The sequence below is a fragment of the Dromiciops gliroides genome, chromosome 5, assembly GCF_019393635.1.
Source record: "Dromiciops gliroides isolate mDroGli1 chromosome 5, mDroGli1.pri, whole genome shotgun sequence".
In the NCBI taxonomy this organism is placed as follows: Eukaryota; Metazoa; Chordata; class Mammalia; order Microbiotheria; family Microbiotheriidae; genus Dromiciops; species Dromiciops gliroides.
The window spans coordinates 22,325,981-22,447,335 of record NC_057865.1 but is presented as its reverse complement, the minus strand read 5'-3'; the positions used below and the strand labels follow the sequence as shown (position 1 = coordinate 22,447,335).

General features: G+C 44.0%; 1 protein-coding gene and 1 non-coding gene across 3 annotated transcripts; both read left to right on the top strand.

The window, feature by feature from the left end:
* Nucleotides 1-50,697: 50,697 nt before the first annotated feature.
* LOC122730200 lies at nucleotides 50,698-50,801 on the top strand. The gene has a single exon (XR_006353410.1). It is a non-coding gene; the product is annotated as a U6 spliceosomal RNA (small nuclear RNA).
* A 3,559-nt stretch (nucleotides 50,802-54,360) lies between these two features.
* CMTM8 (CKLF like MARVEL transmembrane domain containing 8) lies at nucleotides 54,361-113,369 on the top strand. Of its 2 annotated transcripts, XM_043965314.1 has the most exons (5): nucleotides 54,361-54,656; nucleotides 105,156-105,329; nucleotides 110,640-110,756; nucleotides 112,271-112,421; nucleotides 112,956-113,369. In XM_043965314.1, the coding sequence occupies exons 1-5, from the start codon at nucleotides 54,510-54,512 to the stop codon at nucleotides 113,180-113,182; spliced, it is 816 nt and encodes a 271-aa protein (XP_043821249.1). In that variant the 5' UTR covers nucleotides 54,361-54,509; the 3' UTR covers nucleotides 113,183-113,369. The 2 variants fall into 2 exon arrangements, with proteins under 2 accessions (XP_043821249.1, XP_043821250.1); XM_043965315.1 differs by lacking the exon at nucleotides 112,271-112,421 and having other exon boundaries at nucleotides 54,364-54,656; nucleotides 112,956-113,173.
* Nucleotides 113,370-121,355: the final 7,986 nt, after the last annotated feature.

The following is a 121,355-nucleotide window of genomic DNA, read 5'->3' as shown; positions in this document are numbered from 1 at the left end:
TGGGTGCCTTGCTAAGCAGGGCCGACAGCACGGTGGAGCCGGCGTCCATCTTGGACGTCCCATCTAAGAGGGTGGGATGGGAGAAAGACCTCATTTCTAAACTAACATTGCAGACATCACAGTCCCATTGGGTGGACGGGGGGATGGGGAAGGAGATTTTGCCCATGGACAAAATGATGGTTTTCCATGACTAAGCTTACTAACCATTTGTTTACTTTTCTGTGGACTGTACTTGTTTACCTGTTATAGATGGGCATATGAGTAAAGGCGTGGTACAATAAACATTTTATCCCCAAATCTCCATCTTTGCAGTGTTTTGGTCTGGTTTTGGTGTTAAGAATAGAAAACTGACCTTGGAGACAGGAAGATCTGTGTCTGAGCCCCACCCCTGCTGACCACTGGCTCTGTGACCCCATTCAAGGCCCTTGACCTCATCTATAAAATTAGAGCCTTGGACTCTGGTCTTCGAAGGCCCTTGGGTTTTAAAGCTGCCATCCTGCTGGTAGTTTTAGCAGTTTGCATGATTGAGGGCGAAGTTGCATGCTCCTTTTCCCCTTGTGATGGGTTGGGGTTTTATTGGGGGGGGGATGACAGTAAGATTTTTATATATGTGTGTGTGTATATATTGTTGAAAATTAAATATAGTTTTTATCTGCCTGTCTCCTATAAAAATAATAATTTATAATAATAAATAATATAGGATAATTAATAATTAATTTAATAATATTCCCTACAAAAATTAATAATGATTATAATAGAGACATGTCTTCCACAGAACAAAACCAGAGCAGAGAACATAATGTCTCCTACTGGATAAACCAGATCAGAGACAGACAGGAAAACATAATATCAATTTATTCTGTCCCAAGAAGAAATATAATGTGATCATGCTGGAGATTCCCTCTGTCAGAGGGTATATAAGGTGGTTTTTGTCCACTGGTTACAGGGTGTTACCAGTTTCAATAGTATGATACATGCAAAGCAGTTTTACAATTTCAGTTATAACAAGTATGGAGGAAATGCAGAAGCATCATGATAAGATTACAGGCAAGGATGAGGGTACCCAGATGTCTCCATAAGATTGGGACTTACTGTCCTGAAGAAAGAAGTCACCAGGTAGGGCCTTTCATCTGCTAGCTACCTGGGTTCAGTTGGGAGTTCAGCTGAAGGACATTTTGCTCCTATTAACCCAGGGTTTCATAAAAAATACTTTTGGGGGGCAGCTAGGTGACTCAGTGGACAAAGCACCAGCCCTGGATTCAGGAGGACCTGAGTTCAAATCCGGCCTCAGACACTTGATACTTAACTAGCTGTGTGACCCTGGGCAAGTCACTTAACCCCCATTGCCCAGCAAAAACAAAACAAAACAAAAACTTTTGGATAATAAGGCACCTACATCCAATCCAGGTGATACATACCTTCATATTAACAGTATATACACATGTATGTATGTGTGTACACACACACACACCTGTAACTTGTACTGCCTCTCCCTGTGCACCTTAGGTGGTGCCTAAGGTCTCTCCTTGCTGCTGGCTTACCTTCCAGGCCTAGCACCAGGTGACCAGCACTCCCACTAGAGGTCACTCTCCGCCAGACAAAGGGCCTCTCTCTGGTTGCAGGCCCCAGCACAGGCCCAGACAAGACCAGACTGTGTGCTCAGAACCAAATTCTCTGGGAATTAGAGCTGCTTATAGCACTTGGCCGCACCTTCCTGGAGTTCTGAATGCCGGGGGTTCACCCATCACCCTCAGGCGCCCCTGACTCTTCTGGGCTTTTCATTTGCTTCAAAGGTCAGTCAGCTGGCCTGGATCTAACACGAGGTGGAGGATCTTCCTGTTTTCATAGATGGCAGCTGGGATCCCACCCAGTTCTGACACCAAATACTGGGGGCTCCCCATCCCAATTCGGAACTCCAGCTAATGTCTTTCACAGGATCATACATGATCCTATATGATCAAGAGCTGGGAGGAATCCAAGGAGAAATGGAGGCACCCAGAGCCTGTGTGACTGGCCTGGGGTCCCCCACAGCAGGTCAGCAGCCACCTGTCCAGCCTGCTCCCGGTGAGCATGGGTCCTGACTTCTATTTCAGACTCATTCCATAACCCCCCCTCCACCTTCTCCCTTCCCTCACATTTCTGGCTTTTAAATAGAATTCACAAGTGTAAATGTGGGGGGCAGCTAGGTGGCATAGTGAATAGAGCGCAGCACTCGAGTCAGGAGGACCTGAGTTCAAATCCAGCCTCAGACACTTAACACTAGCTGTGTGACCCTGGGCAAGTCACTTAACCCCAATTGCCTCACCAAAAAAAAAAAAAAAACCAACCACAAAACAAGTGTAAATGTGGGAGGCCTAGTGCACCCCCCTCCTTTTATATCTAAGGCAAAGAGGTTTGCCCAAAGGCACCACAGGACCCAGCGGCAGAGCCAGATTGGAACAAACCAGGCCCTCAGACCCCACGTCTGCTCCTTGAGAGCAAGGTCTGGCTTGCTTCTTTCTGTATGAAGCGTGAGGGGGGGGGGGGGGGGCGGGGAGCAGGGCTTATCTCAATCCCTGACAAAGTAAGTACTTGATAAATGCTTGTTGACTGAGTGGCCCCACACCCTGCAGACACCCCATGCTCTTGATGGGCTCCTTTGACAGCCTCCCTCCAGCTAAAATTCTAAGACTCAAGTCTGTTTCTCTCTTCAGAAGACAAGATGCCATCGGATAATAACTTAAAACTGAAAACATTGCCTACGATCAACAAGCATTTATTAAGCACCTACTTTGAGCCAGGCACTGAAGACAGAAAGACAAAAATAAAATGGGTCCTGCCCTCAAGTAGCTTACATTGAAGAGGGAAGAGGGGGGAGCATTTATTAATTTCTGGTTGTACACAAAGCCCTCAGGATACATATAATAAAGTAAGCTAGTCTCTGCCCTCAAACACTGAGTGAGTAAAAAACATTTATTAATCGCTTGCTGTGTACAAAGCACTGGGGCTATAAAGAGCTTACATTATTGCCCCAAGCAAAATTCCAACCAAGCACAGGCCTCTGCCAACTGAACTAGATTCCTTAACAAGAGGAACAACATTTGTTTGTTTTGGTGGGGCAATGGGGGTTAAGTGACTTGCCCAGGGTCACACAGCTAGTAAGTGTCAAGTGTCTGAGGCCAGATTTGAACTCAGATACTCCTGACTCCAGAGCCGGTGCTCTATCCACTGTGCCACCTAGCTGGCCCCGAGGAACAACATTTGGAAAAATACTCATTAGGGTTTGGTTTTTTAATCTGAATGGGACACAGAAATAAGCAAGATCTTTTTCTCCTACATTTTATTTTATTTTATATTTTTGCAGGGCAATGGGGGTTAAGTGACTTGCCCAGGGTCACACAGCTAGTAAATATCAAGTGTCTGAGGTCGGATTTGAACCCGGGTACTCCTGAATCCAAGGCCAGTGCTTTATCCACTGTGCCACCTAGCTGCCCCTCTCCTACATTTTAAAAAACAAAAGACCGGAAGCCGGTTGATCCTGAAAGCACCCATGTGCTAGAAGCCTTGGAGTCCAACCCTTTCCTTTCACGGGCTCAACCTCCAATCCAGCTGCATGTGGGGCTGGCCAGGCCCAGAGTCCCCCACGGGAGCTAGAGACACTGAGGCATATCTCAGTCGTGTGACCTTTCCACTGACTCGAGATGCTCTTCAGGAAAACCTACTGATCCTGTCATGAGACCAGCACAGGGGCCATCCTGCCAACCAGATCATCCCAGAAAGCTGGACTGGAGCTCCCACAGTCACTTGCTATTTTCTCTGTAGAGGAAGGGGAGGGATCGGGGAGGGACCAGGCTTTGCCAGGTCCTGCATCCTCTGGGTTCAGCTCACAGCTACTTTGTTAGTAATGGGCCCACATTTACCCTCAACTTGCTCCCGCAGCCAGACATGGATGGTGGAGGAAGTACTTTGTCACCCAGCTGTGGTTGGGGCCTTTCCCAGTTTGATTTTCACCATCTCCTGTTTCCCATGAGAATTTCCCATTTTCACACAAATCCCCTGGCAGATCAGACCACAAGGATGGGGACCCGTGTTGTTTGAAAATATTTGGGGCCCCATCTCTGTTCTAAGCTAATGGGGAACACAGCTGGGGTTTCTAATAGATTGCTACTTATAAATTAGAGGCAACTGTACCAGTCTTTGGTATAAAGCATTTATTATAAATTTGAGCACGTGTCAACCCAGCATAGAATCCCGGGGAGTGGGGCTGGGCAGAGAGCCCGGGCTAAGGTAAGTCAATATCTGGGAGAGGCTCAGCAAGGAGAGAAGAGAGCAGCACCCCTCTCCCCAAGGATTTTTATCCTCTCTCAGATAGAGGCCGGTCACAGTGATCCAAGCTAATTGGCCAGTAACATTTAAGTCCATTGACTGACATGATTTGGGGGGGGGGTCACCAAAGGAAGATCAATCTATATTTCTTTTGAATTTCTACTGACTCTGGACTGGCTCTGGGAAACCAGCCGGAGTTCCTGTGTGTGTGTGGGGGGGGGGAGGTGTCTCTGAGTCCCCCCCAAAACTCCATTATTTTCTCACAGACCCAACCTGTGATTGCTTTGATGGGGGGAGTTTAGGAGAGAAGCCTGTTCTGCTGCTTATCAATGGAGAGGTTAAATGATTTATCTAAGGTCACACAGCCATTGTTCGTCAGACAGAAGACTTGAACCAGGGTCTTCCTGGATCCTAGGCCAGATCTATACCACAATGTCTTTCTGACATCTAATAATATTTATATCCATAATTTCAATCATTTTGAAATTAACCATCTCAATTATAAGAAAAAAAATCTGTGGGGACCATAAGTGAATAACCATTAAATGTTTTTAGAAGAGTAAAAGGGGAAGGAACACTTTCCTTTTTTAGTTATTTTTATTTATTTTTTCTTTTCTTTTGGGGGGGGCGGGGCAATGGGGGTTAAGTGACTTGCCCATGGTCACACAGCTAGTGTCAAATGTCTGAGGCCAGATTTGAACTCAGGTACTCCTGAATCCAGGGACAGCGCTTTAACCACTGCGCCATCTAGCTGCCCCCTTTTAGTTATTTTTTAAAAATTAAAAGTGGCAAGTATAATGGAAAAACAAATGCTAAGATATAGGAGGGATAGATCTGGGGTCTGTGATTTCATTCATGCAGGGAACTCCCAGCGAGAAAATCCCATCAAGCTTTGTTTTTGCTTTTGGGGTGCAATGAGGGTTAAGTGACTTGCTCAGGGTCACACAGCTAGTGAATGTTAAGTGACTTGCTCAGGGTCACACAGCTAGTGAATGTCAAGTGTCTGAGGCTAGATTTGAACTCAGGTCCTTCTGAATCCAAGGCTGGTGCTTTATCCACTGTACCGCCTAGCTGCCCCCTCAGCACCTTCTTTCTAATTGATTCTCAGAGAGTTGCCTGCAGCACAGAAAAGGTAAGTGATTTGCCTAGGGTCACACATGTCAGAAGTGAGACTTGAGTGCATCTTCCTGACCTCCAGGACTACCCTCTATTTACCACACACAATACCCTAAACCTTAAACTCCTCTTATTTCATTTTTTTAAAAATGTGTTTAATACTAACAAGGGGAAAGGGTGGGGGAATCTTGTTTATTTCCAGATCCCATTCAAAAATTTTTTTAACTAATGCGAATTTTTTTCCAAATTTTGTTCCCGTTGTTGTTTAAGGAATCTAGCTTAGTTGATAGAACACTAGACTCAGATTTTAAGTTAGAAAGGACCCTCAAGATCAAGAAGTCTTGGGTTCAAATCCTACCTTTGAAACTTACTAGCTGTTTGACCCTGGGGATGAGTCACACCTTCTCTGATCTTTAGTCCACCTTCTAGGCGTTCTCTGCTAAGCTAGAAGGGGCTTGTGGTCAGTACCCACACCACTTGGTTCCTCCTTCCTTTACTATGTATCACTTCATGTGAGCTCCTGAATTTCTTTTGTGACATTTTTTGTTTGTTTTTATTTTTAAATTTAAAAAAAAATTATAGAATTCTTATTGATTCTCTTTTGTCCATATCATTTTCGGGTTTTTTACATTTTTTTCAGTCTTAATGGTATTTTTTCCAGTTACATGTAAAGATATTTTTCAACATGTGTTTTTATTTTTTGGGGGGGGGTGCAACATGTGTTATTTTTTTATTTTTTTTTTTGCAACATGTGTTTTTATAAGATTTTGAGTTCCAAATTTTTTCTCCCTCTCCCCTCCCCAAGATAGAAAGCAATCTGATATAGGTTATATATGTATAGTCACATTAAACACATTTCTGCATTAGTCATGTTATGAAAAAAGGATCAGAACAAGAGAGAAAAATCTCAAAAAAGAAAAAAGTAGAAACAGTAGGGTTCAATCTGCATTCAGAATCTACAATTCTTTTTTCTGGATGTGGAGAACATTTTCCATCATGAGTCCTTTGAAATTGTCTTGGATCATTGCACTGCTGAGAAGAGCCAAGTCTGTCACAGTGGATCATTATACAATGTTGCTGTTACTGTGTACAATGTTCTTCTGATTCTGCTCACTTCACTCAGCATCAGTTCACTTGAGTCTTTCCAGGTTTCTCTGAAATCTGCCTGCTCGTCACCATGTATGACATTTCTTAGGACAAATAGAATTCTAGACCCTTTGGGCACTTCAGCCGCTGCCTTCATTCCCTAATCTCTGGACTCCTGAGTTGTTCTTCATTGAGAGATTTTTCTGCCTGAGCCGAGGCAACTTCATTTCACAGATTTTATCCAAAAGTCTGACAAATGCAAGAGATGATATACTCAAACACCTTACTGGTAAAGGATCTGTGATTTCTTCCAGGTCTGGAACTCCCACCCAGTGGGAGTCAACTTATTTGTGACTTAATCAGTAAACATTTATTAAATGCCACTTAATGGCTGTGTGACCCTGGACAAGTCACTTAACCCGATTGCCTCCAAATTTTTTTTTTAAAGGTAGTCAGGGGGCAATTAGGTGGTGCAGTGGAAAAAGCGCTGTCCCTAGATTCAGGAGGTCCTCAGTTCAAATCCGGCCTCAGACACTTGACATTTACTAGCTGTGTGACCCTGGGCAAGTCACTTAACTCTCATTGCCCCCCCCAAAGAAGTCAGCCATTTATCGAGCTGTATCCCCCTGTCCCCCCATGTTCCTCCCAGGAGCAGCAGGTTTCTCCTAGTGCAAGGCCGAGGTATGGGCTGTATGTGCATTGTGGCAAGCCCCCAGGACCCCACCTACCCCTATAATAGATAGGGTGGAAGTGACAGGGTGCCACCATCCCTTCTTTCATTGTCTAGTCCTTCATCTGCAGAGGGAACTTTGCTTCCTGAATGGAGCCCTGGACCTAAGGATGGGACACATTGTATGTTTTGTTGGAACACAGAAAAAGGTCTTAGCTCACACTCGTTTGGCCCTTAGAGTGTTAGCCATCTGGTCCCTAAAAGCTCAGAGAATAGCATTCACCTGGGTAGAAAGAGAGAAGGGCAAAGAAGGCAGAAGGAGTGAAAGACACACGGGGTAGAGGGACCAAGAATCAGTCCTGGCTTCAGGAAGCCCTGGGTTCAAATTCCATCTCTGACATACGCTGGCTGTTTGAGCAAATTACTCAACTTCTGCATGCCTCAGGAAAAAGGGGATTGTGATGGAAAAGGATTTGGAGTAGTCAGAGGTGCTGGGTTTGAATCCAGCCTCTGTCACTAACCATATGTGTGACCTTGGGCAGTTGTCCTCTCTGGACCTCAGTCTCCTCATCTATTTAAGTCATCGGGTTGGTTGAGGTAATCCCTAAAGTTCCTTCCAGATCTCAATCTAGAATCCTATGAGTTGGCCCTGAAATGGTGGGCAGCTAGGTGGTACAGTGGATAGAGCACTGGCCCTGGATTCAGAAGGATCTGAGTTCAAATCCGGCCTCAGACACTTGACACTTACTAGCTGTATGACCCTGGGCAAGTCACTTAACCCCAATTGCCTCACCAAAAAAAAAAAAAAGTCCAATCATTCCACCACTTAGTCCTGGCAGGGTGGAGTCTTTAAAAATTAAAGGAATAAAGTACAGGAAAGAGGGGTCAAGAACAGATGATTAATCTTTGTTTCCCACTGTAGAGGAGGCGTAAACACCAAAGGTCCCCAACCTCGTGTGTGCTCCCACTAAATTATCTTCAAACCTATTGTCTCTCTGCCTTCCTCTTCCTCTTCCTCCCTCTTTGTTCCTCTCCTTTTCCTCCTCTCTCTTTCTGGGCAGAAAAATAGAACCAATGTGTTCTATTTAGCCTTGTTGTGCCTGTTAAATAAAGACTTTGGTTTCCTGATCTATTTTTTCTATTTTTATTGATACGGTTTGTTTTTGCATCCCCTCCATTTCCAAATATATCCTTCCTCACTCTCCCCAAGGGACCATCTCTTGTAACCAACAATAGGAAAGAGAATGAAAGAAACAAACAACAGCTTAGCAAAACCAACCAACACTTCAGCAGACTGAGCGTGCTTTGTTTCACGCCCATGGCCCCCTGCCTCAGCAAAGAAGGTAGGAGGCCTGTGCATTTTTCTTCTCTCCTTCCTGGCCAAACATGGTCATTATAATTACATAGAGTTCTGGTTTTGTTCCCTGTTCCTAACTTAGATAGCAGGTAATGGAATTTCTGTCTGCAAGGATAAAAAAACAAAAGAAAGGAAAAGAAAGAAAACCTCTCTCAAATTGAATTGGGGTTTTTTGTGTGTGTTTCTAATCTCTAGGTCAGTGACCTGGGTTGCAAAAAATATGCCCACCCGGACCTGAGAGTAAATGAAGTCGGGAGATTTTTATGAACTTGGCATAGAGGTTTTTTTAGAGCAGTGCCTTGTTCCCTCACAGGTAGAAGTATGTGAGTGTCTAGAGAGCTGCCAAACCTGATGCATTCCTCTAGTGAAAGGCAATGCTGATTCCTGGCCAGGGCATGAGTCCAAGTGGATCCCCTGGGGAAAAGGGGCAGGTCTAGTATTGGAGGGGGGGAGGGAGAGGAGAAGAGAGGAGGAGGGAGAGAAAGAGGGGGAGGGGAAAGAGGAGGAGCAAGAAAAGTGAAAGGAGGAAGAGGAGAAGATAGAAGAGGAGGAGGAAGAGAGAGGAGGAGGAAGAGGACAAGAATGATTGGTTAGAAGCCTGAAGTTTTTCCTGTTGTTGGCTTAAGGTACCTCCACCCCATTCAATAAATATTTATTAATAAATAAGCCATCAGGGGCAGCTAGGTGGCTCAGTGGATAGAGCACCGGCCCTGGATTCAGGAGGACCTGAGTTCAAATCCAGCCTCAGACCCTTAACACTTACTAGCTGTGTGACCCTGGGCAAGTCACTTAACCCCAATTGTCTCACCAAAAAAATAAAATAAAATAAAATAAATAAATAAGCCATTAGATCCTGCAGACAATCCCTACCATTATGGAGTCTACATCTCAGGTGGAGGTGGGGGGAGGGGGAGGCTACAAATACGACGAGTGCCCTGAGAAATATAACACAAGGTAGGGAATAATGAAGATGGGGTTGGGGGATGGCCTCTGAACCAGGAAGACCTGCCCTCAGGCCCCACCTCTAGGATACCCTGGTTGGGTAACTGGACAAGCCCCTCAGTGTGGCAGGGGAATTGCCCACCTGAATTAGTGAAGGGAGTTTCACCACCTGGGAGTTCCCTACAGCAGATGAAATCATGTCTACCGTCTCTCCAGGTTCCAGAACAGTGACTAGCACTCATTTGTGAAATTAAAAACGCCATCCTCTCATTCCTGCAACGTTTTTGTGGTTTGCTTCAGTCTGGACTGGACAGAGGCAGGGCCTCGTGTGAATAAGGGTGAGACAGATCAGTGGGAAAGAGGCAGGCTTCTGACCACACGAGGCTGTGGTCTCCTTGGGATTGCTACAGGAGGCCAGCCCCATGGTCAGTCTAGCTCAGTACGGCCGGTGGTGGTAGTGGTGGCAGCGGTGGCCAGAGTATGGCCATCTTTGCTGCAGCCATCCTGAAGGGTCTGCAGAGCCCCACCTCTCCTTCAGACTCCTCCATCCATACCATGAGGCCACTGGGCGTTCATCATTAATCCTTTTGGGTTGGTCTGGGTCATCAAAATAGAGCTGGAAGGGTCCTCAGAGGCCTTGTGGGCCAACCTCCTCCTCTCACAGCTGAGTAAGCAGAGGCCCCAGGACATGGAGTGAGTCTCCCAAGGTTCCAGGTGGTGAGCATCTGGTAAGCATTGGACGGGGGATTTGAACCAATCTCCCAGGCACCGGAGCAAAGTCCTCCTCCCACCATGGCAATGGAGACACTAAGCCCAAGAGGACACTTGGAACCAAGCCTCTTGACCCATTAGTCCAATCAATCAATCAATCAAGGCACCTGAGCTATCCAGATGGTTTTATGGTATTCCCATGGTACTCAGTTAAAGGAACAGTGTTCCTAATTCTACCTGTTGTCCTCCGCAGACCTGCCTTCGGGCGGGTAAGCTCATGGGAGCAGAAGCTCCGATCTAACAAAAAGGAGCTTGTCTCCCCTGGCACACAGAGGCCTGCGGAGCTCAGTCCTGGCCTGCCAGATCTCCAAGATGAGGCTGCTTCATTCCTATCCTTAAGCTCCATTTCTGAGTTTCTTAATGCCAACCCCTCGGCCGAGCGGAAAACTGGCAGCTCCACAGGACACCTCTTTCCACTTGGAACCTGGCAGTGGCCTGCCTCCTCCCTACTCAGCTGGCTGAGAGCATGTCCCAGAGTACTTCGCGCTGTCCTGAGATCAGTCGGGGGTGAGGGGTGACTGGCCAATTCTGTTACGCTATCTCCTGATGGCCAACTAAACTCTCAGTTGTGCACTTCTGTTTGTTTTTTGTGGGGCAATGAGGGTTAAGTGACTTGCCCAGGGTCACACAGCTAGTAAATGTCAAATGTCTGAGGCTGGATTTGAATTCAGGTCCTCCTTGAATCCAGGGCCGGTTCTTATCCACTCACTATGCCACCTAGCTGCCCCTAGTTGTGCACTTCTGATAATAGTCTTCCTGTCTCGGCGCAGCTAGGTGGCGCAGTGAATAGAGCACCAGCCCTGGAGTCAGGAGGACCTGAGTTCAAATTCGGCCTCAGACACTTAACACTTACTAGCTGTGTAACCCTGGGCAAGTTACTTAACCCCAATTGCCTCACTAAAAAAAAAATAATAGTCTTCCTGTTTGCACACCAGATGGAGCAGTCAGCTCTTGCATGCAGGATGTTGGGTACAGTAGCTGGCTTTGGCCCCCTTGGATTTATGTTCTTATTACCTGTAGCTCTGTGATCAATGAGCACAAAACTAGGGCCTTCTGGGTCTGGATAGAGAAAGCAACAACCATGGAGTGGCTGAGCTTGTTTGGTTTTTAACAGCGTTTGCAAAAACTTGGAATTTCATGTTTAATTCAATTAATTCAACAAGTAATTGAATGTTGATCAAATACTCGAAATATAGGTATCCCAGGATGGGAGCCAAGAAAGCAAACTTTAAAGCTCTCGTGTGTGTGTGTGTGTGTGTGTGTGTGTGTGTGTGTGTGTGTGCATACACACACATGCACATAGATGTACACATGTATATATACAGACACAGAGACTAGATATAGATAGAATATTTACATATCTATAATAGATTATATAATCTATTTATATGAAATAATTATTCTATAACTCCATGTATTATATAATACATATAAAACATCTGTGAATATCTATATATAATAGTAGAGGGATTTGAAACATATCCAGTTATCTCAAATAATGAAATAATAGCTAATGCTAATATCTAGCACTTATATAGCCCTTTAAAGTTTGCAAACTACTTTGCTATCTCATCTCATGTGACCCTCACAACAGTCCTGGGAAGTATTATCCCCATTTCACAGTTGAGGAGACTGAGGCAAACAGTGGTTAAATGACTTACCCAGGGGTCACCCAGCTGGGAAACAGAAGAACTAAAATTCAAACCTAGGTCTGCCACATCCTAAGCCATAGTACCCTCATCTTTCTCCTAAATTGTACCCTCTTGATTTGAGAGTTGAGCTATTTAAATTTTGTAAAAATATGATAGTATATGTTATGGAAGTAAAATACCCCATAATAAAACTCTCAGGTTCTTTCTTAGTTAAGGATTGGGAAACAAAGTTTCTCTGGTTCAAATTAAATTTGGGGCTCTCTTTCAACCCTAAATGTGGAAGAAGCCAGTGCATCTAATAACCTATAGTGATCGTAGCATTTATTTATGAGGTTTCTTGTGCCAATCTCATCTTTGCCGACGTGAGTCTGAATAGGAATTGTGTCATGTTTCCACCTTTCAAAGAGCAGAATCTAAATATGAAAAGAGTTTATCTTACATACCCAACAGTGAATGCAGAGCTTTCAACTCAATCAACAAGCATTAATCAAATACCTTCTAAGTTATCAGCCCCAGAGCTAGATGCTGGGGGTACAAAGGAAAAATGTCCTTCCTCTCAGTCAATCACCGACATTAACTAGTGCAGTGAGTAGAGTGCTGGGCCTGGAATCAAGGAAGCCCTGAGTTTAAATCCAGCCTTGGATGCTTATTAGCTGTGTGACCCTGGGTAAGTCACTTAACTTAGTAGCAAATGCACTGAAATGGGACCTGGGGTTTCTAATCCCCAGGGCTGATCGGTGTGTCTTGCATATAAATTGTTGGCATTGTTGTGTCCAGCTCTCCATGATCCCATTTGGGATTTTCTTGGCAAAGATCCTGGCACAGTTTGCCATTTTCTTCTCCAGCTCTTTTTACAGATGAGGAAACTGAGGCAAATAGGGGGAAGTGACTTTGAACTCAGGAAGATGAATATTCCTGACCCCAGGCTCCAGAGTCACTCAACTCATAACTGTCTGAGGCTGGATTTGAACTCAGGTTTGTCTGACTCCTGGTCCAAAGATCTATCCATTTAAGGCTGCCTTCTATGCCTGCCCTATAGTAATGGATTTAACAATGTATAGTAAAAGTACCCCAAATTAATCCAATTCCTCCTAGAATACTGCAGCGTGTATGCAAGCAAATACAAAGTGATTTCAAAAGGACCAGTAAGTCGTGGGAAGCAGGAAAGACTTCATGTAGAAGGCTGTGCTTTTAAGGAAGCATTCCAGGCATGAGTGACCACTTCTGCCTCTGCACAGGTGTGGAATGGAATGTCCAGTGGTGGGACAGGGAGGAGGAAGGCTGACAAAGTAGTTTAACTGGAATGAAGGGAGTGAAAGGGAATCAAACTAGAAAGATTGTAGAGGGCTCCCAATATATGCCTGAGGACTGAATTTTATCCCAGAGGTAATAGGGAACCACTGAATATTCTGGAGTGAGGGGAGGGATGAAGAAGCAGGGAGGGTGCCCTGTTTGGACTTGTGTTCCCGGCATATGTAGAACATAATTTGAAGAGGGAAAAGTCTACTGCTGAAGCGGCAAAACTCAGGCAAGTTAGGGGATAGCTGGAGATTTTGACCCTATCTTCAGGGTGTATTTATTGTCTGAGCTATGACCCCTCATGAGGAGAGAAAAGGGAGGTAGGGAAAAGGGATCTAAAAGACTTGGATTTTAATACACAAAGCCAGCTCCTTTCACTCTCCACTCTCTCCTCTGTTCTGGTGACTTGATGGGAAGAGCCTCCAGAGACAACAAACCCAACACTTAGCCCCTTTATCTTTTCGAAATACTGATAATCATTAACTACAGCTGCTGTTAATATGCAAAGCACCCCCTCCGAGGCTGGATCCCAGGATTCTTTCTCATTTCTCTAACCGAGGAAACTGGGACAGCCAGATTGTGACTTGCTATAGGACATCCAGAAATTCAGCTGACTATCCCCCGTGCAAAATCCCCAACAGTTCTAGTTTGAAATTTGTATTTGTGCCTGATAAAAGGGACTTAATATCTAATTTGTTCTCGGTGATTTAAAGAAACCATCCATTATTCATGGCATTAGAAATGCCTAAAGTCTCTGCACTAATGCATCCTAGCCCCACCTCATCTCTATAAAGCCATTGGCTCATGTTTGCTGTTGAGTCCTTTCAGTAGTGTCTGGGAGTGGTTTGCCGGATGTTGCCTCTCCCACTAGAACATGCTCCTTAATCAATTTGGAACTATTTCCTATAAGTCACTAAACAGTTCATGCCCTTTGACCCATCAATATCACTGCCAGGGCTTATGCTCCAAAAACATTGAGGAAAGATGAACATCCATACAAAGCATTGATAGCGGCTCTTTTTTTGTCATATCAGAGAAGTAGAAACTAAGGGGATACCCACTCACTGGGGAACTGACCAAATTATGGCACATCAATGAGATGGGATGCTATTGTGTCTTTTTTTTTTTTAATTTTCTGTGGGGCAATGAGGGTTAAATGACTTGCTCAGCTAGTAAGTGTCTGAAGCCACATTTGAACTCGGGTCCTTCTGACGTCAGGGGCAGCGCTCTCTCTAACACTATGCCACTTAGCTGCCCTTGGAGTCAGAGGACCTGGATTCAAATTCTACCTCTAGCTTTACTACTTGTGTGACCTTGGACGTATAACCTCTCTGAGCTTCAGTCAACTCTGTAAATCTAAAGGCTGAATATATTCACCTCCAGATGATGCATTTGGAAGAGGGCTGCCTACACACATTCATAATGGGTTTTGATTTTCTTGCTTTTTCAATGGGTAGAGGACAGAGGGAGAAGGAAGGAGAGAATAGGGAGCTAAATATAGCATAAAACTGAATTTAAAAAAAACAAAGTGGGATAATGGTTGTTAGTCTCTGTTGGTGGGTGTTTCCTCACTGAGGGTCTCTCTCTCTGCTGAAATCAGAGGTCTGGCTCAAAAGAACAAAACCAACCAACCAACAAAAGACCCAGATACAAAACCCTTCTCATTTTTAGCCTTTCTTTATAATGATTTTGATCTTTGCTTTAAAAAAAGTTGATGTTCTCGGGGCAGCTAGGTGGCACAGTGGATAAAGCACCAGCCCTGGATTCAGGAGGACCTGAGTTCAAATTGGACCTCAGACACTTGACACTTATTAGCTGTGTGACCCTGGGCAAGTCACTTGACCCCCATTGCCCCACAAAAAAAAAATTAATTAATTAACACCCCAAAAAAAGTTGATGTTCTAAGCTAATTTAGAGATGATTGCCATATCAGTGACTTGTCTTTTTCTACCTGTTAAGATAGTGCCATTTGTTTTTGAAGGGGGGAGGTCATTCAGTGGAGAGGTTCCTGCCCACCCACCCCACCTGCAAGTTCCCGGCCCCAGCCTTGGGGAGGCAGCAGTGTACCTTCTTTCCTAAAGATGGCAGCCACGAAGAGCAGAAGGTGGGCAGAGGTGTGGGAGCTCTGAGGCAGTGCCACCCCCCCCAGCAGAGAGGGGGTCACCCAGGTAAAGCTGCAGGAACAGTAAGAGAATCTAAACCACCATATGGGGGAGCTGGATTTGGCCTTGCACCATTGCCAGGCAGGAAATATTCATGCAGGTTTGACGGGTGCTGGAGATTGGGCTGGATGTGGTGATCATGACCTACACCTTCAATGCTGCTTCTTCTGCAGAAGTCATCCCTGTATCCCGCAATGAAGGCTTCTGGACACTGACCTGCCAACACATATGGGAAAGCCTCTGATCTCAACCAGGTGTCAAAGTGGATAGGACTCTGGGCCTGAAGCCAGGAAGACCCGAATTCAAATCTATATGTGTGACCTTGCTCATAGGCTTTTTGCCTCTTTGTTTCTTCAACTGTAACATGTAGAACAGTAATGGCACCTACCTCCCAGGGCTGTTGTGAAGATCAAATGAGACAATATTTATAAAGTGCTTATTAGAGTGCCTGACATCCAGTAGGGGCTTAATAAATGCTTGTTCCCTTCCCTCTCCCTCCCACAACTGAGGACCAGACTGACAGCTGTGGTGTATGTGTGTGTGTGTGGGGGGCAGACCTGGGCTGGGGTTGTGTAGGAAGATGGTACTTGCAACCTCCCATGACTAAAGGTTGGGGTTGCTTTGGGAAACAAGATGTAAACATCCTCATGGTTAATGTATTTTTCTGATTTCATCCTCCATTTCTATTTTAAGTAAGGTGTCCTTTTCCCCCCCACTACTGCAGTGTGAGGTCATGTGATGAATATAGCAGCTGGTCATGGGAAAGAAAATGAAAGGCAATAAGGGTAGGAAGGTTTAACTTGACAAGGTGTGAATCCATGTCTGGTTTAATAGTAATAGCAACCATGACAAGTAATGTTTGTATGACAACACAAGGACGGCAGAGTATTTTTTTTTCAGGGCAATGGGGGTTAAGTGACTTGCCCAGGGTCACACAGCTAGTAAGTGTCAAGTGTCTGAGGCCGGATTTGAACTCAGGTCCTTCTGAATCCAGGGCCAGTGCTTTATCTACTGCACCACCTAGCTGCCCCCCAGAGTATTTTATATATATATTTACATGTTTGTATATATTTACTTAATTTAATCCTCACAACGAGAAACTGATTTGTTACTAAGGAGATTATTGTCTCATTATACAAGCAAGGAAACCGAGGCTCAAGAGGTTAAATAGGTTGGCTCATCCAAGATCACACAACTAGTAAGCATCTGAGCTAGGGTTTTGGACCTTATCTTCCTGAATCCAAATCCAACCTGCCCCGCATGCCTGTTTCTAAATGATTTAAGAGAGTAAGAAGAATTGTGAAAGCAAAATTTATGGTCTGCACAGAAGAAACATTTAGCAGAATAGGAGAACTTTGCTGGTGATTCTCGAATCTATTTATACCTTTCACCTCAGGGTAGGAAGACAAGTTCAAATCCAACCTCGGATACTAGCTATGTGACCCTGGGCAAGTCATTTAACCCTGTCTGCCTCAATTTCCTCTTCTGTAAAATGAAAGGAAATGGCAAAACACTCCAGTATTTTGCCAAGAAAACTCCAGTGGGGTCACAGAAGGTTGAACACAACTGAAATCTTAAATAAATGAATGACAACTACAACTCTGAACTGAAAGAAAAAGGAGGGAAAGAATTAGATGACAAGATAAAAGGAAGAAAAAGGAATTTGTAAATTAAGCAAAATCCAAAAACTGGGGAAAGGAGCTACAAATGAGAGACAAGCTTGAGGGTGAGGGGAAGAGAGCCACTGGGAATAGGGCTGCCTTAGAATAGAGACTAAATTAAAATAACTAAAGAGGGGGCAGCTAGGTGGCACAGTGGATTCACCAGCCCTGGATTCAGGAGGACCTGAGTTCAAATCCAGCCTCAGACGCTTGAAACTTACTAGCTGTGTGACCTTGGGCAAGTCACTTAACCCTCATTGCCCTGCAAAAACAAAAACAAAATAACTGAAGAGACAAAGTATTGTCTTTGGGGGGGGAGGGGAAATAGTAGAAACAACTAGAAGTGATGTGGGCTAGAATTTGGGGTCAAATTGATTGTGAGTCGTCCCAAAAGAATTACGTGACTCAGTTTCCCAAGTTTTATTGCAATACTGTGGGTGACCACAGGGAGAGAACCAAAATATCGGAAAGGTATCTCTCAAATAAGGAAAGGAAAGACAGTTATATTTATAGTATAGATAAATTGATTATCAGTCTCATTATAATAATCTCCACCTTGGGGAGGTACAAGGGAGGGCCTGTCCTTCTCATTATAATATTCTCCACCTAGGGGTGTTACAAGGGAGGGCTTATCCTAATTTGGAGTTCCTGGGGTCCTAAGCCAACCCCCGAGGCGGGTACCTTTTTCAGTGGAGGTGTGTTTTGGGGGTTTACATGTCATAAGGTGAATCTGGGGACAAATTTGGCCTTTTCTGCGCATGTCTCTTTCCGATTCCCATGGCTAGTTTCAAAATATAATCATTTTTCATTAGAATTTCTATAGGTTGTCTTTTTCCTTTATTGTTATTTTGACCTGACCTGTTCTGGTCCGTTATGGATGTTGATCACTATGGGTATGAGAACCTAACATAAGTTATCCATTAACTGAGATCTGACTCCCTTTTGGAGCTAATATCTGAATTAGAGCTTGGGTCTTAGGTTTTTCTATTAACCCCTTTTTGCCTCCTACATCAGAAGGAATGACAGCTGGAGCTAGGCAAGGGGTGGTTCTTCACGCACCTTCCTATGTCAGCACCCTGAGGCAAAGATCCATTCATCCTGTCCTGGTTATGTTTCTGTCCTTTTCTCTGATGTTTCCCTGAATTTGGCACTCTTTGGCTTATAAAAATGTACAGAGGAAGAAGAAGGAAGAGGAGGAGGAGGAAAAGAAGGAGGAAGATGAAGAAGAAAGAAGAAGAGGAGGAGGAAAAGAAGGAGGAAGATGAAGAAGCAAGAAGAAGAGGAGGAGGAGGAAAAGAAGGAAGAGGAGGAAGAAGAAGAAGAAAGAGGAGGAGGAAGGAAGGAAGGAAGGAAGGAAGGAAGGAAGGAAGGAAGGAAGGAAGGAAGGAAGGAAGGAAGGAAGGAAGGAAGGAAGGAAGGAAGGAAGGAAGGAAGGATTACAGTTTTTCAACCAGTGACAGTGAGTTTTTCTTATGATTTCCCCTTTGAAAGTATCCCTGAATGAATAGCCTTAAACATTAGGAAGCAGGTTTGCCCTATTTTCCATGACTTTGATGTTTCAGTTTGAAATGTTTTCACTTGTGGGAATAAATTAATCTATCAAAACTGCAGTTTTTAAAAAAACAAGCAGGCTTAGTAAAAAATGAACTCTATGATGTTCAGTCTGAATATTCCACATAGATTACCCGAGGGGTCCGGGCCTCTTCATCATGGATCAGAGAGGAGTTATTATCCCATAGTGTAGTCTTCCTGCCTCTAACATCAAACGCATCGCTCCACCAGCACAGGGAAGTCATCCTCTTTAAAGAATTCGATCTGTTCAACACCCAGTGTCACCGTAAATATGAAAGGGCCTTAATGATTGCTGACTCTGGGGCCAGTTGGGTTTTATAAACTTCTTTTCCTCAGTCCTGGATTTCATGTAAAAAGATTCTGGGTTCATTTTGTTCAAGTTTTATTGATTTCTGGGTTTCACGCCACCCCCATTTCCCAACAGAGCACCCTACCAGCTTCCCTCAGCCTTTAGAATCCTCAGTTTCCTTCACAGGCGCCAAGGCTCACACTGCTGCTGCTTCTTGAAGCCATTCTTGATTCTCCCACCAGCCTGAAGAGCCTTCCCTTTCCAAGGCACCTCGCTTTTATTCTCTGTCTACTTTCATGCCTCTAAGTTGTCTCCTTCAATAGCACGTAAGCTCCCTAAGGGCAGAATTTGTTTCATTTTTGTCTTTGTATCCACAGGGTCTGGCACAGTCCTCGGCACTTAGTAGGTGCTTAATGAATGCTTGTTGATTGAGTTCCATCTCTCCGTCCCCACCCACTCTCCCTTGTAGCAAAGGTAGTGAAGCAAAACTGATGACCAAATGACTACATCTACCATGCAACATTCCAATGCAACACAATCCAACATGCATTTGTTACATGCCTACTATGCTCAGCTCACAGTGCTAGGGCTAGATATACAAAGACAAAGTAAAAAAAACTATCCTTTTGTTCAAACAACTACAGGGTGGATGTGACGTGGAAACCGATGAGCAAATACAAGGTAATTTGAGGGAGAGAATGACTAGAGAAAGGTTTCCCATTGGAGGTGGCACATAGCAATATTTGGGGTTGGTAGCCCCCAAATCCTTCTCTCTCAGCTGAGAGGACAGAGTGCATATCTCTTCTTGGTTGTTTTTGGTTTTGTTTTTTGTGGGGCAATGAGGGTTAAGTGACTTGCCCAGTGTCACACAGCTAGTAAGTATCAAGTGTCTGAGACTGGATTTGAACTCAGGTCCTCCTCAATTCAGAGCCAGTGCTTTATCCACTGCGCCACCTAGCCGCCCCTGTGCATATCTCTTCTTGAGTCATTCTCTAGGAATTCCCATAAGATCCTAGATGAAGAGCTGGAAGGGGCCCCAGAGGCCATCTTTGATACAAAGAAAGGCATAAGATAGTCCCTGCCCTCAAGGAGCTCACAATCTAATGGGGGATTTCCCCTCCATTACTGTAAATAACTGGATACCACAGTTCCTGCTTCAGCCACCTTCATGGCTGTTGGAACAAACTGTTCTCATCCGCCCATTTTGCTGGCGAAAGTCTTCTGAAAAAAATGGTGGAAATTTGCTGAGAACTCCTCCCCTTCTTCTTAATTCTCATCAGTCAGGTATCTTTTCCCACTATCTTCTCCTTCATCCCTATATCATATAAAGGGGTAGCCCTTCTTACCAAGGCCAACATATACCCTCTATCCCATCTCCTTTTGTCTTTTCCAACTGATTGCCAGGCACATAATAAGTGCTTGTTGACTGAATGACCGACTCTCCATAAATGTTAGCTATATTGTTATCTTATTTTCTCATCTTTTTTAGATGGAGTTCAGATAGAAGTGATCCCAGGACCACTTGGACTGGTCCAATGGTCCAGTTGCTATTCTGGTACAAATGTTTGATGTATGCATGTGTGTGTGTGTGTGTGTGTGTGTGTGTGTGTGTGTGTGTGTGTATACACACACAGAGAATATGCTGTAACGATTGGAATGACGCCACCTGCTGGAGACTTACTGTAGAAAAGTTCCGCCATGAAAGGAAGGTCTTTGAGGGCAAGAACAGGAGTCTTTTCTTTGGCGTCAGGAAGTGATGTTGGCGAGTGGGAGGAAGAAGGAAGATACTGGTGCTCTGTCTCACTCTTTTCCTTTGGACTCTGGTTGGAGAGCGGAGCTAGAAATGTGCTCTCCCTTTAATAGATAGATAAATGTAGGCCTTTCTCTCTCTCTTTACCAAATTCTTATTCTCCTTAATAAATGCTTAAAAGTCTAACTTTTGCTAAAGCTTATAATTTATTGGCGACCACTCATTAGATATTTTAGACAGACTAGCTAGAATTTTAGCCTTAACAATGCAATATATACAGACATATCTGTGTGTATGTGTGTAGATAGATATCGATATAGACATAGACATAGATATATAGATATAGACAGATATATAGATATAGGTAGATAGAGATTAGATATGGATATAGATTAGATATAGATAAACATAGAGGTAGATATAGCTAGATATAGATGTATACATAGATATACACATATGTGTGTATACATACATATACACACATATACACACATATACATACATATATATATATAATGTTCTGGAGACTGTTGCCCAGGTAAATAAAATAATAATTTTTTGGATAACTGAATAAGTATGGGGATAATCATAAATATAACATGTTTGTGGTTATTATATGACATGTTACAATAATAACAACTAACATTCATGTAGTATTTTAAAATTTGCAAAACACTTTACAAATAATATGTCATTCGATCTTCACAACAACCCTGGGGAGTAAATGCTTATTATTATCATCTCCATTTTACAGTTAAAGAAACTGACAGAGATGAAGTGACTTGCACCGGGGCCACACAGCTAGTGTTTGAGGGCAGATTGTAATTCGAGTCCTCTTGACCCCAGGTCCAGCACTGTCTTCATTCACTACCTGTCAACTATTACATATCCGGTGCTTAGCACAGTGCCTGACAGTATTAGATGCTTAACAAATGTTTGTTGACTTGACTTGTCTGTGGATAAGAGAACACTGCAATGTCAGAAGAATCACAACTGCAGGTGATCTTTTGTGAGGGAGGTACCAGAGGTGAGGGTGAGAAGGCTGCAGCCTATCATCAAGGACAATTGGGTGACCCCATGTGGTATCAGAGACACCATCAAGGCCACAGATGACCGGATAAGGGAGTGGGCTGATCATGTCCCAGGAGCAGGCAATATTGGATGCATAGTTTGAGTGCTACATTAGTACCCATAGACCATTTTAAAGGATGCAGAGAAAGATCTCTAGGGCAATGGATGATCAATCCTCTATCCCAGCCAATGGAAGGAGATGGAAGGGAATTACCCAGAATGGGAAGGTGAGGATGGATTGAAGTTGCCCCCAGTGGAGGGAGTAGTCACATTGTGAGGCCTGATGGAAGGAAGGCAGCAGGCCACGTCCAATCTAAAAGCAAGCTGTTTTCTGAGGCAGGTTGAATCTTAGAAGATAGATGGGCTACTTGTTGTGGGAGTGTTACACCTGCCTATAAATAATTCATTGTTAGGCTTTTAATACCCAGCAGTTTGCAAGCAAACTGAACGTCAGGCTATGTATACAGAGGCATTCAGGGGCAGTCTCTTGGGACCAAGGGCTTGTTTACTATAGAAATACTCCTCCAACCCTAGGAACAAGAAGCACATTGTCTCAGGATTTCGCTAGCAGAACTCGGAACAGCAGAATCATAGAATCATTGGGTTTTACAATCAGAAAGAGCCTATTTCCTCATCAGTAAAAGGCAGGAATTGAGAGAGATGACCTCCAAGATGAGTTGATGAGTCAGAACACACACCCTTGAGTAAACATGGACACGAGGACACTGATTCAAAGCTAGAGCTCTTCTCTTGTGGCACCTGATATATGACAAGAACTGTAGAGTCAGGAAGAGGGAGAGTCTCCCTTACCTGTGTTAAGGGCTAAAATTCTAGCTAGTCTGTCTAAAATATCTAATGAGTGGTCGCAAATAAATTATAAGCTTTAGCAAGAGTTAGATTTTTAAGCATTTATTAAGGAGAATAAGAATTTGGTAAAGAGAGAGAAAGGCCTAGATTCCTATCTATTTAAAGGGAGAGCACATTTCTAGCTCCGCTCTCCACCTGAGTCCCAAGGAAAGAGCGCGAGCGCCAGTCTCTTCCTTCCTCCTCCCACTAGTCCGCGTCACTTCCTGATGCCAAAGAAAAGACTCCTGGTCTTGCCCTCAAAGACCTTCGCTTCATGGGCAGAACTCTTCTACAGTAAGTATCCAGCAGGTGGCGTTATTCCAATTGTTACACCTGGGAAACCCACTGGCTGTGGGACCCTGGGCACACTCCTCCAGCTCTCAGTGCCCCCAGCACCTCTCCCACACAATAAACCACAGAAATGGTGCTGATCTGCCCTGGTGAAGGGAGTTTTCTCATTGGGAGGTTCTGATAGTGATGAAATCCCAAGCCCAGTCCTATATGTAATATACACATATCTCCATATATGAGCATGTGTAAATGTACATATGTGTGCCTGCATGTGTGTAGACACAAATATGTGTGGGTGCTGGAGCCAACTTATTAAATTTTTAGTGTGAGCATTTACCTTGGAAATAGGCAAACTACAAATCAGAGCTTGATTAGCTGTTTTGTTGACTAAGATCTAAGAAAGTGATAGCAAAGTATTAATTATAGAGATAAATATGAATAATGAAATATTAATAATTAACAACAGAGAAATATTTAATAATGCTGATTACACTTAAAAGTGTATCCTAGGGTCAGCTAGGTGGTGCAGTGGATAGAGCACCAGCCCTAGAGTCAGGAGGATCTGAGTTCAAATCCAGCCTCAGACACTTGACACTTACTAGTTGTGTGACCCTGGGAAAGTCACTTAACCCCAATTGCCTCACCAAAAAAAAAAGTGTATCCTACACTTATATGTAGTTTGAGGGGTAGGGGAGCTGGTTACAAAACCTTTACCTATATACCCTTGTTATGTATGTGTGTGTGTGTGTGGAGACACACATGTGTATAGATACATGTGTTCATACATGCATGAGTGGGAAGGGACCTTAGAGATCATCTGGTTTAGCCCATTGGCTTTATAGATAAGGAAACTGAGGCTCAGAAAGATCAAGTCACAATTACATAGCTGGCTAGAGATAGAACTAAGATTAGAATTCAGATCTCCTGACTCTCCCTCCTTTTCTAATACTTATCAGGAAAATTCATTGTGGGTCTGCTACTTTATTTAAAAAGAAATTTGCATAGCATCAGGACCTCAGAGGGCATGTAGTCCAATCTTTATCTGATTCAGGAAACTCCCCATCTAGCAAACAACCAAATCAACAAGCATTTATTAAAGACTTGCTATATGCCAGGCACCGTGCAATGGTGCTTTACAATTATTATCTCATTGATCCTCACAACACCCTGGGAGGTAGATGCTATTATTATCCCCATTTTATGGATGAGGAAACTAAGGCAAACAGGGTTAAGTGACTTGCCCAGAGTCACACAGTGAGGAAGCATCTGAGGTTGGATTTGAACCGAGATCTTCCTGACTCCATGTCAAGCACTCTCTGCTGGTTCACAACCTGGCTGCCTTCAGCCCATAGAATCAGATGTGGATTGGTTCTCAGCTTTGCCACTTACTACCACCTGTGTGACTTTGACTTTCCTCCCCAGGGCCTCAGTTTCCCTATCTGTAAAATGAGGTCACTGGACTCAATACTCTCCAAAGTTTCTTTCAACTCTCGATCCATATAAGAGCTGAGTCGTTCTGCTCCCTTAGGGCACCAATATGTCTGATGCCCCTCAAGACCATTAGTGACAGCTAGCACAAGAGGACATAGCAAGAAGAAGAGCACTGCCAAAAATAACTGGCATCCACAAGACCTCTTGGCATTAGCTAAATGTCTCTCAATGGCATCCCTCCACATCAGTAAAGGAAGTTTCCACACTGGGAGGTCCCTACTCTGATGGCATCTCTGGGTCCCCCCTCCCCACTTCCTCCCCTTCCTCCATACTCTGAAAGCACCAATTATTGTTGAAAGATGGCGGCTGCATTATCAGTAAAGAAAGAAAAATGTCCCTATTTCCATTTTTTTTAAAGAGGCAGAGCTGGTTCAAAATAAACAGAGGGAGCTTGTCATCGGATTCAGTCACTTGCACGGCAGACTGAACTTGAGTCACAGAGGTCATTGTGACCCATGGGGGCCCATCCCATCACCCCCCTTGGAGTCCAGCCCCAACTTGGGATTTCAACTTCTTTTTCAACTTGAGCTGTTTGACATAAGCATTATTTAAAATAAGGAACAAATGAATCAATCTTACGTTAAAGACAAACAAAAAAAGAACAATCTCATTTCATTAAAAAACCCCAACAACAACAGAACCCTTGTTTCAACAGTCCCAAGGTTAGTCCTACTCAAAGGCTTGCCGACCTCGTTTATAATAAAAATAACTTCCCTGTCCTTCTGGTGGAGGTCAGATATATCTGGTTCCCAGTAACCAAAAACAGTTTTTATTTGTGCTTTCCTTTTGAAATCACAGAACATTAGACCTAGATGACACCTTAGACATTCTCCAGTCATATGACCATAGATTTAGAACTTGATTAGGGGCCATTCAGATCAAAACTCTCACTTTACAAATGGGGAAACTGAGGCCGGTGGGTGTCCTAGGCTCACAGGCTCATAGCTCTGAAACTGGAAAGGACCTCAGAGTTCATCTGAGACTAGCCCCTAGACAGAAAGGACATACCTAAGGTCACCCAGGTAGTCAGTGACAGAGCTGGGGCTTGGATTCAATTGTGCAAATACCTTCTGTCTAGTTTAGTTCAGGCTTGGCAGGTCTATCCAGTGTGCCCAATTGTTTTTTAAGTGTTCTCTTATTGTTATAATTTCTAAAAGGCATGGGATTTGTTTAGGAAAAAAATCACAATTTCTTCATATAAAGGATTCCTGAATGGTAGGGCTGCCCACCTGGATTTTGAGTCAAGGGCACTGGGCTCAAATCTCAGCTCTGATACTTAATCAAGGACCATGACTTTGGGCAAGTCATTTAAACCCTCTGGGGCTCAGTTTCCTCATCTGTAAGAAGAGGGAGTTGGAGTAGATCTCTAGATTAATTTCCTATGATCTTTCTGGTCACAGTTAAACCTAAATAAGGTACTTGAGTGTACTAGGCAAAAGGAGAATGGATTTTTTCCAAAGCACTAGCCAAAGAGGTTGGATAACTATTATCGGTCAAGTCCCAACTAAAATCCCATCTTCTAAGAGTAAGCTTTCTTGACTCCCCTTAATGCCAGCCTTCCCTCTGTTCATTATCTCCAATTATGTATGTTGTATATACATCATTGTTTGTATGTTGTCTCCCCCATTAAACAGTAAGTTCCTTGAGAGCAGGGACTGTCTTTTGTCTTTTCTTGTGTCCCCAACACTTGTTGTTCTTTGTCTTTTATTCTTGAAGAGGACCATGATATTGAGGTGATGTCATGACTTGCACTGAATTGGATTTAAGTAAAGGAAGGCTGTGCAAGGTCACCAACCTCACTCTCTACTCCAGAGCCATCTGGGTCCAGTGGCAAGATATTTATTTATTTTTATCATATAAGTATTTTATTATTTTCTAGTTACATGTAGAGATAGTTTTCAACATTTGTTTTTCTAATATTTCTTGTTCCAAATTTTTCTCCCTCCCTCCCTTCACTCCCCCCTCCCCAAGACAGCAAGCAATCGGATATAGGTTATATATGCACAATCACATTAAACATATTTCTGCATTAGTCATGCTGTGAAAGAAGAATCAGAACAAAAGGGAAAAACCTCAAAAAAGAAAAACAAAAAAAGTAGAAACATCTACATCTAGATTCCACAGTTCTTTTTTCTGGATGTGGAGAGCATTTTCCATCTTGAGTCTTTTGGGATTATCTTGGATCATTGTATTGCTGAGAAGAGTTAAGTCTATCACAGTTGATCATCACAAAATGTTGTTGATACTGTGTACAATGTTCTCTTGGTCCTACTCATTTCACTCAGCATCAATTCATGTAAGTCTTTCCAGGTTTTTCTGGAATCCATCTGCTTGTCATTTCTTACAGCACAATAGTATTCTATTACATTCATATACCACAACTTGTTTAGCTATTCCCCAATTGATGGACATCCCCTCAATTTCTAATTCTTTGCTACCACAGAAAGAGCAGCTATAAATATTTTTGTACATTGTGGGTCCTTTTCCATTTTTTATGTTTTTGTTTTTGGGTTTTTTTGGGGTAAAGACCTAATAGTGGTATTGCTGGGTCAAAGGATATGCACAGCTTTATAGCCCTTTGGGCATAGTTCCAAATTGCTCTCCAGAATGGTTGGATCAGTTCACAGCTTCACCAACAATGCATTAGTGTTCCAATTTTTCCACAGCTTCTCCAACAGTGCCAAGATATTTATCAGGACAACTGGAGATGTCCCTGGATGTTTGGGTTGGGGTTTTTTTTGGATTTTTTTTTTAAGGCAATTGGGGTTAAGTGACTTGCCCAGGGTCACATAACTAGTAAGTGTCTGAGGTGAGATTTGAACTTAGGTCCTCCTGATTCCAGGGCCAGTGGTCTATCCACAGTGTCACCTAACTCCCCCCCCCCTCCAACTTAGGACAGTGCCTGACATATGGTAGACCTTTAATAAATACTTATTAACCTTCCATAGCTATGGGTAGGAGATATATACTAACTAAGCAAGAAATAGAGGGAACCATAAAAGATTAAATAATTGACTTTGATTACTTGAAATGAAAAAGCTTCTGCTCAAACAGCATTAATGCATGGAGCATAAGAAGGGGAATGGTCAAGTGGGAAAAAATCTTTGTGTCAAATAATTTTGATAAAGTTTGGTATCCAAGATATATAAACAAACAAACAAATGTGTATGTGTGATTAACAGCCATTCTCTAATAGATAAATGGTCAAAGAATGTGAATAGTTCTCAAAAGAACTGTAAAGTATTTATAACCATACAAAAGAATGCTCCAAATCACTAATAGAAAAATGCAAATCAAAACAACCCCAAGGTTTTATTTCATCCTGCCAATGGACAAAAATGACAATAGTCGGTAGAAGGGTTTGTGGAATGATAGGCACACTAATACATTGGTGGAACTAGGAAGTGGTACAACCATTTATGCAAATAAAGTGACTAAAAAAACCATTATGCAAATAAGGTGACTAAAATGTCCATCCCTCTGAGGCAGAGACTCCATTACTGAATTTATACCCCAAGGAAACCATACTCCAAAATATGTATAGCAGCACTTTTTTTGACATCTGAGAATTGGAACCAGAGCAGATGCCCATCAATTGGGGAAAGGCTAAACAAATTGTGATACATGAATGTAATGGAATATTACTGTGCTGTAACAATTGATGTGTGTGATGAATATAGAGAAATAACAGAAGATCTCTCACCATCAACAACCACTGTGCCACCTAGCTGCCCTGACCAACTAATTTTAAAAGCTATATTGATGCCTCTTTTTTTTTTTAATTTCTGCATTAGTCATGGTATAAGAAAAAAGTCAGAGCAATGAGGAAAAACCTCAAAAGAGAAAAACAACAGCACCAAAGACAAAAGAAACAGTATGGTTCATTCAGCATCTATACTCCACAATTCTTTTTTTTTTCTTGGATTTGGAGATCCTCTTCTATCATGAGTTCCCTGGAATTCTTCTGTACCATTGCATTGATGAGAAGAATATAGTCCATCACAGTAGATCAACACACAATGTTGATGATACTGTGTATAATGTTCTGGTTCTGCTCATCTCACTCATCATCAGCCCATGAAAGACCCTCCAGGTTTCTCTGAACTCCTGCTCATCATTTCTTACAGCACAATAATATTCCATTACATTCATATACCACAACTTGTCCAGCCATTCCCCAATTGATGGGCATCCCCTCAACTTCCAATTCCTTGCCACCACGTACAGAGCAGCTATAAATATTTTTGTACATGTGGGTCTCTCTCCCCTTTCCATGATCTCTTTGGGAAAAAGACCTAAAAGTGGTATTGCTGGGTCAAAGGGTATGCACAGCTTTATAGCCCTTTGGGCATAATTCCAAATTGCTCTCCAGAGTGGTTGGATCAGTTCACAGCTTCACCAACAATGCATTAGTGTTCCAATTTTTCCACAGCTTCTCCAACATTTATTATTTTCCTTTTTTGTCATTTTAGCCAATCTGATAGGTGTCAGGCGGTAGCTCAGAGTTGTTTTAATTTGATGCCTCTTCTTTTACATTATGGTCAATTCCAAATAGCCCACCTACCCCCTTTCACCCAGGGAGCCTTCCCTCCTAACAAAGTGTTATAGGGCCTAGCACCCCAGAAGTTCTCTGGGGTACATCAAAGAACCTTCTCCTCGAGAAACCAAAGGACAGACACACCTAAAGAAATAAGTGGAACCTGATCAGGACTGAGCTAGCTCCGGGATCACCACCCTTCATTCCAGTCTCCCCCACCCCTGTGTCATGGGGCCCAGAGTACCCCAGAAGTTCTCTGAGGCTCAACAAGTAATCTTCTCCTTGAGAAACTAAACCAGAGGACCGATATGCCTAGAGAGATAAGGAGAACCAGATCAGACTGAGCTAGCTTCAGGACCTCCACCCTTCATTCTGATCTCCCTTACTCCTAGGGAGATAAATTGGGTGTGGCTGCTGCCTTTGTGTCCCGAAAAGAGAGATGGTTTGAGAGATAAGCAGCCACCCCTCACCCAACTCCTCCAGCCACCACCAGTGGGGGATGGTCCTCCCTCCATAAGGGAACTTTCCACAGTCAAATGATCACCCCCATCAGTCCTCTATAAAATTATTTGCCTGTCTCCTGCTCCTGAGATTGGTATCTCAGAGCTACCCTCTGTGCCATGCCTTCTCCCCATGAAATGAAGGGATGGTATTTGTAAAGTATTTATTTTTTGTGTATCCTTGTCCTTTATGGAGCAAACAGGGTGGGTTGTCTGGTGTCTGGGGCCGGATTTGGGCTCTGGACCTCCTGGGACCAGGGCTGGTGTTTTGTCCACTGTGCCACCTGGCTAACCCATGATGACATCTTTAAAATAGGAGCGAGGGGTAGGAGGAATAGACTGGGAGAGGTGGAATGGGGAGAGATAGCTCACATGAAGGAAATAAGAAAAAAGCCTATGGGTAAAAAAAGAAAAGAAAAGAAGTCCAAGGATTTTACTCTTGGTTTCCCTTCCCCCGCCCCTAAATAAACGATTATCTTATTCTATTGGATTTGTGTGCAAGAGGGTGTAATTCTTTTTTGTTTGTTTGTTTGTTTTTGCAGGCAATGGGGGTTAAGTGACTTGCCCAGGGTCACACAGCTAGTAAGTGTCAAGTGTCTGAGGCCGGATTTGAACTCAGGTACTCCTGAATTCAGGGCCGGTGTTTTAACCACTGCGCCATCTAGCTGTCCCTGTGTAATTCTTTTTTATTTTCTTTTTCTTTCTTTTTTTTTTTTTTTTGTGAGGCAATTGAGATTAAGTGACTTGCCCAGGGTCACACAGCTAGTGTCTGAGGCTGGATTTGAACTCAGATCCTCCTGAATCCAGGGTCAATGCTCTATCCACCGCACCACCTAGCTGCCCTGGTTGTAATTATTTTTTTTGCGTGTGAGGCAATTGGGGTTAAGTGACTTGCCCAGGGTCACATAGCTAGTGTTTGGTTTTTTTTAGTGCCTGAGGCCAGATTTGAACTCAGGTCCTCCTGAATTCAAAGCCAGTGCTCTATCCACTGTGCCACCTAGCTGCCCAGGTGTAATTCTTTAAAGAGGAATTCCTAAGGACCCCCAACCCCTATCCCTACCCCAAACCCCCTACCCCATTTCCCCACAACAAAAGGAAGACATTTAAACAAAGACAACTGCCACAGGGACTATATCTGACAGCATAAGCAACAGTCTGCTCCCATCATCCTTAAGCTTCCAAGGGAAAGAATGGAGGTATCTTTCCTCTTCTCTTCTCTGGGACCAAGATTGGCTGCCATATTCTTTAGCTGAGCAGGAGGGGTCATAGAAAGAGGTTACATACCATCCTTCTTCCCAACATCCCTCAAGGCTCAAGACCAAACACCACCACCTCTGTGAAGCCTTCCAGGATCTTTCAGCTTAAAGGAGACTTTCTCTCCTCAGAACCATTAAGTGGCATACCTGGATCATGTGTCATGGGAGTCTTTTCCTGTGCGTGTCGCCTCTTCTATGAGCTCTTTGAAGACAAAGACACTGTCCTATTTGTTTCTGTACCTTTTCCTGTGTCTATACCCAATACCTTGTAATAACAGTCACTTAATAAATGCAGGGTTTTTTTGAATGAAGGAATAAATATGGGTCTTGAACCCATTTAGAAGTAACCAGACTAGGAGGCCACTGGCAGAATAGGATCTGAGGGCTGAGTAGACCCCGCTTTCCCTTAAATGTCTGGTCCCTGAAATTTCCACCATTAGATATACATTCCTTTATGACTTTAGATTTTCCCCCTAGTAAGTAACAAGCATTCATTATTTCAGCTTGACTGGAATGTGGAGTGTGAAAGGATAATATATAACCAGACTAGAAAGATAGGCTGGAGCCAAACTGATTGCTTGTGGATTGCTTCAAGAGCTACTTGTTAGAATGCAAACCCTTGAGCCATTAGCCGATCCAGGATTTTATAATCTGTCAACACTTCTTGGGGATTAATTGATAACCAGCTGAGAAGAGGACCCTGGTAGGAAGGAGAGGAAAGATGGGTGTATTGAAGTGAGGGAGCTCCTAGGATTGGGGAAAGTGTTGGTGAAAGGGACAATTCAAAAGACCAATTTGGCCTCCAGTCAGGTTTTTCCTGAGCAGCCTGTGTAGTTGTGGGTCATCAAAATATTCTTTCCCATTCCAAATGAGGCTATGAGGTCTGATAGCTGCAAGCTCAGACCAAGACTGCAACGATATTCTCTAAGAAGTAGTGTTTCTTCAGCTTTGAAAGACTTAAGAACTCCGATGCACGTAATAACCAACCACCATTCCAGGGTACAGATTATGAAGGATGCTGCCCATCTGCTAACAGAGAGACATTGGACTCAGGGTGCAGAATGACATATATATATATACATATATATACATGTATACATATATATATACATGTATACACACACACATATATATATATATATATTTGGCCATGACCAATGTGGGAATTGGTTTTGCTTGACTATGCATATCTGTTATAAGAGTTTCTCTTTTTCTTGTTCTTTCACAATAGAGGGAGGAAAGAGAAAATAGATTTTTGTTCAATAGAAAAAAAGCATATTTTAAAAAGGAGGCACTTGGGCAGCTAGGTGATGCAGTGGATAGAGCACCGGCCTTGGATTCAAGAGGACCTGAGTTCAAATCCGACCTCAGACACTTGACAATTACTAGCTGTGTGATCCTGGGCAAGTCACTTAACCCCAATTGCCTTACCAAAAAAAAAAAAAAGAAAAGAAAAGAAAGAAAAAGAAGGCACTTAAAGAAAATTACAACTACTCATACCAAAGAGATGAGGGACTACCAGGGCAAAATGTTGTATACACAGTGAGATGTGGTCACTGAACCAGATAGTTCTGCTTAACTGTGTTCCTTTGTCACAAGAAGGGTTCAGTCTAAAGGGGGATTTTTCTAGAAATGACTGTGGTGTACAGGCAAAAGGCATCAGTAAAACACATTTTTACAAAAAATGACAAGGAAAGTGGTGAAGGACCTTTGAAAAGTGGTGACAATCACAAACAGAAACTGGGGCCACTAAACCATATATCAGGATCTCTGCTAGCTTCATATTGATGTAGAAAACCACATATTAATATTGCCTCTGTTCTATTATATATTTAAAACATTGTGTTAAATATTTCCCAATTAAATTTTTTCTTTTTTTTTTTTTTTTTTTTGGTGAGGCAATTGGGGTTAAGTGACTTGCCTAGGGTCACACAGCTAGTAAGTGTTAAGTGTCTGAGGCCGGATTTGAACTCAGGTCCTCCTGACTCCAGGGCCTGTTCTCTATCCACTGCACCATCTAGCTGCCCCTCCCCCAATTACATTTTAACCTGGTTCTGGCTTCAGTTGAAAATGTTGTGGGGGGAGGGGCACAGGCCCTGTGTTTGAATCTTTCCTGCAGAGTATTGCTTACATTAGCTTGGAGCAGGGAATTAAGAGCTTGAACATGTACCCTCTTCACCCAAAGTCCTCCTCCAGGGTCATCGTGGCACAGAGGTGACTGGGAGTGCTTGAAGATTATGCCAACAAAGTACCAACCCCCGAGGTCTTGCCAAGCTGGAAAGATTTGGAGGAACAGCTCTGTGTCTGTTTTCTGGGGACCAATGTGGCAAGATTCAGAGAGTGTCACCAACAGGCTGGATAGCCCAAGCTGAACTTTTTGTCACAATTCACAAAGACCTTCTCCATAAGGTATCAAGGGGCAGCTAGGTGGATAGAGCTTGGAGTCAGGAAGACTCATCTTCATGAGTTCAAATCCAGCATCAGACACTAATGAGCTGGGTGACCCTGGGCAGGTCATTTAACCATGTTTGCCTCAGTTTCCTCATCTGTAAAATGAGCTGGAAATGGCCAACCACTCCACTAGCTTTGCCAAGAAGAGCCCAGACAGGACTGAAAGATGACTGAATGGAACTGACATATGCGGAGTGGTTGTGATCTCTATGGAGGAAGGATTCAGTCTTAGAGCAGGAACCAGCATTTTTCATTCCCAAGGTAAGTGACACAAAAAATATCCCCAATGGCTACCCAGAAAAGGGTGGGTTTGCTAATTAGGCACTAAACTAAATAATTTCTGTGCTGTTTCAGAACTGCCAGGCAGCTGGATGCTGCAGTGGGTAGAACACTGGACCTGGAGTCAGGGATTTATGTTGCTGTTGAATCATTTTCAGTCATGTCTGACTCTCCATGATCCCATTTGGGAGAGTCAAGGAATACCTGAGTTCAAATCCTGCTTCTGATACTTACTTGCTTGTGACTCTGGGTAACTTCTGTCTGCCTCAGTTTCCTCATCTGTAAAAAGCACCCATCTTCCAGGGTTGTTGTCAGGATAAAATGAGATGTATTTGTAAAGTGCTTTGCAATCCTCAGAGTAGTATAGAAATACTAGCTATTATTTTTTTATTCAGAACTTTCTTACTTTTAGCACAACAACTGGGACAAAGCTCCCATTGCTCCCTAGTTACAGCTTTGCCCACAGTGGCAACAGATAGAATACTTGATGTATAGTCAGGAAGATCTGAGTTTAAATCTTCCCTTAAATGCTTAGTCTGTTTTGTTTTGTTTTGGTTTTGCAGGCAATGGGGGTTAAGTGACTTGCCCAGTGTCACACAGCTAGTAAGTGTCAAGTGTCTGAGGCCGGATTTGAACTCAGGTACTCCTGAATCCAGGGCCGGTGCTTTAACCACTGTGCCATCTAGCTGCCCCCTAAATGCTTAGTCTAAACAAGTCATATGACTTCTCTGAGCCTCAGTTTCCTTTTCTGTAAAAATGTAGATAATAACAGCATCTACCTCACAGTGGAGCAAATGAGATTAAGGTGCTTTGCTTGCATTAAAATGCTATATAAATGAGGGGCAGCTAGGTGGCGCAGTGGATAGGAGGACCTGAGTTCAAATTCGGTCTCAGACACTTGACACTCAGTAACTGTGTGACCCTAGGCAAGTCACTTAACCCCAACTGCCTCACCAAAAAAACCAAACAACCAAACAAAAAAACCCCTAAAATGCTATATAAATGTTAGCAAATATTACTATACTTGAGGCAGCAAAAAAAAAAAGTTATAATTCATGGAGCCAAAGATTAGTTTTTTTGGCTGACATTCTCATCACCCCCAGGAAAATTGAAACATCTTTTATATTGAACTTTTGGGTAAGTACCACGGGAAATTCTTTGCCATCCATTGGCCTTTGGCGACCTCTCAGATTTCTCAGTGTCTTTACTTCTACGTACCTGAGCATCAAAGAGCAGTGAGGCCAGAAAGGGAGGAAGGTGAAATATTTTCAGAGTTTGGTGTGGGGCCCCTCTCAGGTCACTCCAGCGTGATCCTAAGAGAGGGGAAAGGGGAGACCTCGCTTGATTTCTCTAATGGTCTTTGTCTCTGCCTGAGCTTTACTTCAAGAGTTCCTGGTTCCTGAAAGCATTCTGCCCTACCCTTTGCCCCCAGAATTAAATTTCCCTGATCTCTGCTTTCAACATCTGTCCACCTATTTCACGAAACACTATTCTTTGCCAAGGAAATAAAGAGAAAGTGGTGGGGCAGGGGTAGGGAGGATGGTGTGTGTGTGTGTGTGTGTGTGTGTGTGTGTGTGTGTATGGGGATTCTGCTCTGGCACTGTCAAGCCTCGAACAGAAGTGATGACTGACATCCTTCTGGAGAGGTTAATTTTGAAGATAATTAAGGAAAGAAAAGGGATGCCTTTCTCCTCAGCTGGCTGCCTGCTATAAAAGGGTCATTGTTCCAGAAGCCGCTTTCAATTATCCTCCTCTGATGGTATCTGCCTGAAAGAAAGCAAGCATCAGTCAGGTGGACGCTCTCGGGGGCACTGCTGAACTGAGGCAGAGAATGAAGTAAAAGATGAATAAGGCTAAGCCCTCCAGCAGAATGAGAAGTATCGTACTGCTAAGGGAGCAAACCAATTAAAAACAAAACCAGGGACGTCCTGCAACATGGGCAGAGGGCACTGAACTTCCTATAGTCAGTATGTGACCCATATGTGTTCCTAACCTTTCCAGCCAACAAAAGGGATTGTGACATAGTACTTAGCACACCTGGTATTACAGTAGGTGCTTAATAAATGCTCATTGTGGGGCCACTAGGTGGCGCAGTGGATAAAGCAGTGGCCTTGGATTTAGGAGGACCTGAGTTCAAACAGAGCCTCAGACACTTGACACTAGCTGTGTGACCTTAGGCAAGTCACTTAACCCTCATTGCCCCACCCCGCAAAAAATGCTCATTGATTAGCCAAGTGGATTTGTCAAAGAGCTCCACACTGACATATGGGGTAGAGTTTCTGAGGATAAAGCACTCTGATCAATTATAATCAACAAGCATCTACTACATGTCAGACACTGGGTTGGGGACTGGGACTACAGAGACCAATGAGAAATAGCATTTACCCTCAGAGAACAAACAAACAAACAAATAAATAACTGGGTCTACATTGTACTCTATTATATATGAAAAAGTTACATTCTATATAAGATGTACAGTGAAGATCACTAGTTCTGGAGTTCGCCTCTACTGCTTACTCCCTGTATGACCTTGGGCAAACTCCTGAGCCTCAGTTCCCTCATATGCAAAATGAGGGGCTTGAACATCTCCAAGGCCCTTCCAGCTCAAAGTCAACAATCCTGTTTTGATCCCATGAACAACCACAGTAAAGAATTCTGGCTCCTGCTCCAGCTGAATTTGTCCTGATAGCTTCTTGTATTAGTTTTATATAATGAATTACAAAGTTATCTTGAGCACCTTCCAGGCTGTAGAATCTCTGGTTACATCTGTGCTGTCTCTCAGGATGTGATCCTTCCTCTGCCAGCCTCATGAGGCAGCCAGGTGGCGCCATAGTGCATAGAGCACGGGGCTTGGGGTGAGTTATCACCTGTGAGACCCTGTTTGCCTCAGTTTCCTCGTCTGCAAAATGAGCTGGAGAAGGAAATGGCAAACCACTCCATTGTCTCTGCCAAGAAAACCCCAACGGGGTCATGAAGAGCAAGACGCAACTGAACAACAATAAGCTACCTCAGGCTGGGGATGGGGTTCTTTAACCAGTCCTCTCGAAAGGTGTTTCACCTCTGGAAGAGAGCCAAGATTCCAGCCTGCAGGATGTCACAAGGGAAAGGCTCTTCATTGTCACTAGTGATGGAGTTCAATATTCCCTCCTCCCTCTTTCTCTTTGTAAATACACTGAAACCCAGTTCCAGATGTAGGGAACAAGGCGGAGAGACACTGCCAGTCTTCAAGCCAAGGCTTGTTGGATGCCGTGGGGATTCTTTCTCCCACCCAGTTTGGAATTCAAGGCCAGTGGGGATCTTTCCAACTCTGGAATTCTGTGATTCCCTGAATAAGGGCTTGCGCATTGAAATCTGCTTCTGACTTTGGCTTGCTATCTCTAGGTAAAATAACAACACACTTTAAACTCTGAGACAGAATTCGAAATCCAGATCCACTATGGAATCCAAACCAATGCCTTAATTTCCCATTGCAGGTTTTCTCATCAAAGAGCAATAGAGGATGATGACGATAGAACAGTAAGATTTGCAGAAGGATTTACTTCTGTTCTCTTGATTGAGCCCCACAACAACCTAGTAAGGTTGGCACTGGAGGCATTATGCCCATTTTACAGATGAGGAAACTGATGGCTCAGAAAGATTAATTGATTCTCCCCAGTCACATGGCTGCTAAAGGCCTGATACAGGATTTGAATCCAGGTCTTCCTGGCCATACTATCTGCTACCCTATGTTGCCTCTCCATAAAATGGAAGCACTCATTGGATGATAATGAAATAGTTAACAAAAATAACTTAGGGACTTGTTACAGGTGCTATTGAAGGTCTCTAGGAAACAATCATTTCCTTGACTTTCCTCTGTCCCCTTCCCAGCTTCAAAGTTAAAGTTATGAAATAAATACAGTAAGAGTTTCTTGAATAAATGCTGTTGAGGTTTTTGATGGACAATTAAAAATGGGACAGGGTCTCCTCCTTCTCATCACTTGACTTTCTAGAATACTGTAAGATTTACAAAGAGGTTTCTCCACAGTGGGGAAAGTGCTTGAAAGGGTGGCCATTATTAGACCCATTTTGTTTTGTTTTCTTTTATTTGGGGGGGGGAGGGGCAATGAGGGTTAAATGACTTGCCCAGGGTCACACAGCTAGTAAGTGTCAAGTGTCTGAAACCAGATTTGAACTCAGGTCCTCCTTAATCCAGGGCCAGGGCTTTATCCATTGCATCACCTAGCTGCTCCTTATTAGACCCATTTTACAGATAAGGAAACTGAGGTCAGACCAATGAAGTAACTTCCCTGAACCTTCCAAAACCCCAGAGGCTTTGTGATCTCATCAATATGAGTATTCCCTGCAGTGACAGAAATCCATGCCTACCCCCATAAGTTCATATCAGGCATCCATCCAAGGTACTGGATGTCATTCTCACATTCTCTTGACATCATGAGGATACATATTGGTGCAGGTGTAAGAAGGAGTGTGGCATAGTACTTAGGGAACTGAGCCTGGAGTCAGAAAGACCTGGGATTGAATCCCATCTCAGCAACTGAATGAATGAATGCATAAGCACTTAGTAAGCACCTCCTGTGTACAAAGTGCTGGGGATATAAAGAGAAAGGGAAAATGGCCTAGGTCACAAGGCATGCACATGGGGGGGGGGGAGACAACACAGAGAGAAGACTCTAGCTGACTCCCGAGATACTTAAATACCCCTTAATGTCATTCCTATTGGTCAAATCATAACAGTTTTCAGTATCAGACCTTTTGGCAGTGCCCAGGACTTTGGTGGCAAGAGCTCTCTTTTCTCTGTCCTCAGTAGCTTTGACTACATCATCCACAGAAGCATGTTCTAGCTATATGACCCTGGGAAAGTCAGTTAACCTTCCTAGGCTTCAGTTGCCTTATCTGTAGAATGGGGACAACGATAGCACTTACTTCCAAGGATTGTTGGGAGGATTAAGTGAGAGAACATATGTAAGGTCTTGATGCTGGCTATTACTATTTTTGTTGTTATTAATTGGGACATGACCAGTCCATCTTCCCCTACCGTCACCACCAATGCATTGCTTTGACAACAATCCTTTACTCTATTTCTCCTTCCCTATTTGTAATGTGATAGAGCTTCCTGCTGCCCACCACAGACCTATCCACTGCCCTCTGGGGATCCTAATTTTCTGAGAATTAGTTGACATCACACAGCTAATAAATGCCAAAGTGAGGATTTGAACCTGGGTCCCCTGATCTCAAATCTTAGACTCTTTCCATCTCTTTGGGATCAGGATAGATGTGGAAATGTCCTGGGTGACCTTGAATTTTCCTCCATCAGTGTAAACCTATGGAAAGCCATGCTTGCCTCCAACCTCCCACCTGGATCATGAATAGAAGCAGGGATGCTATATGCTTCCTTAGCGCTGATGGAGTACTTGGGAATTCTCACATGGAAAGAATCAATATGGCGCATTCTGAAATGTGAAGGCTTAGTCTTCTAACTTGTGGAAGCCTTTCCATGTTGTCTCTCAAGGACATTCTCCAGGGAGATGGAACTGGCTTGGCTGGTTTAGAGATTTTGCTACAGGAAGGTCACAGAATGGAAGAAACAGGAATATGGTGTGTCATGCAATAAGTAACAAGTCCACTCCTTATATACTTCAGCATATGGAAATGCTGCTCTACTCCCATCTCCCATGGACTCTGAGGCTGGACCTCTCAACATGATGCATTTCAAATGATTCCATTTGCAAAAACCCCTCGATATCCTAGCAACTTTTTCAAAATGCATCTATTGCTTAAAAGTTCCATTTTATATAGTTGCTCTTGTGTTTTTAATCCTTGTTTCTGATTCATCTTCCATTGGCCAAGTCTCCACTCACAAAGCCTCTTTCCTCTACGAGGATATTTTCTGTCAATCAGAGGATGAATTCTAAGCCAACACTAAAAGGTGTTATGACTCCAGGCACCGAGTAGAACCCTTCAGTGAATTCTTTCCAAAAGTGTAGCATTCTCTTGTCATCAGGCTCTGGATTTCTTACTTACCCAACCATGGACGAGGGACTTATCGTCTGCCTCAGTTTGCTTGTCTGTAAAATGAGCATAATGATGTCTCCCCTTTCTACCTCACAGAATTGTTGACAAATTCTTTTATTTTAAAGTGAGGTAATTGGGGTTAAGTGACTTGCCCAGGGTCACACTAGTAAGTGTTAAGTGTCTGAGGCTGGATTTGAACTCAGGTACTCCTGACTCCAGGGCTGGTGCTCTATCCACTGTGCCACCTAGCTGCCCCACCTCACAGAATTGTTAAGAGGAAAGTACTTTGTAAATCTCATTGCTCTACAGAGCTGCAACGCCAGACTGACTGTGTGTTTAAGCCTCTGGACAATGGGGAGCCACTGAAGATTTTTTAGCACATGCATATTTATGCCATGGGGGTGGGGGAGAGGATGTGTGGAAAGAGAAGAGACGGGAAGGAGGAAGGGTCAATTAGGAGGCTATTATCTCCATCAAAGCTGGAGGTGATGGGGGCTTGAATTAGGATGCGTGAAAAGGAGATGCAAGAGATGCTGCATAATTGACAAGACTTGGCACTATGTCTGCACAATCCCCTTGGCAGTAGCTACCTCTTGTCCCAGGATGCTCTCTGGCTGGTGAGAGGTTGTTCCATGTGGCAGCCAGACCAGGCAGGGAAATTCCCCCTTAATTGTGTCTAAGTAAAAGTGCCTTCTTATCACTGTCCCTTGAAGCTTCATCTGACTCCCAAGCTGTTATGGTCCGGTTCATGGAATTTCCTTGAGTCTTCAAAACAACAGAGCTCCTAAGCCCAGTTTTTCTTTTTATAGAAGCACCCCAAGCCCATCATGTTCTTTGTTCTCCACCAAGTTTCCAGTAAGCCATCATAGCCACTGTGGGCTTCCGGTCATCATCACAGGGTGATTCTGGGCTGACTCGACACTGATCTTGTCACTAAAATGCTACTCTTCTGGACTGGAGCCAAATTCCAAAGACACAATGCATCAGAGTTTGGGATTTTTCTTTCTCTCCAAGATCATGATTTATATTGTTTATTTCCGTATTTGAACATAATTTATTGGTATTCCAAAATATTTTTCAGGAAAACTTTAAAAATATATCAGTTTGTCATAGGTCACTCAGAGGGAATAGTATGAATAGATGAACTGGAGACCAGGGTTATTTTAGGTATAGAGGTGAACCAGAGTCCCATTAGGACAGCACCCTGAGCAAAGAGTGAATTTGGATCCTCTGTCAGTCAATAAACATTTCTTAAGAAAAAGACCAAGGACAGTCCCTGATTTCAAGGAACTCACAGTCTAATGAGGGGGGAGGGAATGGAGACATGATGGAGAAATCAAGAGGAGTGCTCATGGGTGGTAAATGAAGAGATAGTTGACCTGGACTCCTCTGGTTTAGAACCATAGAACGCTAGAGCTAGAAGGGACCTTAGAGACCAACTGGACCATGGGTTTGAGAGGAGAGACACATGATTATGCATAATCCACTTAAGCCTCAATGTCCTCATCTGTAAAATAGGGAAATGATATTTACACTTCCTTTCTCACAGGGTTGATACCTCAAAGTGTTATTTCCACTTGGGTGACCATGGGCAGGTCATGCCTCAGTTTCTTCTTTTGTAAAATGAAAGAGTCAGATAAAATGATCTATAAGGTCCTTCCCAAGCTCTAAATCTCTGAAGTCTTTCCTGGATCAGAAGTGAGTTCTCTCAGTAAAGCATTCCATCTGTCCTTTGGGTGAACAATCCCAATTCAATTAATTATTTCTCATACTCCTTTTGGGATATTACGCAGAGGAGCTGCTGGGGAAGGAGTAAGAAGCAGCCTGTGCCCTGGAGCCAAGTTCTTTTTCTTTCTGGCCCCAGACTCCCTGCCTCCCTCCCTCCCCCCCTCTCCCCTTCCTTCCTTCCTTCCTTCCTTCCTTCCTTCCTTCCTTCCTTCCTTCCTGCCTTCCTGCCTTCCTGCCTTCCTGCCTTCCTGCCTTCCTGCCTTCCTTCCTCTTTCTCTTTCTTCTTAAAAGAATGTCTTTATTTTATTTTTCTCAATTACACGTACAAAGAATTTTTAACATTCATTTTCTGGTAACTTTTGAGTTACAAATTCCTTCCCTCCCCTCCCCACTTCTTGAGAAGGCAAGAATTTAGGTATAGATTCTGCACCAGCAGCTCGGCCTCTTTCTGAATGTTTGTTTTACATCTGAAGGCTGCCTCATCAGTTTTCTATGTCTCCGCCTTTTATTCTCTCCAGATTTCCAGCTTTAGATGAAGCTCATCCAGGTATTCCTGCCCCCACCCCTTACACAGTAAAAGTAGGATCATAAGTTTAGAGCAGGAAGGGAACTTAGAGGTTACCTAGTCCAATCCCTTGATTTTGCAGATGTGGAAGTGAAGACTCACAGAGCTGAAATGACTAACCCAAGGTCACACAAATAATAAATGGAACTGGAATTCAAACCCAGGTCCTCTGGTTCCAAATCTAGCACCTTGAAAGATATTTTTCTTAGTTTCTACTTTGTTAGAGGTAAAATTGGTTTGGGAGCAAGAAAATGAATTTTGTTTACAATAGATTGAGTTTGAGATATTAACAAGACATCCAGCTGGCAATGTTCAGTGGATGGTTGATAACATGGGGCTTCCCCTCTAGGAGAAAGATTTCCACCTGGAGCTGGAGACTTGGGAATTCCCTCATTTGATGTTGCTAATAAAACCCATGGGATTGGATGAAATAGCCAAGGAACTAGAGAGAAAGAGCCTGAGAAAAGGCACATTGGGAAACTGAAGCGTCAAACTATCTTATTGTTACTTTAGAAGACTAGAGGCAGCTCTGGACAAAAGAGGTACAAGACCAAAAAAGAGAGAAGGGAGGAAGAAAGGATCAAGCAACTAGTATTCAGGAAGCTTCCACTAGGTGTCAGGCACTGAGCTCATTGTTAGTGACACAGAAGCAAAAATGAAATTGTCCCTGTTCATTAGATCATGAGCCTCCCTTGAGAACAAGACTTGTCTTTGCCTTTCTTTTTATTTATTTTTATTCCCAGCACTTCCCACAGTGGCTGCCATATAGTAGGTGCTTAATAAATGCTTGTTGTCATTGATTCATCCTTTGAGGAATCATCATCAAACATTTATATAGCATTTTCAGGCTTGCAAAGTGCTTCTCAAATATTATCTCATTTGATCCCCATAACAACCCTGGGAGGTGGGTGCTATTGTTGTACCAATTTTAGATGAGGAAACTGAGGCCAAAAGAATTTAAGTGACTTGCCCAGGGTCACACAGCTAGTAACTGTTTTCCATTATACTGGAAAGAAGCAACACACAGACTGAGAAGTAAACACACGTGTATAGATAATTGTGTAGGAAAGGAACTAGTAGCTGGGGGTGCAGGAGCTTCATGTGGACTCATGGCAAAGCATTGGCAGCAGCAAGCTGGGGAGGGGGAGATATTGACTGAGGAGATGAGGCCCAGGTACCTGCCCTCCACTGAGAGCTCCGACCAATGTAAGGAGGAGGGTGGGGGAAGAGGGAATGTGAAAGTTCAAATCCGGTTCCCCAAGGTGAGCAATCCTTTGTTTCTCAAGTGTACTTAATGAGATGAGTCAACAGAGCAGGTACAATCCACACTGGCTAAATGAGCCTCCAGTGTTTGCTTAAAAGACCCACTTGGCCTCTGTGGTGGCCAACCTCTTTTTTTTCCCCCCAGAAAAAGAAGGTGAGGTACATACGAGAGAAGAGACTTGCTTAAGGTCACGTAACAAGTTTAGTGGCATATCCAGGACCAGAGTTTGGGTCTCTTGAGTCTTACTAGTCCAGTGCCTTCTCTTTTAAAATTCATTCATTAAAGATTTTTACAAGTATTTATTAGCCGTTCCTCCCACTGACCTCTGACACCCAGTTGAACAATAAAAAGAAAACCCTCATAACAAATATAAGTAGACCAGCAGGAGAAAATCCCACGTTGGCCTTGTCCAAAACGTTCTGCTTTTTCCTCCAAGGCAGGAGGGGGTGGCTTGTTTCATCTTCCATCCTCCGGATCTGTCGTTTGTTTGTTTGTTTATTCATTCATTCATTCATTCATTCATTTTTCTTTCTTTCTTTCTTCCTTTCATTCTTTGGGTGGGATAATGAGGGTTAAGTGATTTACCCAGGGTCACACAGCTAGTGAGTGTCAAGTGTCTGAAGTCAGATTTAAACTCAGGTCCTCCTGAATCCAGAGCCCGTGTTTTATCCATTGCACCACCTAGCTGCCCCCTGGATTTGTCGTTTATTGCATTGATCAGTGTTCTGAAGTGCTCAGAGTTGTTTTTCTTTATAACGTTGTCATCGTAGGAATGGTTCTGGTCCCTTCACCCTGCCTCATAGAAGGCTTCCCAGCTTCCTCTGAACCAGTCCATTTCATCACACCACTTATGGAATGACAACTTTCCCTGATATTCATTCCTATATCACAGTTTGTTTAGCCTCTCCTTGATAGGTGGGCACCCTTTTAATTTCCAGTTTTGAGATATTGCTATAGATGTTTTTGTACACGTGGGTCCTTTTCCTCTTTCTTTGTTCCATTTGGGGCTATAGGCTTAAAGGCGGGCATCAAAAATGGGTCAAAGGGTATGCACAGGGGGGCAGCTAGGTGGCACAGTGGATAAAGCACTGGCCTTGGATTCAGGAGGACCTGAGTTCAAATCCAGCCTCAGACACTTGACACTAGCTATGTGGCCCTGGGCAAGTCACTTAACCCTCATTGCCCTGAAAAAAAAAAACCAAAAAACCAAAAACAAAGGGTATGCACAGTTTTGTGATTTTGGGAGCATAACCAGTACATTCTCTACTACCCCATGCTGCTACATACCATGGGACACTTTCAGTTTACAAGTAGTCTGGAAAAAAAAAAAGATGGGCAGTGGTGCCTAGTGGTTAGAGTGTGGGTTTGGGATTGGGGAGACCTTAAAATAAGGAGACAATAAAAATTCTGCCTGAGATACTGTGTAAGGGTGCGTTTATTTGAACTCTCTCTGTCTCAGGTAACTTCCTAATCTGATGGGATCCATTTTCATCAGTAAAGATTTCTTGTAATCACTATTTCTCAGCTAGATGCATCTCTTTATGGACAGATTCTAGAATCTGGTCCCGAATGAAAGTCAGGCTCATTGGGTTGCATAGTTCCAAACTCCCCTCTCTCTTCTTGGAAATCAGTTCAATATTTGTCCTTCCCTAAATCCTGTCGCGTTTCTCCCATTCTTCAGTATCTTTCAAAGATTATTGACAACAGGGGCAGCTAGGTGGCGCAGTGGATAGAGCACCGCCCCTGGATTCAAGAGGACCTGAGTTCAAATTCAGCCTCAGACACTTAACACTTACTAGCTGTGTGACCCTAGGCAAGTCACTTAACCCCAATTGCCTCATCAAAAACAACAACTACAAAAAACAAAAGCAAAAAACAAAAAAACAACCAAAGATTATTGACAATGGAAAGCAGTTCATCTGGACCTCCGTGACTTTAGTTCATCAAGGTGCCCTCTTTTTTTTTTTTTTTAGTGAGGCAATTGGGGTTAAGTGACTTGCCCAGGGTCACACAGCTAGTAAGTGTGTGTTATGTGTCTGAGACCGGATTTGAACTCAAGTCCTCCTGACTCCAGGGCCGGTGCTCTATCCACTGCGCCACCTAGCTGCCCTCTTAATTATCTCCCTGCCTGAACTGGAACTCCAACTGTCATCTCCCAGCTTCCCCTCTGTCTGCTCCAGCTGCAGGGGAGATAGATGCCTCACCTTGTTTACTCAGTTTCTTTCTGGCCATTCCTGCAGCATTTCCTTCAGTGCCTCTGTTCTCTGACATCCCTGCCTTGTGTCCCGGGATGCTCTCCAGTCTTCTCCCAGAGGAAGGGGAAAATAGTCTCAGGTACTTCCAAGTCACTTGCCAGGTTGGGTGGACCCATTCATAGCCTGACCCTTTTATTCCATTAAGAAGATATCTAAAAGCCAGCCCCAAATCATGGCAATTCTCTTATTTTTAATTTTCTTTCTTATTACAAACTCTCTGTGACTCTATCTCTGCATGTCTGTCTCTGTCTCTCTTTCCCTCTTTATCTGTACCTCTGTATGTATATGATTATAGGCTCATGGATTAGAACAAGAAGTGACCTTAAAGACCAAAGTCCAACTCTCTCATTTTATAGATGAGGAAACTGAGGCACAGTGGGGTGGACTTGCCTGAAGTCCTATAAATAGTATCAGATAGAACCGTCTTTGAACTTCAGAACCAAGCTCATTCCATTACACCAGGAATTCTTAACTTCAAGTTCACATACTATTTTTTTTATGTTTTCAATCACTATCTTTCACTCTAATTGGTTTACTTTATAATCATCTGTATTTTATCTTATGCATTTAAAAACATGCATTTGAAAAGGGGTCCACAGGCTTCTATAGGCTGGAGGCGGGGAGGAAGTCAAGACACAAAATGGGAAAGGACCCATGCTGCCATGATGTCTCTCTCCCCCATCCCCATCACTGACCCTATGATCCAATCACCAATAAACACAAAAATTTGAAAATACAAAAAATAGGCAGCTAGGTCACTCAGTAGATAGAGTATTAGCCCTGGAGTCAGGAGGACTTGAGTTCAAATCTGACCTCAAATGCTTACTATGTGATCCTGGACAAGTCACTTAACCTAGATTGCCCTCCGCAAAGGAAAAAAAGGATTTTGAATGAACTTGTTACATACATATTAGGATTTTAAAGTAATATATTAAATTTATATTTAATATAAGAAGATATCGCTCCATTTGCATTCCTTTCTAAACTTACTTTTGTTTTCTTCTATGTATTTTTTTTGTTGGTGGTAGTGTGGGGCAATGAGGGTAAAATGACTTGCCCAGGGTCACACAGCTAGTAAGTGACAAGTGTCTGAGGCTGGATTTGAACTCAGGTCCTCCTGAATCCAGGGCTCGTGTTTTATCCACTGCGCCACCTAGCTGCCCCCTCTTCTATGTATTTAAAAAACAATTCTTCCCTTAGTTGGTAACCCAATGCTTGGCCAGTCTGAGTGAGGAGTTTCTGAATAACCCTCCCAGAGTTCATGATATTTCTTCAGTCAATAGCAGTGAGACCTGGGTTCTATTCTCTTGGTAAGGTATTTAAAGACCTTTGGCAAGTGTCACTTTTCTCCAAAAAAAAATTTTTTTTAAAGAAAGGAAAGGATGTGAGGGCGATCTGGCTGCGACATCTGTCACCTCATTGATCGCCAGGGTTAATTCGGCTAATCTGGCTGGCTAGGCGGGTGTCCCCTTCCTCCCTCACCGCTCCATGTGCGTCCCTCCCGAAGCTGCGCGCTCGGTCGAAGAGGACGACTTTCCCCGATAGAGGCGGTACCGTTCTTCGGTCAAGGGTATACGAGTAGCTGCGCTCCCCTGCTAGAACAAGCTCCCAAGGTCCATTTGTAGGAGAACGTAGGGTAGTCAAGCTTCCAAGACTCCAGACACATCTAAAAGAAAGGAAGGAGTGTGAGTTCCAAGTTTCCATCTTCTCTGAATCATTAGGTTGGCCACATGAATCTCAAGGAGTCGTTATTAAAATCGGGTTCAGAATAATTTGGTTTTCTTGCTCTCTCCTGGGTTGTGAACATTTGGCCCATTGAAGAACAAGCTTCTGACCACAGCAGGTATGTTTGTATCAATGAGAAACTCTTCCCTCTGTCTGCAGGCATGCAGTTGAAATCACTGGATTGAAATGAATACCGTGAATGTTTTCAAAAGCATGGAAGGCTTTTCCCCTTCGGAGTCCATTGAGCTGGAAATATTCTTCTAGCAGGGAGGGCAGCTAATTGGAGCCGGCTGGAAGTTCAGGTCGGTAGGGGAGGACGTATGGTGCTGACATCTCCATAGAGCTGCATGGTGAGGAGCTTGCAGGGGAGGGAGGGAGTGCCCATCTGGGAGCAGATGATCACAGACTCTCAGACTTGGATGGGAACTCAAAGGTCATTTGACTCACTCTATACCTGACCAAGAATACTCTCTAAGAGCAGGCATCCAGATTTTGCTTGAAGCCGTCCAACGGAAGGATAACTACTACCTCCCTAGGAGTTTCTAAGCAAAGGTTATATGATCACTTGACGGTCAGTAAGTTAACAGGCATTTGTCACTAATCACCGAGGATATGAGGAAAGGCAAAAATAGTCCCCCTCCTCAAGGAGCTTAGATTCTTTTTTTTTTAGTGAGGCAATTGGGGTTAAGTGACTTGCCCAGGATCACACAGCTAGTGTCTGAGGCTGGATTTGAACTCAGGTACTCCTGACTCCAGGGCTGGTGCTCTATCCACTGCACCACCTAGCTGCCCCAAGGAGCTTTCCTTCTAATGAGAGAAAAAACATACCAACAGCCATGCACATATAAGATAGAGGCAGGATAAAGGGGAGAGCATAAGGTAACCTCAGAGGGAAGGCACATGGTGGAGGGTGGGAGTTGAGGAGAGGTTTACTTGAATAAAAGAAAAAAATGAGAGAAAGTGAAAAACAGCCTGCTTCAGTCTGTATTTCATCAATATCAGTTCTTTCTTTGGAGGTGGATCGTATGTTTCATCAATAGTCCTTTGGGATTGTCTTAGATCATTGTATTGTTGTGAATAGGTAAGTCATTCACAGTTCTTCATCCAACAATGTTGCTGTCTCTGCACAAAGTTCTCTTGGTTCTGCTCTCTTCACTATACATCAGATTATACAAGTCTTTCCAGGCCTTTCTGAAATCATCCTGCTTGTCATTCCTTATAGCACAATAATATTCCATCAACATCATATACCACAGCTTGTTTAGCCATTCCCCAATGGATGGGCATTCCTTTGATTTCTAATTCTTAGCCACAACAAAAAGAGCCGCTATCAATATATTTGTACAAATAAGTCTTATTCTCTGAGTTCTCTTGCAACCTGCTGAGTTCTCTTGCAACAAGAGTTTGTTTGCCTTTTAGGTCTACTGGATTTCTTGTTGTCCATAAGTGTGTGCCTATTCCGTGTACCAATGGTGAGTGGAATTATCTTCACAAAAGTGTTTGTATATTTTTTGTCTTTTGACCACAAGGCTGGATCCCTACCTGCTGCAGCAAGCAGATCAGGGTTGAGTGAAGCAGGTGATTTTGCAGTGTGGTCTTAAAAAGGCTGCTCAGGAGGGCATCTAGGTGGCATAGTGGATAAAGCACCAGCCCTGGAGTCAGGAAGACCTGAGTTCAAATCCAGCCTCAGACACCATGTGACCCTGGGCAAGTCACTTAACCCTCATTGCCCCACAAAAAAAAAAAAAAAAAGCCTGCTCAGACACCCAGGGAGCTGTTGAATCCCGCTATTCCTTCAGTCCAGTGAGAAGTCAACCATATGGCCTGGGCCACCAGCGTGCAGGATTGTGACTGCAGCTCCGAGGGTATTCACACCTGCCACTTCATTACTTGCCTGTTGCCACAGGACTTTGAAGACAGAAAAATGATAAAACGGTGTGAGTGATATCTTTTGACTTGTGTAAATTGGATTTAAGTGAGGCATCACTTTAGGTCACCAACCTTACTCTCTCTTCCAGAGTCATCAGAATTCAGTGGCAAGACAGAAGTCAGGACAACTAGTGATGGCTTGGGATGCTGTGAATGATATTGGTATCTTCTATGTCTGACCAAGCTCTCAGTGTTCCACAGCACCTGCTGCAGCCACTTTGGTGGCCATTGGAACAAACTGTTCTCATCTGCCCATTGCACCAGGAGAAGTCTTCATGTTCTTGGGGTAGACACCAACAGGTTTGAGACCCCTTGGTTACCCTCTACCTGCTTTAGCCCATCTGCCTAAAATGGTTTGCCAAAGTGTGGCCGCTGAGCATGCTACTGCTTCTTGGAGCCACAGGTGAGAGTTGGGTGAATCAGGTGGACACCAAATATGGATGAGCAGGCCTCACACCAGAGGTTCTGGTCCTCCCTGAACTCACTCTACACCCTGGGTTAATAACGAGGAGAAGTAGCAGAGGCTTGATGGGACCCTTGAAAGAAGCAAGGGATTCTTAGAGTCACAGTGAAGAAGGAGGACATTCTGAGCATGAGGGTTTCTGGGCTTTCCCAGTCTGGAATGTCCTCCCACCATCTCCTCCATCCATCGAAATCCTATCCTTCCTTTAGGACTTGAGGCAAACTGCCCCTCTCTCTGAAATCATCTCTGACCAGCTTCTCTTTACTTTAACTGAGAGTCAGTGTGATAATGAAGCATTTAGGCACCTATGTGCCAAGGGCTAGATTAGGAATGACCTATGTTCAAATGCTAGTTACCCATGAGGCCTTGGGTAAGTCTCTTCCTATTTCCAGGCCTCAGTTTCTTCATTTGTAAAATGGGGTTGGGGAGGACCCGATGGTTTCTAAGATCTCTTTCAACTCTAGAGCTATGATCCTCAATGCTTCTTAAATTGTTTTACTTTATATTTTAATAGACAGAAAGAGCACAGACAGAGGACCTAGCTTCCCAGCCCTGTGTAGCCTTGGGCAAGTCACTTAATTTTCCCCAGTTCTTTCTCTATAAAATGATGAAGTTGAATTTTATGACTTCTTCGTCACTACCCATGAGCACCTAGCTGGGCAGTGGGTCTTGCTAGTTACTAAATCTCCCATGACTTAATCTGTTGTTTTTCTTCCCTCTATGTCTGTCTTTGTCTCCTTTCCTCTCAATTCCCCCCTTCTCCCCCACCCCCCCCCCCTCTCTCCCTCTCTCTCTCTCCTTCCTTCTCTCTTTCCCTCCTCCTTTCCTCTCTCCATTCCTCTTTCTGGGTCTCTCTGGGTCTCTTTCTCCTTCCCTCTTTCTCTTTCCCACTCTCTTTGTCCCTGTCTCTTTCTCTCTGTGTCTCTCTCCTCTCAGCCAAGGGTCAGGTCACTTTGGGAGAGCTGCCAGAGCTCTCCTCTTCTCTCCTCTCCATTGTCAATGGAGGATTATTTCCCTCCCACTTGCTAGAGTTTCCTGCTCAAATGGGATCCTGTGTGTGCTCACACTGGGCTGTAACAAAGCAGAGAAAAGCTAGGACCAGGGAGGAAGTCCTCCCAAGAGTCTAATGGAAAATGAGGATCCCAGATCTCCAGCTGGGAGGGACCTCAGAGGCCACTGAATCCAACCTCCTCCTTTTACAGATGAGGAAACTGAGGCATGATGTTATTGGCACTAGGTCACACAGGTAGTAACTGAGCCAAGGCTCAGACTCAGGTAGGTCCTCTGACTCCAGGTCGGTGTTTTGTCTTCTGTATCACAGTTTATTTAACTTCAAATTTACTTGGGAAAAAAAAAACCAAAAGAACAAAGAACGAGATTTTCTTTAAAAAAAAAAAACAAAGCACTCGCTTCAGCAACACATATACTAAAATTGGAACGATACAGAGATTAGCATGGTCCCTGCGCAAGGATGGCACGCAAATTCGTGAAGCGTTCCATATTTTAAAAAACAAAAAAACAAAACCATTTATTTTCAGGGTAGTGGTAAAATGTGAAATAATATCTTGAGAGGCAGTATGACATAGTGGAGAAAGAAACAGCCTTGAAACCAGCAAGACCTGGGTTCAAGACCCACCTTTAACACATACTGTATAGCTGTATGGTCCTGTGCAAGTCATTTAGTCACTCAGTGTTCAAGGCAACTTGGTAAGATGTTAAGTCCCAAAGGATATGATAAAGGGAGTTTTCTCACCTGGAAGTTCCTTATATCTGAAACCCAATGTTCAGTCTCTGCCCCCCACCTCCAAATAATACAAATGGAAAGGTCTCTGCATTTGAAGCCAAAGGTCCTGAGTTCAAATCCTGACACTGAGAGGGAAGAAAATCAAATCAACAAAATAAAAAATGAAGTGTGAAATGATGACAAAACCAGAAGAAATTAAAAGAGTTAAACCCTACCATGTACAAATATAAACTAACAAAAGAGAGAACGAAAAGAAATAGAAGACTAAAAATAAGATATATTTTCCTATATCTTATAGATAATAGAGCTATAGGATTAATAGAATAGAACCCCAACTAGAAATGGTAAGCAACCCAATGTCATAAAACACAGATTAGAACTCTCAAAGGAAATTCCTAGTTCTGATGGTCTTGGATTCTCTGGAATGATGGATCTTGGTTCTGGATTCTCGAAAATTCGATCCAAGTTTTAAAGACAATTTACCCCAATATTATAAAAATTATTCTCAAAAATTAGGAAAGAACATCCCATCAGACACCTTTGACAATGCAAATAGGTCTCTAATACTCAATGGAGGGAAGGATTAAGCACAGAATTGTAATTAAAACTGTCAAATAGAATACAGCAATTTATCAAGACAATATGTATTATAACCAACTTGGTTTTATATGACAGAGACAAAAATGGTTCAGCATTAGGGAAACAAATCTTGGCTCTGCCACTTACTGTGTGACTCAGGGCAAATTGCTTAACCTCTCTGTGCTTGTTTAGACAGCTGTAGAATGGTGGGAAAGGGGGGAATTAGATGACCCCTGGCACTCCTACAAATTCTCAGTTTGAGATCCTAAGTCTACAATGGCATCCTAGTTTGCTAAATGCTTTATCCCATTTGCTCCTCAGAATAACCCTGGGAGGAATTCAGAGGTTTAATTATCATTATTCTCTAGGTAAAGAAACTAAGGCTGAGAGATTGGGACTTAACCATAGCATCAAATGTAGTCATTATCAGCCTGGACCTGGAACTTGGGTCTTTTGGGGCTAAGTTCAGTGAACTTTTAGCTACCTGTGCCTAAGCTCAAAAACATCTTGTTATAGCTCTGTACTTCAGTGCCCCTGAGTAGGACTGTGGAATAGAAGAAAGAGTGTGGAATTCTTGAAAACTTGACTTAGAATTTTGGCTCTGACATGGCCTTGCTAGTTCCACCCTAGGAAAATAACATTATTATTATTATTAATTCATTATTATTATTACAATAGTTGATTTTTGATACAATCACATTATATTATATATAATTGTCTCTCTTATTTTATATTTAACTCGATACATTAAATACCAAATTTATTTATTAATAATTACATGATTAAAGAATAATAACAAACAAACCAAAACTGACAGTTACAAAACACTTTTCTTAATCTTGAGCATTAATTTCCTCATCTGAAGAATGGGAATAATAATCCATGACCAGTTCTACAGGCTTGCTGTTAGTTTCAAATGCAATCATATATCTATGTTTTGTAAACTCTAAAGCTAATAATAGTAGGCTGTTATGACAGGGTTTAGCAGAATGACTGGGAGGGCTAAAGACATCTCTTGGAAGTCCATTGCTGCAAGAGGAAAGAGATTAAATAAGTTCCTTATATTGTTTCTGACAGGAGGGGCAGGAAATGATCGGGCTGACCAATGGGAGTGGGGGTGGGGCTGCCAATGAGAGGATGGACGATCTCTCTCTCTCTCTCTCTCTCTCTCTCTCTCTCTCTCTCTCTCTCTCTCTCTCTCTCTCTCTCTCTCTCTCTCTCTCTCTCTCTCTCCCTCCCCCCCCCCCAGCCACACACCTGCCTCTCAGGCCAGAACAGAGAAGACAGCTAATGAATCGAGTCCAAGGTGATACGTCTGCAGAGCCTAGGGATTGGAGGTTGGAGATCCTACCTGTAGCCCCTCTACCCCCATTGGAGAGTGGGGTTCTCAGCTTCAGAAGTTATCCATCAGTCAGCGATCTGGTTTCCCCCGACTTGTGTTACGTATACACACTTTGGGCCTGATTATCGAAAATGGGCTCTGTTGCTTCTTACCTGTGTGACCTTAGACAAGTAATTTCATTTCCGTAGTCTTAATTGGTTTCCTAATCCGTAAAAGGAAGCTAAACTAGATAGCCTCTAAAGTCCCTTCCAGCTTCTCATTTATGATGCTTTGCAGCGCCCATCCGTGGTTGTGAATTCGAATCTCAGCTCTAGGGACTGAATGATTTAAACAGCTGATGTCTATATCTCACTTTAAGGTCTGCAAAGCACTTCACAACCCTTGGCCTCATTTGATCCTCACAAGTTGTGAGGAGGTACTGTATCCACTTGACAGATGAAGAAACTGAGGCTCAGCTAAGGGACAATTTGAGTTTAGATGGCGGTGGTAGAATCAGCATCCGGGACTCTCCAGATTTCTTCCGGTCCAGGGGCTCTTTGCGCTCAGCAGGTGCCTTACTACTCGGGGTCTTAAAGTCCTAAACCACTTCTCTTCGCTGAGCCTCGTTTCCCCTAATGTAAAACGAATCGCTAGGCGCCTGTCACGTCTGAATTCTTTGACCTGAGTTCTAGCTCTGCTATAACCTTTTCGGGCTTTCATTTCCCTAGACGTAAAACACGCTCTCCAAGAACCCTCGGAGCTATAAGGGTGAAGCAGTATGGTACCGTGGAAAGCGTCTCTAAGGAGAGGGGACCTGGCTTCAAATCCGGTCACTTTCTGGGCTTCACTTTCCCAATCTGTAAAATGGGGAGGGGCGTCCTAGCTGACCTCTAAGGTCGAATCTGAATCTGACCCTCCGATCCTCCCTGCCCGGGGTGGAAATAAGCGCAGCTCGCGAGTCTTAGGAAGCCGCCCGCGGAACCCGAGAAAAGTTGGGTAGGGGGAGCTCGTTGGAGCTGGGGGGCGGGAAGGAAGGCTCGCGCAGCCCCTCCCGCAGCAGCTGCGGGCAGCGTCCGGCAGTCTGTCAGTCCGTCCGTCCGTCGGTGCGCCCGGCCGCCGCAGGTTGGCGCGGCTCCTCCCCCGCACCTGGGCGCTCTCCCCAGTAACAGGTGACAGAGGCGGCCGCCCGGCCCGGCTGCCTGCCGGCTCCCCCGCGGGGCGGGCCTGGGCCGGCCCCCTCCCCCTCCCCGCCCCCTCCCCGCCCCTCGAGCTGGGGGCTGGCTGGCTGGCTGGCGCGGCCGGGCGGACACTCCTGGGCCCCCACCTCCCTCCCAGTGGGTCTCCGATCCCTTCCTCCTCCCGCCCTCCCCTCCTCCTCCTCGGCCTTCTTCTCCTCCTCACTTCTTTCTCCTGCTGCTGCTGCTGCTGCTGCTGCTCTTCCTCCCCGGCCGCAGCCTCCCTCCAGGCCCCTGGTGCGGGTCCCTGGGGCGCTGGGCCGCGCGCCCGCCCTCCCCGTGCGCAGAGCCAGGGGCGGCCGAGGCCAGGGCTGGGGGCGCCGGACGCCCTGAAGATGGAGGAGCCTCAGCGCTCCCGCTCGCACACGGTCACCACCACCGCCAGCTCCTTCACCGAAAACTTCTCCACCAGCAGCAGCAGCTTCGCCTACGACAAGGAGTTCCTGCGCACCCTGCCCGGGATCCTCATCGTGGCCGAGATCGTGAGTGCGGGGGTGGGTGGGCTCGGGGGAGAGGGGAGCCCCCGGGGGCTGGAGAAAGGCCGGCCGCTCGCTGGTGTGTGTGTGTGTGGTGTGTGTGGTGTGTGGGGAGGGCATGTGTGCGGGTGTGTGCGCGCGTGTGTGGTATGTGTGTTGGTGTGTGTGTATGTGTGGTGTGTATTGGGGGTGGGGAGGGCATGTGTGCGGGTGTGTGCGCGCGCGTGTGGTATGTGTGTTGGTGTGTGTATGTGTGGTGTGTATTGGGGGTGGGGAGGGCATATGTGCGGGTGTGTGTGCGCGCGCGTGTGGTATGTGTGTTGGTGTGTGTGTGTGCACGCGCGCGCGCGCGCCTGGGGGGGCGGGGGGCGGGGAGACCTTTCCGGGAGTGACTCCGGGAGGTGTGAAGGGGAGGGCTGAAGTCGAGCTCATCTCCTTAGCTCTGGCGCCCGCGCAGGGTGGGCTAAGATCGGGGTTGAGCCCTGGATTTGGGTTCAGAGAACTTGGCATTACCACCTGTGTGGCCCGGGACACGTCTCTTCCCTTCTCTGGGACTCACTTTCCTCTTTGTGGATGTGGGACTAAATCAGGTGAAATAATAGCGCTTTGTGATGAAATCGAGCGCTTTGTAGACCTTAACTCTCTGGGTACATAGATGTTACCTATTGGACGTACTGTGTGATCAGGGGCCCCCAGCCGCTCCTGGCCTGGGGAGTGGGGTTGGGGGAGGGAAGGCTCTCTGATCCTTGAGCACTTCCTACCTCTGAGCCTAGATTAGGGTTCCTTCCATTCATGAATCTGGCTACTGACAAGTACTGTCCTTGGACAAGAATTCGCCTGGATAGGAAAGACTCCTGGATCTCCAGGGAGGATGCAGTGATTTGGGCTAATAAAAGGGATTGATTTGGTACTTTGCCATTAGTAGGGCATGGTTCAGAATCATGGAAATGTCACCAAGGATGGGACAAAGTCCCGTTTGCTTGGCCATGGGTGTGTGTGTGGGGGGGGGGTCATGGAAATAGCAGCCTGTCTGGGGTAAGTGGCCTTGGGTTTCAGTTCCAGCACTGCTACTTTGAGACCTTGGGTAAGACACTTTAGTCTCTGAGCCTCAGTTTCCTCATCTGAAAAAAAAAAGTGAGGATTGTCCTAGGTGATTTCCAACGGCCCTTCTAGATTTACATTCATGATTCTGACTCGAGTTTTTCTTTGTTTGTTTGTTTACTCAAGCAGCCTCATGGTGTTGAGGGTTGAGGTCTGGGAATCCAGATTTTTTTTTTTAGGCAGGTGTTAAAAGTGTTGTCTGGTAGTCAGAACTTCTTAGGAGTCTACTTTGTGTAGAGGATTGTGAGGGATGGCAGACGCCAAATAAATTGAAGAACTAGTCAGTGCTTTCAGGGAGGGGCAGAAAAATAAACAGGAGCAAAACCACAGTGACTTAATTCGTACATAGTAATGTCAACAAGTGCAAATGGCTTACAGTGTATGGACTGTATAGTATATGAAAGTGGTCAGGGCTGGGGCAAGGTGAATCTGGAAGGACTTTTTGGAGGAGGGTTCTTATAGGGCTAAGTCAGAAAGAGAAGGAAATGTAGAGCTTCCTCTTGGGAATGTTCTCATATGTAGTGAGTCCTTAGTAAATATGGGATATATGAACGGCTGGCAAGGTTGACCCTTGAGATGTAGTAGATGATGATGGTGGTTATTGTTAACATTAAAAACATAACTTTCAGGGCAGTTAAGTGGAGTTAGGAAGACCTGAGTTCAAATCCTCCCTCAGACATTTAACACTAGCTGTGTGACCCTGGGCAAGTCATTTAACCCCAATTGCCTCACCAAAAACAAAACAAAACAAAAAACCAAAAAAAAAAAAAAAACCAAACCCCATGGCCCCATAATTTTCTCTCCCAGTTCTCTTATAGAATCATACTGAGTATCTCCCCTGCTAGATTATAAGGTCCTCTAGTTAGTCAACAAGCCTCTAGCAAGCACTATAAGGGTAGGGCCTTCCCTATCTTTGTCTCTTCCCCAGTGCCCAGTGTGACTGTTAACAAGTCACTTGGAGCTGCCTTTTTCTTGTCTCTAAACTAGTGGTAGAAAAAAGGCAGTAAGTTCTGGGAACTCACGACAGGAACTCTCCAAAAAAACCTCCAAACTGGTGATAGAACTAACTGCACTGCCAACCTCCCAGGGCTGTTCAATTCAACCAAGTTGTTCAATGTTCAACAAACTTTATGTACCATTTATCTACTGTGCTCTGACTGTTCCAGGCACTGGGGATATAAAGGCAGATATGAAGTAGCCCCACCCCTCAAGGAGCTTATTGGAGAGATACAGCTTGTGAACAGGAAAATAACTAATAAAAGTAATAAGGAGCAGCTAGGTGGCTCAGTGGATAAAGCACCAGCCCTGGATTCAGGAGGACCTGAGTTCAAATCCTGCCTCAGACACTTGACACTTACTAGCTGTGTGACTGACCCTGGGCAAGTCACTTAACCCTCATTGCCCTGCAAAAAAAAAAAAAAAGAGTAATAACAAGGGAGTGATTTGAAGAGTGTGGTTGGTGGCACTTGGGCAGGGCCAAAATTGAAATGAAAATTAGGGATTCTCTTGAGGAGGAGAGAGGTTGAAAATGGATTTCTCCCAATGGGCACAGGCAGCAGTGTTGTCAGGGTCTGTGACTGTGACAGTGTGTGGTCACTCCCCTCACTCACACAGATAAGAGCTCTTCTCTAACTTGGGGAGATTCACCAGAGGCAGAAAATCGTATTCCCCCTGTAGCCACTGGCTCGGAGCTTCTCCTTGGTCCGTGGATGACAGACAGACACTGGCTGTCCTCCTGCTGTAATTGGGCACAGACTAGCAACTTTGCCAACATGATGGATCCTGCAATAGCTTACATCCCATTGGTGCAAACTGTGAGAAACTGTGGTCATTGTCTTCATGTGGCATCAGATGTAGATGGGACCTTGCAGATGGCTTAGTCTAAGTTTCTCACTTTACGAAATAGGAAACTGAAACCCAGGGGATGATGAGACTTAGGATCCTAGATCTCGAACTAGAAGGGGAAAGGGTAATAGAATAAACATTTATATAGTGCCTACTGCATGCCAGGCACTGTGCAAAATACTTTACACATATCTCATTTGATCTTCACAATCTTGTGAGGTAGGTGCTGCTATTTTACAGTTGAGGAAACTGAGGCAGAGAGAGGTTAAGTGACTTACCCAAGGTCATTCAGCTAGTAAGTGTCAGAACATAAATTTTAACTCAGTCTTCCTGACACTAGGGAAGAAATATTATGGGCTGTCTAGTCGAATTTCCTCATTTTAAAGAGGAGAAAGCTGAGGCTGAGTAAAGCAACAAGAGGCATAGGATCATAAGTTCTGGAGCCCAAGAAGCTTGACAGGACTTTAGAAGCAGTGTGAAATGGTGAATAGAGTCCTAGACTTGGCATAAGGAAGACCTGGGTTCGAATTTCACTCCTGACTCTAGCTGAGTGAGCTTGGGTAAGTCACTTAACTTCTCTGAGACTCAACTTCCTTATTTTATTACCTAGTATCCCCTTATGGGGATGCTGACCACTCAGAGTGCGTGCCTCAATGAGGTAAACTGTTCTGTGGGCCTTAAAGTGTGATCTGAATGTCAGTTATGGCTAATTGGAAAAAAATGCCCAACGGCAGGAGGTGCAGCAGCCTGTTCTCTGGGATGATGTGGGAGGTCATGGGATGGCCTCTGAGGTCTTGTAATTCTAGAAGGAGGCACTTGCAACCTTTGTATACACAACAATGACTTGGGGCTTCACTATCACCTGTCATTGGCCAAGAAGCGTTTCTGCCTCCTGTGCCCTCCCTTGTTTCTCTGCTCTCTTGAACCCCCAAAAGGGAAGATCTGTAATGTTATGATCTTTCTTTTTTGTTTGTTTGTTTTTTGTTTGTTGTTTTTTTTTTTTCCCACACAGCTAGTAAGTGTCAAGTGTCTGAGGCTGGATTTGAACTCAGGTCCTCCTGAATCCAGGGCCGGTGCTTTATCCACTGCGCCACCTAGCTGTCCCTGGTATGATCTTTCTAAGCCTCTGTTTCTCATTCTGTAAAATGAAGGTGGCATCAAACTTACATAGAAATGGAACCACTAATCCCTAATAAGGGTCCCTGCAGCTGCAGAGTAACTTAGTTTTAAAATATAATCATTATCTTCATCTTACTGTGTTTTTACTTATTTTGTCAAATATTTCCCAATGGCATTTCAATGTATTTTCATGTTTGACATCTCTGGACTGGTTGGCCTCTAAGGTTCTTTCAACTCTAGACCCGTGATCTTGAATCTTATCACTTCTCTGGAGCTCAGTTTCTTCTTCTGTACAAATGAGAGGGTTAGGGTTTAATCCTGTCCGACTTTTCATGACCCCATTTAGGGTGTTCTTGGCAGATATACTGGAGCGGTTTGCCATTTCCTTCTCCAGCTCATTTTACACATGAGGGAACTGAGGCAAAGAGGGGTGAGTGACTTGCTCAGGGTCACACAGCTAGTGTCTGAGGCTGAATTTGAACTCAATCTTCCTGACTCCAGGCTCAGAGCCACCCTATTGGACTAGGTCCTGTCCAGTTCTAAATCTGTGACCCTCGGATGAGGTCCCCCTCCAATGGTCAGGGCTGCCTTTGCTCTTTATTTAAATGTTATTGCATCTATATGTAGATGTTGGTGGGGAGGGTACAAGGTTGACTTGTCTTTGGCTCTTCATTTGACTGGGACGGCCACAAACCCCAAATCCCTCAGGGGTGGTCCTGCCTATGTCATCATTTTCTTGGTGGATCCCAAGGATTACAAATGAGAGATCAGGTTGGCAGAGCTCGACCCAGGAATGCAAAGTTCCGCCCATCTCATGCTGTTTACTTTCTACCTCCTCTTTGATGAAAGTAAGCATGGCTTTTAGGAGCTGTGAGGGGTGTTAGGGTTAGACATGGGTCTTTGAAGAGAGGAGCAAAAGTAGACTCATTTATACCTTCTTGGCTGGGGGCACTTTTCTTTACAATAACCTTATGAGGTAAATTGTCCGGATAGTGTTCCCATTTCACAGCTGAGGAAGCGGCTTCAAATGCTTCAACATTAGAAGCTAATGTGTTTTTATTCGTGGAAATGGCATTAAAGATGATATATTTACCATTTGCTCTGCCGCTGCTCCCCAAGGACCATGGGACTTTTTCATCTGACTTGCAAATCAAACCTTCCATAAGTTCCCTGGACTGCTTTTTTTGGCCTTTCTTTGTATCCCAGCACTTAGCACAGTGACTGGCATACGGTTCACCCACCGACTGACTGACTGACTGATGGGCACCCACCTTGTTCCCCATTATTGAGCAAACCACATTGTCCCAGTCACACAGTTGACTGGGTTGGGCAGAAACACAAGACCTAATTGTATTTGTCAACATGTCATAGTGAACAAAATGCCTCCCTTGGTGTCAAGAAGACTTGGTTTTAAATCCTACATCAGACATTTGGTAGCTGGGTAGCTCTGAATAGGGCAAGTTAAACTTTCTTAGCCGAAGTCTCCTCGTCTGCAAAATGAGGATATTAATATCTGCAGCATTTACCTGGCAGGGTTGTTAGGAGCATTAAATGAGGTATTTTATGTAAAACACTTTGAAGAATTTAAAACTCTATACAGATGTCTCTTGGGATGCGTCACTTGTTGATATTTTTTAAAAAGTACTTGATTCAGGGGAATAAACTGAGCCCACAACAGGTCTGGTGTTAATACTGGGTTCTTTTTAAGAGATGATGTTAAGGATGCCTGTGATTAAGGTCAGCTTAGTAGGTTGGCTCCTCCAATCGCAGCCTCTACCTCTGAGAAATTTCTCTTTCTCCTACGTGTACCTCTTGGATTTGGATTTAAGTGAAGCAGAATTTCAGGCAAGAGGCAAAAACCACCTTTGATGATCTTGGTTGTCCTTGGTTGTCCTCGAAAACAAATAACAAACAACAGCAACAACCCGGACCTCTCCTGCCTCCATCAGGGTTTTGTTTTGGCTTTCTGGCCAAGGGTGGTTTCCATTACTCCTTTCCAGGAGAAGGAGATGATTTTGGAAGCCCAGAGACATAGTAGCAAGAAATACAGGCATCCAGTGATGGTGCCCACAGTGCCAATCAGCCGGAGAGAAAAGTGTTCAGGCGCCACACTCCCCTGAGGGAATAGCAGCTCACCAATTCTCTACCAACAACTAGGACTGTGGAAATTAAAAATGACACATCAGTCACTTCCCAACAAACAACCCCTTCATAATAATACCTTCCTATGCAAAACAGTTAAACAAAGCCACAGGAAATGGAACTGACAATACAAGTTAACTTACAGATTGGAGCTGACCATTTGCTAATGGAAAGGAAGGATGTATGCTCTTTTTTTATTTGTATTGATATCTTTTGTTTTTGTATCACTTTTCTTGCCAACTACAGTTTTCCTTTGTCCCCTACCTGGAGAGCCATCCCTTTTAATAAAGAATAAAAAAAGAAAGAGCATTGTGTTAAAACTAACTGACACATTAACTGAATCTGACAGTATATGCAGTGTTCCATAGGCATGGTCTTCCACCTCTGCAAAAAAGAGTGAGGTGCATTTTCTCATTTCTTTGGGGACAAACAATGTTAAGGTATTAGTGCCATTGAGTACTTGATACAAAGATTTTTCTCTCCAACCCATGACTTTTTTCTTATTCAATTTTCATTGATTTTGTTAATGCAAAAACTTTCTATATTATAATATTAATTTTGACTCATAACCTTTCTCATGTATACTTATTAATTTTTCTCTATCTAAGGTTTTAAACGATATAAATTCCCATTCTCATCTATTTGGCAGAGAGAGGCTTACTTTTTTTTTTTTTGCAGGGCAGTGAGGGTTAAATGATTTCCCCAGGGTCACACAGCTAGTAAGTGTCAAATATCTAAGGCTGGATTTGAACTCAGGTCCTCCTGAATCCAGGGCCAGTGCTTTATCCACTGCTCCACCTAGCTGCCCCTGAGACTTACTTTTTCTATTTAATAAATAAGTAATTGAATGAATGAAAAGGCATTTATTTAGTGCTTACTCTATGTTAGGCATGAGAAAGACTGGGTGGTGTGGTACATCTGGGTCAGGCTAGATATGGCAAATTCTCACTCATCAGAAATCCAGGGTGGGAACTGGAGTACAAGTTTGGGGGATAAGCTTGCTTATTTATTTGAATTTATTGATTTATACAATAAAAGAAGCAAATCTAAACCTCTGGTTTTTTTGTTTGCTTGTTTGTTTTTTGGTGAGGCAATTGGAGTTAAGTGACTTGCCCAGGATCACACAGCTAGTAAGTGTCAAGGGTCTGAGGCCAGATTTGAACTCAGGTCCTCCTGAATCCAAGGCTGGTGCTCTATCCCCTGCACCACCTAGCTGCCCCTAAACCTCTGTTTTGACCAACTGCTTTCCAGTTTTCCTGGAAATCCTTTTCCCATGTCCCCACCAAGTTTTTTCCTGAGTGTGGTATATCCACAAAGACTCCCTTGATGAGCTTAGCTGGCTTCTTGATGGTCGAGGTCAGCAGATTTCTCAGCTGCTGCTCTGACTCCTCATTAGATTTGCCTGCTGTGGTTACCAGTAGATTCAGCTGTGGACTCTAATTGCTGCATCTTTGGTTACTTTTTTGACCTTTTCCAAACTCTAAGGTCATGTATAAAAGAATAAACACAAGATCAAAAGAAACAGAGGTGTCATGGATTTACGGCCACATGGTGGTGTCAAGGTAGGGGAGAGAGAGAGAGAGAGAGAGAGAGAGAGAGAGAGAGAGAGAGAGAGAGAGAGAGAGAGAGAGAGAGAGAGAAAAGAGAAGAGAAGAGAAGAGAAGAGAAGAGAAGAGAAGAGAAGAGAAGAGAAGAGAAGAGAAGAGAAGAGAAGAGAAGAGAAGAGAAGAGAAGAGAAGAGAAGAGAAGAATCAGAGGATACATTTAGACAAGGCATATGATGCCTGGTCACAGGCCCTCTTTGGCCAGTCCTTCCATTTTCACAGCTGTCTGGATGAACTGTCCGTTTAGTTCCACTTTCTTTGCTCTCCATACCTTCATTTGTCTGTGTTTCCTTCACATTTGTTGTTTCCTAGGGTTGTTACATTCATACACTCCATTTTGTTTGGCTGTTCTCCACTGGCTGGACATCAAGTTTGCTTCTGGTTTTTCATTATTACAATGAGTGATTTGTGAGTGTTTTTGTCCAGCTAGGTCTTTCCCCCCTTTTATTGACATCCTAGCAGTTGGTTCTCTGGGGCAAAAGGCTGGTCAGTTTCCTAATTTACGGAACCATGGCCAGATCAAGTATAGAAGGGTTGCACTGATCCACAATTCTAGTGAGGCTAGTTCTAGTTAGAATTCTATTAGGATAGACTGTGTTTAGCTATTGGTTCTGCCAGAAATGGCCCATTTTTTAAAAGGAGCATCTTGATTTGACAGGCAAATACATTCAAAGAAAGTTTCTCCCACTGGAGTCAATTCAAGTGTTTTTTCCCCATTTTACACCTTGTCATAATAGAGGCAGGGGGCAGTGCTGGACGTGGCGTCTAGCGCTGGAAGACATCTTTGAGGCCGTCTAGGGCAGAGCCTCTTCATTTTACACATGAGGACACTGAGGCCCAGGGAATTCAAGTGACTTCTAGGATCCTCAGTCTAGACTTGGAAGAGACCCTGGAATCCACCTCACTCAACCTTCTCATTTTATGGACGAGATAACTGAGGACCAGAGTTCAAATATTCTGATTTTATAATGGCTCTTAGTAGGTGCTTAATAAATGCTCGTTGATGATTGGTTTGTCACTTTCCCTCTGGGCCTCAGCTTCCTCACTGAGAAATGGTCCTGTGACTTATGAACAGGGGACAAAAGAGTTCTAAGCCTGGAGTCAGGAAGACCTGAGTTCAAATCCAACCTCAGCTACATACTACTGGATTTGAACTCAGGTCTTCCTAACTGGGCAAGTGTGTCTGGGCAAGTGACTGAGTAAATCACTTAATTTTGTTTGCCTCAGTTTCTGTGGTATCTGTAAAATGGGCTGGAGAAGGAAGTGACAAACCACTCCAGTATATTTGCCAAGAAAACCCCAAATGGGGGCATGAAGAGTCAGACGTGACTGAGCAACAACAAAGAAAAATTTTTACTAGTTAATATTTTATTAACAATATTAATGTCTTAATGCCAGTGCCTTGTAGATTCAGATCCGGGAGGGATCTTAGGGGCTGCCCCATCTAAACCCCCTCATTTTATGAAGAAGAAACTGAGACTCAGAGAGGTCATGGCACTTGCCCAAGGTCATAGGGTCCTAGTTCTAGAGAGGGAAGGATCTCAGAGCCACATTTCTTGGAGGAAGACTCTGAGACTCTGAGAGGAAAAATTACAGACCCAAGGAAGGTCTCCTTGAGCTAAAAATTCTTCTTCCAAGTCATTCTGGCTTCCTGGAAGAATCCCTGCTGTGGCCTCAGCACACATAGGGTTTTATCTCTTGCATTTATATTTCTCATCCCTCAGTTGCCCAGGGATGAGAATGCACTCTCTGTCTCTGTCTCTGTCTCTCTGTCTGTCTGTCTTTCTGTGTGTGTCCCTCTCTCTTTCTGTGTCTCTGTGTTTCTCTCTTTCTCTGTCACTCTATCTCTCTGTTTCTCTCTCTCTCTTCCTCCTTCTCCCTCTGTGTGTCTCTCTCCCCCTTCCTCCCTCCATCTCTTTCTCACACGTATACACACACTGTCACACATATACATATACATATACACATACACTCTTCTTTTTCACACACATACTCCCTCACAGACACACTTTCCCCCCCCCCCTCTCTCTCTCTCTTTCTCTCTCTCTCTCACACACACACTCACTCACTCACTCCCCCTCTCTCACTCTCCACTGGCTCTTCCTATCTGTCCCTGCCCCCTCTCTCACTCGAGAGGAGCTGTCGGCCTGGGTAAACTTGTTGGGTAAGGAAGCCTCCTGAACTCTTTCCATGAATTCAGGTAACGCCCCATTTGCATGACTGTGTAATGTTTGCACACCCTTTTAGCAAGAGCCCAAACTCAGAGAGTGTGTTCTGTTCTCTCACAGTAAAATGCACCCAAGAATGGCCACCCTGAGCAGGGAGCTTTGGTGATGAGGGATCAGCCGGTGGTGGGGGTGAGACCTCAGGGTGTTCTGGGTCTGGGTTCTCAACTCTGTAGGTCTGGAACCTCGATGCTAGGCTGTGATGAAGCATCCTGTTCTTGGGATCGTAGAGTCAGAGCTGGAGAGGACCTCAGTGGTCTTCTAGTCCGCAGTCTTCGTTGTACAGAAGATGCTGAGGCCCAGACAGCACAAGTAGCTTGTCCAAGCTTCCCCGGGTCATAACAGCAGAAAGAGGTTTGAGCCCAGGCTCTTTGACCCCCATCCAGCATGGGTCAGATCTCGGGACAGTCGCCTCACTTGGTCCAAAGAATGCCACGTTAAAGTGGTCACTGCATGAGGTGTCGAAAGAAATGCCAATCCTGGGTCTGTAGCATGGGAAGCAACATGCTGGGCTGACCCCGCAGGCTTGATATGAGCCTCAAGAAACCTATACGGATGTTGGGGCAACTGGACGATAGCCAAGTGTCGTTCAGACCTAAGACACCAGGATGGCCAGAATACCAGTGAAATGGCCCAGGAGATGAATGCCAGATGTGTGGTCAGAGCACCTGCTTCAAATCCCCTCCCGGACACTGACTACTCATGTGATGTCGGGCCTAACTCTTCTTCCCCATCTTAAAAAACAGGAAGTTGGGGCAGCTAGGTGGTGCAGTGGATAGAGCACCAGCCCTGGAGTCAGGAGGACCTGAGTTCAAATCCAGCCTCAGACACTTAACACTTACTAGCTGTGTGACCCTGGACAAGTCACTTAACCCCAATTGCCTCACCAAAAAAAAAAAAGAGAGAGAGAGAATCAATGCTTAATAAATGTTTGTCGGCTTGAATTGAGTTTCACCTCAGCTTCTGACTATCTGCAGTCGAGGAGGGCCCTTCACCTCCCACACAACCTGTCATTGTCTGAGCTCCCAGTCCCAAACAGGGCTAATTACCCTGAATCCTGACAGGATGAACTTTGAGCCCAGCCCAGATGCCCAGATGGACCCATGATGCCCTCCATGTGCCTTCCAGGGATGCTCATCCTGGGCAGCTCTCCACTCTATCCTCATGGCAGCTCCAGTCTACCCCCATGGTGGGAGCCTTTCTCCCTTTCTCCTGTCATCACAAGGATGCCAGCGGATCTCTTGTTTTGCTCACCTTCCCTCAGCTTTGCCACACGACCATCTTCTCTTCCTTCCATACCTTTCTCCAGCAGCATCCTTTGTTCCAATTCTCCTTTGAAGTTCCTCATAGGTCTGATGTGACAGCCCAAGCTGTCCCCCCCACGTTTCCCTCTCTGGCTCATGACTGGGGGACATCTTCAATTCTTCTGACACTTGTGTTCCACATCTCATAGTAACATGATGACACTCATCTCTGCTCTAAGTGACCTTGGGCAGGTCACTTAAACTGGGCCTCTGTTTTCCCATCTTTCAAAGGAGGGGCTTGGACTAGGTAGACTCTAGACTATTCTAGAAATGTCCAGGGAACAGCTAATTGGCCAGTTCGAAGGGAGATGAGACTATGTAAGCGAGAGTTATGTGAAATTGGTCCGGGACAGACTGGAGCCAGCTTGGGAATGGCATTGAAAACCTTATAGCAGTTTGATGAGCCACAAGGGGCCCGGTTCACCATCCATCCTGCTCCTCTGTGTGAGGTCCCAGAAGCTGGTACAAATCACGGCAATGATTTCTAGGAACTTTCTATAGTTCATTAAGGTTTACAAAGTGAACCCTATTAGGTGACTGGTACAAGTATTACCTGGTTATGCCCATTTTACAGGTGAAGAAACTGAGTCCCAAAGGGGAGATGTGACTTGTCCAGGATCAGAGAACTCAATGTCAGTTTCTGCCTCCTGGGAGCCTATCATTTCATTGGGTCCAGGACATGATTTAGATGATCTAAGGCTATGTTGTGTGTGGTTTGGACAAGCAAACGCTGGAGCCTTCCATTAGGGCCTCCTAGGAGAGATGGGCACTGAGCTGGAACTTGAATAAGGAAGCTTGAAATAGCCTTCCCTGGTGAGGAGCCTCTTCCAGGACCTCAAAGGTGATTAATGTATTACTCACAATGTGATTCATTTCTATCATTCAACACGTTCTGGAGGAGAAGGAAGAGAGCTAGCGGGATGTCTGCACCATTCACAAAGCTGACTGTTGTTATTTTAAAGCATTCTATAGCTCCTGCTGAAAAGGGAAAGGGAAACCCTGCTGTTTCTTCCAGAATCTTGTAAATGCCTTAAGGAAGAGAGGATTAACTATTATATTTATTGTTTAAATGCCTAGGTGCTTAAAAAATAATTGGCCAACCCAGGCTCAGTGCTCTGGGTTCTGAGTTTATTTGGCAAACCCTTTTACTGGTGTGGAAGCAGATCCCTGCCCTGTTAGCACTAGGAGTCTAGGCTTCAACTCTAATTGGTCTCCTTGCTTCCAGCATTCCTTCTCCTTCCCCATTTTACAGATGAGGAAACTGAGGCAAACAGAGGGTAAGTGATTTAGCCAAGGTCATACAGACAATACAAGGCAGAGCTGGGATTTTAATCTGGGTGTTCTAATCCCATGGCCTTTCCATTACACCGTGCTGCCTCTCATACTCAAATCATCCAATGGCTCTCTGAGCTCATCTTGGAGAATGTTCCCTCCACCGAGACAGATCACAACCCATCCACCGCTGCCCAGGCTGCATCCTCCCTAAGGTTTATGACAGAGAGTCTACCCAAAGCTCAGGAAGCCTTCCTCTGTTTCTCCGGACGTTGTGGTGGGGCCAAGGGGACATGCCACATTCACCTGTCATCTCTGGGCTTTGACTCGATGCAAGTTATGAATAGCAAAGTGGTGTCTCCTCAGAGTAAAATGAAAACATCAGCTATTTCTTCAGCAGTTTAAAGCTCCCCAAACTAATCAGAGCACCTGTTCTGTTTCTTTTTTTTTTTTTTTTAGTGAGGCAATTGGGGTTAAGTGACTTGCCCAGGGTCACACAGCTAGTAAGTGTTAAGTGTCTGAGGCTGGATTTGAACTCAGGTACTCCTGACTCCAGGGCCGGTGCTCTATCCACTACGCCATCTAGCTGCCCCTACCTGCTCTGTTTCTATGGCGTTTGAGGTGGCTGGTTTTTTATAAATGGAATTTAAAAACTTGATTATAGTGTGCCAAAAGTCAAGGAACTCTTTAAAAATTATTTGTTTTTGCAAGCATTTATTATTCCTCTCTCCCACAGCCTCCTCCATTGAACAATTAAAAAACAAAAAATAAAACCCCCCTTGCAAATATTCATAGTCAGTTAAATTCTCACATTGGCCAGGTCCCAAAATGTGTCTCATTTTGCATTTTAGGGCCCATTATCTTTCTGCCAGAAGGTGCTTGGAGTCTTTCATCTTCAGGCCTCTGGCTCTGTGGTCGGGCATTGCATCTGCCTGAGTTTTAAAGCCCTTCAATGTTGTTTTTCTTTATTATATTAACATTTGTTTAAATTGTCTTCCTTGTTTGGGTCACTTCTCTTTCCATCAGAGTTCATAGAGCCCAATTTGCCCTAAGACTCCAATGTGTCATTTATTATAACACAATAAAATCCCTTTATATCCTTATACCATAAATTGTTTAACCATTCCCCAGTTGGTGGAAAACCCTTAATTACAATTTGGGGCCACTAGGAAAAGAGCCACTATAAATATTTTTGTGCACGTGGATCCCTTTCTTCTTGTTATCTCTTTCCAGTATAGACCTAGTGGAAGAACCAGCTGCAGCAAAGGGGATGTGTGGTTAGTCAATTTCTACACATGGTTTCATATCATTCTCTAGAAGGACTGGATCAATTCAGAGCTCTACCAACAGAGCTCTGGTGTGCCTGCTTTTCCACACAGCTCCTCCAGCATTGGTCACTAAAGGAAATTTAATATTTAAAGATAAAACTTCAGCTCAGTGGTGTGCTAGATAGAGCACCAGTCTGGGAATGAGGAAGACCTGAGTCCAAAAACCTGCCCCAGATATTTCCTGGTCTAGTCACTGACCTTTTCTCACTGTCACATTCCCTATGTGTACAATGGAAATGATAATAGTGCCTTACCTCCCAAGTATGTTGTAAGGATTAAATGGGATAATGTTTGTAAAGCACTTTGTAGACCTTAAAGCACCATATAAATGATGCTGCTTCTTTTATTATTATTATTATTAATTATTATTATTATTATTAGTCATGGCCACACAGTGAAATCTACCCTGAGGTTGAACTCAGTGGCCCCTAAGGGTCCTTCTAACGCTCAATCCATGGTCCCTCCCCACCAATAAATCTAATTTGGGCCACAGGTGAGCCCATTGTATGGTTCTTAATACCGAAATTAAGGCCAGTGTCTGCTTTCCAGTGTAAGACAAGGCATACTGATAGGGAAGCAAATGGGTGAATAGAAATAGAATATTTCACAATAGAAAGCCAATTTTTGGAGGTGGCCCTAGTGGAATGTAGCATGGTGGGTGTATGTTGGGCCATGCCAATTTAGGTGACAGGAAATGAGGACTTCATACTAATTGATTAATTATGTGGTGACAGCCCAAATGGCTTCCTTAAGCCTTGTTTCTGCTTCATTTTTTTCTCTCAAACTAACAGAGTGAGAAACTTTGACATTATTGTATATGTCACTGGGTAAAGTTCAGGTTTTGTGATCTTTGGGGTTTTAGCCCCAAACAGGTAGTTTTGACATGTGACTAGAACTTACAGAAAAACAAAGACGACCACTTAGAATCGGGATCTTAAATGGGGAAGGCTGGTGTGGGGAAAGGGAAAGAACACTCACCCTGGAGTCAGAGGGTCAGAGTTCAAATGCTGCTTCTGATGCTTAGGAGCACTAAAAAAAATAAGATGTTTGTAAATCGCTTTGCAAACCTAAAAGCACAATGGAAATGCTTATTGTTTATTATTATTATTACTATTATCTATGACCTGCAAAGCTCAAGCTCCATGAGCCTCAGTTTCTTCGACTATAAAATGAGAGGATTGCACCAGATCAACTCTTAGATCCCTTCTATAACAAATCTAGTAGCCTTTTTACCTGTGAGTCTAAAGGAGACAAGAGTTGGATACAAAAGCATCTCCATTTTAGCTCTTCATCATTATTTTGTTGGTGTTCAGTTGTTCTTCAGTCATGTCTGACTCTTCATGACCCCATTTGGAGTTTTCTTAGCAGAGAAACTGGAATGGTTTGTCATTTCCTTCTGTAACTCTTTTTTTTTTTAGAATAAAATCATACTTTATTATGTATAGGGTATTGGAATAAAAGGTTTTCAAAATTAAGTCTTTAAAAATGCACAACATTAAGTTGTCATTAGATATTAATACAGTAGACTAAAATTTTTGTGTAAACACAATTTGAGATAAATTTAAAATTAAAGAGAAAGTCATTATAAAAATTAGCAATGCTTACCATTCTTGAATTAATACCATTACACATTATGAATATATATCTAGCTCATTTTATAGATGAAGAAACTGAGGCAGAGGTTAAATGACTTTCCCAGGGTCTGAGGCCTGATTTGAACTCAGGTCTTTCTGACTTTGCCCAGTGTTCTGTGCAGTGGAGTGTCACATAGTACTTTAACAAATATGGAGGGGGGAAATGGACTTGATATCTATCTCCAATGATTTGGAGGTCTGGAAGAGAAAGATTACATTTGTTCTACTTGATCCAGAAGGGTAGAACCGGGGAAGTTGCAAAGAGACAAACTGAGGCTTGGTATAAGGAAAAGCTTCCTAACAATTAGAGTTACTGCCTTGCAGCTAGTGGGCTTCTGCTCACTAGAGGTCTTTAGGCAAAGGTTGGCTGATCGTTGGCTGTAGATGTAATTCTTATTCAGATATGGGTTGGACTAAGTTGCCACTAAGTTGCCTTCCAACTCTGAGAGTCTATGAATGAATGAGTGAGTGAATAAATACCCATAGAGTTGGAAACCAGTCATAATACAAAAAGTAGGTGTAAAGTCTGTCCTGTTCGTCCCATACATGTGGCACCCCAGGCTAGAACTAAGAGATGTCTGCCGTGGCACTCTTGGGATGCTTCTCCTATAACAGAAAGAGTGTTGGTGTTGGAGACACAGGACCTAGGTTTGAATTCCCTCTTTTGTCACTTACAGTTTCTGGGCCAATTTCTCAGTCTCTCTCAGCCTTGGTTTCTTCATCTGTAAAATGAGAGGCCTGGACTAGATAACTTCTTATTTAGAGTCGGGTTCTCCCAGTTCTAAATCTCTGATCCCACAATCTGTCTTCAGGAAACGGGAGAGAACCAAGGCATGTGGAAGGGACCTTGAGTCTAGCCAGCAGAGGGCAGGAGCCACTCAGCCATTGTCCCCTCTGCCCTGAGTCCTGGGGAAAATAAAATAGTAGCCACTGGAATGTTTTTAGAGGCCATCCACAGAAAGCCCTTCCAGGGTCCTCCCTTGCATACTAACCCAGCCAGGGAGGCCTGGATTTCCCAGAAATATATGGTTCCCACCCTGAAACAATGGGCTGTTTGCCCATTTGGAGTTAGGTCATGGCTTTGGGAGAGTCAGCAGCCAGTCTTCCCGTGGTTCTGAACCATGATGTCCGACTCTCTCCATCTCAAGATGACGTTGCTACATGGTGGGTTTGAGCCCACCTTCAGAATTCTTTGTACATTCTTGCTTGTAGGAAAAAGCTCCCCTTAGCTCCTGGTAATGGATGAAGTGGCCGCTTCTCTGAAATCCCCAGACTTGGGTAGTTATTTCTCACCGTTTTTGTAGCACCCTCCCCGCCCACCTTACTCCCGCGCTTCACCATGCTGGGGAGCTGGCCCCAGAGGCATCAGGGGACTGGCTGTGGTGTCCTGGGACATCCTTCCCCTGGGGACCAGCCACAGCTTTAATTTAGCCCTTGTAGGGTGATACTGTGGTTGCAGAATAGTCATCTGTGTGTTTCTCAGTTTAGCACAGTGCTCGCTGCTTAATAAATGCTTCTTGACTCACCCTGACTTTGAATATTATCCCCCCACTAGACTAGAAGTTCCATAAGGGCATGGCGGTATCTCCTCTGGACTTTATCACCTCAGCATCTAGCACACACAGGTAGATCATGAGATCATAAAGTTAGAGCAAGAAGGAATCTCAGAAGCCATCGAGTCCAACCCCCTCATCTTACAGAGGAGGAAACTGAGGCACAGAGAGAGATTAAGTAATTTGCCCAGGGTCCCACAACTATTGAAATATCTGAAGCAGGATTTGAACTCGGGTCTTCTTGATTCCGAGGCCAGTGCTCTATATGGGCCACGTTGCTGCCAACTAGATGCTCATTAAATGTATCTTTGATGGTGGTAGCATAGCAAGAGAGAGTGAACTTGGAGTCACAAAGATTGGAGTCCAAATCCCTCATCTGACACTTACTAGCTGTGTGACCCTGGGCATGTAACCTTTCTCAGCCTCAGTTTCCTCATCTGTAAAATGGAGATAACAGCAGCACCTACCTCCCAGGGCTACCACAAGAATCAAATGAGATAATATATGACAAGCAACTAGCAGAACTTTTTAAAGTGTTACATGAGCTATTATTAGTGTTTATTTGGGCAAATAATAACTGCTTTAAGTATCACATATCACTTTAAGACTTTATTTCATTTGATCATCACAACAACCCTGGTAGAGAGGGGCTATTATGATCTCCATTTCATTTTTATTTGTTTGTTTGTTTGTTTATTTGTGGAGCAATGAGGGTCAAGTGACTTGCCCAGGGTCATACAGCTAGTGTCAAGTGTCTGAGGCCGGATTTGAGCTCAGGTCCTCCTGAATCCAGGGCCAGTGCTTTATCCACTGCGCCACCCAGCTGCCCCCCCCCAAATGGTTTACTTTTTTTTAAGATCCCCATTTTAGAGATGAGGAAACTGGGGGACAGAGAAGTTAGAGAGGCTTGCCTAGGTCACACAGTGAGTGTCAGAGGTAGGATTTGAACCCAGGTTTTCTTGACCACAATGCATCATTCAATCTACTATACAGTGTTGCCTCCATTAGGACAAGGTCAAGCTGACTCATTCAGCCAGCTGGCATTATTAAGTGCCTACTATGCACCAGGCTGTGTGCTTAGCACTGGGGAATACAAAGAAAGGCAAATTAAAAGCCAGTCCCTGCCCTCAAGGGGCTCCCCATCTGATAGAAGAGACAACATGCAAACAAGACAAACAGAGGATAAACTAGGGAGAGTCTCAGAGAGAAGGTGCCAAGGCTAAACAGGACTGGCCAAGGCTTCTTGCAGGTCAGACATCTCCTGAGCTGTACAGGCAGCCCAGAGGTGGAGATAAGCTGGATGTAGGGGGAGTCAGCATGGCAGCCTAGCCTGGTTCCCAGAGGTTGGATTCTCTGCAAGAGTTTTTCCAGCCACATCTCAAGAAGAGGGTGTGCCTAAAGTCTGAGGGGTTTGGGATCTGTCTCCATAAAGGCATCATTAACATGATGAAAAATCAACATCCTTTGCAGTCGGGAAGCGCCTACCCCAGGGCATTACACAACCTTAGTATTGTATCTCCAGGACTTGGATTCAAGGCTCAAGATAACAATTTTCTCTATTGTTCCTCCTTCTTCTCTGGGAGAAGGCTTAATTATCAGCTTACTGGTGTTTAAGGGAAAGATGTTCTAAATCTTCGAAAAACTGGCAGTTCCCCGGAGTCCCTAAATCTCTAAATCGGGAGGTGTGTGGGAAGCCTTCTGGCCTGTGCTTGAGCTGAAACAGGAAGCTGGAAGGCAGATTCCTTCAGTACCCAGGGAAGGGGAGGTGCTTTCTTGTCATTCATTTGCAAAATAGATGGAGCTCGTAGGAACGATCCCATCTGGGAAGGTAGGAATGAGGCAAAAGCACTTCAGACCACTCACAGAAGATGACTTTTGTCTGGAGCTTGGGATCACTGTGATAGAACCACAGCAAAATCCTCAAGTCTCCTACTGGTGAATGTCTTCATTTTTTAATGCTTTGTTGTTGAGTCTTTTCAGTTGTGTCCAACTCTTTTTTCTTTTCTTTTCTTTTTGCAGAGTAATGAGGGTTAAGTGACTTGCCTAGGGTCACACAGTTCGTAAGTGTCAAGTGTCTGAGGTTAGATTTGAACTCAGGTCCTCCTGAATGCAAAGCCAGTGCTTTATCCACTGCGCCAACTAGCTACCCCCGTGTCCAACTCTTTGTGACCCTACTTGGGGTTTTCTTGGCAAAGGTACAGTTTGCCATTTCCTTCTCCAGCTCATTTTACAGATGAGGAAACTGCCCAGGGTCACATAGCTAGGAAGTGTCTGAGGCCAAATTTGAACTCAGGAACATGAATCTTCCTGACTTCAGGCCTAGTACTCTATCCCCTGAATCACCTAACTGCCCCTTTTAAATGTTAGCAGGTCTCAGATGTGAGAAGTTTTATGAACATTTACAAGCTATGGTTCCTGCTCATTAAAAAGCATCATCTTTCAGTATAAAAAAGGATTTTTTAAAAGAGAAGAGTCAGGGTCAGAAGCATAATTTCCTGTTCCCTACCCTTCCTTCTCCTCTTCCCCTTTTAAAAGAGGGAGGTTCAGAAAGAGTTATTGGCTCAAGTGAATGGAATTTTAAACTTTGGTTCCTTTATTTGGACTGGAGTAAATATTGCTTTGGGACAGCTAGGTGGTGCAGTGGATGGAGCATCAGGCCTGGAGTCAGGAAGACCTGAGTTCAGATCTGGCCTTAGACACTTCTTAGCTATGTGACCCTGGATAAGTCACTTCACCTTGTTTGCCTCAGTTTTCTCATCTGTAAAATGAGCTGGAGAAGAAAATGGCAAACCACTCTGGTAGCTTTGCCCCAAAATGGGGTCACAAAGAATCAGACATGACTGAAACAACTCAACAGCAACAACAACAAATAATATTTTGGAAAGTAGACGATTGAGTGCAGTTTCCAGACCATAACTTCGCTATCCCGACAAAATAAAAGGTCCTTACCCCCAAGAAAGGTGAGGGTAAAATTTTTTAAAGAGTATGTAGCTGAAGGGGCAGTGGATAAAGCACCGGCCCTGGATTCAGAAGGACCTGAGTTCAAATGCAGCCTCAGACACTTGACACTTACTAGCTGTGTGACCCTGGGCAAGTCACTTAACCCTCATTGCCCCGCCCCCCCAAAAAAGAGTATGTAGCTGAGATAATGAAAACCACTGATGCTCATTGCCTTAAGCTGCATCATAATTGATAGTCTGGAAAAAATAAGTCAGCCTCAGTTTCCTGACAGTACAGTAACACTTGTAGAACCTACCTCATAGGGTGGTTGTGAAACCGAGTTCATATGAGGTATAAAGGGCTTCAAAAACCTTAAAATGCCATATCAACACTAAATTATTACAAGACACCAAATTGTCTCCCAGAATAATTGGCCCAATCCATAGCTCCTTCCTAATGTATTAGTATGTGAGGGTTCTTAGTAGGTGGGAGATCTGGGTGGGCTAATGAGCATTCAGTACGCTTTTTTTTTAAGCCTTCCCCATAATTCTTCTCTAAATCCTAGTAAAAGCAGCCATGTACACAAAGGCACAAAGGTCATTTTACTGTGGAGTTTGGTAGCTGATGTTATGTATCTGAGGATTTACACATGCCAGAAGCCTCTTAAAGGAATTTCCAGGGCTCCCCAGAGCCAGTGGCGCCCACTGGTTGGTTTCCACAGAGCCTTGATGTGGCTGTGGAGCCAAAAGGAAGACTGTTCTCTGTATCTCAGCTTGGGAGGACCCAAAATAAGCCTTTGGATTTAGAGCTGAGCAGATTCTTGACTGCATCAAGAATTTCCCTCTCCTGTCATGCAAGGCTGTGCAAGGCCTCATCCTCTGGTTGGACATTGGTAGCTGGGAACCAATAACCTGTGTGTGTGTGTGTGTGTGTGTGTGTGTGTGTGTGTGTGTGTGTGTGTGTGTGTGTGAGGGGGAGGGAGGGAGGGAGGGGGAGAGAGAGAGAGAGAGAGAGAGAGAGAGAAAGAGAGAGAGACTCTTTTCATATCCAGCTAAATGAATCTTCTCTTGATTAATTACTAAACTTTAGGGGTGCTCTTTGCCTGCTCCCCTCCAACACCCAGGTATCTATGCACTCTCCCATGTGCACACATCTCCTGTATAAAAGGAACTTTGTTCACTCCCACCTCCCCATACCCAGACTCCCCAACCAATATTTGTCTCGTGTCAGCAGCATATGATGCTTAAACATTTGTCCTAGAATTATTAGAAAGTGCCTGATGTTGGCTTGGTTAAAATATCAATGAGAACACACAAGAAACAAATGAAGCAGAATTCTTCATGCTTGGTTACAAGTTACTCTTCTAGATCTTAGTTCCTGGTCTCACTTTCCAGCACTGGGGCCAGGCAGCTAGGCAAATAACTTCTGAAATGCAGCCTGGAGGAAATCTTGGGTTCTGTTGACTTTGGGGGAGAGACTCAGACCTGTAAATAAACGGTCTGACAAAACCAACAAGCAGAAATATTTCTGCCTGTATTTTAGAATTCCAGGGAGCTGTCCTCTTGTGGCAGAATGAATTGGAAACCTTGGGTTTATGTCATTAGTTGAGAACCAGATAAATTAGAAGTGGAGGGAAGAAAAACCACCTTGCCAATGTAATTAAAAACATTTTTATAAGTGTGAGTAGGCTGGAGAATATTACAAATGAGGAATTATGCTGGAGAAATGGAAGGGAAACATGCCCAATACATAAAATGAAATTTGGGGGTACTCTCCAACACTGCAGATCCCAACCCATTCACACCTGCCCATCATCTACTATGACTATTGTCCATGGTCTCCCAGAAATTCAGCACAAGGAGTCCACCCAATGTACTGAAGACCTTCTTCACTTTCTCCCAGTATCTCAAAGGATCAAATGAGACATTTGTAAAGTACTTAGCATAGTGTCTGGCACATTGTAGGTACTTAATAAAGGTTAACTGACTGGTTGATGGACATTGTGGTGTGGTATCCCCTAAAAGGATGCTGGTTTTTGGAATCAGAACCTGGGTTTGAATCCCATTACTTGCTCCAAGACCTTGGGCAAGTTACTCTGAGACTAGATTTCTTCCTCTGTAGGACAGGGGCAACACTTATACTACTAACCTCACTTGGTTGTTTTGAGGGTCAAAGCAGATAATACATAGAGACATTTCATAAGCCATAAATATTTGTCTATCATTATTTATAAGGTGATGAAAGGGATGCATTCATCCTAGGAACATGGCTACACCCTAAAAGCAAAACTATTTTTAGTTATGTAGGTTGTATAGGATTTGGTTCACTGGAGCCTGAAATTTTGAAAGGGTTCTCTGTTTCTCACATCTCACAACCTACTCTAACCCTTGCACTGAGGGTGGTAAGAAAACCTCCGGATCTTTGCAAGATAAACTATTTCTTGGTTTTTGATCTCAGAGCCCAGAGCTCTCCCACTGTTTAGCTTAATTCCACTTGGCACCAGTTTTATATTTTACTTCCTTCATGGGACTGCTGGGAAAAAGTAATGAGTTATGTTAGTCTGCAACATACATACGTGTGGGTTGCCCTTCATTTATAAGCTCCACACAGCTGCCAAATTAATATTTCCAAAGCTCAGGTCTGACCATTTGGCTTCCCTGCCCAAGAACCCTCAATGGTTCCTTATTACCTTGAGGGTAAAATAGGAACTCTTCTTTTTTGGGATTTTAAAGGCTTTCACAATCTGGCTTTACCTACCTACCCTTCCAGGCATATTTCATGTTATTCCCCCTTTATACTCTACTGTATTCTTTCCAAGCTGGAATCCCCACTTCTCACCTACTAATCTTTGCCTTGACTGTGCCCATGCCTGGATTGCTCTTCCTTCTCCCATTCATCTTGTGGGTATCCCTGGCTTTCCTCAAGACTGAGCAACCCTTCTCACAATTGTTGGAGTTGGAGGGTTCTCCCCCCAGCACAAAGCACAAATTTGTATTTACTTATCTGAGCACAGGCAATTCTCTCTACCCACTTTGGAATGTAAACTCTTTGAGGTCAGGTATCTGCTTTTAAGGATAGCTAAGTGGCACCATATTGCACAGAACACTGGTTCTAGAGTCATTGCTCTTAGTTCAAATCTGACCTCAGACATTTACTGGCTGTGTGGCCCTGGGTAAGTCACTTAACCCTGTTTACCTCAGTTTCCTGAGCTGGAGAAGGAAATGACAAACCACTCCAGTATCTTTGCCATTTCTTGAGGCAGGTAGGGGAGCCTGGGCTAGGCTATGATAAGCCTTGAATGCCAAGATAAGAAAAGGCAATATGAAGAGCACCTATGGATTTTAAGAGCAGTAGAAGAGTGATGTGATCCTAACAGTGCATTAGCAAGATCACAATAGCAGTGATGGCATTGGAGAGGGGGAGTAGATGGGTAGATAACTGGATAGAAAGGGAGCTTGGATGTCTCAAGCCCTTAATATGTGGAAGGAATTGGGCTAAGCACTGGGGATATAAGTAATACAAGCTAGCAGAGCAGTCCATGCCTTCAGGGAACTTGCATTCCAATGGGGGAAGGCTACCATGCTGGGGAGTTAGAAGGGGATGGGGCCATATACACTGAGCAGCTTTGTGTGGACGTGACTGGGAAGGGGCATGGAGGCCTGGTGCCCAGCAATTAAGGTCAAAACTAACTCAGCAGAGGCTGGGAGACCAGTTAGGAGGCTCTTACAATCGTCCTCGTGAGAAGGGACATTGGTCTGACCAAGAGGATGACCCCATGGGTGGAGGAAAAGGGATGAAGAAATCTATCAGACTTGACAAATGCTTGGACATTGAGGCTGAGGGACAGGGAAAGAGGGAAGAGGGAAGGGGACAAATGTTTATTAAGCACTTGCTGTGTGGCACGCACTATACCACATACTTTACAAGTATTATTTTGTTTGACCCTCACAACCACCCTGTGAGGTAGGTGCTATTACTATTTCCATTTAAGAGGTGAGACAACTGTGGCAAACTTTGATTATGTGATTTTGCCACGGCCACATAGCTAGCAAGTGTCAGAGGCTGGATTTGAACTCAGGTCTTCCTGACTCCGGACCCACGGCTCTGACCACCCAGCTGCCAAGGAAGAGTCAAGCTGTCCCTGAGCTTACAAGCCTGGGTGACTTACTGGGAGCAGGCTGGTACCCGAAAGAGAAATTAGAGAATGAGTAGGTTGGGGGTGGGATAAAGGTGAGGGCAGGGGAGGTGATAAGAAGTGATGTCCTACCCACTTCTAGGGCACTTACCTCTCCTGTCTGGTTCCTCTGTTCTCCTTCAGGACAGAAGCCTTATCAGAGCCAAAGCCCTTTCAACTCAGTTTTCAGTGAGTCAAGAGACTACAAGGTCCATCTCAAGTCAAAGCAACAAACCCTGAGTTGTCCAGTTGTCTTTATGTTGGTGCATGAATAATTGGAGAGTAGTCGGTGCCCATCTCTTGTCCTCACTCCCTCTCTCCTCTGCTTCTTCTGGCGTTCCACAGTGCTCCAAAATGAAGTTACCCAGGTCCCCAGGGACCTCCGAGGGCTGATTTACTCTGAGGTTGTCCTGACTTACTTATTCATGGCTTTGCTGGTCGAAGAGGGAAAGTGTCAAATGTCTCTAGCATGTGACACTCATCATCCATTCCCTAGAAGCGACAAGTAGACCATACCAGTGTTATAATGAGACTATAGCCCTCCAAAGGTTACCGAGTACATTCTGTACCTTTTCTCATCCTTCCCTCACCAGCAAGCGCTGCTGGCGTTATCTGCTCCCATTTTACAGATTCAAAGATTGAGTGGTTTGGGGACATACAGCTTGTTTGTGTCAGAGACAGACCCAGAAGACTTGGGTTTTCTGTCCCACCCCTAGCACAGTAGGTACCTGGCACATAGTAGGTACTTAATTAAATTGTTGTTGTTGTAGTTGTTGAATGAGGGACTGTCCATTGGGCCATGGTGCCTCTGGTTCTTAACTGTAGCCACCCTGGAAGGAATCTTCTTGGAGGGCACAAGCAGGAGCTTGTTCATTCGTGTGGGTGGGAGACGAGGGTGGGTAGTCATAATAGCAGAGGGTGTGTGTGATGCTGTTGGGTGAGAGCTAACCCACCTGCCATGCCCTTCCCTAGAAGGATGGGCCCAGTGAGTAATGATAGTAATTATCAGAACTGCCACTTAGCTTAGTCTTTAGGTAGTAATAAGTCCTTCATCTGCTCTGCTTCAGTTGAACCTCACAACAAACTCTGAGCAGCAGAAGTAATAACAATAGCAAGAGCAGCTGACACCCAGGATCCAGGGATCCGAGGTCAAGAGAGGACAGGGGCCCCAGAGGCTGGCCAGTTCATCCCCTACCCGAATTCTACAGATGAGGAAACTGAGGCTCAATTTAGAGTGACAACAGGTCCTAAGCATCAGAGCTAGGATTTGAACCAAGGTCAAAAGACCAGATCTCAGAGCTTTCTCTTCTAGTTTGACCTGCTAATTTTGCAGCTAGGGAAACTGAGGCAGAAATGAATGAGTGAGTGAGGAGGTTGGGAGCATAAGCCAGCAGAAATGCATTTCCAAAGTGGTCAGGGAGAAGAGAGCCATGGTGGGTGAATGAGCAAACAGGTTAGGAGCCACTGGTGTCTCATTGGCTCCTGTGGGAATCACAAGGTGGTCAAGGGATATTATGCTGGCCATGGTGACAAAAAGATCTGACATTGGTTCCTGCCTCAGTTTCCTCAATTGTAAACTATTGATAGCACCCTAGTTTTGTTTTTTTGTTTGTTTGGTTTTGTGGAGCAATGAGGGTTAAGTGACTTGCCCAAGGTCACACAGCTAGTAAGTGTCAAGTGTCTAAGGTCAGATTTGAACTCAGGTTCTCCTGAATCCAGGGCTGGTGCTTTATCTACTGCACCACCTAGTTGCCCCGATAGCACCTTCGTAACTGCCTCACAGGGTTGTTGTGAAACTAAAATGACACCATGTACATAAAATACTTTGCAAAAAAAATTTTTTTTTAATTTTTCGTTTTAGTTCCAAATTCTTTCCCATTCTCTACCCCCTCCTCACTCACTGAGAAGGCAAGACCTTTACAAACTTTAAAGTGCCTTCGGGGCCTCAGTGATTGTCATAGGCAGAGAGTGACTTAGTGAGCAGGATCGACTCAGAGGAGATGCTGCTTCTTCAGTGGAAGAGAAAGTTCCTCACTGAGAGCTCTTTATAGTGATGAAATTACAAGTTGGGTTCAAAAGCAATTCTTACATGAGTATTATGTCCTTGTGTGTTGAATCACGGCCTGTGACAGCCACTCTCTGAACAAATACCTGCTTTTGTGTTCCCTTCTGTAGACCATCGTCTCTTGGTAACCCAGGTGATAGAGCGGGTTAACTTTCTTCCTGGGATTTTCCTATATCCGAAATTGCTTTGGTCTCTGGAACAACAACGCTGATATCGGCGAAATGCAGCCTTCTTTATTTATGTAACGCCACAGGAAGGTGGAAATCTAAAAATAACCACCCGAGTGAGGGCTGTGTTTTCCCACTGGTGAAACAGCTGTACCAGCATTGTTTCCCAGGGAAACTAGGACTCTGTTTAAACAAAGGTAGGGACCTGAAGAAAGCCCAGGTCATAAGTCAAATAGCCATTGTGGCGCACACTCTTGTATAGTATACGTTCTCTCTTTGTCTCTGTCTCTGTCTCTCTTTGTCTCTGTCTCTGTCTCTCTCCCTTTCTCTCTCTGTCTCTCTCTCTGTCTCTGTCTCTCTCTCTGTCTCTCTCTCTCTCTCTCTCTCTCTCTCTCACTCCCCCTCCCCACTCTGTCTCTGTCTGTCTCTCTCTGTCTCTCTCTTCCCTCTTCTCTTTCCTCCTCCTCTTTCTCCTCTTCTCTCCTCCTACTCCTGTTCCTCCTTCTATTTCTCTGTCTTTCTGCCTCTCTCTCCTCTTCTCTCCTCCCTCTTCCTTCTGTCTCTGTCTATGACATATAGACACAGAGACGCACAGACACCAGTTTCTAAGGATAGGAAACCTCAGAGACCACAGAGGGAATTTGTGGACAGATGTCGGAGCTAGTGGGTGTGGAGTGAACAGGGCAGGGGGAAGGGGAGCTCACTAGGACCAGTTGCCAGAGGAAGAAATAGGAAACAGGGAGACAAGCCTATTTTCCTGGCTGGATACGTTCTTGATGACCCTTCACAACAAGAAAGGGAAGTGACTACTTGGGTGGGGAAGCCCCTTATGCGATCCAGTGCTTTCCTCTCGTTTTCCTATGATCCAGATCTGTGAACCTGATGGTGTGGGGAAAACCCTGTATGGAAATTCATTCTACCAAGGCAAATCATCCATTCATCTGCAACTTGGTATCATAGATCTAGAACTGGAAGGTTCCTCAGAAGCCATCTAGTCCTTCTCTCTCAGTCAACAATCATTTATTTTTTGTTTTGTTTTGTTTTTGCAGGACAATGAGGGTTAAGTGACTTGCCTAGGGTCACACAGCTAGAACGTGTCGAGTGTCTAAGGCTGGATTTGAACTCAGGTCCTCTTGAATCCAGGGCTGGTGCTTTATCCACTGTGCCACCTAGCTGCCCCCAGCAATCATTTATTAAGCACTTACTGTAGGCCAGGCACTAAGCACTGGGCATGCCAAAGAAAAGGAAAAGCCATCCGGGGGAGCTCACATTCTAGTGATCTTGGCCAAACAAGACAGACTCGGGGTAAATTGAGGATAATAAACAGAGGGCAGGCACTTATATTGGGGGGGAGGGAACCAGTAAAGGCTTCCAGTAGAAGGTCAGATTTTAGTTGAGACTTGAAGGAAGCCAGGAAGTCAGAAGAGAAAACTAAGACCACAGAAGATCTATTGGGTCACCCAAGATCTCACAAATAAAGCAGGGATTTCTAACTCATGTTGATGAACTTTTTTTAAAAACTGATCACTGTGTTTCACAATAACTGGTTTCCATTTGAAGCCCATATATTTTATTTTATGCTGAGGTCTACATGGGCTTTCACATGACACAAAGAAGGGTAAGAAAGTTGTTTGAGGTTAAGTGACTTGCCCACAGACACACTGCCAGCATGTTTCAGAGGCAGGATTTGAACTCAGGGCTTCCTGACTTCAGAGCCACCCACCCAAAATAAGGCACAATTATTATGGGAATACAGAGAGGAGCGATGGCCTATTTAACTGATGTCAGAGATGGAAAGAACTTTCCCTCATGGCCCTTGACACCTGAACCTTCATTTTGGGAGGGGTCATTGCAAAGCATCTTTGGAGAGAAGATGTCAAGAACCTAGTGCAACCCAATTCAAGATAATTCATAGGAACATACAGATTCAAGTTGAAAGGGACCTGAGAGGCCATTAAGTCTACTCCCTCCATTTTGCAGATGAGGAAACTGAGGCACGGGATGGCTAAGTGATTTCTCCAATAGTCACACAGCTAGAAAGTATCTGAATCAGAATCTGAACCCATGTCTTTCTGTTTCCAAATCCAGTGCTCCACCCCCTCTTTCCTTCTGCCTCTCAACATCACACTTTATCTCCCCACTGGAGAATCAAACAAACTTTGGTCCTCCATGCAGCATTATATCAATGAGGAGGGTAGCAAGACATTTTGAGGATGCTCTAGACATCCTGGCTCTCCTTTCCCCTCCTGGCTGCCCTCTGTTCCTCCCAGATGGAATTAATTTCTCTACCATGGAACGAAGAGATGAGAATGAAAGGGCTGTGGCCCAAACGACTCGCTGTCATTGGCCAGTTCAGCTGGTCCTTTCTCAAGAGCCCTGAATGTTGAGCAGAAGATGAGCTCCTAACTCCACCGCTGTGAGCTAGGGGGAAGATGGGGAATAGCTGCAAATTCCGCATCAGGGGCTTTGTCTACCCCTTCCCCCACCCCCATTCCTCAAAGTCAGTCGGACTGTTCCTTTTCAGAGCAGCTCCAGAGTCTCTCAGCAGCATATTTCCTGAATCTAGAATATTTCTGTCCACACTGGCAAACTTGGAAAGTCACTAGTTATTGCCCCATTTGCTTAAAAAGATCAAAGGCAGGGGGCAGCTAGGTGGAGCAGTGGAAAAGCACTGGCCCTGGATTCAGGAGGAACTGAGTTCAAATCCAGCCTCAGATACTTGACACGTACTAGCTATGTGACCCTGGGCAAGTCACATTGCCCTGCCCCTCCCCCAAAAAAGTACTCTGGATGGGAGAAAAAAGAGGCATTGGGCGGATAACATGCAAACAAAAAGATCCAAGGCAGAGGGGTCCATACCTTGTTGCTGAATTCTGTATTTGCTCACAACTTGAAAAGACAGTTTTCCTCCCAAGTTGCAACGCCTAAAAGCTCTCTCAAAACTCCAGCTGCATTGAGCCATCTCTTTTGCTTTTACATATGCCTCAAGCTTGCGTTTTCCCTGGAATGTCCTCCCTCCTTCCTTTTTTTTTGTTTGTTTGGGGGGTTTTTTGGTGGGGCAATGGGGGTTAAGTGACTTGCCCAAGGTCACACAGGCAGTAAGTGTCAAGTGTCTGGGGCCAGATTTGAACTCAGGTCCTCTTGAATCCAGGGCTGGTGCTCTATCCACTGCGCCACCTAGCCACCCCCCTCCCTCCTTCCTTTTGCCCATTTTGCCCATTTGCCCTCCTAATGCTTTGAAGATCAGCTTAGAATCACAGAATGAAAGAGAATTTGAGAGCAGAAATGGACTTCAGAAGTCCTTGAGTCCAACCCACCCACAAGAAGAATTCCCACTTTAACATGCCCAACAAGGAAGGAAACAAGCATTGAGATGGTATCTGATATGTGCCACCACAGTACATAGAGCTCTGGGCCTGGAGTCAGGAAGACTCATCTTCCCAAGTTCAAATCTGGCCTCAAACACTTACTAGCTGTGTGACCCTGGGCAAGTCATTTAACCCTGTTTGCCTCAATTTCTTGAGCTGGAGATGGAAATGGCAACCTGCTCCAGTATCTTTGCCAAGAAAACCCAAAATGGGCTCACAAAGAGTCAAAAATGACAGAAATGACTGAACAACAAAATATGTGCTAGGTTCTGTTTTATCTCAAGGGACAGCTAGGTGGCGCAGTGGATAAAGCACTGACCCTGGATTCAGGAGCACCTGAGTTCAAATCCAGCCTCAGACACTTGACACTTTCTAGCTGTGTGACCCTGGGCAAGTCATTTAACTCTCATTGCCTTGCAAAAATTAAAAAAAATTTAACTATCTTGGGGCAGCTAGGTGGTGCAGTAGATAGAGCACTGGCCCTGGATTCAGGAGGACCTGAGTTCAAATCTGGCCTCAGACACTTAACACTTAGTAGGTGTGTGACTCTGGGCAAGTCACTTAACCCCAATTGCCTCACAAAAAAAAACCAAAAAAAACCTATCTTAAAAAAATTATCTCATTTGATCCTCACAACAACCTTGGGAGGTAGATGTTATTATTATCTCCATTTTACAGTTGAGAAAACAGAGGCAGGCAGAAGTTAAGTGACTTGTCCAGGATCACACAGCTAGTGAGGTCAAATTTGAACTAAGGTCCTTCTAACTTCAGGCCCAGTGCTCTATCCACTGTACTACCTAGGAGGCAAGTAGTTGTCCAGTATCTGCTTGAAGACCTCCAAAGAGTGGACACCTAGGACATCCTAAGGCACCCCACCCCACTTTGGAATAACTCTAATTATTAGAAAGCTTTTCCTTCTGGGAAGCAAAAATCTACTCTCTAACTTTCACTGATCACTCCTACTTCTGTCTTCTGGAACCCAGAAGAAAGTTGAAGCCCCCTTTAATGGGTCAGCCCTTCTTCAAGAACAGAAGCATCCTGAAGACAGGTATTCTGCCCTATTTTTGTCTTTGTATCCCCAGTGCCAACCACATAGTAGGTGCTTAATAAAGCCTTGTTGAATTGAATTAACTTAGCTGTTCATCAGATGACATTCCATCGCCAAGCCCATAATCTAACCCTTTGTGGCTTTATAGGACAGGATCTGCCAGAGAGCTTTCTCTCAGCTGGCATGACTTTTGAAAACTGGGGGGGGGGGTGTCACCTCTACCCCTACTGTGAAGCAACAAAGTAGGGCTCTGGGGGAAGCAATCACAACTGTAACTGAATCGTAACTAGAAAGTCCTATTCCAACTGAATGGTAAGGGTGTCAGTACATCTGTGAACATCTGAATAATAGATGAAATGCAAATAAATTTATTCTATTTGCCTTTGGTAAAATTCTAGCCTTTGTGGTTAATCTTGGTACACAGAACTTTTTTTGTGTGTGTGAAAGAAGTTGAATTATACTTAATAGGGTTTCATAAACACATCTTCCCTTTGAAGTCCTTTAAATTATTTTACTTTATCTTCAACTGTATTTGTAGCACCTGGGGCACCGCCAGATGTCTTCTACTTAATAGTCTGGTCCAGGGCTTTTAAAACTTTTTCCACTCTACCCCTTTTTGCCCAATAAATCTTTCTTTAACCCTGGGTATACAGGTTATAAAATAGGTATACATAACCTTTTACTGTTGCCAAATTTTTCATGACCCACAGTTCTTAGAGTAATTTATATTCTGAGTAAATCCTCTCAAGATCATATAGCTCATGAGCCCCCATAGATGTGTTTATTAAATGTATCAGAAGATGGGGCAGCTAGGTGGTGCAGTGGATAGAGCACTGGCCCTGGATTCAGAAGGACCTGAGTTCAAATCCGATCTCAGACACTTAACACTTATTAGCTGTGTGACCCTGGGCAAGTCACTTAACCCCAATCGCCTCACCAAAAAAAAAAAAATTGTATCAGAAGATACAAATGTGTTGACAAGATCAAATGTGTTGAGGGAGGTAGGGCCACAGTTCAAAGAAAAAGTTTTAAATGAAATAGCATAGAAAGAAAAGTAGCAATAGAATTTTTTTCTCATAAATCTTGGGCATGCTTTCCCACAAATATACACAGCACAGTGGGAAGAGTGGACATACCGAGTAAGGAGCTCACCATTGGAAAGACTAACCACATCAGTGAGATCACAGATCCATTGAAATATTGATTTTTCCTTTGTGGTTTCTCTTCTTTCTACCATTACACTAAAATTCCTCATGTTCAGCGAACCTTCTTCTCCCTTGTACCCTCTCATGCTGCCCTGTGCTCACCACACAGTGGATGCCCAATAAATACTGGTTACTTGGTTACCCACTGTTACTATAGTCCCTGCTCCATTACATTTGAATGATTGGTGCAGTAAGCTGACCATGAAGGGTAAGGCTCAAAGGTGCCAGTCTTGGTCCTGTCTTGCTCTAGACAGTCTTTGATGTATGGGTAGAATTTAAACATAGCCAATGGCGGCATCTCATTCAAGTTTTAATTAATGCATTCATTTATGAACCTTCCCAACGGGTAAATCAATACTTGTCTAGTCAAGTCAGGGATAATCTGGAGTTTATTCTAAGGCAGGTCACCTCAGAAAAACCGAAACAAAAACATGTGCATTGGTATGATGAGGGGTTTTTATGCTGATATAGTCTTTTCAGCGATTGGTACTTCAAAATGGGGGTCACACGCTCCCTTCCCCATTGGATATTTCTTTGCATTTCTTAGCACTGGGAGAGAAGCATGACTTTGCTGTTGTTTTTAAGAGCTTAATGAAAAGGAAATAGTGGGACCAAAGATCTGTGACAGATTTCCTTTCACTGCACCCAAGAAGCAAGTCTCATTGCTGGCTGATCACATCACCTGAGGAAATGCCAAAAAGCCAGAGACCAGAGTATTGTTTAGAAGGCTGTTCTGCACATTTGTATCCACAAAGAGAAGAAGCACGATTCACCCTGGAGCAACAATATTAAATTAACTAGGATAAATGTTATCCAGGAGAAAAAAGCCATTTAAAGGGGACTAGCATAATAAGCTAGCATGGTCAGCTCCAATGGAAAGAACATAGATTCTGAAATCAGAGAACCTGGATTCCAATCCTGTCTCTGCCATGACTCCTTAGGGGACCTTGAGCGAATGACTTATCGTAACTCTCTGAGACTCAGTTTCTTCATCTGAAAACAGGGATGATGGTCATCTTTAGCTGTCTGCCTCACAGTGGTGAGGATCAAATGAGACAGTACATGTTAAGTACATTTGCTTCACAAACCTTAATATCATTCACAGCTGGGTCCCAAGTACAGTGAATAATGAATCCAGTCAAGTGGTTGTCTGTATTCCAGTTTGCATTATTCAAAATTATAATTGTGTAAAATGGGGTCATTGGTTCCAGCCCAATGGAAATACACCACGTGAATTTAAATAATGAGATGATTTCATGGGATTCATAATTTGCACTAATCAGAACCCAGCTGTATAAGCACCAGTTATCACTATTATTATTTTTTTATTATTAGGCAATTATATTATTATCACTATTATTATTATAATCATCACTATTATTATGAATAATTCTCTCTGAAGAAGGTGAATGCTCTTCTTTCCCAGTCAAAGAAAGATCAATCTGAATTGTAGGCTAGCTTTTACAGGTGGGCACGTGCGTGTACATATACACGTATACACACTACACAGAGGTGGCAACCTCTCCTGCTTCAGGGCCATATACAGTGGAAATCAGTTGTCTGTATTTTTATTTCTTGAAGGTTGTTTTTTTTTTTAGTGAGGCAATTGGGGTTAAGTGACTTGCCCAGGGTCACACAGCTAGTAAGTGAAAAGTATCTGAGGCCAGATTTGAACTCAGGTCCTCCTGACTCCAGGGCCGGTGCTCTATCCACTGTGCCACCTCGCTGCCCCTTACAATCTAATTTTCATCCGCATCCCCAATCAATGCTTGCTGTTCCCAATATGAAGCATCTCCCCTCCAGGCAAATAAGTCTGTGAGACCCTTTACTCCCCAAACATTTACACTCTTCCTTCCTCTGCTTGGCTCATTAATGTTCTCCTGCCTTGAATGAACACCTGCCCCTGAGAAAGTTACATTTTATCAGGCAGAAATAACACGGGTGCTGATAAGTGGATACAAAATACATAGAAAGGAAATATTCAAATCAAGCCTCAGACACTAACTGTGTGTCCCTGGACAAGTCACTTCACCCTCTTTGCCTCAGTTTCCTCATCTGTAAAATGAGCTGGAGAAGAAAATGGCAAATTACTAAAACCCCAATGGGGTCATGAAGAGTTGGACATGACTGAAACAACTGAACAATGGCAACAAAATACAAAACATCTCATGTAGTACTAGCAACTGGCAATGGGGGAAGGGACTCAGGAAAGATCTTATGTAGGTGGTAGCCCTTAGCGTGAGCTTTGAAAGAAGCTAGAGACCCTAAGAGACAGAGGTAGGGAAGAAGAGCCTTCCAAACATGAGAGTCAGCCTGTGCACACAGTCTAGGTGGGAGGTTGAGGAATACGTTTATATTTTGCTGAGGATATATACCATGTCTCCCATAGCATCCATCCATCAACCCTGGCCTCCTTCTTGCTATCCACCAGGTATATACCTGTACCTGCTTCCCTCACTCCCACCCTTTGTTGCATTTCCTGCTCTTCTTCTAGGAACCACCATTAAATCAATACTATCATTGCTTCTGGAAAGATAATGTTTATCTACTCCCCTGTAACTTCCTAGGTCAAAACACCCTTCCTCAGCCTCACTCTCCTCTGGGTATTTGGTTTCCCCCATGAGAATGTAAGTTCTGGGGCAGCTAGGTGGCACAGTGAATAAAGCACCAGCCCTGGATTCAGGAGGACCTGAGTTCAAATCTGGCCTCACACACTTGACACTTACTAGCTGTGTGACCCTGGGCAAGTCACTTAACACCCACTGCCCTGCACACACACAGAGAGAGAGAGAGAGAGAGAGAGAGAGAGAGAGAGAGAGAGAGAGAGAGAGAGAGAGAGAGAGGAGAGAATGGAAGTTCCCTGAGGGCAGAGACCACCCCCCTTTTGTCTTTATGCCCCCAGCACTTGGCACTGTGCTTGGTGCATAGTGAGAACTCAAGGAATTCTTTTCTTCTGTTGGTTGTGCAAAATAAATTCACCAGGCAGAGAACACTATTAAATGGGTGCAACAGGACAGGCTCCATGTAGGAGGAGGCCTTTGTACTGGTGTTGGAAGGGAGCTGAATCCAAAAAATCAGTTATTGCTTTTTTTTCCCCCCGGAGTCTTCAGAATGCAGGCTCTGGAGCTGAGTCATTATCGACTGTCTCAAGAAAGCTTGGTGCCAATTAATTTGGGGGAGCTTGGAGACAAATGAGCACATTCACATGTGTGCACCCACAGGCAGGCTGAACTAGTGGGATGCTCCCATTTCAGCCTCTATTAGCCATGTACCCTCCCAGCAAAAGGTGGTGTCTGAGCCGTTTCTCAACCCCCAGTAGCTGTTCTGTTTGCTTATTCACAGCAGTGACTTGACTGGACTGGCTTGTGTCTCTGCCTGCCAGTGCTACTTGGGATGCCAGGGAACATGAAAGGTTCTGTGTGGGCCAGACCTCTGTACTGTCCAGGGGAATCCCCGTGGGGCCCTCAGCATTCAGAGGCTGAGCCTGTTCTCTCCTGCACTGCACTGTCCTCCTCCCAGAAGAGCCAGCTGATAGCAATAGCCGCCGGGCTGATGCATCTCCTACCTGTACCCCTTGTCCTCAGCAGGAGATTTGTCCTTGCCCTCATGTTTCTCAAGGCAAGCAGGACATACGCATCTGGGAAGAGCTCTGGGTGAAATACCTCTAGGTCATTCTTGGACAAGGGAAGTCTGTCAATGAGATGGGTTCTGGACTTTGACCCCTGAGGTATTGGAGAGGATTGGCACGAATAGCTTCAGGTTAGATTGGGTCATGAGAGCTGGAAGGGAACTCAGGAGTGGCCAAGTTTAATTTTTTTTTTTTTACCAAGAAGGACATAGACCCCAGAGATATTAAGGACTTGCCCAAGGTTACATAGGCCTTATAGAGTCGGGATTTGAACCCAGGTCCTCAGATTACAAATCCAGCTCTCTTGCACTCTGTATTCCCAAGCAATGTCTTGGGAGGGAAAGCCTCCTTATCTTTATGTTGTAATGGCAATTTTTATGAGGATCATCTCTTGTCATAAACCACATTTGTGAATGAATGTCTTCCTATTGACTCCTCCTTCTGTGGTTAATTTCAATCATGAACCTAATGAACTCAACTTTTCCACAAAATTTGTTTCTGTTGTCCTCGTCGCATAAAACACAAGCACAATAACAGCCACATTTCTGTAGAATTTTAAGATTTACACAACACTTTCCTTACAGATACTGTAGGAGCTCAGCAGCTTTATTATCCCCATTTTATAGATTATGAGACCAAGGCTTGGAATGGCAGAATTACTTGGATACATTCTCCTCTTCCTCCCTCTCATCTTCCCTTATCTGCCATCCTCCCTAATTCAAGGGATGACTACTCAATGCTCTTTTTTTTTTTTTTAGTGAGGCAGTTGGGGTTAAGTGACTTGCCCAGGGTCACACAGCTAGTAAATGTTAAATGTCTGAGGCCGGATTTGAACTCAGGTTCTCCTGACTCCAGGGCCGGTGCTCTATCCATTGCACCACCTAGCTGCCCCTCAATGCTCTTTTTTTTTTTTTTTTTTTTTAGTGAGGCAATTGGGGTTAAGTGACTTGCCCAGGGTCACACAGCTAGTAAGTGTTAAGTGTCTGAGGCCGGATCTGAACTCAGGTCCTCCTGACTCCAGGGCCGGTGCTCTATCCACTGCGCCACATAGCTGCCCCTCAATGATCTTTTAAGATGTCTTCCTAGCCAAGGATTTGGGGATCCTCTCCTAGAAGTAAAGAGAACCTGAAGAAGCAGCCTTCCAAAGTGAGGGGAGGCTTGTGGGAGTTGGGTCCTAAGCCAGGGGCTCAGTGATGGTGGAAACAGAAAATGGTGGATGAAGGAAGATAAGAGGCATTGGGAACAGCATGGGCAAAGTTATGGGAAGTGAAGATGAACAAGGAAAGGTAAAGAAATCCACCTGCCAAAGCTATCTATTCCCATATGAAAAAATGTTCTAAATCTCTAATGATTAGAGAGATGCAAATAAAAACAACTCTGAGGTACCACCTGACACCTATGATGATTGGCTAAAATGACAAAAAAGGAAAATAATAAATGTTGGAGAAGCTGTGGGAAAATTGGAACACTAATCCATTGTTGGTGGAGCTGTGAACTGATCCAACCATTCTGGAGAGCAATTTGGAATTATGCCCAAAGGGCAATAAAGCTGTGCATACCCTTTGACCCAGCAATACCACTTTTGGGTCTTTTTCCCAAAGAGATCATGGAAGGGGGAAAGGGACCCACATGTACAAAAATATTTATAGCTGCTCTTTACGTGGTGGCAAAGAATTGGAAGTTGAGGGGGTGCCCATCAATTGGGAAATGGCTGGACAAGTTGTGGTATATGAATACAATGGAATACTATTGTGCTATAAGAAATGATGAGCAGGAGGAGTTCAGAGAAACCTGGAGGGTCTTGCGTGGGCTGATGATGAGTGAGATGAGCAGAACTAGAAGAACATTGTACACAGTAACATCAACATTGAGTGTTGATCTACTGTGATGGACTATATTCTTCTCACCAATGCAATGGCACAGAAGAGTTCCAGGGAACTCGTGATGGAAGAGGATCTCCAAATCCAGGGGAAAAAAAAAAAAAAAAGAACCGCGGAGTATAGATGCTAAATGAACTATACTATTTCTTTTGTTTTTGATGCTGTTGTTTTTTTTCTATTTTGAGGTTTTCCATCATTGCTCTGATTTTTTTCTCTTATAACATGACTAATGCAGAAATAGGATTAATGTTATTATGTATATATATAACCTATATCAGATTACCTGCTGTCTAGGGGAGGGGGGAGGGAGGGGAGGGAGGGAGAAAAATCTGAAATTGTAAAGCTTGTATAAACAAAGGTTGAGAACTATCTTTACATGTAACGGAAAAGAAATACTTTATTGATTTAAAAAATAAATAAATAAATAAATGATTTAAAAAAAAAAAAAAGAAAGAAATCCACCTGCTTGGTGAGGGGGAATGGTGAGGGAGACCAGGGAAGGCTGATGATAATAATAACTCATATTAAGAGAGCACTTTGCATTTTACAAAGCATTTTCCTCACAGCTATGAGTTACATAGTATATGTGTTATCTCCATATTACAGATGAGGAAACTGAGGCTTAGATGGGTTTATCAACTTGTCTTTGGCCACTCAAGTAGAGTCAGAACCATGATGTGAACCCAGGATTTCTGACTGCAAATCTAGTGATCTTTCTCTGACATCAGCGTGACTAAAAAAGGGATCCAAAAAAAGACGAAAGCTGAAAAGGAGCTCATTGTGGAAGAGTTTGGAATATTGGCTTGGGAAGCACCAATAACCTCCACCAGCTTTTCCAATCAATCCAATCTAGCAAACATTCATGAAGTGCTCCCCCGCCCTCCGCCACCCTGGCATGTGCCAGGCATAGTGCTGTTCTCAGGTACTTTGTAGGACTGATTTCCCCTGACTCAGGGTTGGTTAGTGTGGGGACCAATTTTTAATTGGGGAGTGCTAGCTAAGTGGCTCGCTGCAATATTGGGGCAAGGAAGGAGACCTGGAGCCTCCCTCAAAACAGAACAGGATTTATTTTAACAAGAATGAACTTAAAAAAACACACAAACAGGATCAGTAGGATCAAGGGAAAGGAAATAAAATGGGAAAAGGGAAATTATACAACCTGAAAAATACCACCACCCAGGAATCAGCTGAGAATACACAGCAGAGCTCCTGTCACCTTCTAGTTTCCAGTTAGAATGGCGACTTCTCCCCATTCCCATAAACCCCACATAGCCCCCAACTAATTGTCTGGCCGCTCTGGCAGTCACATGACTACCCTCAGTAGGCTTCCAATCATTATAATTTGCTAGGCCCATGTAGGCATCGGCGAGTGGTGATGACGTGAGGTGCCAGCGCCATGGCAGTGGCTACAACCAGTGGGTGGAGCACCTTGCAGTTTGAGGAGCCCCAGGCCAGTGCACGCCAAGGCATAAAAACCTCAAATAACAATTAATTCTTTACATTAGCCTTCCTAGAATAATTGAAGATGGAGATCCTAAGTGGTGGGAATCTGGACAGATGCTGAAATGCCATTTGAATATCCTCTCTCTGACTCCTTTCTGTGACCCCACTGTGGGCTCTCACTCTCACCTCCATTTCCTGACATCAGCTTGGAAAGAGGAAGGATGCTTGAATGTTTGGATCTTGGATCCTTCTTACTCATTCCCTCCGCTTCCTACCTTATGCCTACTGGCATAACCCATTCTCGTGGGCCAAATGGACCAATCTGGTGGGCTTGAGGTGTGTTTGGAGGACAAAGCAAGGTCAGTTCTTTGCCACTTAAGGCAGCCCTAGTCCAAATCCCATGGCCTAGAATTTGCAGCCTTTTCCCATCATGCTCCAAACTCTTTCCAGCACTGTGTCATGTTTCTAATTTCCTCCATGTACTCAGCACTTCAGCCAAGCCGAACTACTCATCCCATGAATGCCGCACGTGTGAAATAGTGCATAGAAGCCATACTCCTGTCCAGAAGACCTGGGTGCAAATCCTTTCTCAGATACTTCCTGCTTGTGTGACCTTGGGCAACCTCCCCAGGCCTCAGTTTGCTCATATACAAGACAAGGGAATTGAATGAGATGAATTCTAAGGCCCCTTCCAGTCCTGCATCATCTAACCCTGGAGCTAGGTGGCTCAGTGGATAGAGCACTGGTCCTGAAGTTGGGAGGACCTGAGTTAAAATCTCACCTCAGACACTAGCTGTGTGACCCTGGGCAAGTCACTTAACCCCAATTTCCTTAAAAAAATCCAGAGCCATCTCCAGTTGTCTTGAGCTCTATCTTGCCACTGGACCCAGACGGCTCTGGAGGAGAGAATGAAGTTAGTGACCTTGCACAGCCCTCCCTCCCTTAAATCCAATTCACTGCAAGTCAAGACATCACCTCGATGTTATGGTCCTCTTTGAGAATGAAAGCCAACAACATCCAATATAACTCTATTCTTTTGCATATGCTGTTTCCTCTACCTATACTCCCTTCTCCATCATCTGCATCTATCTAACTTCCATTTCTCTTTCAAAACCCAGCTTAAATACTATCTCCTCCAAGCTTCTTCAATATTCTTGGCCTTCAGAATACAACTAAGGTGGCTTCCCTTCCTGGCCCCGATTAACTTTTCCCACATTATTCTATACTTCCAGCCAAACTAGAATTCTTATCTATTTCTTCCTGCCTTCTTCCACCTTTGTTTGGCATGGGCAAAGCCTGGAATGTCCCCTGTCAAAATCCTTGTCTTCAGGGCAGTTAGGTGGTGCAGTGGATAAAGCACTGGCCCTGGATTCAGGAGTACCTGAGTTCAAATCCAGCCTCAGACACTTGACACTTACTAGCTGTGTGACCTTGGGCAAGTCACTTAATCCTCATTGCCCAGCAAAACAAAAAACAAAAAAAATCCCCATCTTCCCTCAAGGCCCAAATCAATTGCCACTATCTTCATGATGTGTTCCTTGGTTTTTTCCCCCATTGCTGAAAAGCTATTTCTCCTTCCTCAGATTTCTTAGAGTACTATTTGGAACTTCTCCTTTGTATTTTTCACACCTTACCTTGTATCATACTTCTTTGTGCAGCTATCATTTCCTTTATTAGAATGCAAGCTTCTTGAGGGAAGGGACTATCTCATTTCATTGTATTGTCTCCATTGTCTAGCACAGTGCCTCACACATAGTATTTCCTTAATAAATGTTTGCATATTTTACCTTTCTTTTATACTTCTTATAGTCTATTTCATATTATAGTTATTAGTGAATGTGTCTTCTATTAAAGCAATATATAAACATCAGCTATATCTCTATCAGATTGTAAGCATCTTGTAGGTAGGGAATTTGTCATATAGCTTTGCATGTCCTTCAGCACCTAGGACAGTGCCCTGCCTATCCTATGATTAACACTTATCAGTAGGTAGGCAATAATTGTTCGTTGAATTGAATTGGAGCTATGGAGCTGGAAGGAATCTTTTTTTTTTTTTTTAGTGAGGCAATTGGGGTTAAGCAACTTGCCCAGGGTCACACAGCTAGTAAGTGTTAAGTGTCTGAGGCTGGATTTGAACTCAGGTCCTCCTGAATCCAGGGCCGGTGCTCTATCCACTGCGCCACCTGGCTGCCCCTGGAAGGAATCTTGAAGGCTATTGAGTCCAATTTCCTCATTTTATAGTTGAGAAAACTGAGGCATTAAACGACTTGCCCAGTCACACAGCTAGGTTGTGTCCAAGGTGGGATTGAATTTACAGACTCTAAGTCTAATCCCTTGTCCTCTACACCATACCAAAGTAATGCCACTTATCTTTAATGCTCATGACTCCAGAGAATGGAAACAAAAGCCAGTGACAATAAAGAGTAGACTGGCATAACCCATTCTCGTGGGCCAAATGGACCAATCTGGTGGGCTTGAGGTGTGTTTGGAGGACAAAGCAAGGTCAGTTCTTTGCCACTTAAGGCAGCCCTAGTAATATGCATTTATCTTGACAAGTATAAACTAGAGAACAGTAAAAGAAGAGTATTGTTTTGAGTTTTTCCTTCCTCACACATAGAAACGAATTTGTCAGGTACATACCTACTCTAATACCTGCTTATAAATCACTTAACTTTCTGTATGATGTAAAGTTATGTAGTGATAGATAACAAAGTGAGGTAAGTTTCAAGGAAAACCATCTTGCTGTAGAAGGGGCTATAATATATTAATATAGGAAAGAAGATTCTAGTTTGATTGGGTGATGTGGTATAGCAGAAACGTTACCGAACTTGGAGTCAGGAGACACTTGGGTTGGAGGGAGGGAAGGGAGATAAAACATGCACACAAATGATAATATACATGGTAGTTTGAAGATAGAGAAGAACCTAACAACTGGGAGGATCAGGAAAGACCTCATACAGGAGTAACATCTGAGCTGAACTTTGAAGAGGTTCTAAGAGAATGAGGTGAGAAGAAAGTGCATTGCAGAGAGACAAGAAACAGAATGCCTGTTTCCTCATTTATAAAATGGAGATATTAACACTTTTCCCATAAATCTCACAAGGTTGTCATTATGAAAGCACGTTGTAACCTTCAAAGCCCCATGGAAATAGTAGAAATTATGATCATTTCTCAGACTTGTGACCTGAAGACCCAGGCTATGTAATACTGATTTTCTGATCATGCAAGCATTGACCTGGTTGCAGATAATAGCTATTGGTTCCAAGGCCAGGGGTCAGGTTGGCCCAGTGCCTGGAGCACATGGCTGGATCCCAGGTGTTGGTTGGTCGGACAAGAGGTAATGATTTACAGGGTCTCCAACTCCAATTTAGTATTTGAAACAAATACTAAAAGACTGAAAACCCAGAGAAAAAATAGAACGAAAAATGGACATACTAATTAAAAGGCTACATAGAGGGCAGCTAGGTGGTGCAGTGGATAGAGCACCAGCCCTGGAGTCAGGAGGACCTGAGTTCAAATCCGACCTCAGACACTTGACACTTACTAGCTGTGTGACCCTGGGCAAGTCATTTAACCCCAATTGCCTCACCAAAAAGAAAAAGAAAAAGAAAAGAAAAAAGAAATTTTACTCTTAGATTACAACCTTACCATCTAATTCATCCCTTCCTACTCCAGAGCTACTGTGTGTCCCTGAAAAAAAATCTAGAAATGGAGTTGCTCTCACCCATTACAAAATTAGGTTATATAACATTAGCTCATAGCCTCCCTGCTGTTTGACAATCCTGCTACCTGCTCAGTGCCCAACACATAGTAGGTGCTTAATAAATGTTTACTCATTGATTCCTAATCTCATTCTCCATAGCAAATGCTCCCAACCTATTCCTCTCCCTTCTCCCATTCCCTTTTATTCCTATCTATTCCTAATACTTCAAGTAGGAGATTTACTCACCTGTGGAATATCAAGATCCTCTGGCCTGATCCTCAGCCCTGCCCTCTCCACTCCTCAAATAGTATTATCATTAGTAATTACAATAGTTCACATTTATATGGCACAACAAAGGTTTGCAAAGCACTTCACCCATATTCTCTCACTTGATTCTCTCAACAGCTCTGAGACACAGGTACTGTTATGCCCATTTACTGTTGAGGAAACTAAGACAAACTGAGGTAAAGTGACTTGCCCAGCATCACATAACTACTATGTGTCTGAGACAGGATTCAAGCTCAGGTCTTCCTGACTGTCAGTCCAGTGGTCCGTTTGCTACATCACCTGGTTGCATGAGCCACCTTCTTAGCAATATCACAAGCTTCCTCCTCCTTCCTGCTGCTTACAGAAAAGGTTTCCCTTGTCTTCCCTAAGGCTAATCCTCCCCCTACCAGTTCCCTTGATCCTATTTGCTCCATTCTCTTTCATGGCATACCTCCAGCATTCATCTGCTTTGGCTGGCAATTTTAATCTCTCAAGCCACCGTCTTCTACGCTGTTTACTGTGCTCATGTCTCCCTAATTTAAAAAAAAAAAGTCTTCCCTTGGTGCTGTCATCCCATCCAGCTGCCAATCCACTCTTTCCTCTCCTTCACTGTTAAACTCATTGCAAAAAAAGTCTACTCTATGCCTTTACATTCCTCATAGCTCACTTTCTCTTTAATCTCTTAAATAGACCTTACTGTACTACTCTATTGTAACCTCTCTATAAGATGTATTGACAAGCTATTAATCACCAAATCCGAAGAGCTTTTTCCATTCTCCATCTGCCTTAAATTATCTTCAGCTTTTGGAGCTGTTGATTAATCCCCATGACTGGCTTCTCTCTCCTTCCTTGGTTTCTTCCAGTTCTCCTCCTTCCCTTCTCTTTCTCCTTCACCCCTTAATGTCGATCTTCCATAGGTGACCAACTCCTGCCCTTCTTTACTTTTATGTCAGGCAACATCCTTTGTTTCTGCGGCTTCAACCAGAATGACTTTGTAGGTGATCCTCAAACCTTTTATTCCCAGTCAACTGCAGGCCTACATCTCCAATGAGGCATTTCTCCGTGGCTATCCCACCAAGCCTAAAACCTTTTCTTTCTCCTGACTTCATAACCATCACCTGAGTCACCCATATCTGTGACTCTGAACTATCTCCTTCCTCCCACTCATTTCCAACCAGTTAGCGAGTCCTATCGGTTCCACTTTAAGTAACTCCATCTATCCCGTATTTTCCCATTGCCACTCTCTTAGTAATAACCTTCTTTATAGTGACACTTCAGAGACAGCATAATTCAGTGGAAAGAGCAATGTATTTGGAGTCAGGACTTGGGTTCAAGTCCTACTTCCATAATTTACTACCTGGGTGACCTTGGGCAGTCGTCACCATTCAGGGCCTTAGCTTCTTCTTCAGTAAAATGAGGGGGTTGGACAAAATGACCTCTCAGGTCCCCTTCTGCTCTAAATCCACCATCCAATATACTTTCTTGAATTCCTCCTAGATGCCTGTTACTGAGCAAGAGAGGCACCGAGAGGAGAGAGCATCCAGCTTGCCATTTTTTTTTATTGTTCCTGTTCACAGAAACAGTGATTTAGAGCTGAAACTTAGAGGTTCTCTAGTCTAACTTCACACTTAAGATGAGGAAATGGAGGTCCAGAGAGGGTGGAAAGTGGTGTCAACGCCAATAGGCTGAGTCCCTCTGCTTGTACGGTAAATTTAATAAATGCCTCATTCTTTCCCCCTTCCCACGATGCCTTTCTCTGACTGACACTTCAGCCAAAGCTCAGGAGGGACACTGAATTCGCATGTTGACTTTCCTCGGACCACACCTGTCTGCTCGGTAATCCTCTGTCTCCGCACCCAGCCTCTGCCTCTGGTTGGCCTTTTCTTGAGGCAGCGTCTGGTCCTGATTCACAGCCTCTTCCGAATGTATGTTTATAAACTCCTGAAATAATTAGAACAGATGAAAAGTCACTGATTAGTTTCAGTGACTGGAACTGGATTTAAAGGGCCTAGTGCTCCTAGAGTGGTGTTTGGACACCCCCTTGTGGCTAAAAGTGGCAAGGTTGCCATGTTCCACTGCCCAAAAGCTTGGTCTGAGTCCTATGGAAGAACTGGAAGATGCTTTGGCCATCACCACCTAGACATAGATCTAGGACTATAGTCTAAAGCCCTCATTTTACAGGTGGGAAAACTAAGGCAGAGCCCCCTAATTTTTTTTTTAAGTGAGGCAATTGGGGTTAAGTGACTTGCCCAGGGTCACACAGCTAGTAAGTGTTAAGTGTCTGAGGCTGGATTTGAATGCAGGTACTCCTGACTCCAGGGCTGGTGCTCTATCCACTGCGCCATCTAGCTGCCCCCCGAGCCCCCTAAGTTTTAAAAAAGTGTTCATTTCTTAAAATGAGTAACGGTGATGGTGGTGGTGGTGGTGATGATGCCACAACTCCTGGTGGTGGGGGCGTGGTGATGATATAATTAACAAAGCACTTCAAAAACCGGGAGAAAAAGATGTCAAGGGAAATGTATGATAGGAGGAGAAGACGGGCTGGTCATGGGGCAACAGGTGAGGGATAAGATTAGAGTTGGGTAGGGAGAGTGGGCCTTCCAGATAAGTGGTGTCAAAAATACCCCTTGAAAAATAATAAATGCTGGAGGAGATGTGAGAAAATTGGGTCACTAATGCATTGTTGGTAGAGTTGTCAAGTGATCCAACTATTCTGGAGAACAGTTTAGAACTCGGTCTATATCCCAAAGAGATTCACAGGACCACCAGGAACATTATTGGAAAGCACATTGTAACGATTGGAATGACGCCACCTGCTGGAGACTTACTGTAGAAGAGTTCCGCCCATGAAGCGAAGGTCTTTGAGGGCAAGGCCAGGAGTCTTTTCTTTGGCGTCAGGAAGTGACGCGGGCTAGTGGGAGGAGGAAGGAAGAGACTGGCGCTCAGTCTCGGTCTCTTTCCTGAGGACGCTGGTGAAGAGGGGAGCTAGAAATGAGCTCTCCTTTTAATAGATAGGAATCTAGGCCTTTCTCTCTCTCTTTACCAAATTCTTATTCTCCTTAATAAACGCTTAAAAGTCTAACTCTTGCTAAAGCTTATAATTTATTGGTGACCACTCATTAGATATTTTAGACAGTTTAGCTAGAATTTTAGCCCTTAACAACATCCAAAACCCTGAGACCACAAGTCAATTTGGGTCTTTGATCATTCTCCTAAAAGAAACTCACCATTCTACAGTGATGACAGATAAAGCAGGCTGCAGTGCAGGGCACAGTCAAATATCGGTTCAATTATTTCTGTGCCATTGGAGACGTTGTCTTTATGCCTGAAGGGGGCTCATTTCTTCTCTCTAAAAATCTATAATAGTTACAATGATATAAATGATTATTGCCATAATTTGTTATTAAATCAACATTTCTTCATGTATTCCTGCCTCCTAGAGAGCCATATCCCTTAACAAAGAATTAAAAAGAGGAAAACAGTTTAGCCAAACTAACCAACATATTGGAAAAAAAAACCCAACTAACCTTATATGTGGTAGTTGGTAACCACAGTCCCCTATCTCTGCTAAGGAGTGGGGAGAGAAGGAATTTGTTCTTTGTTTTGTTTGATTGTATGTATTCATTAGAAAAGCCCAAACTGGGGCAGCTAGATGGCGCAGTGGTCAAAGCACTGGCCCTGAATTCAGGAGTACCTGAGTTCAAATCCAGCCTCAGACACTTGACACTTAGTAGCTGTGTGACCCTGGGCAAGTCCCTTAACCCCCATTGCCTGCAAAAAACAAAAACAAAACAAAAGAAGAGCCCAAACTAAGGTGGTGGCCACTGAGTTGTCTACTGGGAAGAGAAACCAAGACTTTGATATTTTTTTTAAAACCCATCAATAAAATGCAGAAGAATTTTAAAAATTAAAATATATTGCAGCCAACTTTACTTACCTTTCCACTGTACTCTGGGTTCAAATCAATCGCTTATTTGAAATAATTGGTGGCCAGAGAGTATTTCATGTCTGGAGCTGATATCTGGGGGATGTTGCACACGTAGGGACAGAACAGCACAACAGATAAGTACTAAACTCAAAGTCTAGGAAACCTGGTTCAAATCCTGCTTCAGACTGAGTATGTGACCTTGGGCAAATCATGCAATTTCTCCCAGATTTGGTTTTTTGATTGGTATAATAAGGATAATAACATCAAGTATTTAAAGTTCTTTGTAATTCTTTTATGTAAATGTAAACTATTTACTGTGTTAAAGTAAGGAGAAATGGGTTTTCCATTGCAGCAAAAGGAATGTGGGGAAGAACTCCTTTAAGTGTATTAAATCCTGGAAGATGTCATTATGGACATTTTTTTATCTGATTCCTTTGGACATTCATCATTTGGTGTTTTCATTAGGAAATGCTTCAGGAAAGGGGATTCAGAAGCAGAGGAATGGGCTAGATTGGACTAGATTCTCTATGAGGGTAATTAACCCTCCTTTCCTTCCATGGAGTGAGAAGCTTAAAGCTTTTATCTGCTTATTTAGTTTACACTATGTGCAAGAATGCCAAAGAAAGGATGCTTAATGAAGATCTATTTTCGAGGTTTCCAGCAGTGGCAATGCAATTTATCTGGTGTTAAGATGCACAAGCCCGATGTAATTCCTGAAAACTCCAAGATTTACACTAATGGGATTTTTTTCCGGCTCTTATTCATCATAACTGACAGGCAATCTATAAAAGTGTGTTCAACATTCAGTTTGATCGGAGAGATTGGGCTTTGATGGGATGGGGCGTGGCACCCTGGGAAATATCGGTCCAGATTTCTTGATAAGACTTGTAAAGGTCTGCTGTGCTTCCCATTGATGATTTGCATAAGGAACCTTAATAGGCAGCAGGTTAGTAGATCAGCCTAGAAGAAGGGCAACACTCCAGGAAGTAGCAGAGTTTACCCCCAGCAGTGGTGTCTGGCTAAACCAATGAAGGAAGGGCTCTCAGGTGATGCAGAGACATGGACTATGGAGCAAGAAAGCCTCTTCCATTATTAAATATATTTAAATCAAGGAACCTAGCACTGGGCCTGCAGTTTAGGAAGGCTAATCTTCCTGAGTTCAAATCCAGACTCAGACACTTACTAATTGTGGGACCCTGGGCAAGTCATTTCACCCTGTTTGCCTCAGTTTCCTCATCTGTAAAATGAGCTGAAGAAGGAAATGGCAAAACACTCCAGTGTCTTTGCCAAGAAAACTCCAAATGGGGTAATGAAGACTGAACAACATAACTTAAGACCTCCAATAAACAAATATTGGTTAATTGGTTAATCCCTCCCTTTAGAGCCTCTTATTATTTTTGTCCATTTGTACCAGTATTTTATGTATATATTGTGTAATTTGTGAGGGTCAAGGTGACATAACAGTAGAGGGCTGATCTTAGAGGTAGAAAGGCCTGGATTTAAAACTTGCCTCTGATGTACATTGTATGTATCACTGTGAGCAATTCACTTAACCTTTCATCTGGTCACCAGCAACTCTTTAAGACCATAAATTACAGTTGATTTACTCATCTGCATTGGTGGAGGGAATTTCCACATTGGGAGTTTCCTAGGCTCATAAAATCATAGATCTGGACAAAGAATTAAAATCGCTTTTTGATATAGTTGCAGTCTGAGTACATATGATTTCTGGTTCTGCTTTCTTCATGTCACATGATTTCATATCAATCTTTGCTGATTTTTTTTTTTTTTGGTGGGGCAGGGAGGGTTAAGTGACTTTCCCAGGGTCACACAGCTAGTAAGTGTCAAGTGTCTGAGGCTGGATTTGAACTCAGGTCCTCCTGAATCCAAGGCCAGTGCTTTATCCACTGCGCCACCTAGCTGCCCCCTTTGCTGATTTTTTAATGTTCCATATACTTGTTACTGTAGTTAAGCAGCTAGTTGATACATGGGATAGAGCACTGTGTCTAGATTAAGGTAGACCTGAGTTCAAATCCAACCTCAGACACTTACAAGCTGTGTGATCCTGGGCAAGTCACTTAATCTCTGTCTGCCTCAGTTTCTTCAACAGTAAAATGGAGATAATAATAGCACCTACTTCCCAAGGTTGTTGTGAGGTTCACGTGAGATAATAGTTGTAAAGCACTTAACATAATGCCTGGTACATAGTAGGTAGGTGTAAGGGTGTTCCCTTTCTTCAGCCATTTCCCGACTCTTGTTGGTTGTTTCTAGTTTTTCCCCTCTCAAACAGTATTGTTAGTACCTTGGGTGATGGGAGGCTGCTCTTTTTTTCTTTTCAATAAATTTCTTAGTAAATTCCTAATCCAGAGTCAAAGAATATGGTCGTTTTTTTATACAACTCTTATGGCATTAATCACCATCACAAGAAGAAGGGGTGGGGGGCAAGGTTTGGTTTTAGCTTTGGGTTTTTGCCACAGCAAAGAAAATTAAAGCAGTAGAAATGAAGTCCTCACCACTCACCAGGTCAGCTATTAAGTCCAAAGTAGACTGGGAACTAGCTGGCCAAGTCTTTGCTTTTCCTTTGTCTACAGTCTGGTGGTTCGGGCTCTCAATTTGTCCCATGTGTCAGGGGAAAGGTCATTTGGCTATTTTCATGTTTGACCCCTCTTTGCTCTTGATTTTTGTTCACTTCTGTACGCCCTGGATACAAGACAGCTTTGCAGGATGTTCTCTGGACAGCCTCGACAATAACCTCGTTTGGCTCATGGAGAACGTTGGTTGAGAAATGAGAACGTGTCGCTATCAAGTCACAGCAGCAGCTTTTACAATAACGACATTCCCTGGATGTTGCCCTGGTGGGATCATGTTTGCTCTGGCACTTAGTCCAGAAGCATTGGACCAGTGTCCCTGAAACTGCCATCCCCTCTCCCTGCTTTTCAAAAAGCAACATCCCAATAAATGCTTGTTGTCTGACTGAAAAAAAAAAAAAGCAACATCCCTCTGCATTGTTCCTTCTGTGTGCTGGGCCCCATATAATATGGCATGTGTGACTGATGGGTGTAGACAAGAACAGGGAGGAAGGGAGTTTCCATAGCTGCCCCTGATTAAGGAGTTCATCATCATTCACCATCATTATCAGTGTTCATTCTCTTCTATTAGGGTTTACTCTTAATTTAACACCAACTCCAAATTAATGTCAGTGACATTAGGGATGAATTTTACAATTATCGTCATCATCATTGTTGTTAATGTGATTTTTGTTATGTTCATATACACTTTAAGAGCTTTTTTGTTTCTAATTTGGAACTCAGAGTAATTCTTTTCTCTTTGCCTCCCTCTTCTTTCCTTTCTCTCCTTTTCTTTCTTTTTCCCTCTTCTCCCTTCCCAACTCTTTCCTACCTTCCTTCATCTGTTTCCTTTCTCCCTCCATCTGCTTCCCTCTCTCTTTCCCTTCCTCTCTCCATCTCTGTCCCTCCTTCCTGCATTCCCTTCCCTCCATTTCTTCCCCTCCCTGTTTATTCTCCTTTTCTTCTTGCCCATCCCCATTCCTCGGTCTCTGCAGGTTTTTGGTCTGCTTGTGTGGACACTGATTGCTGGAACAGAGTATTTCCGGGTCCCTGCCTTTGGTTGGGTGATGTTCGTTGCAGTATTTTATTGGGTCCTCACAGTCTTCTTCTTAATCATCTACATGACCATGACCTACACCCGGATTCCCCAGGTGCCATGGACCACAGTGGTAAGAAAGCGCATGCCTTGTCTTACTTTGTTTTCCCACCAGTATCCCCCTTAATGCTAGGGCCTTCACTCTGAAACCATCTCCAGTTTATCTCGCCTTTATCTTGCTTGCACAGAGTTGTTTGCATATTGTCTCCCCCATTAGACTGGGTAAGGACTTGCCCCATTAGAGGGCAAGGACTGTAATTTGCCTTTTTTTGTATTCTCAGCTCTTAGTGCAGTGCCTGGCACATGGTAGGTGCTTAGTCAATGCTTGTTGACTCACTGACTCAGGAGCTGAATCCCCGCCCTGAGTCTGCCTCCATGATTCCCTGACACTAGGCTAACCAGAGAGTTTCCCGTCAGCCCATCTTGACATGAGCGTCGGTGTGCACACCCACATCCACACTCACCAGAAGCTCCCATTCTGAGGTGCTCCTAATGCCTCCCCACCACCAGCTGCTGCCTCTCCCTTGGCAGAAGTCCCCCTTTTGGGAACTTGAAGTCAAGGAAGAGATAAGGAGATCACTCAGCTCCGTACCAGGGCTGTATGAAAAGGAATCGTCTGTTTCAAAATGTCTAGACCTCACCACTCTCACAGCTGCAGGGGTTAACAGGTGGGCATGGCACCTGTCCAGGAGAACAACCTGTGGGCCATAAGACATCAAGCACAGAAATCCTGCCAGTCAACCGTGAGGGTGAAGCCAGTTCCCCAGTGTCTAACAACCTGGGTCCAGTGACCCAGTAGCCCATCTGGTTGTTTCTGGAGAACCCTTTCTGGAAAACCCCGCCCCTGGACCGCTGGATTCCCCACCAGCTCCCATGCCACTTTTCCCCTCGATTGGGGTTGTTGGTTTTTGGTTTTGTTTTTTTGTGGGGGGGGGCAATGGGGATTAAGTGATTTGCCCAAGGTCACACAGCTAGTAAGTGTCAAGTGTCTGAGGTTGGATTTGAACTCAGGTACTCCTGAATCTAGGGCTGGTGCTCCATCCACTGCACCACCTAGCTGCCCCAGATCAGGGGTTTTTTAATCCTGGAATCTACATACCACCAAGAGGATAGATTTCAGAGAGGCTGTCAATCTGGATGGGAAAAAAAATCATCTTTATTTCCTTATCATTGGTTTCCTTTGCCATCCTGTTTATTTTATTTTATGCTTTTAAAAACCATTATTCTGAAGAGGGATTCACAAGTTTCACCAGATGGCCAAGGGGTTTGTAACAAACTGGTTAGAAATCCCTACTCTGGGAGGATTTTCTTGGCATGGCAAGACCTCCAGCCTCATGTAAACTGTAAGTAGTATTTGAGAGTCTTCTCTCCATAGCAAAGTCTTGACCCCATCCCAGACAGCCCATAATGCTGACATCCGAAATTGGAACCTTAAACACACACATATGTATGTACCAGTGTTTAGATAAATAGGTAATAGGGAGGTGGAGACAGAGAGACAGGCAGACAGAGACAGAGACAGACAGCTAGCTCTGTTACCTGTTGTGGTAATGGAACTGGGTCAGACAGCTTTTGTCTCCTTGAAGGTCAGGGGTCAGGGGTCCACTGCAGACAGATCCAGGTGGCCTGGCCAGACACCACTGCTCTGGTTACCCACCACACCATTCCCCTGTTGGGGAAGCTATCATCCCGAGTGTGTGTGTGCTGGCTGGCAAAGAGGAGGCCAGGAGGGGGTGTGTGTGTGTGTGTGTCTCCATGCTCGTCCTTCAGGTGGCTGGTGTACTGTGACGTAGACAACAATAGGGAGGGAAGGAAAAGGGAGGAGTCACGATTCTGAGAAGCCTTCACCTTCCTGATGAAAAAGGCATTCAGAAACAGGCCAGCTGCTTTCTGGTGTGATGCTTATCCTAGACTTCACCTTGGCATAATAAGGGACTTATCTGAGAGCCCAAAGGTAGCACCCAGTCCCTCTTGGAGTTGACTAGCCGGTCCTCTAAGAACTGAACAGAGAGCACCTCATAGGTAGCCTGGGGGCAAATCAGCAGGCCCTTTGTCTGCAAACATAGCAACCCAACACACAAAACACTGAAGGTGAGTTTAAGAAACCTGTGCTTTCCACTGGAGCTTCTCTGAAGTGACTGTCTGCTATTCTCGTAGTGTACGTGCACAGGAGGGAGAAGGTCAAGGTCACATGCAGCAAGTCTTTGTTTGGCAGTGATCCCTCTAACTTAACCCTCACCTTTGAGTCTCTACTTACAGTGTCAGGAGTGCTGCTGCTGGTGTTTAAACAAAGCTGCTTGGAGCCTTGATTTTTCTTAGGAATTCACAGATGATCTTTCAAAGGGGCCCATATCTGTATGGTATTGTCACGTTCCCAGTTGTAGAGTAGCAATTCAGGATTCCATGTCCAGAGCTCTTTCTGTTCTCCCACATGTCCATGAGTCAGTCTTGTCCATTAGCCATACACTAGCCCCATGACCCAAGTTAGTAGTCCCATTTTAAAGATGAAGTTCGGTACCCTGCCCAAAGTCACAGTCTGTGGTGGATCTCAGACTAGATCCCGTGAACTCTGAAGAAGACTCCCACAAACAGACATCCCTTGTACTGCCCTTTGCAAAACAAACTAGGCTGTTTCTCGCCTTTACCACACTTGATCTGTGGCACAGGCTCATCCCATGTTGTCATATTGACTCCCAATAGCTCTGTGATGAATGAGCTACTTCCACACAGACTTTCTCTGGCCACTTTTATGTAGACAAAGAGATATCAACCCTCCTGGCTGTTGGACAAGGCTGATCAGGAAGTGTTCCTTGCTCTGTTGGCAGACCCACCATCTTGATGTGCTCCCTTAGCTTGGCAAATCCAATGGCTCTGTGACTGTTTCCCCAGCCTCATTTGTTGTCAGCAGCCCTAGCCTCTCGGGAACCCAGGTGCTGCCTGGAATAAAAGCCTGCTGAGTCTGCCAGCCTAAATGGGCCAAGGCTACCAGCTCTGCCATCCCACAACATAACATTGATTCTGAAGCTTGTGCCAGTTATGCAGACCCGCAACAGGGAGAGATCCCCTTCTGCTGTGAGGAATTGCCTGGATTCGACTCTATTAAATAAATCCATTTGAGTGACTTGGCTTTGTCTAGGGACAGGACATTCCAACTCCATCTAGATGGGTAAGGTGACTGTCCCCCATGCCAGCAATGCCCAGCCCACTCTTTTACTTCTCAAAGTCCCTAGTTTCCTTCAAGGTCCAGTCACCTTGAAGTTACTTTATACTAATTTGTATTTACTTGGGTACATGCTGTACCTCTCCCCCCTCCACCCCTTGACACCCAAAATGTAATCATTTTTGTCCTTGTATCCTCAGCACCTAGGACAGTGCTTGCTATGCAGCAAGTACTTACTAAGTGTTGAATTGAATTGAAAAGGCAGTGTGAATTCTCTGGTTCTAGACTACTGTCTTCACTATACCAGGAAGTCCTGCCTCTCAGCAGAAGAGGGTGTTAAGAACAACAACCCTTTAACCAAACATGGAGCCTATAGGCTGCTGACTGGGGAACCATTGTTTCTTTTCATCTTCTTTTTACTGATACTTTTAATTTTTATATTGCCTTCATTTCCATATAAATCCTTCTTTCTTCCTTCTCCTGAAACAAATACCTAGAAAGAAATAGAGAGCAAAATAGTTCAGCAAAATCAATCCAGATGTTTACTCTGTCTGCTAGTGTCTATACTACTTCACATCCATTGCCTCTCTTTTGGGGACTCAGCTTTTTCCTGCACAGAACTAGAAACTAGCTACATTTCCCAGACACCCGGTTCCCTTCCCACCCCTGCTTTTCTCTTTTGTGTTCATAATACATTGCTCATTTGGGAAGTGGGCAGGTCTTCTTGAAGCTCTCCAAACCCCCAGCCCAGAAAATTGTGGGACCAGCAGTGGTGGCACTTGCTCCAAAGTGATTTGTCCTCAGCCAGTTCCCTTTCGGCTCTAAATCTGATGGAAGCCCTTAAGTGCAGAAAACTTGATTTCAGAAACAGATGGCAACTTAACAGGAGCCATTTGTCTGGTGTGATACATTAGCAGGGAGGCCTCAGGAAGCTGGTGATTACTTTGACATTCCCCCATTATTTCATGTCCCTTATTAACATTTTTCCTACATTCCTATTATGGTAAAGGATTCTGCTTATTTTTTTGTAATCAATAACTTCTTATCCTGTTTGTAAATTAAAATTGTTTTCAATTATCAAGCATTTGGGGTTTTTTCTCCTTTCTATCTCCTCTTTCATCCCTACAGGAAGGGAGAGAGGAAGGAAGGGAAAAAAGAAGAAAGGAGGGAAGGAAGGAAGGAAAGAAAGAGAAAGAGAGAGAGAAGAAAAGAAGGAAGGAAGGAAAGAAGGAAGGAAGGAAGGATCCTTCTAACACATAAGCCAAGTCGGGCAAAACAAATTCCCACACTAGCCAAGTCCAAAACTTGTGTCTCATTTGGCATATTATTCTGCGACCTCAGTGTCAGGAGGCAGTTAATGGGCTTCATCCTCAGCTGTCTGGTTTGCCTTTTTTCCAACAGATTTATACCATTCCCTCCCCTCCCCAATTGAATCATCCCTCAAAATGAAAATGTGAGCAAACAACTGTCTGACAGTCTATGCAGCATTTTCCACCCATAATTCCTCACTTCTTTACTGAGAGGAAATAGACAGGAATCCTCTTCTCTCCGGGACCATGATTGGTCACTGCCATTCATCTGCTGTTTTGCTATTTCTCCTCTCCTGCTCTATCCATACAAGTCTTCCCATCTGACTTTTTGAGGGCCCTATTTAAAATTGGGCGCCCTCGATGAAATGGAAGTCTCTGCTGCTAATTACTGAGGGTGGCCTGCTGAAGGAGATGTTGGGAGCTGGAGTGGAAAGCACAGGCGTCTTGGAGGTAGAGGTAGAGGGCCTGGGTTCAGATTCTGACTAGTTCTGACTGCTGCCTCTCAAGAAAAACCTAATCAATGAAATTACTGAAGGTCTTGAGAAAGACAGGCAGTGTGATGATGCAGGGGAAAGAACGTTGAATCTGGATCCGGAAGATCCAGGTTCTTGTTCCAGCTTTGCTCTCAGCTGTGGGGGCTGCTCACTTCCATTTTCCAGGCCTCCACGCTTCATCTATGAAATGAAGTTGTTGGGCCAGGTCCTGCCCTCCAGGAGCTTACATTCTATTGGCGGGGCAGCTAGGTGGCTCAGTGGATAAAGCACTGGCCCTGGATTCAGGAGGACCTGAGTTCAAATCTGGCCTCAGATACTTAACACTTAATAGCTGTGTGACCCTGAGCAAGTCACTTAACCCCAATTGCACCCCCCCCAAAAAAGTTCATAAACCCCTCCTCTTCTTTGTCTCGGCACAGGGCCTCTGCTTTAATGGAAGTGCCTTTGTTTTATACCTCATCGCGGCCATCGTAGATGCCTCCTCGGTGACCAAAGAGAGGGACAGCCACAATTACAACAGCTGGGCCGCCTCATCGGTGAGTAAGCTTTGGCCATCTCTGATACTCTGTATCCACAGAGCCTCTGCCCTATCCCCACCCAACTCCTGAAGTCCTGCTTGTGAGGACAGAAGTCAGACAGTCAAAAAACACTTATTAAGCACCTACTGTGTGCTTGGACAGATTTGGGGAGACAGTGGAAGATAGAAGGGCCTGGCATGCTATGGTCCATGGGCTCATGAAGAGTGGGACACTGTGTTAAATGCTTGGGATACAGAAAGAGGCAAATGACACTCCCTGCCCTCAAGTTGCTTACAATCTAATGGGGGAGACAACATGCAAACAAATATGGACATATATGTTATATACAGGACAAAGAGGAAATAAGCAAGGGAATGAAGAGGGGTTGGGAAAAGCTTCCTATAGAAGGTGGGATTTTAGTTGGGACTTGAAAGAAGCAGAGATGAGGATGGAGCTTATTCCAGACTTCTTGCTATTTAAGCCATGGTGGTTCTGGTCATTGCCAGCAGACTTCTGTGAAAGAGGGATGGTTTGGGAATCAGCTCCCAGATGTGTGGGAGCCACATTTTCCAGAATCACACAGCAGAGGAGAGATAGAGAAGAATGAACTCTGTCTTTAGAGAGGACTTCCTGGAGACTGAAATGTGGGCTTTTTTCTTTTCATGCTTTCTCTGTCATATGAAGGAAGAGATCTCCAGGAAATGTGTGATTTCCCACAGGAGCCAAATTTTACAGAACTCAGTTTGATGACATATGTTTCTGTAGGCAGCTGCAGTGCAGTGGAAAGAATACTGGGTTTAGAGACAGAAGCCCTGGGTTCAGATCCTGTCTCTGCCACTTGCTCTGTGACCTTGGACAATCAATCAATCAATAACCATTTATTAAGTGCCTTTGAGTCATTTAACTGTTTCCTCACCTGGAAAATGGGTACAATAATGACCATAGTACTTGATCTTGCCTTTGAAAAGGCTTTACAAACCTCACTCCAACCCTATAGTGCCTCTGCTAGTATTAACCCCATTTTACGGATGAGGAAACGAAGATAACATGTGAAAGCAGTTTGTAAATTGTAAAGCATGACAGAATGACACATACCTTTTTAGATGTGGCCAGTTTGAGAATTTGTCTTGCTTGACTATGCGCATTTGTTATGAAAGTCTTGCTTTTTGTTTTTAAGGACAGGAGGAGTCCAGAGGGAGATAAAATGTATGCTTATTTCTGGTTTTTTTGGTGAGGCAATTGGGATTAAGTGACTTGCCCAGGGTCACACAGTTAATAAGTGTTAAGTGTCTGAGGTCAGATTTGAACTCAGGTCCTTCTGAACTCAGGGCTGGTGCTCTATCCACTGTGCCACCTAGCTGCCCCTTATTTCTGTTTTTCAATGAGGATCATGGAAGGGAAGAATAGATTTCTTTTTAATTGAAAAAATATAAGGAAGTGCTTGTTAATGGGGAAAAAATAGAAAAACCACAAAGCATCACATGAATTTCAGCATTATTCATTATTATTGTCCCTGCCTTCAATTCAATGAGCATTTATTAGGTGACTGCTGTCTACAAGGAGAGAGAGAGTGTGGTAGAGTGGATAGAGAGATGGCCTCAGAGTCAGGAAGCCATCTGACATCCTGGCTGAGTGACCTCTTAGTACCCCCAGGCTGCACAAAAGTTATAAGCTACAGACAAGGTATGATCTTTAGATCTTCATTAAAAAGGGAATTTCCTCCCCAGCAGTTCTCTATACCATCGAAATCATAGATCCTGATCCTCCGCCCCCCCCCCCCAAACATGCCCAAGACCCTGCCCAGGATTATAAAGACAAACTGAAAAAGTCAAGAGGCTGTATGGGACAGAGGGGAAAACACAGGACTTGGAGTTAGAGGGCCCAAATTCAAATCCTGACTCAGGCACTTACCCCCTATGTAACTGGAAAAATTACTTCATCTCTCTGGGCCTCAGTTTCCTCATTTGTAAAATAAGAGGGTTGAGCTAGATGATCTCTGAAATCCTTTCCAGCTCTATGATCCCTTAAGAATGTAAATATTATTGATATCCTGCACCTAAAGATGACCTTCTCTGACCATTTGACACACAACTACATGGGGCGTCAACTTCTCCCAAAAGAAAAATTGGAGTAGCCCAAAACAGGCTTAGCTTACGCTAAATTCATTAATGAGGATGTTCCACAACACCCCGCTCTAACCTGCTTCCATTCCCACAGTTCTTTGCCTTTGTGGTCACAATCTGCTATGCTGGGAACACGTATTTCAGCTTTCTGTCATGGAGATCCAGGACCGTTCAGTGATGGCCATTTCGACAATGACATTAATGGAAAGAACGTTGTGTAAACGCCGCATGGGTGGGCTGTACATTTCCAGAGAACTGTGTTTTGGGCATGTTTTTGTACACTTAAGTTCCATTGTGGTCACTATGGTGAGTTGCAAGTAAAATGGATACTTGTTTACAAAACACTATAAATCCTTAGGACAAAACCTTTTCAGTACATTGTTCCAAACTTCGTAAATACTATTTTTCCTAGACAATAAGTAACAGAGTTTGCTAATGTTAAGAACGTATCCAGTTTGTAAACCTAACCTTTGAAATGCCGACTTTTTTTTGATTAAATGTTTGAAAATCACCCCCGAACTTCAGCGTCTAAGTTTTTTGGGGGGTTATTAGAGAAAAATGAAGCCTTTTGCTACAACCAAAGCATGTGGCTGCATGGGACATTGATCGAGAATGTAGGAGAAACCTTCTACCTGGATCATGAGAGCAAGGCCAGGGGAGTAACTCCTACTCACTTACTTTGCCTTTGGGGCAAATTGTTCTACAGCAGAGGTATGAGAGGGCTGGTCAAAACAGATTAAAATATTAATTGAGACATATTTCATAAAATATATAAAACTACAACAGAATATAGATGTTAACATGTGGTTTTCCAAGTCACTGTGTGCTCCACAGGGACCTTTATGGATGATTTAAGTTTGGTATCACTGCCCTACATGTTCTCAAGTCATGTTCTCAAAGTCTTTCAAAGTTAATTCACTGAATGAACACATTTTAAAGTGGGGTAACCAAGCCTAGTGACAGTAAAATTTAAGATCCCTAGAGATCTGTCTTCTAGAAACTATAGGATTTTGGACCATCCCTGAACCAGGGTCATAATGACAGTTGGGGGACCCAGGCTTGGCCTCAGGGTGGGATATTTTTCCTCTTCTCCCTCCTCCCCAGCCATACTGCTGGGATCTGCCCCCCCACACACACACACACAATACAAGGAGAATTGTGCTGATCTGCTTTGGCACTAGGGTCTCTGTCTTCCATCAGCAACACCAGTAAAAGACCCAGGCTGATGCTGAGTGGAGCACAGCAGGTAGGGCTCACACTGTCTAACACCTGGAACTTTGGAAGAAGTGAGAGTCTTTTACAAAGTCTGCTATTTTAGGACAAGCAGACCCAGGGTACCTTTGAATGTACCAAATCTGAATATGTTAGTTAAGGATAAACTCGGCAATATTCCTTTGGTGTTTAGGACTGTCAGTCCCCGTATCTGTTTCTGTCTGGCTCTTCCTTCTTCCATCTGGAGAAAAAGAACTTAATAATAGCTTGGATAGTACTTTCCGTAATAGTTAATGTTATGAGCCTGGGTACATCATTTGAATGGCCCTGGGTACCCCAGAAGTTTTGTGGGGTAAATCAAAAGAACTTTCTCCTTGAGAAACTAAACCAAAGGATAGACACACCTAATCAGTCTCTCCCACCCCTCGGGGAGGCAAGATTAGGTGTGGCTGCTGCTTTTGGGATGTGAGGAGCAGAGAGATGGCTTGAGAGACCCAGAGCCAACCCTCACCCAACTTCCCCCAGACAACACCGCCAGTGGGGGATGGTCCTCCCCCAATAGGGGAACTTTCCACAGTCAGATGATCACCTCATCATGACCACCATGGGACCTCTATAAAATATCTGCCAGTCTCCTGCTTGAGGAGATAGGTATCTCAGAGCCACGCTTCTGTGCCATGCCTTCTCCCCATGAGAAGTCCAAGGATTTCTCTCTTGGTTTCCTTTCCCTAGGCCCTAAATAAACTATTATTTTATTCTAATTGGATTTGTGTGTAAGAGGGTATGATTCTTTTTTTTTTTTTTTTGGTGAGGCAATTGGGGTTAAGTGACTTGCCCAGGGTCACACAGCAAGTAAGTGTCTGAGGTTGGATTTGAACTCAGGTGCTCTATCCACTGCCATCTAGCTGCCCCGAGGGTATGATTCTTTAAAGAGGAATTCCTAAGAACCCCTACCCCAAACCTCTCCCTATTTCCCCATAACAGTTTATATAGTAATTTAAGGTTTGCAAAGCATTTTACAAACTATCTAAATCTCACAACCATCCTGTGAGGTAGGTACTAATATAATCTTGATTTTACAGTTTTGGAAAGTGAGGCTGAAATGTTAAATAACTTTCCCAGGATCATACAATTAGCAAGAAACTGAGGTGGGATGTATAAACCTACATCTGATTGGGGAGGGGGAAAGGGAGGAAGGGAAGGAGGGACAAAATGTGAAACTCAAAACTATAAATAAAAATGTTTATTATCATAAAGAAAGAAACCTCAAATCCTGCCTCAGACACTTGACACTTACTAGCTGTGTGACCCTGGGCAAGTCACTTAATCCCAATTGCCTTAAATATCCAGGGCCATCTCCAGTCATCTTGATGCATGTCTTGCCACTGGACCCAGATGGATTTTGGTGACTTTGCTTAGTTCTCCCTCACTTAAATCCAGTTCAGTGCCAGTCATGGCATCACCCCAATGTCATGGTCCTCTGTGATCACAAAAGACAAACGACAACAATGGTTTGTTGTATTATGTTTAAGGTTAGCTGTTTTGGTTTATTTAGTTATGAATAAAAATAATATCCTGCATGATTGAGTTGTCAATAAATAACGGAGTGCAAAAAATAAGAAAAAAATTCCTCGGGGGTTCCTCGTCATGAAATATACTGGGCATGCCTGTGGTCCCCTTGTTTGTGAGGGCTTCTCCTCAAAAACCTTTCTTGCAATATGTGAAAAAGCCACCATCACCCCCCCCAACTCTGGCCTTCCACACCCCCACATGTTCACACACACACAAACTGAGGCTGTCTCTTCAAGTGTAACAACCACCAAACCAGAGTGAATGAGTAGCCAAGAGGGGTGAGAACTTTGTCTCCAAGATCTGGGCTGCTCAGCCTTCCGTAAAGACTCATCGTGCTCGATGTCCGAGGCCGGGGAGGTGGGGGTGGAGGTGGTGTATTTCCAGGAACTTGTATAAATCTCGTCATTGACCTTGTCAAGTCGTTGCCTCTCTGGGCCTCGGGACCCTCACCTTAAAAAAAATGAGAGAATTAGCTGAGATTGGGGACTTTAACCTGGGGTCCATGGATAGATGGGAATCTGTGAATTTGGATGGGGAAAAAAATTAGGTCTTTATTTTCACTAACCTCCAACTGAAACTTAACATTGATTTACCAACACTCTGAGAAAGGGTCCAGAGATTTCACCAGTCCGACACCAAAGGGGTCCAAGACATGGAAAAAGTTAATGGCCTCTGGACTAGATCATCTATCTCCAAGGTCCCTTACTACTCTAAAGTTCAGGTCAATTCAACACTTATTAAGCACCTACTGTGTGCAAGGAACTAGGGATAGGAGGACAAAAGATTAGAAGTGAGGGGAACAAACATTTCTATAGTTCCTACTATGTGCTAGGCACTGTGCTCAGTGCTTTTTACCAATATTATCTCATTTGATCCTTACAACCACCCCACAAGGTAGGTGTTTTATTATCCCCATCTTACACTTGTGGACACCAAGAAAAACTGAGGTTGTGACTTGCCCAGGATCACACTGCTAGTAAGTGTCTGAGGCTGGGGGGGACACATAAGTGAAAGTGCATAAAAAGAATGTCTTTTTTTTTTTTTTTGGTGAGGCAATTGGTGTTAAGTGACTTGCCCAGGGTCACACAGCTACTAAGTGTCAAGTGCCTGAGGCCGGATTTGAACTCAGGTCCTCCTGAATTCAGGGCCGGTGCTCTATCCACTGAGCCACCTAGCTGTCACTAAAGAATGTCATTTTTTTAATTTTTTTTTTGCAGCAGGGCAGTGAGGGTTAAGTGACTCGCCCAGGGTCACACAGCTAGTAAGTGTCAAGTGTCTGAGGCTGGATTTGAACTCAGGTACTCCTGAATCCAGGGCCGGTGCTTTGTCTACTGCGCCACCTAGCTGCCCTCAAGAATGTCATTTTTAAAGAAAGAAAGCACGAACAAGGAGCTACACCAGCAAGGGCTTCACCCAGCAGATGGAGGCTAAGCTGTGCTTAGACAAAAGAGGGACTTGAGGAAAGAAAGCATCTCCTAGACACGTGAGGGCAGAGACTCAACAGGGATGGGATGCCCTATGTGGCAGATAGCTAGCAAGTCAGGGTGACCTGAATCATGCTAAGGAATACAGAATAGGCCTGTGAGGGTAGGTGGAAGGCCAGATCTTGGAGGGCCTTCAATGCCCGTGATTATATGATACTGTTGTTAATAAAGTCATAGGAAGGGAGGCAACAAAACCCATGGCAATATTGCCTTGGGGGGAGTGATTTCACGTAGTCAGGTTATCCTCAGTGCCATTGTATTTTCCCACTTAACACTCACTTGAAGTGTTCATTCTTTTCACTTCTTTAAGAATATAGGAAAATACAAAAAAAAAAAAAAGAAAGAAAGAATACAGGAATAGGGGCAGCTAGGCATGGCAGTGAATAGAGCACAGGCCCTGGAGTCAGGAGGACCTGAGTTCAAATCTCCCCTCAGACATTTGACACCTACTAGCTGTGTGACCCTGGGGAAGTCACTTAACTCCATTGTCAACCCTCCCCTGCCCCCCACAGGGATATCATTAGCTCTGACAGAACAACAAAACTCAAACCAGGGTTCTGAGCAAAGTTGACCCTTTCTGCTAATTAACCTGTTTCTACAAGACCCTACCCATGCTCCATTTATTCCCTCTATGAGAGAATAGTTGCCACATTGCCACATACACTCCTGGCCACCCCACCAGGTCTCCATGAGAAAGTGTTAGTTTCTTGTGGGCCAAGTCAAAGAAGGAACCCCTAGGCTTCCGAGGATGTTGAGAAACAAGGGTGCTGAGTGTTGGTCGCCTGCTCCTTCGAATACCTGGGTTCAGCATGACTGCCTGAAGGGCATCTTAAGACACAGTTGTTTTGGAAGCTGTGTGGTACGGCAGCCTGAGAGTCAGGAGAGCTGGATTCACCCGGCTCTGCCACTGACTGGCTGTGTGAGATTGGAGGAATGGCTTCCCTTCTCAGCCTCCTGGGCAGTCAAATGACATGGGGTTGGTCCATTGGATCAGAGTATCATATCTTTAGAGTGGGAAGGGATCTCAAGGGAGATCTAGTCTGACCCCCATATTTTACAGACACGGAAACTGAGGCATGGAGAGGTGAAACAGAAACACAAATCTGGTTGCAAGTCCTGGAGATCTCTTGTCCCCAAATTTCTGCCCTTTCCGTGGTCTCACATGACTGACTCTCCTCTAAGGACCTTTCCAAGTGTCAGTCAGATTCTATGATCCCCACAACTGCTGAAGTGCTTTCTTTTCCTCCTCCCTGCCCTGGGAATCTTTCCTTTTACTTGCTGAGTTGGCAAGAGGAAACTGAGCCTAGCCAGGCCAATGGGCACCAGAATCTAGCAAACAAAGCTCCAGTTGTGGTACTGCACATCAAGCAGACCTAGGCAGACGCCAGGTTTCATTTTACTGGTTTGGGGTGTGGGTGGGCGTCTTTCATATGCACATGCATGTAAGGGACAGTTGCTGAAACAAGGATTTAAGACTTTAGGGGGAAAGGTAAAAAGCCCTGCACCCACCAATTCTCAGGCCTGTCTGCCCCACAGCCCAAGACTTCTAGATCTCTCTGGGAATGCCAACCCTTTCTAATCCATGGCCCTGAAGACCACAGGCTTTGTCTTGCCTTGATGAAAAATGACAGTTGACTTGGTGCCTTAGACTATGTCAGGTCTCTATGGGCTCTCGCTTTGTGCACTGCACAGAAAACCACCCAGGGAAACAGTCATTTATTTTTAACGGAAAGGAAATCAGAATTTCCTCTTTTGAGTGGTGAGAGGCATGGTTCACGAATACATTTCAACAGTGTGGGTGTTTAGGTGACTAAAGCATTTGTCTTGTGATTCTCCAATAACTTTTTCCATTATTCAAAGTGGGCTGTGAATTACTTTTGGTTTGGGTCTGAAAGGAAAGTGACTTTGTCTTTGCAACAACACCAACAAAACCCCCAAAACATCCCATACCAGGATCAGTTTAAGGTTTGAAAAGACTCCTGACCCAGGGGGTTTACTCAAGCAGTGGGAAGTTGGAAGACTTTTGCAAAAAAAAATTATCTTGAGAAGTCAGAATGTCAATTTTATGTCGAGACCACAAGGGGATCAGTCAGGGGGTATGCCTCTAAATAGCTGTGTGAACTTGGGCAAGTGACTTCCTCTCCCTGGGTCTCAATTTCCTTACCTGTGAAATTAAGATATTGGACTAAATAATTGGTCCCATCCCTTCCAGCTTTAAAAAAAAAAAAAGAGAGAGAATCAATTCTCACATTCTATTAATAATGCAATGTGTGCTCTAGCCATTTGCCATCTGTATTCACCATCTGTATTAACCTCATGGTCCTTCCAAAACTTTTATATTTTTGTTGGTAGAGCTGAGTAGTTTTAATTTGATATGCTTACCCTTTCATTGCAAATCAATAAAGCCCTTTAAGCAATAAATTACACTGCATTGAGTATTTCTGGTTTGCAACCTACCAAAAAAGGGTCTAGCCAACGAACACTTGATAAAACTTATGGTTAGGTATGCTCAAGGGATTTTATTCATTTCAGCATTCATTTGAGTTTTCAATTGTACCTGTAAGGAGAGATCCCCTCCAGGCAAAGGTACAAAGAAATCTGGGGGAACTGAAGCAGGGTCATGAACACAATATAGATTTTCAATCCTGCCTCTGATCTCAAACCAGAAAACATGGGTTCACATTCGAGCACCACTACTTATTACCATGTTGACTACAGCCATAGTCACAGAAATACAGGGGAATGCCCAAGATAGACAGCTAGCTTGCATATTTCATCTATTCCCCAGGTTGCTCTGGCTAAAAGGAAATTCATCACCTATAGGCCAACCTTTTTAGTGATGAGCTTCTTCAGTATTTAGCTAGCTTAGTCCTCAGACAAGAGACATGCTACCCATCCCAGGGCCATAACAGAAGCCTCCTTGGCTTTGTAGAACCTGCTGAGGCTTGCTTTCCATTAGCAATCCCCTAGGAGAATCATGGTTACCTTCACACTATGATGAGAAACGGGAGTGGAATTTTAGTAGAGACTTAGCCTACAAGTGTCAGCTGAATAAAAATATCAAAATGAGGAAGCCAAAAAGTATCTAGTACTGATTCTGTACAGAGAATGGTATTGGCTTGCGGGGTGGGGTGGGGGGGCCTGAGGAGGGAAGGGGTGGGGAGGATTTCAGATGAAACAGAAAGCATGCCCTGTACCCTGGAGGGCTCGCCTCCAGCACCTCAGACTAGGCAGGACTTGAGGGAGAACAGTTCTAATATGAACTGCTTGATGGATAGGTCGTCAGATGTGCAAGAGACTTCCTTCCTTGTTATGGTAGGTGCTATAGACTATGAAGGTCTTTAAGACAGAGTCACTGTCTTCAGTTTTTATGCTTTGGAGATGGTGCTGTCCCATGACTCACAGTCACACAATATGTCCAGTGGAACTCAAGATGTTAAAAAAAAATCACAATAATACCCCATAATTTGGCAACTCAGGCTAATACTCTCCACAGCTAACAGGCAGCCAACAAGGTTCACTGGCTGTAGCCAATCCTGCCTCATTTCTTCTGCAGATCAGGGAAGACAATTCAGGTTCCATCCATTGCCCCAAAGTTTTGCCCACTCGTATTAAAACAATTACAAGTGATGCTGGGGAAAAGAACGATGGCTATCCATCTCTCATGTGTCTGCCATAATTACTGCTGGCTTCAGAGAGGCAGTGTGGCGTAATGAATAGAACATAAAGTCAAGAACACTTGCCTCTAACACTTAGGACTTGTGTGACCCTGGACAAGTCACCTAATAACTCAGTACCCAGACAGCTTTCTGAGACTATAAATTACAGAAGGAGAGGTAGCATGGTTTAGTTTGGTTCTCGAACTGTGTTTCAGGAAACCCTGAAACACCTCCAATTTTTTATATGAACCTTGTGTTTTTCATTAGTAGGCATTCAAATAATTTAAGAGTCCTCTCAAAGAACAAAACAAGAATTCTGTCAAAGTTTCATTTAAATTGAAAGGTTCTACCACAGTGGGAAAAGTTTGAGAACCACCAGCTGGGTGGATAATGGTGGGTTTGGTATGAGGAAGACTTGATTTTTCAATCCTGCCTCTGACATATACTAGCTGTTTGATCCTGATCAAGTCATTTAACCTTAGTGACTCCTTAAACTCTCTAAGTTTCTAAGTTATGGGCTCTGTGGAAAAATCCATATTAAGATGTTTCTCACACAATGAAGTCCTC

Bases quoted from the DNA above. Each gene is read 5' to 3' on its own strand.
- CMTM8 (XM_043965314.1), top strand. From the start codon at position 54,510: ATGGAGGAGCCTCAGCGCTCCCGCTCGCACACGGTCACCACCACCGCC. The intron at 54,657-105,155 runs GTGAGTGCGGGG...CGGTCTCTGCAG, and splicing joins TCCTCATCGTGGCCGAGATC to GTTTTTGGTCTGCTTGTGTG. The intron at 112,422-112,955 runs GTATGATCTTTA...CCATTCCCACAG, and splicing joins AGTTATAAGCTACAGACAAG to TTCTTTGCCTTTGTGGTCAC.